The sequence below is a fragment of the Hevea brasiliensis genome, chromosome 8 (assembly GCF_030052815.1).
Source record: "Hevea brasiliensis isolate MT/VB/25A 57/8 chromosome 8, ASM3005281v1, whole genome shotgun sequence".
Taxonomy (NCBI): domain Eukaryota; kingdom Viridiplantae; phylum Streptophyta; class Magnoliopsida; order Malpighiales; family Euphorbiaceae; genus Hevea; species Hevea brasiliensis.
Genome location: NC_079500.1, coordinates 96,042,780 through 96,172,568, shown reverse-complemented (window position 1 = coordinate 96,172,568; position 129,789 = coordinate 96,042,780). Strand labels below are relative to the sequence as shown.

The window sequence follows — 129,789 nt, the reverse complement described above, 5'->3', positions numbered from 1 at the left end:
CCATAGAAGTAGACATATTTGCCACAAAATGAAGGTAATTGGGATGGAAAATAAGATGTAACAAAAAAGTAGGCACAATAGGTAAAGAATGATTGCCAGCACTGTCTAGGTGACTTTCTGCAGTATGACTTCCAGAAGCTGGAATAGGAGTATCAACAAAAGCAACAAAGTCATCTAGCCATTTTGGTTTGGAAATAACTCTAGTGCTTTTCCTTAAATGAGATGGAGAAGCAATAAAAGAAGGTGAAATGTGTGAAGAAATAACGAGAGAAGAAAATTTAAAAGGACTCATATGGGATTGTGAGTGTGTGCTAGGAGAAGAATGAACATAAGGGAAATGACTTGGGTTGGTGAGAAGTGATTTATTTAAGATCTGATGTAGGTAAAAGAATTACAATATCATTAGATTTGTGAGAATTTGCATCTTTAGAAGGAAAAGATTTTTCATATAATTTAACATCCCTAGAAATGCAAACACTTTTATTTTCTAAATTGTAAAGTTTGTATGCTTTGAAATTGGGTAAGTAGCCAATAGAAACACATTTGTGAGCTCTTAGGGCAAACTTATTTTTTTGGGGCAAAATATTTATTGCAAAACACATACATCCAAACACCTTTAATGAGTTGTAATCTGACTTTTTATTATATACAACTTCAAAAGGTGTTTTCCATTGTAAAAGAACACTTGGAAGTCTGTTGATAAGATCTGTGGCAGTTAAAATAGACTCCCCCTAAAATTTTTTGACAAATTGTACTAAAACATCAAGGCCCTAGCCATTTGCAAAAGGTGTTTATGTTTTCACCAAACCATTCTACTGTGGTGAATAGGGACAATTTTTTATGCAAAAACATTTTTATTTGAAAAGTGTAGTAGAAAATTCATTTATAAATTCTGTCCCATTTTCTGCCCTTATAACTTTGATAACTTTGTGAAATTGAGTGTGGATCATCGTTAAAAAAAATAAAAAAGTGTTGTTGAAACTTTGGTTTTTTCATGTAAAAGAAAAGTCCAAGTTGCTCCGGAAAAGTCATCAACAATGGTGAATACATATTTTGCACCAAATATAGTTTGTACTAATTAGGGACCCATAAATCTATGCATATGAGCTCAAAAATATCAGTAGTAGATAGATAACTTTTTGGAAAAGTGAACCTTTATTGCTTTGTTAATAGGCAAATCTCACAAATTTGATTACTACTGTGATCTTTTACATATACATCAGAAATGTGTCACAACTTAGACCATGAAGGATGGCCTAACCTAAAATGCCGTACGTTTTCATATACAATTTCAGATGTTTGACAAACACTAGTAAAAGATCTAAGTACAGAATGCAAAGGGACATTATTGTGACTAAATGATGCTTTATTAACTTGTATAACCCTCATTGCAATCTTCCTTCAGCCAGTACTTTAGTCACTAGGTCTTGCAAAATATAGCAATCATGAAAAAACTTGATAGAAATTTTATGGTTTTGATTTAGTTTACTTACTGAGAGAAGGTTGAATTTGAAACTTTGAATGTAAACAACATTAGCCAGCAACAATTTTAGGTGTAAGTGTATTGAACCAATATGAGTTACTGACATACAAGTACCATCAGGAAATTTGATGAAATTATTTTGTGATGAAGTGGTTGGGTTAACAAAAGGTTGTAAATTGTGGCACATGTGGGAAGTGGCCTCAGTGTCTACTATCCATGTATCTAAGTCACTGTCATTCAGGTTAGTTGAATGGTAAGTAGAAGCATTACTTGAAAAATCAATATAGCACACACAACTTACTTCATTTATGTTCCCAGTAGTAGAGTTTTGACTCTTAATGTGCTTCAATATTTCATGCTAAACTTAAATCAAATGAGATAGATTCATGTTCTAATCATCACTCTGCATTCTTTTCTCATTCTCACAGTCAAGAGGAGTTTCATTACCTGAGCTACAGTTGCAACATGCTCTTTGCCTTTACCTTTCTTCAATTTATATTCATTAAACCAATCTGGATATCCGTTTAACTTGAAACAGGTCTCTCTAATGTGACCACTAGTATTGTAGTAATTACAAACTCTATCATCTTTCTTTTTTGTAAACTTCTTCTTTCCCTAAAACTTCCTACCATATGTTAGTAATATGCCCTAGAGCATATCATTTAATATGTATCTTGTACATGTTTTTATTAATAAAAGGCATTTTCACTTTTCTGTTTACATAATATATTTACGTGTAATAGAAAAGGTCCATTGATATTTTGTTAGAAATTCTATTTTTAAGTTGTTAAGAATATGAGTGACAGTATTTCTAGTACAAAGTATCATAAATAGGTTCACAATCAAGGATACTTCACAATAAGGACATGACTTATCTAGAAAGGTTGTATTCATGTTTGTTCTCAAGTTATTTATATGAGATATAAATAAGATGGAATGATGAGTCTCATACCATATGACAAACATGATAGGCACTTATACATGATAAGTAGGTCGAACTAGTGACACTTATGACAAGCACATGAAGTTTACTCTTGTCAATGTATTGTCATAAATCATATTAGTGCATATAATCTTTAGACCTGAGATAACACAGTTATCTTATATATAGGTGGTTTGAGTTTGATACTGCTTTCATACTTGTACTGTGTACGGGTATATGGGCATGTGTTGGCTCCTACTAGTTATATATGGAGGTAGGTGTTGATCAAGATGGAATCTGTTCCTTTAAGTAAATAGGGATAAAATCCTATGTTCATTTAATTATTCTTGATGTTTCAAGTTCCTGGCCAGGATAGATAGATTTAATCAGAAAAGAGTTTCTGATGAGAAAAATCTTTTAATCAAGAATTGAAATTAAAAGAGAATATAATATTCATAGAAAATGCATAAACCATTACTCCAGCTTGAGTTGGGATTTTGTAATAGAGAGATTCTAGTGCATGGTAACATATGATTATAGGTTCATTTAAGGTAAACCTTATTACTGATTGGGTGGCCATGGCATGCTATGCTAGGTGTTAGCCATAGTCTATGAGGTGCATAAAATGTTTTAGAGAAATCATTTATGGTAAGAAAGAGTTTTGATGATATTAAGAGTTGATATCATGTCTCATTGCCAATTAGTGATGAGCCTAGTAAGTCACACACATACACAAGTAATCACCAAATTAAATATGATTTAATTAATTAATTAACGAGTTTAATTGATTAATTAAATAGGTTTAGTTTGCAATTAGATTCCAAAATCCCTAGCATGGCTTGAAACCAAATCTAGGTTATTGGATGTATAGTATAAGTTAAATTTATATTTAAAATGTTTAAATATGAATTTAATTAATGAGAAATTAATTAATAGAGATTAATTAATTAATTAATTTATATTTAATATAAATTGATTAGAAGAAGAGAAATAATTATTTTGGATTGAGAACTCAAAATTAAGACACACGGGCATTTTGGTCATTTCACAGGGTGACATGTGGCACCATTAGATGGTGACACATGGCACTATACAAAAGCTTGCCATATGTCTTTTAATCATGTAAGATGATTAAAATTAAGATTAAATATAGGTTTGACACTTGGCACAATGTGATTGGGTCAATTAAACCTAGAGCCAATCAGAAAGTGACATGTGGCAAGGATTTTAAGTGGTGACTAAGCTATATAAGTGTAAGGATGAAAGAACAAATCATACAAGCTGCTGTATTCTCAAAGGTGCTGCCACCCCTTGGCTGCCTCTCCCTCTCTTCTTCTTTATCTCTCATCATTTCAAAGAGATTAGCAAACAATCTCTTGAATTAAAAATACTAAAAATTATTTCTAGTATCCTGTTTACATTTGTAATCTCTTAAAAGGCAAAACTTGATTTTCTAATTCATAGAAAAAGCTTTAGAAGCTGTTCAAGGGCTGCCATAGGTGATCTTGGTGTGGACAAGCTAGAGGGAGAACATCTGGTATCCTAAAGACGCATCCCAAAGGTGACAAACACACTGCAGTGCATTAAGAGGTTAGTGTACTTATTCTTCATCTAATCTAGGGTTCTTAAAATTAATCTGATTAATTCTAAAATCTTAAATGACAAATGTAGATCTAAAAACATATTAAAAGAGTTTTAATATGTTATTTATCATTTAAATCAAATAGATAAAAATAAATCTTGCATGATGCATGTGACCATAGGTAAAAAAATTTTGAATTCAATGATATAAACTTGTATTTTTCATGCTTCTGCTCCTTCAATTGGTATTAGAGCCACTATATTTGCCATTTAGATTGTTGATTATATGATTTAATTGTGTGATTTGATCATGAGATGATTAATTCATTGTTGTTTGCAAGGTCAAGGTGGTGGCATGGAGGTGAACTCCATTGATGCGCATGGTTAGGTGCATCCAACCATGCGCATGGCTTTGGGCTTGTTTGTGGGCTTGGATTCAAAGGCCCATAATTAGGCCTATGACTTATTAAAGTGTTTAATTAAGAATTTTAATTACACAATTAAATTTTGATTCAGATCTGATTTTTAAAAATTGTTTGAATATGATTCAAATCTGAATTTTAAAAGTTGTTTGAATGTGATTCAAATCTGAATTTTTAAAGTTGTTTAAATCATATTCAAATCTGAATTTTTAAAATTATTTGAATGTGATTCAAATATGAATTTTTGAATTTGTTTGAATGTGATTCAAATCTGAATTTTTAAATTTGTTTGAATCATATTCCAATCTGGATTTTTAAGTTGAATATGAGATATTCAATTTAATTTAAGTATGTATATTTTATTTAATTGTTAAATAGTGATATGCATGATAGATGATCATGGACTATAAAAGACCAATGTGATTGGATTTATTTATTTTATGTTTCTTTGGGATTGTAAATTAATTAATTTATTTTAATTTATTTTGGGCATGTATTATTAAGGTTGTAATAATTTTTGGGTTGTAATTTCATTTATTTAGTTCTTGTAAATTCACCTTGGTATGCCTAGTATTACTATGTAATTGGATTGCAAGAAGATCAAGGAGGTCAAGAGCATTAGTGGGACCAGTAGGGGGAATTCAAGATCAAGTGTTGATTATGTACTCCTTCAGCAACTTTTGTAAAATGAATGAATGAAATGCACCTAGTAATGCCCTGATTCAATTCTTAGTGGCTCAGAATTGAATTCCTTAGAAAGTCCATGATCATACCATATTTACTGTTTATCCATAAATGCATGAAATATATGTGAATGTATGCAAGTGTAGACCCTTATTTTGTGATGAGTATGTGCATTGAGGCCGTAGGAAACCCGATGATGAAAAAATTATATGACTGTAAGATGTAATTGGAGGCATGGAGCTGAATTATTAATTTTGTGGCATGATCTTGAAAAAAATAATAATAATAATAAAGTTTTGGGGAAATTAATTTAATTAAATTTAAATAAAATTTTATTTTGTTTAAATTTAATATGAGTAGTTCTTTAATGAATCTAACTAAGTTTAATTGGGCTCCATGGGCCTAAGAAAGTCTAGTTAGGAATTTTAAAAGGGACCCATTTAATTATTTTCTAAAAATTAAAATAACAAAATATCTCTCTCCTCCTTAGCCCCACTCTCTTCCTCACTACCTATTGGTGCCTTCCATTTTTTCCTGTCTTCCTATTAGTTGAAACACCTCACCCATATCACAGTCTTATTCGAATTCTGCAATCGTAGTTGTTTAAGTCATCTAAACTTTATCACCCTAAGACTCCAAACCCTATCACACCTCTTCCTCACTCCCTATTGGTGCCTTCCATTTTTTCCTATCTTCCTATTGGTTGAAACACCTCACCCATATCCCAGTCTTATTTGAATTCTGCAATCGTAGTTGTTTAAGTCATCTAAAACTTTATCACCCTAAGACTCCAAACCCTATCACACCTCTCTCCCAAAACCCTATAAATATCCTACTAGAGAAGGAAAGAGATGGGAGGAAAGAGGAAGAGAAAATTTAGAGCTATAAGAAATTTAGAGATATTCAAGACTCTTTGAGTTCTTCCTTATTTTTTTTTTCTTTTCTTCAAGAAGATTTTCATACAAGATTTCTAGAAGGTCAGTTTTTATTATTTTCTTTTCAAGATCTATGCCACATAATATTTTAATTCTATGTTCTTTGTCTTCAATTTATTTTATATGTTCATATTGATCATGTAATAATGTTTAATTTGAGGGGATACACAACTCTGCACATATTTAGTTTCTGTCTCTCGTATTTTTATTATTTTTCTTTATCTTCTGAATCTGTAAAAAATTTGTAAAAATTATATTCATATTCTACACGAAATTCCATTAATTTTAGGCTCAAGAATCACTAAAAAAGCTTTAATATTTTGTAAGTTATTGCTGTTTGAAGTTAGGGTTCCTGTAAAATCTGATTTGCAGGATATCCGATTTGTGGAGCCCATATCTCCATTGTTCCTTAACGTTTTTGTGCAAATCTAGTGTCTAAAATTAACTTCAAAATCTTATGAATCTTTTCCAATTGGCTTTGCATTCAAATCTATTGTGGTTAATGAGTTATGAATTTTACAAAAAAATAGTACGATTCTGTCACTTAGAAAAGTTACGATTTATGTAGACTATTCGGCTAGGGTTTTGTTTGATTTATAAATTTTATGATCTTTTATGATATGTACGCTGTCTTCTATAATTTTTATATGATTTTTAGGCATGTATAACTATTTTTAAAAAATTGGATTTCTTGCTACCATTAATCTGCCAGAATTTAGAAATTGTATATTTATGCATGTTCTTGTATTTTCTTGGGTTTTAATTGATATTTGATCTATTTTTCTGTGTTCTTTTAATTCAAGAAGTGTTATGAAGTGTTTGGATCATGTTAGAAGACTTAGACTATTAGGTAGTTATAACTAATTAGGAGTCTTAACCCTTTAGGAGACTAGAGTTAGAATCCAATGTAAATTGTTATTAATATTTTCTTTATTTCTTTTATTTTCCTTAGTTTCTTTATTTTTTATTACAAACAAAATTGGTAAGTAGCCCTAAGGTAAGTACCAAAGAGGGCATTTGCGTGGAGCTTATATGGAGCTAAACGGGAGTAAGCCAGGGATATCATTGCCATACTAGAAGAGAAGACTCTTTTTTAAGGGTAGCTTGCCCCAATGGCAACTGCATTTATCAACAGGTAAGTAGCTCTAAACTTCTCGAATAACCATTGGCATGAAATTGTAGTAATAGTAGAACTTTTATTTGGTAAATTAAAATTAACTTTATTTTTAATTTAACTGACTTTTGCATGTAATTAATTTAAATAAATACTTTGTAAATTAAAATTAATCTTGTTTGTAAATTAAATTAACATTGGCATGTAAATAAATTTAATTTAATACTTGGTAATTGTAAAATAAATTTGCATTTTAGAAATCTTTATTAGGTTGTGATTGTTTGCGCCTTATGTGATATTAGAATAAATTACACATGTATATAATTAACTTAGTTTAATTATCCTTAGGGTAACTTGGTAAAAATTAATTAATTAGGTTAAATAGAAACGTAGGGTTATTTGAAATTGAATTTGTTTGTAAATTAAATTCTCAATAATAAATTAATTTTAGTCATCTGGTAAATATCATTTAAATAATTAGCAAATCCATAGATAGGAATTACTTGTGCATGAAAATTGTGTGTAAACAACAACTTTTTTGTGAATTACTTGCGTGTGTAGGATTAGAATTGCATTTTTTAGGATAAAGTTTAATAAAGGAATAATAAATAAGACTTCTAGAAACATTAGTAGAGGACTGACACTCGAATCAACGAGGTTAGACCAGGCGTAAGGGGTGCCTAACACCTTCCCCTTACGTACCCACTATCCTGAACCTAGACATTGGGCTATGGTAATGACGGTTGTGGAAACTCTGCAAGGAGTAAGTTGCCATCCATGACCCTCGAAAGAAACATTGAATATGTCCTGGTTATTACCCGGGTGGCGACTCCTATCTATCTATGTTTTCGTGGCATAAATCCTTAGTACCGTGGTAGTGTTATGGGAAGACGGTACTTACTGGTGGTTTGATTCTATTAGGATTGTATGAAGTGCATGTCTAGGAAATGCTGTCTAAGGAGGTGGTACTTAAGTGAGACCATTGTGACTCCACCATCTTTCCTGGGCATTACCTGGTGCATTTTATATAATTTTAATGGATGATATTTCACCTCACGGCCCCCACCCCTACAACAAGTATATGATATATACATGCTAAATGGATAATGTGCAAAGTGAGACCTTAATAGTAATTAGGATGACCATAAAATCTTCCAAACAAATGATTAAGTTGAAAATGCTATAATTAAAGTAATTATAACATGGGCCCTCCATTGAGGCAATTATTTTAAGAAATTTTAAATATCTGCATAAGATGCAATTAATTTAAGAGATTTTCTTAAGAATAATTGTTAAGCATGAGATGTTGTAAATATGTAAATGGTTTGGTGGCCAATATTGGATGTATCCGAGGTCATTAAAATTATTTGCATAATTACTGGCTCAATAGGATCAACTTAACTAATGCAAGATAAGTTAATAATGGATATACCTAAGATTTTAAGCATTAGGGGCTAGGTAAAGGATTGAACCTAACATGAGATGTGATGGGCAAGGTGTTGCTCACTTATAGTTTATTGTAATTCCAATAATGGATGTACCTGAGGATGATCAATAGAATGATAAGAATTCAATCACTCATTAGAAATCCATCCAACTAGGATTTCCGTTTTCTACTTTGGAAGTGTAGGATTCGCTAAGTTAGTGGGAGGGCTAATTTGATTAAAAGACGATAATTATTTTGGTTAATTACATGATACATTTACTAATTAATCTGGTTATTTTCTGCAGTTTATTTTCTGATAATAATGAGCACAGAACAACCACCACCATCCAATATCCTTGTAAGCATACTTGATCGCAATAGGTTGACAGGACCTAATCTGTCTAATTGGCTAAGAAATTTGAAACTTGTCCTAAACCTTGAACATATAAGATATGTTCTAGACTCAAATGTTCCTAGTCCCTCACCTCCAGAAGCCACACAAGAGGAACATGAAACTTTGGATAAGTGGAAGGAGCATGATATGAGAGCTAAGTGTTACATGCTTGCTTTTATGAGTAATGAGTTACAGAAGCAACATGAGAACATGCAGAGTGCGAGTGAGATCCTCCTTCACCTACAAGAGTTGTATGGTGAGCACAACAGGAATGTTAGGTATGAGATATCTAGACAGCTATTCCGCATGAGGATGTCTGAGGGACAGAATGTTGGGGATCATGTCCACAAGATGATTCGGTTGATTGAGCAGCTGGAATATCTTGACTTTAACATGGATTTCCAACTACAGACGGATTTAATCCTTCAGTCCCTTCCTGAGTCTTTTGGGAATTTATGACAAATTTCCATATAACTAAGCAGGAATGCACCTTAGCTGATTTACTTGACATGCTGGTTATTGCCCAAAAGAATATGCCAGGCAATAAAGGAAAAGAGGTAGCTTTGATTGCATCTTTTTCTGCTGGAAAGTCCAATAAGAAAAAGGGCAATTAGAAAAAGAAACCTCAAGTTCCAGGATCTTCCAAGAAGATAGCCAAACAGAAAAACAAAGATCAAAGATGACAGAAGCAAAATAAAGTGTTTCCACTGCTAGCAGGAAAGTGTTTCCACTACCTAGAGTATAGCAATCTAAAAGAATACAATGCCATGATGAAAATCAACTCAAGTTTAAAATATATTTGGCACTTGAGATTAGGTCATGTTGCAGAAGATAGGATTGCAAAACTGGAGAAAATGGGGATTCTATCCTCATTGGGCTCTAAGCCTACTCCAACTTGTGAATATTGCCTTCAGGGTAAAATGACTAGATCACCCTTTGTTGGACAAGGGCTAAGGGCTGAAAATATTTTGGAGCTAATACATAGTGATGTATGTGATCCATTTAAGGAAATGGCTAGAGGCGGTTTTTATTACTTTATTATCTTTACTGATGATAAATCAAGGTTTGGGTATTTGTATTTAATGAAATACAAACATGAATCCTTTGAAAAGTTCAAAGAATTTAAATCTGAAGTAGAAAATCAAACAGGAAAGAGTATTAAAGCTCTTCGATCAAATCATATAAGTAAATATTTGAGTACTGAATTTGATGAATACTTGAGAGAGCACGGCATTGTTTCCCAACTGACTCCTCTAGGAACACCACAGCTGAATGGTGTATCTAAAAGGAGAAATCATACTCTATTGGATATGGTACGTAGTATGATGAGCTATACTGATATGCCAATATCTTTTTAGGGATTTGCATTAGAATCAGCTTTGTATATTCTGAATAGGATTTCATCAAAATCAGTATCTTCCACACCTTATGAGATATGGCATGGAAGAAAACCAAGTCTTAAGCATGTTAAGATTTGGGGTTGTCCAGCTTATATCAAAAAGCTGAACACTGATAAATTAGAAACCAGATCAAAAAAGGGTCAATTTGTTGGATATCCAAAAGATAGTTTTGGATATTATTTTTGTTAGCCTACATCACAAAAGGTTGTGTTAAGTAGAAATGCCACATTTCTTGAACAATAGTTTGTTCAAAAAGGAGGCAAAGGAAGGCAAATAGAGTTAGAATTGGAGAATTCTGACCAACCAACAAATCAGATGGATATAGATCCATCTATTCAACCTACATCTATTGATGAAACATCTACAGCTGTTCCTCGTAGAACAACCAGGGTATCTCACCCACCAGTGAGATATGGTTTCCTTCATGAAGAAGAACAAGAGTTGTCTACTCAAGAAGAAGTAGATCATGGAGATGATCCACTTACTTATGAAGAAACTATATCAGATATAGACTCTTCAAAATGGATTGATGCTATGAAATCCGAGATTAATTCCATGTATAAGAATCAATTTTGGGATCTTATTGACCCACCAAAAGATATTGTACTTATAGGGAATAAATGGATTTTCAAGAAGAAAATTGGTTCTGATGGAAAGGTAGAGACTTATAAAGCAAGGCTAGTAGCGAAAGGGTTTCGCAAAAGGCAAGGAATCGACTATAAGGAGACTTTCCCACCTGTAGCCATGCTTAAATCAATTAGGATTCTATTAGCAATAGCTGCATAGTATGATTATGAGATTTGACAAATGGATGTCAAAACATACATTCAGAAAAGCTGTTTTCATGGAACAACCTAGGGGTTTTGAATCCCAAGATGGTTACAAAGTGCACAAGCTAAAATGATCCATTTATGGGTTAAAACAAACTTCAAGGAGTTAGAACATCCGTTTTGATGAAGCCATTAAGTCATTTGGTTTTATAAAAAATGAGGATGAGCCATGTGTATATAAGAAGGTTAGTGGCAGTGCTATTACTTTCCTTGTCTTATATGTGGATGATATTCTGTGGATGGGTAATGACACAGGTATGTTGACAACTGTAAAGGTATGGTTGTCAAATACATTCTCCATGAAAGACTTAGGAGAGGTAACCTATATTCTTGGGATTCGCATCTATAGAGATAGAGCAAAAAGAATAATTAGTTTATTCCAAAGTCTATACTTTGAAAAGGTGTTAAAGAGGTTTAACATGCTTGATTCTAAGAGAGGATTGTTGCCGGTGAGACATGGTATCCACCTTTCTAAAGAGATGTCTCCAAAGACACCTGAAGAAAGAGATAAAATAGCCAGGATTCCATATGCTTCGACTATTAGAAGTTTAATGTATGTAATGTTGTGTACTAGGCCAGATATCGCATATACTGTTAGTTTGACTAGCAGGTATCAATCCAATCCAGGTTTGAAACACTGGATCGCTATCAAGAATATCCTTAAGTACTTGAGAAGAACTAAGGATTTATTCTTGATTTATGGAGGTGGAGACTTGCAATTGGATGGTTATACTGATTCTGATTTCCAATCAGATATCAATGATAGAAAGTCTACATCTGGGTATGTGTTCATTTGTAATGGAAGTGCAGTGAGTTGGAAGAGTTCCAAATAGATTACGACTGCAGATTCCACTACAGAGGCTGAGTATATTGCTGCATCAGATGCTGCAAAAGAAGCTGTTTGGATATAAGGAACCCCGGTCTCACCAGAAATCCAAACACATAGAAAGGCACTACCAAATTATCAGAGAGATAGTTGGGCAAGGCGATGTAGCCATACAGAAAATAGCATCAGCTAAAAATCCAGCTGATCCATTCATTAAGCCTTTGTCACAAGCACAGTTAGACCGACATCTTGAGAAGATGGGTCTAAGGTATTGTAATGAATGACTCTAGTGCTAGTGGGAGATTGTTAGTAGTATGCCCTAGAGCATATCATTTAGTATGTATCTTGTACATGTTTTTATTAATAAAAGGCATTTTCACTTTTCCATTTACATAATATACTTATGTGTAATAGAAAAGGTCCATTGATATTTTGTTAGAAATTCTATTCTTAAGTTGTTAAGAATATGAATGACAATATTTCTAGTACAAAGTATCATAAATAGGTTCACAATCGAGGACACTTCACAATAAGGACATGACTTATCCAGAAAGATTGTATTCATATTTGTTCCCAAGTTATTTATATGAGATATAAATAAAATAGAATAGTGAGTCTCATACCATATGACAAATATGATAGGCACTTATACATGATAAGTAGGTCGAACTAGTGACACTTATGACAAGCACATGGAGTTTACTCTTGTCAATGTATTGTCATAAATCATATCAGTGCATATAATCTTTAGACCTGAGATAACACAATTATCTTGTATATAGGTGGTTTGAGTTTGATACTGCTTTCATACTTGTACTGTGTATGGGTATATGGGCATATGTTGGCTCCTACTAGTTATATATGGAGGTAGGTATTGATCAAGATGGAATCTGTTCCTCTAAGTAAATAGGGATAAAATCCTATGTTCATTTAATTGTTCTTAATGTTTCAAGTTCCTGGCCAGGACAGATAGATTTAATCAGAAAAGAGTTTCTAATGGGAAAAATCTTTTAATCAAGAACTTGAATTAAAAGAGAATATAATATTTATAGCAAATGGGGTTTGACATAAACCACGGCTCCACCTTGAGTTGGGATTTTGTAACAGAGAGATTCTAGTGTATGGTAACATATGATTATAGGTTCATTTAAGGTAAACCTTATTACTGATTAGGTGGCCATGGCATGCTATGCTAGGTGTTAACCATGGTCTATGAGGTGCATAAAATGATTTAGAGAAATCATTTATGGTAAGAAAGAGTTCTGATGATATTAAGAGTTGATATCATATCTCATTGCCAATTAGTGATGAGCCTAGTAAGTCACACACATACACATACACATGTAATCACCAAATTAAATATGATTTAATTAATTAATTAAAGAGTTTAATTGATTAATTAAACAGGTTTGGTTTGCAATTAGATTGCAAAGTCCCTAGCATGGCTTGAAACCAAATCTAGGTTATTGGATGTATAGTATAAGTTAAATTTATATTTAAAGTGTTTAAATATGAATTTAATTAATGAGAAATTAATTAATCGAGATTAATTAATTAATTTATATTTGATATAAATTGATTAGAAGAAGAGAAATAATTATTTTGGGTTGAGAACTCAAATTAAGACACAGGGGTTGGTCATTTCACAGGGTGACATGTGGCACCATTAGATGGTGACACATGGCACTACACATAAGCTTGCCATATGTCTTTTAATCATGTAACATGATTAAAATCAAGATTAAATATAGGTTTGACACTTGGCACAATGTGATTGGGTCAATTAAACCTAGAGCCAATCAGAAGGTGACATGTGGCAAGGGTTTTAAGTGGTGACCTAGCTATATAAGTGTAAGGATGAAAGAACAAATCATACAAGCTGCTGTATTCTCAAAGGTGCCGCCACCCCTTGGCTGCCTCTCCCTCTCTTCTTCTTTATCTCTCATCATTTCAAAGAGATTAGCAAACAATCTCTTGAATTAAAAATACTAGAAATTATTTCTAGTGTCCTGTTTACATCTGTAATCTCTTAAAAGGCAAAACTTGATTTTCTAATTTATAGAAAAAGCTTTAGAAGCTGTTCAAGGGCTGCCATAGGTGATCTTGGTGTGAACAAGCTAGAGAGATAATATCTGGTGTCCTAAAGACGCATCCCAAAGGTGACAAACACACTGCAGTGCATTAAGAGGTTAGTGCACTTGTTCTTGATCTAATTTAGGATTCTTAAAATTAATCTGATTAATTCTAAAATCTTAAATGGCAAATGTAGATCCAAAAACATTTAATCGGATTAATTCTAAAATCTTAAATGGCAAATGTAGATCCAAAAACATATTAAAAGAGTTTTAATATGTTGTTTATCATTAAAATTAAATAGATAAAAATAAATCTTGCATGATGCATGTGACCCTAGGTGAAAAATTTTTGAATTCAATAATATAAACTTGTGTTTTTCATGCTTTCGCTCCTTCACCATATACATTAGATGAATTCCTTTGTGTACCCACAGCCAAAGTAGTATTAAAATCTTCATGTGACACATGATCTATTTCCTTTTGCTTTTCAACACTCAAACCCATAGAATAGGCGCTATTCACATTAGGAAGAGGATCCATAATCAGGATTTGATTTCTGACATGGTCATAACCCTCATTTAAGCCCATCAAAAATTGAATCAATTTATCAAAATCATCAATCTCTCTCATACTTGGATTCTCCATAAGCGCTTAAAGGTAAAGATCTTAGACAATTCAATTAATCCCAAAACGTTGTAAGCCTATTGAAATAAGCTATAACACTCATGTTGGATTGAGTTAAAGAACTTATCTCTCTCTTGATCTGATACAGAAGTGGCCCATTGGTCTCACTGAAGCTTTTCTTTATCTCCTCCTATAGTCCTTTTGATGTCGTGGCATAAAGAAATGCCTTGTAATACCCTAGTTCTTTTTTTTGTTGTTATATATATATAAAAAAATAGAATTCTTTTTATAAATATTGATTTTTTTTAATATAGTATAATTGATTTAAACAATTTATTGTAAAGTAAGATGATTTATTAATAAGTTTATTTAGTTCATAGATAATAAATTATATTACATGATATAAACTATTTTTAATCTTATTTTTAGCCAAAACATAAATAATTTATGTATTTGATTGCTTTAATATTATTTAGTTATTTTAATATATTTTATAAGATTATTTTGAAGTTTTGAATTTAATCTTTTGGAATATTGAATTTTTATTATAATTTTATGTTTTGACTTTTTTTTTTAAAATTTAATACAATTACTACTATTACTATTACTAAAATTTTTATATTTAATTAATTTATTAAGTAAGAGTTCATTATAAATACTAATAATATTTTAATTATATTTTGATTAGAACTTAATAAAGATGTTTAATAAATATTATGTATTTAAATGTTAAAAGTATTGTTTATATATATATATATATATATATGAAGTGACTATTGCGTGTAGCAGTGGAAATTTACTTCCATTGTCAGCTGCAAGATTTAAAAAAAAAAAAAAAAAATCAAATTGGAAGACTTCCCACCCTCGCTAATTATGCAGTGGAAATTTACTTCCATCACACCGCAAGATTTAAAAAAAAATAAAATTGGAATACTTTCCCTTCCCCCCCCCCCCCCCCCCTCCCCTCATCTTCTTCCTCTCTCTATCTCTCACTTCTCCCTCTCTCTTTCTTTCTTCTCCAGCGAGCCACCATCTACTGCTGGTGTACCTCTTCTGGTGACCACCATGAGGCCATGAACGACGGCCAGGACCACCAGAAGTGGCAGCAAATAAGGGAGGAGAGAGAAAGACCTACGTGTGAAGGCAGGATGTTTCCGACGTCGTCTGACGTTGGATAGATGCGATTTTGGTGGCTTTGGCAAGAGTATTCCGAGAGCTTTTTTTTTAATACCAATTTTGCAGCAAATGGTGATTGGAGGAAAAACTTATAGAATAGAGAATTTTGGGGTTTTTCAAGCTTTCCGATTAGATCTAGGATGATTCGACTGTTGGATCAACAATCCGAGACCATCGATGAACTCAGCACGGCAAAACCTTTGAGATGAGACTAACCCGGCTCCGATCAGACCCTATTTGACAAAGGCGATCATCGAACGGTCCAAATCACTTGGTGAAATTTTTGGCCCTTTTTAATTCCTGTAAATTTAAAATGATTATATGATAATTATTAATAATTTTTGGGCTTTTTTAGGTGCGATTAGATCGGTGATAGCTCATCGACACTCGAGATCGAGTTTTTGGCCCGGTCTAAGTGTCCGACGGGCTGTCCCAGAAAGAGGTTATGTTTACAGTCGTTCCTAGTGTTTTCAGACCTTTCGGACACATTCCAGATAGTAGAATTTGTAAAGGTAGTCCTAAACTTAAGTTGTATAATTTTTACCTTGGTTAAACTAGTTGATAAATCTGTAAATTATTCTTAGCTTAGTAAAATTAAGTAAAATGACTTTAATTAATATAAAGACAATGTAGAGAACCTTCAAGAATATTTTTATAATTTTTAAAGTGCTAAAAATAATTATTTAGACTGTAAAGGAGTTCGGACCCAAACTGGAGTTTGGAAGATTGGACCTAAATTATGATTCTTATAGGTTCCATATGGGTATTATAATTGTTGTTGTGGGTCTGAGGCCCTGTTGGTTACTGTGGTTGCATTTTTCTTGCAGGGGGGTTAGATCCAATTATAGGGGAGACTCTGCAAAAAATTTTGATAAGACCATAGGAAATTATTCTTGCTCTTTAATTAATTAATTAATTAATTCTATTAGTAAATTTGATAAAGGTCGACCAGTCTGTGAACTGGATATTGATTATTTTTACAATTTTAATATTAATTATATATCTGGCATCCTCATGCATTTTATAAATATTTAATTATGCACATGTATAGTTAATATATTATGAGCATTTTGGTTATTACATATTTTATTATTATTATTTATTTGTGATTGCCGTTTTGAAGATAATTTAGAGCTCTTTGTGTGTATTGGCGTGAGTATGGTGTGGATATGGATATGTGTAGAATGGGTAGTCGGGGTTGAAGCTTGACTCGTTGGGACCCGATCCTTATATATGAATAAGTTGGGGTGAGTACGGCTTTAAGTTGATATCGCTGACCCCCGTACTTGGATTATTAAGCGAAAGTCTAGTTTGAGTTAACCTCACTGGTAGGTATTGAATTAAGAAAGCTGTATAGGGGGTCAGCTCCTATATATATATATATATATATATATATATATATATATATATATATATATATATATATATATATATATATATATTGATGTGATACATTGGGTGTGTGAGAAGCTCCAAATTAACTTCTTGTGCGAATATTGGGTGAATTAATTGTTATATGTGATAGGTGTGTATTTCATGGTATGATTGCACTAGCTTTAGATAGTTATAGAAATTGCACTTATAATCAATATCTAAACTCTTTGAGTCGAACACTCATTCCTATTCAAATATTTTTTTCCCAGGTTACAGGAGGAGCGAGTTTATTTCTTCAAGTCCAACTTGTATTTTCCTTCGCATGTTATGCTTCTCGATTTAATAGTTTCTTGTGTCTATTTATTTATTTGCTTAATAATTAGAACTCCACCATGACATTGGATTGTGTACTTATTATATTAATTAATGAAAGATTATTATGATATTAAACGGTTTGTACATGATAGGTATCAGGGTTGAGCTAGGCTCTCTTAGTTTTATTTTCTAATGATTATCGGGTTAGCCAATGATTATCGGGTTGGATTGGCCCAAATAAAAATATAATATTTTATTTTATTTGTATGTTGGATCTTAATTTTGGCCCTGCTTATGGGATTAAAAATAGTGAGGCTTACTATGGGTCTCAGGAGCTTTATTGTAACACCCTCCCTGTAGCAACTCCGTACATTCTACTGTTCCGGTGACCAGTGTTGGTCCGGACAGCTAGAACGTTCAGAAAAATATTTAAACTAAAGTGAGGAACCATAATTAACTCAAATATTAATAAGAAAAATTTAGGGAAAATTTTAGAAATAAAATACAACTAAGTTGAATGAGCCGATGCCCTAACGATGGGTAACCTAGTGGGAAATTGCGGTTCTCGCAACTAGGAGCCCTAGACCCGGGAGAAAAATTATAAAATAATTTTTGGGACTTCAGAGAAGGGTCATTGAGGTTCTTATGGCATTAGAATGCCAAGAAAATGCTTAAAAAAATTTTTCAATCGGTATAGACAATTTTGGCCCGTTAAGCCAAACGGAGGGCATTTTGGTCATTTCGTCTTCAGAGATGATTTTTGGCCGACTTGTCCAGTTAAGCAAATAATTATTATGATCTAAAATATGAATAAATATTGCTAAAAATTAAATTGGAAATGAGAAGAGAAGAGAAGAAAAGAAAATGAAAGAAAATACTAATTATGACATCATATGATGTCATTTAAATTTCCTGCACCAATCACAATTTGTTAAACTTATTAAAAGAGATAAATGAGACCAAAAAAATTGAAAAACCAATCTGCATCTTCAACCTTTGGGCAGCCAAAAACGTTGAGAGAGAGAGAGAGAAGAGATTCCACCATTTATAAGCTTAAAAGCTTGAATTTCCTCTCCATTTGTTCACCAAAATTGCCAAGTCCCTTCACAAAAATTTGATCTTTCACCTAGAAAAAGCTATTGGCAGCCAAAGAAGAAGAGATTAGGGAGGTTTAATCAAGGTTAAGTGAAGCTCAAAAAGGTTAGTGCACTAAACAATTTCTTTTCTTTCTTTAATCTTGTAAGCATGCTAAATCAAGTAGAAATTGTGTGAAATTAAAAGAAAAACTTGAGTAAATGAAATCTCTAAATTTTTCAGTCATGAGAAAGTTTAAGGATTGTTGGTTTTTAATGAAATTAAGTGGCTTAATTATGTTATTGATGAGTATAGATGACGGATAAAGTGATTTGGTATGAGTTTGGTGTGTGTATGCCATGAATTGGAAATTGAAGTTAGGGTTTGAGCATGAAATGGAGACTTTGATCATGTAATGATGAAAGTGAGTTTTAATGGTCAATTAGTGACCATTTGGTTATGTGTAAACAAGAAATGAGGTGGTTTGATTAGTGGGAATTGCAGTTGGTGTGGCTGCCCATGGTGACCTACAGAATTGGACATGAGTCCAGCAGGTTTGAGTAGCCATAACTTGAATTTTACAGGTTCAATTGGTGCAAGGCCAATTGGACATGAAACTAGACACATAATGGCACAACTTTGGTGAAGAAACCATGCCCATAAAACTAAATCAAGTGGACCAAAAGTTTGCCCTAATCCGGGTGATCTGCAGTCTATTTCTGTAGAATGACCAAATGAACAGTGCTTGGTCATTTGGCCATAACTCAGTGTAGAATGGTCCAATTGACCTGAAATTTTACTAGCAATAAGCTGAGATATATAACAACAACTTTCATGAAGAAATCTAACTCAAATTATGATAAGAACATATTCAAAAAGTAAGTTACAATCACTATTCCTAACACTATAGATTTGGTCAATCCAGAAATTCTGGAAAAATTTCAATCCGGCCAGTTGTGGTTTTTGGGCCATAACTTGAGCTACAAAACTCCAAATGGAGTGATTCAAAAAAGGAAATTCAACTAGAAAAATAAGGAACGACTTTTATGTTGATCATTTTGGCAAATTTCCACTACAAAAATGACCAATGGAACAGCAAAGACAAAGCATAAAAACTGAAAATTCAGCCCAATTAACATTAAGCTTAGAAATGGTATTGGCAACCAATACCAACAAATTTTGAATGCAAAATGTGGTATGTTAGGAGTATTAAAACCAATGTACCTATTGCCTATGCAAAAGTCAACATTTTTTTTGATCAATGAATGGAATAGTAACACTAAAACTTAAATTCCAAAAATTGTGAAACTTAAAAGTGTGAAATGCCCTAGTATACCTAACAAGATTGGTTTGGATAGCTTGGCATACCAATATGGTTCAGTTAGCAGTACTGTACATGACATTATGTCATTCTGTGATTTCATGGCTTTTAGCCATTCTGACATTGTGTTGATATTTGGCCTTGTGCCTATTGTTATTACAGCTTATTAGCTGTTCTGTTGCACACCGGGTGATGCATATGTGACCGATGGTGTGACGGCCCGAGGTACTAGATACTCAGTGCTAGTTTACCCATATGTCCAGTCCAGTCATCTAGTATAGGTTACTTGGACACCCAAAAATGAAAGTGAACAAATTTAATGAAATAATGAATAGAATAAGTACATAATAAATAAGATTACCAATAATGATAAAAAAAAATTGTCTGCGTAAGACATCAAAACATGCACTGCATATTTACTTCATGTTATTTCTTTTTATTTTATTATTGGCACCACTAAGCATTATTGTTTAGCGCGTTGCTTTTGCTACGCGTAGGTTCTGGAGATACTGATCGAGAGCCCAGTAGACCACAGACTGGGTGAGACCTCCTGCAGCTCTGCATAGTATCCGTGTCACCTCACTATTTTCAGTGCATTGGTAGGACACTAGGTTTTATTTTGGTATTTTGTAACTAACTTTTATTTTCTCTTGTGTAATTGAGACTTATGTAATGTATTTTGATGTTAATATAAATAGTGAAAATTGTGTTTATGAATGGAAAATTGAGTATTTATTTATTGCTTATATATGAATACCATGAGAAATGAATGATTGAGAAATGTAAATGTTGTTGAAAAATATTGAGATTTTGATGATTATTGGAGTTTGAGAATGATTGGAAATGATTATTGGAAGTGTTTTTCACAGGTTCCGAAGAACTGTTTTCTCCATTTTTAGCCGGTATTCTGCCGGATTTTCTATAAAATTTTCGAAACCTCAAATAAATTATAATTTCAATAAATAACTTAAATGAATTATATTTCACAAATTATATTCAAAACTATGATGAAAATAAATTAAGGAAGAATAAAAATGATTGAGATAAAATAGAGTGTTTCGGTACACTGTGTGACATATCTTATTCGGATATACTGTAGACGAGTAAGGGGTGTCACATTTATGCCAGCTAAAGTCCTTGTGCTGGTCTTGTCCATGGAATTGGGTCGTGACATGTCTCAACCAGATCTTTTGCCATAGTTAAGAATCCAGAAGTCACAATACTATCAACCCTTTGCCATTTTTCGAAACCAACAACTTTATCATCAGGTTCCTTAATCTTGCCATTGATAAACCTCAACTTGTCTTTTGCTCTCAAAGCAATGATCGTGGATCTACTCCATGACAATTAGTTGCTACTAGTTAATTGCGCACTCACCAGAGTCATCCCAAGATGGTATGAACTTTGCAAACTGAACACTCCATCACCAGCCTTGCTTGTTGCCTCATGAACCGAATCATTTTGATCAGTAACTTTAGCCATTGAGGATTGAATTAAATGAGATGGATCAACAAAAGAGAATGGAAGCTGAAAAGGGTGTGAATCTAAGATGATTCGGCTACTCAACAGCAAAAGCAAAATGCTATGATACCATGAAATAAAATGCAAAAGCTAAAATTATGGAATATTCCAGATGCGTTTGATTAACGAGATGGTTTATATACAAGAGTTAAAATTCTAGAGAATTCTAGAGTTAAGAGACTGTTACACAATCAGTTACAATTGCTACCAATTAGGATAACTAAACTAACAAAAATATGTTGGCACGCCCGTGTAAATAGGAAAGCAAGAAAAGCTTCTGAGTTCTAAGTTGTTGCACATCAATCTGCACCGCAACACAATTTGCACCGCATCATTAAATCTTCACGCACCGTTTTATTTTTCGTTGTCTTTGAACTTGCAACGCACCGTTTAAATAATTGTCATCAATAATCAATATGATTACATTAAATAAATAAATAAAATATAAAAAATATAAATTATAGAAATTGAATAAATTAAATATATAATGAAATGAGTGATCGACATTAAAAAAAAAGAAGAAATAAATGTATGAAAGTTATGTCAATTCACAGCGACATTGTTCATGGAGTGATTTGCTAAAATAGTGTTTATGTTTATTTTAGAGTTCAAGTTCTTAATTTGTACATTATGAAATAAATATTTATTATTTTAATTTTTACAAAGTAAATTTTATTTTGTAAAATAAGTTAAAAATAAATAATTAAAATTACTTTTCTTAAGTCTCAATAATTACCGAAAAAATTTACAAGGGCAATATGGTCATTTGAAAGCCGGGCAAAATTACCCGAATTTGATAAATACTTTGTTCTAACGTGCGCCTGTCAGGCAATCACCACTAACTAGGTTAACGACTTGACGGCTTTACTCCTTTGCAAGCTTCAAGCCTTTGATGCTGTGCTCTGATAGAAGACTCTTCAACTGCTTAAACCTCCCAAAACCCTAATAACAAATTACCTCCAAAGACCTTTTGGGAGTTCAAAAATGAAAAACCTCAAGCTTTACTCTGAAAAAACTCTGAATCTGGACTTACAATCAAACCAAGAAGTTCTGCTCTTCTCTACTCTCGATATCGATCGTAATCGCTTGTTTTTCGCTTCTTCGGCTAATTTCATATACTCTACTCAGCTTTCTTCTTTCCATGTATGCGCTCTTCTTCCTCTATCTCTAGCTTTGTGTGAGCGTGTGTGTTTTAATTTTTTTTATCTGTTTTATTGTGGAATGTTATGTGGGTTTATGTTTATTCATGCTATGGAAATTTCCCAGAATGAAAATGCGTGGAGAAAAACTTCACTGCCTGCGGAAATTCATCCTATTGATTTGGAGGATGGAGACTTCATTACTTCATTTGATTATCTTATGGAGAAGGAGGCTCTGATAGTGGGGACTTGTAATGGTGTTCTGTTGCTGTATAATGTGGATGATAATGCTATGGAAGTTGTTGGTAAAGTGGAAGGTGGTGTCCAGTGCATTGCCCCTAGTCCGGATGGCGACCTGCTTGGAATTGTTTCTGGGTTGGGGCAGATACTAGTGATGACTCATGATTGGGATTTGTTGTATGAAAATGCATTGGAGGAGGATCAGCCTGATGGTGGTGTTGACGTACGTAAGGACCTTCTCCTTTATTCCTTCTGGTAGCGTTTGAATAGGGCTGATTTTGTTTGGTTTTAATTTGAATTACTTGAGTGAAGTTTAAAGGGCATAATTTTTCTTTCACTTTCTTTGATGACAGACAGCTTCTTATAAGATATTTGTTTCGTGGAGCAATATTATTCCCTTTGGCATTTTCTCTTAGGATGAGAAAATGAAAATTCGCTTTTCATTTCAATTTTCTAATGCTTTAAATGTACTACCTTTCCAAATTTTATGGCCATAATGTTGGGTTCATTGAGGAAATATCCTTCACTATCATCAGAATGATATGCAACTTATTGTAGACATTGCTTGCCGCACTTTAGTGTCCATTATACTTATGTTTCTTCATATAAGGACTATCTTTTGTGTGAGATATGAATGGGTTAATTTGGAAAAATTACTGACTAGAATGGGGTTTCAGGTGAACCAACTTTGTCTTCCACAAATACGTCAATGAGTTCTGTATCCTGGCGTGGTGATGGGAAATACTTTGTGACACTGAGTCAGTTGAGCAACTGTTCGTCCTTGCAAAAGAGGCTTAGGGTTTGGGAGCGAGAGTCAGGTGCATTGCATGCTACTTCAGACTCAAAGGCATTCATGGGAGCAGTTTTAGAATGGATGCCAAGTGGAGCAAAAATTGCTGCTGTCTATGACAGAAGAGCTGAGAATGAGTGTCCAGAAATAGTTTTTTATGAGAGAAATGGACTAGTTAGAAGCTCTTTTAGAATTAACGCACCAGTGGACGCAACAGTAGAATTGCTTAAGTGGAATTGTAGTTCAGATCTTCTTGCATCTGTTGTCAGATGTGATAAATATGACACTGTTAAGGTTTGGTTTTTCAGCAACAATCAGTGGTATTTAAAACAGGAAATTAGATACCCAAGGCAGGATGGAGTAAGTTTCATGTGGGATCCAATAAAGCCACTGGAGTTGATTTGTTGGACTCTTGAGGGGCAGATTACAGTTTACAACTTTAGTTGGATTACTGCTGTGACAGATAACTCAATTGCGTTGGTCGTTGATGAATCCAAGATACTTGTAACTCCACTTTCTTTGTCACTAATGCCACCCCCTCTGCATCTATTCAGCCTGAAATTTCCAAGTGCTGTACGAGACGTGGCTTCATATTTCAAGAATTCTAAGAACTTTGTGGCTGCATTTCTATCAGATGGTGGTTTCTGTGTTGTAGAACTTCCTCAATCTGATACATGGGAGGAACTTGAAGGCAAAGAAATTCATGTTGAAGCTTGCATTTCAGAGACAGTTTTTGGAACCCTGGCACATCTTACATGGTTGGATTCACATCTACTTCTTGCCGTTTCCCACTATGGTTTCACTCATAGTAATTACATTTCCCAGAGATTGTTGGGTGAGGATGGACGCCATGGATTCTATTTGCAGGAAATTGAAATTGCATGTTTGGAGGATCATGTTCCAGGTTCAGTAACAAGCTCAGGGTGGCATGCAAAGGTTTCTCATATTAACTATTTGGAACAAGAGATAATTGGCATTGCTCCTAATCCTGCTAAAAAGTGCTCAGCTTTTGTTCAGTTTGATGGTGGAAAAATTAGTGAGTACACATCAGCATTAGGCTTGGCCATTATTGGAGGAACTACAGAAAATGAAGTTACGAGTTTTTCATCATCTTGCCCTTGGATGAGTGTGGTTCTAGTTGGTAACAGTGGGCCATTAAAGCATTTGCTTTTTGGACTTGATGACATCGGTAGGCTCCATTTTGGTGGGAAAATACTATGTAACAACTGTAGTAGTTTCTCATTTTACTCAAATCTGGTTGACCAAGTAATCACACATTTGATTCTTGCAACCAAACAGGATTTCCTCTTAATTGTCGATATTGATGACATACTGCATGGCGAAGTAGAGTCAAAATATGAGAATTTTGTTCACACTGGTAACAGAAGAAAAGAAGAAAATATGAACTTCATACATATATGGGAAAGAGGTGCCAAAATTATTGGTGTCCTGCATGGTGATGATGCTGCTGTCATAATTCAAACAACTCGTGGAAATCTAGAATGCATTTATCCCAGAAAATTGGTCTTGGCTTCTATTGTCAATGCTTTGATCCAAGTGCGTTTTAGAGATGCACTACTCATGGTTAGACGGCATAGAATAGATTTCAATATCATTGTTGACCATTGTGGTTGGCAAGCATTTCTTCGGTTAGCCTCAGAATTTGTCAAACAGGTTAACAATTTGAGCTACATAACTGAGTTTGTCTGTTCCATAAAGAATGAAAACATGATGGAGAAACTGTACAAAATTTACGTCTCTTTGCCTAGCCATAAACAGGCTGAAGTTGTTCAAGCCCAAGATTTCAGAGCTTTTGATGCTAATAACAAGGTTTATTCTGTCCTGCTCGCCATAAGGAAGGCTCTTGAGGAACAAGTGCCCGAAAGTCCTGCAAGGGAGCTCTGTATTTTGACCACTTTAGCCCGTAGTGATCCACCTGCTCTTGAAGAAGCTTTAAAGAGAATAAAGGGGATACGTGAACTGGAATTATTAGGGTCTAATGATCCCGGGAGAATATCCTACCCTTCTGCTGAAGAAGCTTTGAAGCATCTGTTGTGGTTATCTGACTCTGAGGCTGTATTTGAAGCTGCCTTGGGCCTTTATGATTTGCACCTTGCAGCTATCGTAGCTCTGAACTCTCAACGAGACCCAAAGGAATTTCTTCCTTATCTACAAGAACTAGAATGCATGCCAAGTCTCATAATGCGCTATAATATTGACCTTAGGTTGCATAGGTTTGAGAATGCTCTCAAACACATTATTTCAGCTGGTGATGCTTATTATTCAGATTGTATGAATCTCTTACAGAAAAATCCTCAACTCTTTCCACTGGGACTTCAACTGATCACTGATCCTGCCAAGAGAATGCAGGTCCTTGAGGCATGGGGCGATCATCTTAGTGATAAAAAATGCTTTGAGGATGCTGCTACAACTTATCTTTGTTGTTCAAGTTTGGAAAAGGCCTTGAAGGCATACCGTGCTTGTGGTCATTGGAGTGGGGTTCTTACAGTTGCTGGGCTTCTTAAACTGGAAAAAGATGCTGTAATGCAACTTGCTCATGAGCTCTGTGAAGAACTCCAAGCACTAGGTAAACCAGGGGAAGCTGCCAAAATTGCTCTTGAGTATTGTGGAGATGTTAATGGTGGGATAAGTTTGTTAATTAGTGCGAGGGACTGGGAGGAAGCTTTGAGGGTTGCTTTTAAGTACATGCAAGAAGATCTAATCTCAGATGTGAATAATGCATCTTTAGAAGGTGCAAATGCTTTAATTGGTGAATATGAGGAAGGCTTGGAGAAAGTGGGAAAGTACTTGACTCGCTATTTAGCTGTCCGACAGAGAAGGTTACTGCTTGCAGCAAAGCTTCAGTTGGAGGATCGCCCAGTGAATGATCTGGAGGATGACACTGCTTCAGAAGCAAGCAGTAACTTTAGTGGAATGAGTGCCTACACTACAGGGTATTTCTCTATGTTTTGTGAGACTTACTATTGGTCATGTAAAACATACACACAAAGTTGCTATATTTTTCATTCTCACAAATATCCTGAGATCACTATTGCTAAGTTTTTTTTATGAATAATTAAACACTTAATTTGTAGTATTGGTGGGATAACATTATTCTCGTTATAACTTTGTTACTTGATATGTGTTATTCTTTGTTTAGTCTGTTTAGTAATTTCTGCCTTGTTTTTGCCAGCTATTTTCTCCTCCAGCTTTGTCTTATCATTTTTCATCATCTTATTTTGCTCGTCTTTTTGTTTAGTCCTCTGTTCTTTATTATAATTGATTTTTCAAGTCACAATTTTTTGGCCTCCACCAAAATAAAATTAATAGAATACCAATATGATATAACAAGCACAAAAGTGGTGTCACAATCCAATCTACAGTGCTTCAAGTGATTGGATGTGTCATGAACAGGACAACAAGGGTGGGCTCTGCTGCTTCAGTTAGCTCAAGTGTTACTAGTAAGGCCAGAGACTCAAGGCGTCAAAGAAATAGAGGAAAAATTCGCCCTGGGAGGTATTTTCCTTTTTCACATTTCGAGACCCCTTTGCCTTCCCCACCCCCCGACCCCCAAACTCCCTCCTGTGTTTCTTGTTGGTCCAGATCTCATAATTTCCTGATATTGCAGTCCTGGAGAGGAAAAAGCTCTGGTGGAGCATTTGAAAGGCATGTGTCTAACGGATGGAGCAAAGCATGAGCTTAGATCCTTATTGATTTCCCTTTTGATGCTTGGTGAAGAGGACATTGCAAGAAAGCTACAACGTGTTGCAGAGAGTTTTCAACTGTCTCAAATTGCAGCAGTCAAACTAGCTGAAGATACAATATCTACTGATATCATAAATGACCAGGCACATACTCTGGAGCACTACATACAGAAAACAAGAGCTGATCCACAAAATTTAGAGGCTTTATCTTGGCGGTCTAAAGTTTTTCTTTCTCCTTAAAAGGTTAGTTTAGTTAAATATCGACCTAATAACAACTGTTTGTTTAGATTAGGAATGCCTTAGTCCACTTCACGTGGCTGAGGAGTGCATATATGCTGTAGCTGATGATTTCAACCAAAGTAGGTGCTTTATACCTGCAGGCATCTTCTTTATGCTTTAGATATTTGTTAGAATTATAAATGTATAAAACATTGTAACCCCATATTTTCATGACAAAATATGTGTACCATGCCATTGCCTCCTTAAGGATCTGTACTATACTTTTATGTTCCATCGTAATCTGTCACACATTGATGACTTGCATTCAAATGCAGTTATTTGGCTGCAGTAAAGTTGCAAATGCTGTTTCTAAATGTTCGCTGCCGAAGCATTGGTTATCATCAACAAGAACAAAGATATTATTTTCCGGAATGTTTAGTCAAAGCAGCAAGAAGGATTCTTCCAAAGAAGCTGTCACTTGGCTTTTTGAATCAGCTGCTTCACATTTTTTTATGTAGCATTAATATTTAAGCCCTTTCACCTTCTCCCTTCTTGTTTTTCCTTTTGTTTTCGAGCACCCATCTGAACTATTCCTTCGTGGTTGAGATAGAAACAGTTTCATCGTTAATGTTTAACATATACAAGTCAGTTTCATTTCTTGGTGCAAATGATTTGATCATGGTTTCAACTTTGCATGATCTGATGCATAGCGAAAAGGATGCTTGTCTGCTTTGAGAGAACACATTCGTCTTAAGTATTTTTTTGGCAGAAAGAAAATGATAAAATTTGTCTTGATGGCATTAATAATGAGCATCTATCATGCATACTATCTAAAATATGATTCTTTATCCTACAACATGGCCACGCCCCAGATGGTATGGCTGCAAAGCTTCATAAAGGACGGGTACTCTGCAATGAAGTTGTTGGCAGCTTCAAGTGTTGGAGCAGTAATGAAAGATGAAGCAGCCCTTGTAGCTTCCTTGCCGTCACACTTATGGTGCTCCAAATTGAATTCCATCTTCTTGTTCTTCTTCTTCTATACCAAGCCCTATCACTTCAAAGGCATCACTGGCATGGTCTGCGTCTAATACTTAATACAGATTAGCACATGGAAATGACAATATTCAACATATCTAAAAAATACAGTATGTCCGTGCTCAAGAGAGTGAATCTCGGCAAATTCTTTCCAACCCTTTTCGAACCAAGTATCTCCCTCATTGTCCAACAACTCAGCTTCCCATGCAGCACCACTTGGGACACAAGAGTTACTGGACGGGATAGACAATTTCCATGTTGTTTAACAAACTTCACTGCAACCATCTAATTGAAACAATAATCAAGTTAGGCACATGACGCTTACAAGATTAGATGAAACAGAACTTGGAAAAAAAGGGTCAAATTTACATAAAAGAAGGAAAAGAAGTAATGTGAAAGCAACAACTAAGATACATACGAGAGAGTTTAGCCCATCTCTAACTAATATATTAAAAAAAAAAAAGGTGATTTTCTCAACAACGGCTTTACTAACATTATCATCAGTAATGGTATCTTCATGAAGAAATTTAAGAAGAAATTTGAAAAAGTGTGGTGCGTTTTCTTCTGTATTTGGCAGCTAGAAGAGGATGAAGATGGCGATTCATTATTTGGTGCTTAAAAAGTATTATCATGTTCAAGTATTCATGTTGAGTTACAACCATAATAAGAACCTTCAACTTTTACCTTCTTTTATTGAAAGTATTAACTTAAACGGATCCAAAGACTAGCATGAATGGCATTGGAGAGAGCTTTATCACATCAGTCATGTTCAACAGCCAAAAAAGGAATAACAGCACAATCCCTCTTCATTTTGAGCACAGAAATTGGTTCTAAGATGAGATTTCAACTTCTGCTCGCAGAGTGTCAAACAAGCAAACTTTCCAAATGGAACAGTTGTAAAGGAAACACTGAGCATTTACAATTGCTGTCAGGTTTAGAAGAAGCAATTAATTTGGAACAGCAATACTGCTGCCTCTGCTCTTGCAAGCCCAGTGAAATTAGTACCACCAACTACAGTTTCATTAATTCACAGAGAGACAGATTGATGCATTGATTTTGATATCAACCATTAAAGCCACCTGAGTCCTGACCAAGCCAAGGAATTCTTCCTATGTTAAGTTCCCAGTTGAGAGTGATGGCAGTAGCCACCAGCTGGCGTTTCTACAAATGACATGAACAATCTACAAGCTAAAGGTATGAACTTTAGAAACTCAAGAAGATCAATGGTCAAGCACACATATGAATGAATTAAGTTGATCTGATAACCTTGACACATTACCTCTAATTTACTACACAATGTACAATTTTTCTTTATTGAACAACACAAAGTACAAATAAAAACAACAAAAAGTTCTAAGAATATAGTAATCTCGACGTCTAACTGTTATAAAATGCTTCAAAAAAAAAAAAAGATGATTGTGCAATTGTCAATTGACACATCTAAAAATGGATACATTCAACACATTCCTCTTAATCAGCTCAAAGACACAAACATCTCCAACTTCTAGAGCATTTTCCCTTGAAAATACACGCCAACCAGCAGATAAAACAGCTGGACCTTTACCTGAAGGGCAGATCAACTTCACAGGCCACATTCTATCCGCAATTTGAAGCAATATATTCTGTGTTTTACGCTCAAAATGGCTTAAGAAAAAGCTTGGTAGCACAACCTGCACCAAGTATTGTCAATATCAGAAGCATGGTGTAATTAGCGTTTGATTGAGAGAAAATCAATACATTGTATAAAGAAGGTTCAAGATGACACTAATAACTACTACCTGTATATCAAACTATCCATTATAATATGCATGATACATAGTAATTTCTAATGTTCATTTTGCTAGTGGAGAAATCTGGTGCATATATATATATATATATATATATATATATATAGATTAACTACTCCAAAAACATAAGGAACTTTCTAAAGAGTAACTGACTATAGTTATGTTGGTTTAATGCATCCGTTCAAGGTATATATTGATGATCCTACCACATAGCTGTGCACCAAATGATATTGCTTCAGCACAACGTTGAAAGATGGATACTCTGTTATGAACTTGTTTGCAGCGTCAAGAGCTTGAGAAGGAATTGGACATGAAGTTGGCGTTCCCACCTTCCTATGCTCATTCTTTTTGCACCTTGATTGCATGAGCTTCCCTACAATAAATCAATTAATAGATGGATAAATACTGTGTTTCTGAACTAATTTTGTGCAGATAGGTACTCAAAAACTTATTAGGTGCAATTTAAAATTTCCTTGGTGACAGTTGAGATTCTTGGGCTCGAACAAGTTAGATGCTAATTTAGACACTTAGCTGCTCTTGAATTTATGTTATTCAGTTACAACTAACAAAAAAAAAATCATCAAAAACTATAAAAATGAAAAAATAAAAGCCTTCTTTTGGCCATGAAAAAAAAAATACTCAACTCAACTAACCCTTTATCCCAAAAATTTGGGATCGACTATATGGATTCGCTTTTTCCACTTTAATCGATTTTGAGTTAAATCCTCAGAAATGTGTAATGTTTCTAGGTCATGTTGTACTACTCTCCTCCAAGTCAATTTAGGTCTATCCATTTTTTTCTTTCTATTCTCTAACCTAATGTGCTCTACGTGTCTAACTGGAACTCCGTATGTCTATGCTTCACATGACCAAGGCCATGAAAAGAAAAATAATGCCCAAAAATTATATACCAAATTCTTCCGAAGGACTATGTGAATTCTCAAGATCATACCACTAGAATGAGCTCTATGAGTGCTAATATGTGTAGGCCAACTGTGAAATAATTAAATTCTTAGCTTATTTATATTCAATCAGTTTTCATTTACTTACGAGATTGAGCACATAGGAATGTTGATTTCTCCCCCATTTTCTTGCATTGTGACTGATCATCTAATGCTTCAACAGAGGTGTCATCTTCATTTTCTTCAATCTTGTTATCTTGGAGTTCATCATGATCAGGATTTGCATTGTAGATGTTATTACATGGGTACTCAATCTCTGAAGCACTCTTGTTGAATATGAGTACATGAAATTGGCAATCTCCCTCATATTTAAAAACAAGAAAGTTTCCATGCTCCAAAGAGTAATAATTCGAGAAATCTTGCCAACCTTGTCCCAACCAAACATCGCCATCGCACTTCAACAACTCTACTCGCCAGATAGCACCACTAGGAACACTAAGGATTACCGGACTTGACAAATCATTTCCATATTTTCTCACAAACTTTCTTGGAATACCCTGTTAAAAACACCAACTGAATTAATGAGCACTTATAAAATTAATAAGCATAGATGAAATCACACACATCATTTTAGCCTCTTAGTATATTATAATGTTCCCATGAGGCTACTGCAAGCTCAAAAATTGAGAAATTTTGTGATGGACAAAAAATGACAAGCATGATCTATTTAATTACAAATTTATAACAGTAAGTGATCCAAACAGGTAGGAGTTGGCAGCTTGTAAGAACAACCTATAATGTGTCTAAATTGAAGCATGCGTATCAATAGCTTATGCTGCCAATTTTCAACTAAATCCTATAAATGAAAGCAGCATTAAGCAAGAAATATAGGCCTAAATTCGTGATTGTAACAGTTATAACAGTATTTACTCATCAGAAACATGAGTATTCTATATGTTTTCGTTATACCATGAACAGAACTTGGCTTAATTTTGTTATTAGCTAAGGACCCAGATAGGGTTACAAAGAAAATGAATCGTATAAAACATTCCATGCCCAATATAATTTGTTACCTGACTAATAGGAAACAATGCAAAAATCAGTAATATTCTAAAGATAACATATGCTAAAAACACAAAAAAAAAAAAAAAAAAAGTTGAAAGAACAGGAAGAAACAGAAAGAGAGGAGATGCTTACAAGTTTTCCCTGGCGGATAGTATTGTCAAGAATTATCTTAAAAAAGTGGGGTGCAGTTTCCATAATGGTCAAGCTCTCCGCTTCTAAAAATCGTCTACAGCTTGGTGTAACTAGAATTATGGGGCGATCAGACGAAACTGTAATGAAACAAGATAGACAATTGCTCTCCGGTAGCATAATGGAAAATAAAATGTGATTCCCCAACAAAGTATTTAATTTAATAATTTTGTAAATAACTTTTTAAACATTATATCTACAAGCTTTTGTAGCTCACATGGTTAGAGCACCCGTTTAGTAAGCAGAGGTCTTGAGTGCGACTCTCAACGAAAGCATTATTATGCGTTTTTACACTAGTCCTCACGAATTTTGCGCTCATGAAACGACATGTCGTGAAAATCCAAACCACCATTCCAGCCTTGTAAAGCCCAAAACAAGACACTCTGAAGCGCGTGTTTGGCTGGCAAAAAAAATTAACTTTCATTTTTTTTATAATCTTATTATAATGCTAATAAAACTCTAATAATTATTCAGTATATTGAAATTAAAGATTTAATAATTTAATATATTGAGTATTTATTCTATAACAATAAATCATATATCAATGCTATATTAATACATAATAATAATTAATGAGTTTTTAAACCTTAATTAGAGCCAATTATATATAAATACATGATACAACTCCTTGAAATATATATATATATATATATATATATATATATATATATATATATATATATATATATATATGACCAGAAACTCAGGTTCTCAAATAATTAATAAGCCTAATCATATTTAATGTTTCAATTATGAGATTTATTTAATTGGCTCAACCACTTAATACTCACTCAATAAAAAAAAAATCTTAATTAAAGATAAATAATCTTGGTAGCATTGTCAAATATAACAATGCCTATAATTATGCACTATAAATAGAAATATAATCATATAATTATACTAACTAATAATATCTGATGTCCCAAAATATGTCTAAGAGGGGGGCGAATTGGACTTAAAACAATTTTTCAGTTCTTGCTCAAAACCTTTGAAAAATTGTATCTTAGTTCAATCTAATTTTTCTACTGTGAAATGTGTGTGATATACTGCTCAAATAATTAATTTATGCAGAGTTGGCTCATAAGCATTCAGTATACAAATATAACAGAATATATTGACACTCAATAAAAATTTCAGTAATCTGAATAAAATCACAGCACAGCAAACAGAGCAGTAAACAGATTATATCAGTTGACAACAGATATAGCAGTAAGCAAATTATCTCATATATTAACAGATTCAACAGTAAACAAATTATCTCAGTTTACAGCATAGTTAACAGTAAACAGTATCAATTTTCAACTCAGCAAAAATACTTCAACCAGAAAATAAAAATACATAAATTAAAAGAATAAGGGTTGAGAAAATTGAACATTAAATATTTATAGTGGTTCGGCCAAAACTAGCCTACATTCACTTTTTTAAAGATCCCACATTGAGTTTTCACTCCACTAATATTCTCTTTTAAAGGCAAGAGACAAAAGCCATTTACAAATCTTCATACCAAAGCTTTTATAAGTAGCTTCACACTTCTACCAAGTGTTATCCCAAACACTTTTCACAACCAAGCTTCAATAGGTGCTTGTATGACCTCTCATAAATGCTAAGAAGGTGTTTAAAACTCAATCTCACTCAATACAATAGAATCTATAAAGAAGAGAAGAGTAGATAAGCCAATGATGAGCAATAAAAACAATTTGAGCACTTTGAATGAAAGTTTTAATGATTTTAAAAGGTTAGGAACAATAGAGAGACTTTCATTAAGTGTAAAATGACCAATGATAGGTGTATTTATAGCTTTGGAACGTTTCTGACCGTTTGAGAACTCTTTTGAATGTTACAATTTCAAATTTCAAGAAAATAGCCGTTATTTTGTCGTTTTCTGCGATGTTGTGCAGAGTTGAGACAGTTAGCATACCAGAATAAGTAGCAAACCAGTTGGCATACCAGAATCAGTAGCAAACTAGTTAGCATACCAGGAAAACTTTTCTGCATAACTTTGAAAACTTTAAAACTTTATACCAAATTATAATAAAATACTTTTAGGCCATTGATAATTCACAAACAAGTTTTGAAAACTTAGGATAAGAATTTGAGAGATTAAAAATAAGTACTATTAGCTTCTACTCCTCAAATCTTTTCACAAATAATCCTAAAAGTTTAAACTTACTTCTATATTATGTGTACCTTCAAATTTGATCTTCAATGCACCCTTGGAAGGTACCTTTTCTTTCTTTTTTGTCTTTGATTCATCTTGTGTTATCTTAAGATGTCAACCTTTCTTTAAAACACAAGTTCATCATCAACTTCATGAATCTTTTTCTTTACCCTTAAAGAAGCACAGCACTTAAAACAATGTTAGTTTGATTCTAGTTGAGTTTTGTTATCATTAAAATCTATGCTCCTTTGAGTTCATGGGGTCAACAATCTCCCTTTTTTTGATGATGACAAAACTCAATTGAATCACCAAGTAGGAATTGACAAGTGTGAGTATGTGTATGAGTGTATATGTGGGAATAACTCCCCCTATGTATATACCTATATCAACACATATTAACAAATAACTCCCCCTTAATAATTCAAATGAAATATTCATAAGCATTTTTAGTCACAAGAAGTTTTTAGGCAAGTATGACTAGAACATTAACTAAATATGCACAAGATATTTTCAAAATATGTACAAGATATTTTCGTAAACAACCAAACAACATATAACATATTAATCACAAGCTATATCAACAATGTCAATCATTCACTTCTCCCCCTTTTTGTTAGCATTAAAAGAACATGGGAGAAAACATACACATATGTGTAGACCAAATCTGGTAAAGTGCAGTGAACTAAAATAGACAAAATAATAAATAATATAGCAAACTAATTAATGTCCAGAAAATTAAAAAATAGCGAACAGCGTAGCAAACTAAGAGATAGACTGTCATACAAAATAAAATCAGTAAGCATCCAATGTGGTGATCTATCTTTTCAGCCTAGAGCTTCTTCTGATTTGTCTCGGAGCAGCCACCTTCACCCTTTTTGGCTTGACAGGTTTATCACTCAAAGTTTGAAGGATTTCAGCAGCCATTGCAGTTCCAGGTGTTAAAGGAACAATAGGGCAGACTAACTCGGATGTAGCAATGCAGGATTCTGCGATGAGGCTTTTGCGATTTTAGCCTTTTTGCCAAATGGTTTACTAGTTTATTCTTTCTGCTTACTTCTTTGTTCCTCTTTAGCTGTTTTTGCCTTTCCTTTAGTAGGTGCAGTAGGAGCAGGAGTCTGTGGTTCCTGCTCAGAAGCAGAGTTACTCATGTCATCTCCATTTCCTTCTTTGCTGTCTTCTTTTCCATCACTATCATTGCTAGAGTCTTCATCATTTGATTCTTCTTCCTCTTTTTCAGTTTCTTCTTCTTCTTCCTCTTCTTCTTATTCTGTTTCCTTTTCTTCTTCCTCTTTTTCCTCTTTTTCTTCTTCTTCTTCTTCTTCTTTTTCTTCCTCTTCTTCTTCCTCTTCTGTTTCCTTTTATTCTTCTGTTTGTGGAATAGAACCAGTAGCAGCAGCCTTACTGGTTTCTCCAGCTTCAGTGCTTGAAAGACTTAAATGCATTCATAAGAACATCTTGAAAAGATCTAAATTTTTGTATTTCTCTAAATTCAATCTTAATAAATTGCCTTAAATTATTCACTTCTTCTAAAATTCCTTCAACATTAAAAGCACCACTTGCACTACCCTTAGAACTAATACCTTGTTCAAACCTTAGTTTTATGCCATCATCATCTTTCTGCAGACTTGTAATTAGGATCATATTTGTTTTAAGTTTCTCATTTTCCAGGGATATTCCAAAGTCTCTAAATAGGCCATTAAGAAGATGGGTATAGGGTAGTTTGTAAGGTGGTTTCCATTTCATGATTTGTTTCAACATAAAGTAGGCAATATTAAACTCAATTTCATTCACAATATGCCAAATTATGCAGAGATCAAGTGTGCTTAAATAGTTTAGACTACCAGTTCTAGGATTCAGCACATAAATGATGAAGCTATGAAGGATTTTGATGTGTTGGTGAGCATGGGTGATACTGGTTTTATCTTTCATTTCTCCTTTAAATACTTCTGCTTCAAAATCTCTTTTATTGAACCCTCCAACAGTAAAGACTTCTTTGTGAGAACAGATTCTATTCCCACTGTTTGGGATGCCTAGGGCTCTGGCTAACCTTTCTACTGTCACCTCATAAATTTTTCCTTTCATTTTAACCTTAAAAGATTCATCACTTTTAGCATCATCAACTCTCAAATTTCTATAGAATTCTTGAATTAAATCCACGTATATTCCCTCAGTTATTAGAGCATAATTTGTCCCATTTTTGGCGCTCAAATAAAGACTGTAAAGGAACAGAGACTTCATTAAAAGCAGACCAGTGAATGTACCTTGGTTCATGAATGGCCCTTTCCATAAGTACAATTGGAGCTTTTGAAGTCTTTTTCTTCTTAGAACCTTTCTCTTGGACAAGCTCACTGGTCCTCTTCTTGGACTTTTCTTTTGTTTTTCTAATGACCAGAGGAGCTTCTTTCTGCGGAAGAGGTGATGAAGGGACACTGGCATTGGTAGAATCTGAAGATGATGAGGGTGTGGTGACTTTTTCTTTGCCTTTTCCTTTTGACCATGCCATGACCAAATCAGAAATAGTTGGCAGTAGGGATAGATAAAGCTAGGTTCACAAAATAATCAATGTGAGTAGTCAACATATAACCATTAGAAGTATACCAACACGTTTTTGACGCAATGTCATGTATTATTCAAAAGTTTTAGGACTGACAGTAAGAAAAATTAGGGTTTGTGAGAATCAACAACAACAAATTCATGATTTTGTCATATAGTGCATTTTGTTATCATGAGAATACTCAATATAAGAAAACCCATCAACTAATTTCAAGAGTGAGAAAAAAATGTAAAACACGTATCTAGCAGAGTTTCAAAATCAATACCTGGTACTTGTTGAGAGAACACAAATCGATGAAGACAAGAGAGAATGCGTAAAAAAATTCTAACCCAATGATAATCAATTTGAATGATTTCCTTCGACAGAGTGAGAGAGATATCGGGGAATGAATAGGAAGGATTTAGGGATTTTCTGTTTTGAAGAATGTGGAATGAGAGCTTTGTTTTAGAGCAAATGGGTTTCGGAAATTTTAAAGAAGATGAAGGGAGATGATGGTTGAGAGGGTTGTGAGTGAAACGGGTTAACAATGGAGAAGAGATGCGTTCAGTCGGATTTTAGAGAAGAGATGCGTCGGAAATGGGAAAAAATTTGAAATTTAAACTTGAAAAGACAGAAATGAAAATTTTACAGAGAGATTGATACCGTGTATCAGTGGAGAAGCAGAAAAGACTGATGGTTCTGCAAATTTTTGAGTCCCGTGCCAGAAATTATGTTCATTAATATATGAAAAGTCTATTTTGCCCTCTAAACACATAATGAAACATAGTTTTAAACAAAAGGGTATTTAAGTAATATGCCTTTTAAAAATATAGAACAGGCGCTCAGAAAAGAAAAATAATCTTAGAATTTCAGTACAATCAGACCTGACTACCAGTTTACCAACGAAGAATTAGGAGCAGTGGTAAAGCACTTAGCAAACAAGAAAATTAACAAACAAATTAGTATGCCACTGTGATCAAATTTTGCAGAATACTGTTCACGTCAGATCAAACCCAGAAATTTTCAAATTACACCAAAAATTTCAGAACACATTTTTAACATCACAAATCAACATATATCACTTCATTTTCATATAGGAACATGAATATGCATCAAATTTTAAGCAAGAGCATCAGTCATACCAAGTTCTCTTCTTATTTTGTAAAAAGTTTCCTCATGAAGTAGCTTTGTAAAAATATCAGCAAGTTGTTTTTCAGAAGGGATAAATTCAATTTGAATATTAGCATTTTGAACATGGTCCCTAATAAAATAATGTCTAATTTCAATATGCTTGCTTCTAGAGTGTTGGACAGGATTTTTTGACAAGTTTATAGCACTAGTGTTGTCACATCTTATGGGAATGTGATCAAACTTAATTTCAAAATCTTCAAGCTATTGCTTCATCCATAAAATTTGTGCAACACAACTTCCAGCTGTAATATATTCAGCTTCTGCTATAGAAAGTACAACAGAAGTTTGCTTTTTACTATGCCATGAAACTAATGCATGGCCTAGAAATTGACAAGTTCCAAAAGTGCTTTTTCTGTCCAATCTACTACCAGCAAAATCTGAATCACTATAACCAATAAGATCAAATGATTCACATTTTGGATACCACAAGCCAATGTTGTGTGTGCTAATGAGGTACTTAAAAATTCTTTTAATAGCTACAAGATGATATTCTTTTGGACGTGATTGAAATCTTACACATAAACATACACTAAAATGAATGTCCGGTCTAGATGCTGTCAAGTAGAGTAAAGAGCCAATTATACCTCTATAGAGTTTATTATCTATCTCCTTACCTTTTTCATCTTTCTCTAATTTGATTGTTGAGCTCATGGGAGTTCCAATACTTTTCATGTCTTCCATTTTGAATTTCTTTAGCATATCCCTTATGTATTTGGACTGATTTATAAAAATTTCATCTTTCATTTGTTTGATTTGCAATCCAAGGAAGAAAGTAAGTTCATCCATCATACTCATTTCAAATTCACTTTTCATCATGTTGGAGAATTTCTTACAAAGAGAATGGTTAGTAGCACCAAAAATAATATCATCTATATAGATTTGCACAATGAGCATGTCTTTTCCTAATTCTTAATGAAAAGAGTAGTATCTACTTTTACTCTTTTAAAATCATTTTGAAGCAAAAATTTACTAAGTCTCTCATAACATGCTCTAGGAGCTTGCTTTAAACCATAGAGAGCTTTAGTAAGCTTGTAAACATGATTTGGAAAATGAGGGTCTTCAAAACCAAGAGGTTGAGCCACATAAACTTCTTCATTAATATATTCATTTAAGAATGCACTTTTAACATTCATTTGATAAAGCATGAAATTCTTAAAATATGCAAATGCACACAACATTCTAATAGCTTCAATTCTAGCAACCAGAGCAAAGGTTTCATTAAAATCAATCTCTAGCTTTATTTTTAATTACATGCCCTTTTTCATCCATCTTATTTCTAAATACCCATTTTGTTCCAATAATAGAATGCTTTTTAGGTTTAGGAACTAGTGTCCACACTTTATTTTTTTCAAATTGATTTAGTTCCTCTTGCATAACAAGAAGCCAATTCTCATCATTTTGAGCATCATCATATGTTTTGGTATTTTGGTAAACTGTTTTCATTTAGCATTGTTCTTGTCATTTCTTGCAAAGATCTATTTTTCCTTTTGATAACTCCATTTTGTTGTGGAGTTCTAGGAGCTGAAAAAGTATGATAAATACCATTTTGAGAACAGAAATTTTCAAACAAACTATTTTCAAATTCCTTTCCATGATCACTCCTAAAAAATGTAATGCAATAGCCTTTTTCATTTTGAATTATTTTGTAAAAAGATTTAAATACATCAAAAGTTTTATCTTTATGAACAAGAAAGAAAGTCCATGTGAGTCTTTAAAAATCATCAATAATTACAAATGTGTATGCCTTGCCTCCTAGACTTCTATGTGTGATTGGACCAAAAAGATTAAGATGCAATAACTCCAATGGTCTAGATGTAGTTACAACATTTTTTGATTTAAAAGATGATTTTGCATGCTTACCAAGTGCACATGCTTTGCATTGAAATTCTTTTTCAAAACTTAACTTTGGAAGGCCTCTAGCAAGATTTCTTCTAGAAAGTTTAAAAAGTGTACTCATGCTAGCATGTCCTAATTTTCTATGCCACAACCATGCACTATCATTAAGAGTCATAAAGCATGTTTCACAATTTTCTTCAAGACTTGTTAAATCAAGTAGGTAAATATTATCTATTCTAGCACCAGCAAACATAACATTATTTCCATGAATCTCACAGTGTGTAGGAGTAAAAATGACTTTAAAACCATTATCACAAAGTTGACTAACACTTAAAAGATTATATTTTAAACCTTGTACTAATGCAAGGATTTTTACCAATAGTTCCATATCCAATGATCTTAGCTTTACTTTTATCACCAAATTTGACATAACCTTCTTCTTTTAAAGTAAGAGAGGAGAATTTACATTTATTTCCTGTCATGTGCCTAGAGCAGCCACTATCTATGTACCAGTATTCTGTTTCCAGCATACTCCTTAGGCAGACCTGAAATCAGTTAACTGTCCTTAGGTACCCAAGCAACTTTGGGTCCTTGTATGTTAGTAATATTAGGTAGGGTTCCTTTAGGCACCCACACTTTCTTTGCCTTAAAGGTTCATTTCCTAATAGGACAAGCATTAATCATATGACCTTTATTATTGCAATAAAAGCATGTAATATTTGGTTGAGAGGAAGATGAAGCTTTAACAAAATAATGTTTGTATTTTCCATATTTCATAAATCCATCATAACCAATTCCAAATTTTTCATTTGTGGATCTTTGATTCCCAAGAAGTACATCAAGTGTTTCTTTTCCTTTAGTAAATTTAGTTAAATCTCTTGTCAAAGATTCAATTTTTGCTTTCAGAATTCTGTTTTTCTCAAGAAGTTGTTTACAAACTTCTTTTGATTTTTGAAGCTCATCATTAACTTCTTTAAACAACTTCATTTGAGATTTGTAAAATTCATTTTCCTTTAAAACTATACTCAAAGAAATATTTTCTGATCTTAAAGCACAATTTTCATGTATCAAAATTTTGCATTTCTTTTTAAAAGATCTATATTTCTCACATGTCTTAACAAATGTAAGTTCTAACTCATCAATATTAGAAGTTTCAAGATTTACCTCATTATCACTATCTTCAATGTGTGAGCTTTCACTTTTTTCTTCAATTGCCATCACACAAGTGTTTGCAACATCTTTGTCACTTGTGTCATTATTTGATAAAGAGTCACTATCACTCCATGTTGCTGCCGTTTCCTTTTTTCTTTTATTATTTCTAAACTTGTTTTTCTTCTTCAATGTAGGACACTTTGGCTTAATGTGACCTGGTTTGTTACACTCATAACAAATAATTTCACTTGAGTGATTTGGATGTTAGTAGTATGTCCTAAAGCATATCATTTAGTATGTATCTTGTATATATTTTATTAATAAAAGGCATTTTCACTTTTCCATTTACATAATATATTTATGTGTAATAGAAAAGGTCCATTGATATTTGGTTAGAAATATTATTCTTAAGTTGTTAAGAATATGAGTGACATTATTTCTAGCACAGAGTATCATAAATAGGTTCACAATCGAGGAATCTTCACAATAAGGACATGACTTATCCAGAAAGATTGTAATCATGTTTGTTCCCAAGTTATTTATATGAGATGTAAATAAGATGGAATGGTAAATCTCATGCCATATAACAAACATGATAGGCACTTATACATGATAAGTAGGCCGAATCAGTGACATTTATAACAAGCACATGGAGTTTACTCTTGTCAACGTATTGTCATAAATCATATCAGTGCATATAATCTTTAGACCTGAGATAGCACAGTTATCTTGTATATAGGTGGTTTGAGTTTGATACTGCTTTCATACTTGTACTATGTATAGGTATATGGGCATGTGTTAGCTCCTACTAGTTATATATGGAGGTAGGTATTGATCAAGATGGAATCTATTCCTCTAAGTAAATAGGGATAGAATCCTATATTCATTTAATTATTCTTGATGTTTCAAGTTCCTAGCCAGGACAGATAGATTTAATCAGAAAAGAGTTTCTGATGAAAAAATCTTTTAATCAAGAACTGGAATTAAAAGAGGACATAATATTCATAGCAAATGGGGTTTGACATAAACCATGACTCTAGCTTGAGTTGAGATTTTGTAACAGAGAAATTCTAGTGCATGGTAATATATGATTATAGGTTCATTTAAGGTAAACCTTATTACTAATTGGGTGGCCATGGCATGCTATGCTAGGTATTAACCATGGTCTATGAGGTGCATAAAATGATTTAGAGAAATCATTTATGGTAAGAAAGAGTTCTGATGATATTAAGAGTTGATATCATGTCTCATTGCCAATTAGTGATGAGCTTAGTAAGTCACACATATACACAAGCAATCACCAAATTAAATATGATTTAATTAATTAATTAAAGAGTTTAATTGTTAATTAAATAGGTTTGGTTTGCAATTAGATTGCAAAGTCCCTAGCATGGCTTGAAACCAAATCTAGGTTATTGGATGTATAGTATAAGTTAAATTTATATTTAAAGTGTTTAAATATGAATTTAATTAATGAGAAATTAATTAATAAAGATTAATTAATTGATTTATATTTGATATGAATTGATTGGAAGAAGAGAAATAATTATTTTGGGTTGAGAACTCAAAATTAAGACACAGGGGCATTTTGGTCATTTCACAGGGTGACATGTGGCACCATGAGATGGTGACACATGGCACTACACATAAGCTTGCCAAATGTCTTTTAATCATGTAAGATGATTAAAATTAAGATTAAATATAGGTTTGACACTTGGCACAATGTAATTGGGTCAATTAAACTTGAACCAATCAGAAGGTGACATGTAGCAAGGGTTTTAAGTGGTAACCTAACTATATAAGTGTTGTTATGAAAGAACAAATAACATAAGCTGCTGCCTCTTCTTTGTACCGCCACCTTGAAAGGCTTCTTCCTTCTCTTCTTCTTCATCTCTCATCTATTCCAAGAGATTAGCAAACAATCTCTTGAATTAAAAATACTAGAAATTGTTTCTAGTGTCTTGTTTACATCTTTAATCTCTTAAAAAGCAAAACTTGATTTTCTAATTAATAAAAAAAGCTTTAGAAGCTGTTTAAAGGCTGCCATAGGTGATCTTGGTGTGGACAAGCTAGAGGGACAACATCTGGTGTCCTAAAGACGCATCCCAAAGATACAAATATACTGCAGTGCATCAAGATGTTAGTGTATTTGTTCTTGATTTAATCTAGGGTTCTAAAATTAATCTGATTAATTCTAAAATCTTAAATGGCAAATACAGATCCAAAGACATATTAAAAGAGTTTTAATATGTTGTTTATCGTTAAAATCAAATAGAAAAAAAATAAATCTTGTATGATGCATGTGACCCTAGGTGAAAATTTTTGAATTCAATGGTATAAACATGTGTTTTTCATGCTTCCACTCCTTCATTGGAGTCTTTGGAGCATATTTCTTTGTGAACTTCTTGTATTTGCTTCCACCTTTTCTAAATGCCTTTTTAAACCTTTTGACTATCATAGCTATATCTTCATCATCATCACTTGAAGCACTTGAGTTATCACTTGAACTAGCTTTGAAAGCAACACTTTTCTTTTTCTCATCAACCTTTTCGGATATGAAGGCTATAGCTTTCTTTTTCTTATGATCACCTTCATTTTCATCTTTCTTGTGAATCATCTCATGTGCAATGAGAGAACCAATTAGCTCATCGTAGGTGTACTTTCTGAAATCCTTGGTGTCTTGAATAACAGTGGTCATTGCTTTTCATGACTTTGGAAGAGATCTCAAAATTTCTTTACAAGTTCTTGTTCCTCAAATTTCTTTCCAAGAGCCTTAAAAAGATTGACAAGATCTGTGAATCTGGTACTAATTTCAACAATAGTTTCACTAGGTTTCATCTCAAATAACTCATAATCACGGATGAGGAGGTTTGCCTTTGATTCTTTCACCACATCGGTTCCTTCATATGTGACTTCTAATTTGTCCCATATTTCTTTTGCAGTTTGACAACCTGAAATACGATTATACTCATTAATATCAAGAGCCTAATGAAGAATGTTAATAGCTTTGGCATTTGTAAAAATTTTCCTCCAATCATTGTCATCAAATTTAACTTCAGCTTTAGGAATTTGCACAATTCCTTCACTAGTTTTATAAGGAATATAATAACCATCTTTAATTATTCTCCAAGCATCAATATCAACAGATTGTATAAAGTTTCTCATTCTAGTTTTCCAAAAGGAGTAATTTGTGCCATTAAGAAGTGGTGGTCTAGTGATTGAATAACCTTCTACTAAGGGAGCAGGTATACCAGCAGAGTTACTGGATGAACCAGCCATGTGTATGGATCACTCTCAGGTGTTTAATCCTCAAGCAAGAGAGACAAGTTCTGATACCAAATTGATGTCCCAAAATATGTCCAAGAGGGGGGTGAATTGGACTTAAAACAAATTTTCGGTTCTTACTCAAAACCTTTGAAAAATTGCAGCTTAGTTCAACCTAATTTTTCTACTGTGAAATGTGTGTGTGATACTGCTTGAATAATTAATTTATGCAGAGTTGGCTCATAAGCATTCAGTATACTAATCTAATAGAATATATTGGCACTCAGTAAAAATTTCAATAATCTGAATAAAATTACAGCACAGCAAATAGAGCAGTAAATAGAATATATCAGTTGACAGCAGATACAGCAGTAGGCAAATTATCTCAGATATCAGCAGATTCAACAGTAAATAAATTATCTCAGTTTGCAACAGAGTTAACAATAAACAGTATCAATTTTCAACTCAGCAAAAATACTTCAACCACAAAATAAAAATGCATAAATTTAAAGATTAAGGATTGAGAAAATTGAACATTTAGTTCTTATAGTGGTTCGGCCAAAACTAGCCTACATCCACTCTTTTATATATCCCACTTTGAGTCTTCACTCCACTAATCTTCTCTTTTAAAGGCAAAAGACAAAAGTCTTTTACAAATTTTCACACAAAAGCTTTTACAAGTATTTTCACACTTCTACCAAGTGTTATTCCGAACACTTTTCACAACCAAGCTTCAATAGGTACTTGTATGACCTCTCATAAATGCTAAGAAGGTGTTTAAAACTCAATCTCACTCAATACAACAGAATCTATAAAGAAGAGATGAGTAGGTAAGTCAATGATGAGCAATAAAAATAATTTGAGCACTTTGAATGAAAGTTTTAATGATCTTAAAAAGTTAGGAACAGTAGAGAGACTTTCATTAAGTGCAAAATGACTAAGGATAGGTGTATTTATAGCTTTGGAATGTTTCTGACCGTTTGAGAACTTATTTGAACGTTACAATTTCAAATTTCAAGAAAATAGCCTTTATTTTATCGTTTTCTGTAATGTTATGCAGAGTTGAGACAGTTAGCATACTAGAACAAGTAGCAAACCAGTTAGCATACCAGGAAACCTTTTCTGCATAACTTTGAAAACTTTAAAACTTTACACCAAATTATAATAAAATACTTTTAGGCCATTGATAATTCAAAAATAAGTTTTGAAAACTTAGGATAAGAATTTGAGAGATTAAAAATAAGTACCATTGGCTTCTACTCCTCAAATCTTTTCACAAGCAATCATAAAAGTTTAAACTTACTTCTATATAACACGTACCTTCAAATTTGATCTTCAATGCACCCTTGGAAGGTAACTTTTTCTTTCTTCTTTGTCTTTGATTCATCTTGTGTTATCTTAAGATGTCAACCTTTCTTTAAAATACAAGTTCATCATCAACTCCATGAATCTTTTTCTTTAATCTTAAAGAAGTACAACACTTAAAATAAGGTTAGTTTGATTCTAGTTGAGTTTTGTTATCATCAAAATCTATGCTCCTTTAAGCTCATGGGGTCAACAATATCCATATAATTATGTTTTTTCTTTCTAATCAATCTAATACACTATTATTCTCTTACATTACTCTAACTTGACCATTGGAGGGTACTTAACAGGTCTATACTTTTATTTTCTTAGAGCTTCTAAGTATCTTGCGTGAAACCAAGAAACAGCTCAACAGCTACTTGCTTTTTGTGCGATGGCTGTACTGTACCTCCATATCAAACCAGGACAAAGGAATGGTGGGCGAGTTTTAACTTTCAACTACTCCTTTCTGCTGCTTTAAGAGATCAAATTGCATTATTTAAATATAAAGAATAAAGTATGAGTGAACTTAAAATTTAAAGACTGAATATGAAAATTCTAAATGTGTGATTTATCTAATTTCATTTTATTTTAATCATCTTAGTTTTACCAAATTTCAGGGGAAATTTTTTGAATTGCAATAATTACTTCCTGATTAATAATTACCCTTAAGCCTGCAGGCAGTATCCTACCAGTTAACGTGTCTTCAATTTTTAATGTGTTCTGCAATTCCTTTTTGTTTGTTTTACAATTAGAGTTACTAGCTTCACCATTTCTTGATTTGTGCACGTCATCCTTGCGCAAAGGGCCATGCTAATCTTTTCTATATATCCCAAAGGGACTTTCTAATCTTTTTTTTTAGTGTTCATTGAAGTGAATAGTTGAAATGAAAGGGAAGATAATTCTGACAGATAGCAGTAATAAGCATTCATAGACAGTTGTTCTCCAAAATAGATAACAGAAAATTAGCCACACAATCAATCATTTAACTTAGCATATCTGAATATGAGAACATTCAGCACATTCCTCTCAATCAACTCGAAGATACAAACATCTCCAGCTCCCAGAGAATTTTCCCTTGCAAATGCAGGCCAACCACCAGATAAAATAGCTAAGTGCTTATCTAAATACACATTCAATTTCACAGGCCACGACTTCTCAGCAACCTTTAGCAGCATAGTCTGTGATTCACACTCCATATATCTCTTGATAAAGCCAACAGGGACTCTCTGTGAAATTTGACAATTAATATAGTATCATGATAAATAATATAGGAGGCTATGATATATATATATATATATATATATATATATAAAATCTAATGCATGTTCTTGTACAGGAGAAACCTTGTGCATTTTTTGTTTCACAAGCAAAATCGAATCAAACAACAAACTACTGTGGCTTCATATTTATAAATTCCATACCGCATTTTGAAGCTGCCTTAAAACAACCTTGAAGTATGGATAGCTTGAGATGAAGCTGTTGTCAGCTTCATGAGCTCCACAAGTTTTTGAACATTTTGGCCATCCAGCCTGTCTGCTAATACCCTTCTCATCCTTGAACTGCTTCCTCTTTCCTACATTAAAGCAATTAACAGGCACTTTAATGGGGTCCTTGTTGCTCTGAATTAATAATTTGCAGGAAACCTCAAGCTTTATACCTTTGGATTGGTTGCCATTTCTGGTTGGATCATCACAAGAAATGTCATCTTGATCATCAGTTTCTTTCTTCTTGGGCTGTGGAGATTCTCCACCAAAATTTGGTGCACATCTGAATATGTTTACATTCAGCACATTCCTCTCAATCAACTCAAGAATGCAAACATCTCCAGCTTCTAGAGAATTTTCCCTTGCAAATGCACGCCAACCACCAGATAACATAGCTAATTTCCTATTTAAATACACATTCAATTTCACAGGCCATGATTTCTCAGCAACCTTTAGCATCATAGTCTGTGATTCACACTCCATATGTCCCCTGATCAAGCTAATGGGAACTCTCTGTGAAAATTGATAATTAATATAGTATCATGATGAATAATATATATAGGAGGCTATGATAAAAAAAATTAAAAAAAAAATCTAATGCATGGTCTTCCATAGGAGAAACCTTGTGCATTTTTGGTTTCACCATCAAAATCAAATCAAATATTAAACGACTGTGGCTGCTTCATATTTATAAATTCCATACCACATTGTGATGCTGTCTTAAAACAACCTTGAAGTATGGATAGCTTGAGATGAAGTCGCTGTCAGCAGCTTCATGAGCTCCACAAGTTTTTGAACATTTAGGCCTTCTTGCCTGCCTACTAATACCTTTCTCATCCTTGAACCGCTTTCTCTTTCCTACATTGAAGCAATTAACAGGTACCTAAATGGGGTCCTCCTTGTTCTGAATTAATAATTTGCAGGAAACCTCAAGCTTTATACCTTTGGAATGGTTGCCACAAGAAATGTCATCTTGATCATCAACTTCTTGCTTATTGGGCTGTGGAGATTCTCCATTAAAATTTGGCGTCCCTGAATGGAGTCTACTGCTTGAATACTCAGTCTCTACAGCGCTCTCATCAAATATGAACACATGGAAATGGCCATCTCTCTGGTATTGAAAAAGTACCAAGTGCCCATGTTTCAGAGTGTGATTCTCAGAAAATTCTGGCCAACCCTTTCCTAGCCAAACCTCATTCACATTCTTCAGCAACTCCACTTTCCATGAGGTTCCCGTGGGATCTTTAAGGATTATTGGACTTGATAAACAATTGCCATAATATTTCAGAAATTTTGAGGGAATCCTCTGTCAAAAAAACACCCAAAATAATAAAAGAAAAGAAAATCAGAAGTTGGGCATTTTTGACTAATTTAGGACCAAAGGGATCAAATAGAATGAAACCAGAAACCCAAGAAAAGGAAAAATAAAATAAAGTGATAAAGAAGAAAAGATGCTTACAAGTTTTCCTTCACGGATAGTATTTTCAAGAATTATCTTGAAAAAACAGGATGGTTTTCTTGTAACAGAGGAGGGAGGGGTCATTGTGAAATAGAACTGTCTCAATATTTCTGGTAGAGATTCTACGTTTATGCAGCCAAAGCGTTTTTTCTTATATTCTTTAATGAAGGACTCAGTACTCCATAAACATACCTTGGGACTACATGCAGAATCCTAAATCCTAGATAATGAGCAATCTTGGGGAATTACTAGGACCATACCAAGCACACAGGTCAATCCTGTTGCCTGGAGGCCAAACAATAAAAGCCACCGAGCATTTCAAGGGATAAAGATACAATTTCCCTCCCCCCTCCCCCTCTTCCTTTGGGATTTGCACAATTCATCATTCAGCAACCAGAACTTGGTTAAAGCTGCATGGATATAAAAGGCAGTGAACTATTAAATTTGAAAATATTAATTGTTTGACCAATTAATCAATGGTACCATTCTATTTTTACCTTTAGTGTGTTTTCCTCTAACTATTAAATGATACAAATTTCCAATTCATTGAAAGCTTTAGTGACTTGTGATTGAGGTGGCTAACAAATTTATTAAAAGATACATGGTTAGTTTTATCTTTTCACAAGAATTGGGAAAAAAAATTCAGCAATTTTAGTTTCTGAACTTTGTTAATGACAATATTCTAGTAACTTTTAAATTAGATGTAACGTTCTACAATTTCACTATGTTCTTTTCTCTTTTTTTTTCTTTCTTTTTTTTTTAAATGTGATGAATTATGAAATTAGTATAATTTAATTGAATTATTTAAAGTCTATTTGGCATTATTATTAGAGTTATTTTTGAGAAAAGCACCACCTTAAAAATGTTAATTAGAGAGTATTAAAAATTAATTCAAAATTAAATTTGACGCATTTTAATAATAGGAAATCCGAAACTACCTTTTTTTTTATTAGCATTTAAAGTGTTCTTCTAAAAAATGTCTTTTCTCTCCTCCGGCTTCAATCCCAAACAGGTCCTAAATGTATGAATTATAGGCACTAGCTACAGATCTCTACCAATTTATAAAAAAAATGGGGGAAGAAAATAATATCAGGGTTATCAGGTTATCACTCTGAAATTGCAATTTCTGATCTTTTCTTTTGAATTGTAAAACATCAATGCATAGAAATGAGATTTAGAAAACTCAAAAAGGTTATGCCAAGTGCTAATGACTCATGATGGAGTCCCAAAAATAGGCCATTTCCCCAACCAATTTAAAACTGAAAGTTACATTTTCTCATACATTGAGGATGAAAAGAAAGAGACTTCTGATAGCAAAGGGGCAATAGCAGCAACCAGTTAAGCACCACAAGGCCGCCTGAAAATGTGCACATTCATCATTCTCCTTCCAACCAGCTCAAAGATGCATATGTCTCCTTTCTTCAGACAATTTTCCCTCACAAACACAGGCCAACCACCACAAAGTTGACCTGATCTTTTACTAACATACAAATTCACAAGCCATGTTTTTTCTGCAACCTTAAGCCCCACAGTATGAGTTTCACATTTCATATGCTCCCGGATAAAGGTAATAGGTATTCTCTGCTCAATGTTGACATTGCAAAAGTATCACCAATAAATAAAAGGTTATGATAAAAATAAATAAATAAATAAAGTATAGTATATACTAATGCTCATGGAATATAACCGAATAGGAATGGAACATATGGACTTGTTTGGTTCATAGAATGGAAAGGGGCAGGAATGGAATAGCTATTCTTCACTTATATTTTGAATTTATATCATACTCATTTAAAAAATATTTATTATGTATAATAATAGTGCACATTTTAAAATTTAATATAAAATTGTTATTCCATGATATGGTTTTCCACATTTAAATTTTTAACCAAATCTAGGAATAGCTATTCAAGATGGGATAGCTATTCTATTTCCATCCTATTCCATGTTATTCTGTGAGCCAAACAAAGCCTAGATTCCATAGCCACAAAATAGTTATTTCAATAAAAAATAAATGAGATTCTATAATAGCTATTCTATGAAATAATATTTCTCAATTAAATTATAAACCAAAGAGAGGAATTAATATTCTGTTCCCATTCTATTTTATCCTCTAAACTAAATGAAGCTTTGGTATAAACAGAGAGCAGCTAAGGACATGCCACACCTAAAAGTCTAATTCATGGTGGAACCTAAAGCTGATGCATGTTCATCACTATCCAAATGAAATAAAAAATCTGAAGTCTAAACTTCTCTAGGAGTATTAAGATGGATCAGTAAGATGAAGTATCTTTAACTAAATGTCTTACCAAATAGAGAGGCCCTTTACGATATGCATCCATAATGACCTTGAGATATGGGTAGCTTGAGGTAAATTTGTTGGCAGCTTCAAGAGCTGTAGAAACATTTGAACTTGAAGGCCTTCCAGCTTGCTTACCAACACTCTTTTCACTCCTCGATTCGTTGGACTTTACTGTATTATATCCATTTAAAAGCAAACTAATCTCATATTTATGAACTAATCATGTCGGGAACAAAGTTCTCAAGCATCAAATAGATTCTAGAGTAGCATAAGGACATTCTGTTTTAATTGTTAAGCAATCCTGCTTGCATTTAATTTTATCATCTAATTAAGAATAAGCACATCTATTAAAACAGGATAAAAAAAAAAAAAAACAAAAGATTTCTTTTGGTCAATAAGCTAAATAAGAAGCAAAAAAAAAAAAACCTCTGAATTCTTGAGTGGAGCAATCTGAATCCTCAATCTGTATGGGTGTGGATTGGTTGCTTGTGGACCCATTATTTAGTGCTTTACTCTTTAAATCCTCTTCATTTTCTTGCTTCTTGGTATCTCTCCCTGAATGGATATCCCTGCCAGGACACTCAATCTCTACAGCATAATCTGAATCCTCAATCTGTATAGGCGTGGATTGGTTGCCTTTCGACCCATAGTTTTGTGCTTTACTCTTTAAATCCCCCACGTTTTCTTGCTTCTTGGTCTCTTTCCCTGAATGGATATCCCTGCCTGGATACTCAATCTCTACAGCACTCATGTCAAATATAAGCACACTGAAATTGCATTCTCCTTCATATTTAAACAGTAACAAATGCCCATGCTTCAGGGAGTGATACTCTGAAAATTCTTGCCAACCCTTTTCAAGCCAAACATCATCCCCATTCTTTAACAACTCTACTTGCCACGTGTTGCCAGTAGGAATCTCAAGGATCATTGGACTTGATAAACAATTCCCATATTTCTTCACAAACTTTATCGGAATCCGCTGATAGAACATCAATCAAATTTTAATTTTGTAGCCATTAAAGTACAGTAGTACAAAAACACAAAACAGAATTTATCAAACTCTCACACCATTTTCCTTTCCCTTAAGAAATTACTTTGAAAGAATTGCCAATCGACAAAAATTTTCAGAAAAACAATATAATTCCATAATGGGTTTCTTTGCCCTACAGTTAAAAGAAAAGTGGAAGAAAGATTAAAGATACTTACAAGTCTTCCCTCAAGAGCAGTACTTTGAAGAATTATCTTGAAAAACTGGGGTATTTTTGCTGTGAGATTAAAATTATCATCCCTTCCTTTCAGTTGCAGACCTTGAGAACTCATTGTTGAATAGATTCAATACTGCTACCACACTAAACCAGCATGTAGCAAGAAAATTAAACTTGGCTCTTGGCACTGGACTCTGGAGGCAGCCGCCGCATGTATATACATCTTCCTACTCCGTGTATATCACCTAGACTTGACGAAGACCACTCTGATCCAGTCCTATTGGAGAGCAAATGATAACGGAATACTCTTATTCATACCATTTAAGATTGGATCAATCTCAAAGAATAGGTCGGTTAGCCAAAAACTCAAAATCCTCCTCCTCTTTTCTTGAATAAAGAGAAATCATAAATTTATTTATTTTCTTGGCTAATTGTAAACAAATTCAATTTAACACTTTATTTGAGAGAAGACAAAGAAAAAATTAAGTAAGATTTTTAAAAGGAAAATTTAGTAAAATGTTTAATTTGATATTGGGAAGTTTAATTTAGTATATTTTTAATTTTTTAAATTATTTTATAAATTTTAATTTAAATTAAATTAAATTCAAAAGTTTAAATTTGTGACTTATATTTTTTGATTTAAATAAAAAATAAAAAATTAAATTTCTTAATTTTTAACTAAATTTTACGATTCAAGTTCAATGTCTTTGATTTTATTGATTTTTAAGCTAAATTAAGGTTAAATTAAAATTTCTTATCTTGAACAAGATAAAAAATTGAAATTCTATAGAAAATTAAAAAAAAAAAAAAATACAAGTATAGCATGCCTTGTAACACGTATAAATGTTATTAGAAGAAAGTAAAAACGCCTCATTCAAACCTATTAAACATTATTTAAAGTATTATTTAATTTGCAGATTAAAAATCAAAGAAACGTTAAGAATCATTTACTCCAACACACAACCTCTTAAACCATATAAATCCCCCTTGAATTTTTTATTAGTAACTCCAAGAATTTTGAGATTATCAACAAACATGGAAGTTCCTAACAAATTTTCCATCATCATAGCAATGTTCTTGGGTACTGAAGTATTTCTAATCTGTCCAGGGCTCACAGCTGCTGTTGATTTTGGTGTTGCTGCAACATTGCAGGAGCCAGTTAGAAGGGCAGGTTTGTTCAAGTTCTTGGATGAATGTTCTAAGGATAATACTCCAACGTGCGGGAAAGAGATGAGATATTTGGAGCAATTTTTGGGAGTGAAATTGTTACTGATGAATGCTGCATCACCTGCTGCTTCAGGTGATTTCGAGGAAAATTAGCCTGGAATGGATTCGTCAAGAATGTGTAACTCATAAATAATTCTAATATAAAAATCATATAATATGTTTAAATAAAAATAAAGGATTTTACATTTCTTAATCTTGGAAACAACATTAATTATTTTCATTGAAGCAGGATTACCCCCGTTATAATTGGTTATTGGATTAGTGAACCTTCCTGCAACTATCCATAGAAACCCATTTCACTTTTCACATAACCAATGGCATATTTGATGGCTCCTTCAATCTCCCCCCTTTGACTTTTTTGTTTGTTTCCCAACACCAGTGAAGATGCCAGCAAATTATTAGGTGAATCCGGTACATGTGCATCCTTACTCATAAAACAGTGAGTTTCATCCTTCTACTTTCATTGTTTTCTTGCACTTGCACACCTAAATTCTCAACCTTTCTTAGAAAATCTTCACTGGTTCTGCAGGGGATTAACATTTATCAATCCTCCACTAGACTAGACAACATACTATACAAGTATATATATAAATCTGGATCATATATATAAGCAAGCGGCCATGTGTTGGTGTTGCACGTTTATAAAATAAGGCACAAAGTGCATAAAAGAGGATAGATAACATGAAAACTCCGGCAAATCATCAGGAAAAAGAAGATAGGACAGGTAAGCAAAACTTTTAATATTCTTAACTATGATTCATCATTATCAGATTGATGGCAGAGAGTTCTTCAATGAAAATAAGACACTGAACTGAAGCATTGGAAACCTTTAGAGCGCTGCAAGGCAGTTGAGTTATCCGGACCTATGACTTCCCTACCAATACCTCAAATATCTCTAATAAAATGAAGGTATGTAGTAAAACCACTTACAAGAGAACCACATTAGAGACAGTCTACAGCCAGCAGTTAAAAGTCCAATAAAGCTAAGCCGCAATTACCCAGCATCGGGTAAGGGGGAAACTACGGATGGTTTTTACTCAAATCCAAATCCAAATTCCACAATATTTATTTCTCCTCGGAAGATACTCAAGAGTTGAGGTACCTCTTCCTGATACTTTATCACAAACAAATCCAGGAAGTACTTCTCAGTGGCTGTCAACACAGTAGATAAATTAATATCTCCCTTGATCAAACCTTTCAATATCAAAACTTTTACAACTGAACACCTTGGAACAATCCTCTTCTCCAAACTATAACATAATACACTTGGAACTCTGGCAACATCTCCAGGCAGCCAACCCATCTTGTTCACAAGAAAATCCATGGTGTTTCTAATTTTCTTAATTGAGAAATTCATACACAAGGGAAACTTTCTGATAGCCAACCATATTTCATCTTCTGATAAGCCACAACTCCTATAAAACACTATCTTCCGCTCCCAGACATTAGGAAAAGACACAAATACCAGTGCATGTGCAAATGTAGACTTCAGAGGGTCAAATCCAATATCAATAACCTTGTTAACAAGTTGCCTAAATTTGGCAGGCTTCATGCATGCCACGGAAGGTTTATAGATCAACAAATAAGAGATGATAGATTGAGGCACTCCATTTTCTCTTAGGATTAATGAATTAACTGACAAATTCTCAGGCAATGAGGAAACAACAATCCCGTTTGAGCGCTTCAAAGCCTTGACCAATTTTTCATCAGAAATAAGTACACTTTTGAGGATATTATAGCAAGGAATGAGAAAATGTTCTAAGCTCCGGCACAATAAATCAGGGTTACCAGACAGCATCTGACCAAGATCTGAGATTGAAACACCAATTGAACGTAGAAACTCCAGTTTGGGCAAAAGGTTCGTCGTAGGATTGGCCAAAAGCAGCTGGGGTCTTCTCCTAATAAGCCTGGAGATGTGGTCTTTCGTGAACCCGTACTCTGTGAGAAGGCTAACCACTTCATCCGGTTTATCAGGGGATTCAAATTTTACCTTCTTAGATATAGATTCAGCAAATTCCAGGGCAAACCCACATGAGTTTACAAGATAAGACACTGCATAAGAATATTTCTTCTGTTTACAGTCCATAGATTTCAATAATGTTGACAGAGATCTAACACTAAATAATAACCCATCTTGCATACAACCAAGTTGGATTATGGAGCTTATCGGTGAAAACCTACAAGTAGGAACTGGTATTTGTAGTGTTCTTCTACAGAGAAACGCAATCATAATTGATTATGCTAGAACTTACAAGTGAGCGTAAACCTTCTTATAGCTGGGTTCTACTGATTGCTTGATTTTTCAAATACTCTGTAGGTATCGAAACGCCATTTTGCCTCTTCTAAAAGTATATGTATCATAAATTCAGCAACTTGACAGGACTGGAGAGAGGCCGATATAGAGAGATGGATTGTGGGATGTTGGAGGGTTCAATTTTAGGGTTTATGCAGAGTATAGAGACGAGAGGTTGGGAAATTTTGAAGGATAAAACGCACCGTCTTGGCTCGGTGTAGCGAAACGGACCGTTTTGTCATTTTAGTTTTCATTAATCAGAATCTCATGATGATTCATTTTATCACTCATCTTAGCACCATGCCGCGCGCTGCGAGCTTATATTATTAAAAATTTATTTTATTTTATTTTTTCTATATACATATATGAAAATAATTATATTAGTATAAATATTTTTATTTATTTTAAATATTATTTATTTTATAAAAAATAATTTATATATAAAAAATATTTTTTAAAAAATAATTTATATATAAAAAATATTTTTTAAAAAATATTTTTTATAAAAAATATTTTTTATTATTTAATTATAATATTAAATTAATTATATGTATTTAATGCATGGTACATTTTTATGTCATGAATGTATAATTAATTTTATAATTAAATAAAATTATCAAAATTTAAAAAATAATATTTTTTAATAAAAAAAATATTTTCATTGATGTCTTAAAAGTTATACATATAAAAAAATATTTTTTATAAATAAATGGAGTGTTAATTATAAAAAAAATTAAATATTATAAAATAAGTGATAATAAAATTAAATTATAATTAAATATTTATAAATTATATTTTATACTAAATTTATAAAATATTTCAATCAATATATTTTGTATTTCATTAAGTATATAGTCATTGACAAATTTGTCACGTAAATTAGAGAAAAAATTTTAATATTTTATATTAAATATTTCTTGGCAATTAAAATTTTAAATATTAAAAAAATAAAATAAAATAATAAAAATACATGATGTGTTTTTTAATATTTTAAAATTTAATTATATATATATATATATATATATATATATTATTTTTTAATTTAATATTTAAAATTTTAATTATTATAATTTATAAATATATATTAATTATGATTAATTTTCACTAATATTTTAACGGCTATCTCGGTAAGAAAAATTAATATATTTGTATTTTGTGTTTTTTAATATTTTAAATTTTAATTATAAATATAACTCTATTTTTTATTTTAATATTAAAAATTTTAATTATTATAATTATAAATATATATTAATTATGATTAATTTTCATTAATATATTAACAGCTATTTCTGTAAAAAAAATATAAATCCTATTGCAATTGGCCTAAAATTATTTTTAGTTTCAAAATTAAATATTCTTTGGAAGAAAAAAGTGTTATTTTGCTTCAACACAATAATTAATTATGGTACAAAATTTTATAATTAAAATATTAAAAATTATCTTTTAAATTTATAATTAAAATCTTAGTATATGTTTCTTTTTTAAAAAAATAAAAAAAAAAATCTTTGTAAAATTTGATTTATCAAAAGTACCTTATTCTTGTGGGTTTAAATCTATAATATATATATTAGCACATTCTTTTTACTACTGCACTATTGGCCATAACTAATTAATTAGCGTAATAATTAAAATCTTAATATTTAATTTTAACACTTTCTTAAATTAATATTTACATTAATTAAAATTTAAATATTAAAAATCATAAAATAAAAAAAGTACAATGATATAATATAAATAATATAATTAGATTTTTAAAATAAAATAATTATAAATAAATATTAATTTTTAAATTTAAAAATATAAATATTATTTAGTTCAATTTAAAATTTTTAGAAAAAGAAAAATAAGAATACTAAAAAAGCTGTGCCCTTTGTTTTTTATATATATTGTTTATTTTTTAATATTTTATATTTTAAATTTTTATTATAAAATTTTATTAATAATAAAATTCTTAATTAATTATAACTTTATTTTAAGTGTTAATACATAAATTTTTAATAATAACTTTTATAATTTTGTATTTGATAAAAAAATATAAAAATCTATACAATTTATTTGATTAATATATTAGTTTATATTATTTATTTTGATAAATGAAGTAAAAATAAATACATATGCAGCAGCAATTTTTAAGTACAATTATTAAAATTTTTAAATTTTGAATATAAAAAGGTTTTTGAAAATAAATGTTTTTTATAAATAATTTTTAATAAATAATTACTCAAATATGCACATGTATTAATATAATTTTAAAGGAAATAAAATATATTTAAATTTATTATGAATAATGGAAAAGCCTAAAAATTTAAAAATAATTTATATGTTTTTTAATCTAACAGAAAAATTAACTAAAAAACGACCAATTATAGCCGACTCGATTACAGGTGGAGTGACTTTTTTTGATGGGTTAATTATATATTATTTTTACATGTATTATGGTTACTATTATTTTTACATGTATTATTGCCTTTATCAAAAAATAAATTAAAGTCAATTTATTAAATTAAAGTAATAGTAATAAAATTTCTTCTGAGTATATTTATTTCTATTATTACTAAAGTTTAAATAAATTTAAATATAAAAAAATTTTGGACCCAATTGTAAATATTTAAAAAGTTTAGGGACCAATAGGGTAATTAAAAAAATGACCTATCAGGAGGAGAGAGAAAAGCCTCTCCCTCCCCCCCTTCCCCTGCCTCCCCCCTCTCAATCTCTCTCTCCCGTCACTCTCTTCCCCTCTCTCTTCTCCATTTTCTCCAACGACCCATCAACCTCTACGGCCGGCGAGGTTTCCAGTAGCTTTCCCTTTGACCAGACAATGGCGGCACACGGCAGGACTGCATAGACTAGCAACACGCCGGCGAGAAGAAAGAGGAGAGAGAAAGCGATCGTGCCACTCGGGGACTTAACTTCCCAATGCCATTTTGGCCATTTTCGACGGCCATTTTCAGTGGTTCCAAGTGTTGCAAATTCCTAGGATGACTAGCTTTCAGATGAGACCAATAGCACTTCGTTTGGTGGCCGAAGGAAGGAGAACCGATGAGAAAAAGTTAGAAGAAAAATACGTGGGTTTTTAGCTTTTTGGCCACTTTTTCGGTGATCAGACCATTGGATTGAAAATCCGAGATCACTGATAGACTCAGGGCGACGAAACTTTCGAAATGGTACTGACCCCACTCTGATCGGACACTGTTTGAAAAAGGCGATCATTGGACGGTCTAGATCGCTTGATAAGATTTTTGAACTTTTTAAATTCTCAAAAAAAATTTTAAAAAAATTATGATGATTATTAATAATTTTTGAGATTAATTTAGGTGTAATCGGATCAATAATAGCTCACTAGCGTCAAAACTGAGTTTTCGGCCAGATCTGACTACTCGACGGCCCATCCCAGAACACGATCGATATTATAGTCGATCCTAGAATTTTCAGATGCCCTGGATGTGTCTACAGTGTAGCCGAGCAAGGCATGTTACACTCGGTGTCGGAGCATCCTATCTTAACTTACTTTATTCCTTTAATAATTGTGTTATCGTTATATTTTAATATCAATTATTTTTCGAAGGAGAAACCAGCGGAGTTTCCCCTATTTTATTATCGTTTGGCGTATTTCAATATTTACCTGTTTAAAAATCTCATCAATAATTCTCATAATTATCTCATCATTTCATGCATCATCTATATATTTCAATTCTCTCTTCAAACCCATGCAATCTCATTCATGCTCAAATTACATAATTTCGTAATTTACATGATATATAAATTAATTGCATTTTCATAATCTAAATTACAATGCTATAACTAAGCATTTTATATAACATACAAATTATGACCTATATGGGCCTTATCTACATGCATTGCTGAGGAGGTGACGACCTTGAATACTTCAGACACTTATGCAGATCAGAACTCCAAAATCTCTGTTTAATATTCGCTGGGCTTTACTTTCAGTACCTGAGCGAGGAAACAAATCCATCGCGAGGAAACAAATCCATCGCGCTAAGTATTGTTGCTTAGTGGTGCAATAATATAATAAAAAAATAATATATAAAATGCAGATGGAAATAAAACATGGTTCAGAAAATTTAGATCTAATTATGCTTCAATAAGGTTTCTAAAATTTAATATTCTCTTTTTTTTTTCTTAATTTAGTCCTCTTTGGAGTTGCTTAGTTCATAAGATTACAGTAAGAATATACAATATACTAATATTTTATTAGCATTATTCTTAACTTAATATTATTATGCAAGGTACATTTGTAACTTTTATTTAAATTATATTTCTATTATTAATCTTTTTTTTGTATCATTTAATTCAATACCTTCTTAGTTATCTTAAATTATTTCATAATAATTAAAGTTCTCAGTGCATCCAATAATAGATAACTTTTTTTTTAATCATCAGTCCATTTCATTTTAATTCTTTCTAGCATTTTATTAATAGTTTTCTTGATGACTTTGAGCCTCTTTTTATTGTAATCATTCTCGTTCTTTATCTTGATGTTTAATCTCCTTACTTCCTTTAATAATCTATTCAATTACATTCATACTTTTCTATGCCCAAGTAACCTATACAAATTGACCGGACTGGATAAACAGGTAAACTAGCACTGGGTACCAGGTACCTCTGGCCGTCACAGCATCGGTCACAATGTGTCTCCCGGTGTGTAGACAGAATGGCTAATAAGCCATCAAAGCAATAAGGTATAAAGCCAAGTATAACATCATAATCAGTATAGCCACAGGCTATCATATCACAGAATGGCATGAAGCCATATGCAGTACTACTATCAGAACTCTATCGGCATGCCAACCTATCCAAACCAATCACATTAGGCCTACTAGGGCATATTACAAAGTTGTTTCTTGAATATTTGCTCTTAACATGTAAGGTTACAATTCATTTGGTCATTTAAGTCAAAATATTGACTTTTTCATATATAATAGTTACATAAGTTTTAATCACATAGATTTACCATATTTTGGTTCCCAAAAGTGTTGGCATCAGTTGCCAATCCATACTTCTAACCAATGAAGAATAAATCAAAATTTTAGTTTTTGGGTGCTAGAGTTCAATGTTTCATTAGGCCATTCTACAGTGAGAATTTGGCCAAGTGTTCTCAATCAAAGTTGTTCTTTATTGTGTCTAGTTACATTTCACTTTTTGAATCACCCCATTTGGAGTTTTCTAGCTCAAGATATGGCTATTTCACCATAACTGGTCGAATTGCCTTTACCCAGAATTTCTGGTTCTGCCAGATTTGGTAGTCCAAATTTGGCTAGCGATTTCATTTAGTTAAGTCCAGAATTTGAGTTTGTGTTCTACATGAAAGTTGTTCTAAATTGCCTCAGCTTTCCATTTTGATATAAATTTTAGGTCAATTGGACCTTTCTACACTGAGTTATGACCAAATGAATGAACACTTTTCATTTGGTCATTTTACCTAGGCAGAATTAGTGCTACCCGGATTTGGTCAATTTTTAGGGCATCCTAAGTTTAGTTTTTGGATAGGGTTCCTTCATCAAAGTTGTGCCATTATGTGTCTAATTTCATGTCCAATTGGCCTTGCACCAATTGAACCTACACAACCCAAGTTATAGCTGCCCAAACATGCTAGACTCACATCCAGACCTACAGGGTACTCAAGGCAGCACACCCAACCTCAAATCCCAAGCTACCATTCACTTCAATTCCTCATTATACTCAGCCAAATGGTCACTAATTGACCATTAGAACTTTTATTCACCAACACATGAGCAAAATCCAAATTTTGTGCCCCAAACCCTAACTCCGACAATCTTAATTCTCTATATACATACAATCCATGAATTAAAACACCAAAATCATGTTCAATGGCAGCCATACACAAGTATTATATAATCAAGTTGATGAAATCCTAAGGTACCCTAAGGCTGTTGAAATTTCATGGGGCAAGTTCATACATCCTTAATTCATTTTTCATCAAATTTTTAACTTAACTTAGATTCATGCTTAGAAAAGAATGGAAACAAGAAAATTGGCACTAACATTTTTGAAACCAAACTTGAGCTTGTTATTCTTCAAGATTTCTCCTAGAACCATAATAATCATAATCAATTATAACTTCACTTTCCCAAATTAAATATCCAATAAAAATTCAATAGCATTTCCCCTTAAATTGGACTAAACTCCTATCATAAATCTCAAATCCACAAACCATTAATATCTAATCTGGTAGCTTGTGCATTCAAATTTATATATAATGATCTAACCATCAGATAAATCCCAAATTTTAACCATATATTCAAGAAATCCCTATACAATATCAATAAAAATTTTAGCATCAAATCATCTCTATATCATGAGATATCAAAATATTCATTCAACCCTTCAAAATCTGAATTTTTACAGAAATCAGTCTTACTCAGACAGCTCATGCAAAACAATTTATATATCATAACTTACAAGTCTAAAATTCACCAAATTTTAACACAATAGCCTAAACATCCCAAATATCATTTGTACCAAATTTCATAATTTTATAAGGATCCTAACTATTTATTTTTCTCAAATTTCAGTAGCCAAAATTTAGAATTCAACTTGCAGACAGCCTGTGTTCAACAATTTATCTCTCTAAATCCAACCGTTGAACAATTACCAAATTTTAACCATAACTTCTACACATACATACCTCAAACATATCCAAAAATTAACGGTATAAGTTGAGCCAAACTCATTTAGACGGAAGAGAAACATGCTGCCCCTGCTGAACCCCTGTTTCTTCTACTGTTCATCTCCGTCTCCTTCTTCCTTTCTTTCTTTCTTTTCCTTTTCTCTCTCTCTCTCTCTCTCTCTTGATTTGGCTGATTGGGGAAGATGAAGCAGATTTCTTTTTCATTTTTGTCTCATTTTTATTTAGTTTTTATGCCTTTTAAGAGACTTGTCCATTTCCCATTGGTTAGCAATTTTAATTACCTCATGCATGATGTCATTAATCTACTTATATTTCATTTTTCTTTTTCTTTCTTTTCTAATCATTTTTAATTAAATTTTTAGCAATTTTTATTCATATCTTATGTCATAATAATTATTTACTTAACTGGACAAGTTGGCCAAAATCATCTCCGAAGACGAAATGACCAAAATGCCCTCCGTTTGGCTTAACAGACTAAAATTATCTGTACCGATCTAAAAAAATTTTTAAGCATTTTCATGGCATTCTAATGCCATTGAAATCTCAATGACTCTTCTCTGGAGTTCCAAAAATTATTTCACTGGATTCCCCTCCGGTTTAGGGTTACTAGCTGTGAAGACAGCAACTTCCCATTAGGGTCACTCATCACCGGGGCACCGGCTCATTTAACTTTATTGTACTTCATTTCTAAAATTTTTCCTTAATTTTTCTTACACTTATTTAAGTTATTTATGACTCCTCACTCTAGTCTAAATATTTTTCTAGACGTTCTAGCTGTCCGAACCGATACCGGTCACCGAAACAGTAGAATGTACAGAATTACTATAGTGAGGGTGCTACAGGACGTGTTTCAAGCATCAGAATCGGCATAGGTAAACTAGAACCCTAAGTTTTCTTAATTATCTAGTATTGGGTTTAGAATAAAAATTCATAAAATATTTATTAGTGATTAGAAAATTATACTTATTTTTGCAATAGTCTTATAACCTTGTTAAAGACCGCGGGGTAAAATTTTAGAATTTTTAAAACTTGTTTGAGTGATTTTTGGAGAATATTAGTTTTAAGGGCTAAAACATAATTTTTTAATTTTATAATTATTGCCTGGTTTGGAGGGCTCAGGATGGGCCATATGATGTTGATGAGATGTGTGATTTTAGAAGTGTTATTTGAACTATTTTGCAGGATGTGTAGGTCCTAGGTACAGGAAAAACTCTGCCGGATTTTCTGCAAAATTTAGATTGTCTTTTGACTTTTTAAAGTTCTATTTTAAGTAAATATTAATAAATTTGTGATATAATTTTTAGGTGAACCGAGTCAGCCTTCCTCTTCCACTCAATCGCTGTAGTGACTTTTGGTGTACTGTGCATAAATATTGATTTTATTTACAATTTCAATATTATTATATATTCAAGGCATGCTCATGCAGCACATATAAATATATGTATGTAGCTAAATACTAGGCACGTTTTATAATACATTTTCTTATTTGTAAAAAAAATGGATATGAATGTTGCCTTAGGGTAATTTGAAGTTGTGTGGGTGTGTCGGTGTGGGTGTAGTGTGGTTTAATGGATATGGGTAGGACGGGAAAATCGGCTTGTGCTAGCCTCACTTGGGGTCTAATCCTTTTTGTGATAAGTCGGGGTGAGTACAGCTTTGAGTTGATCTCGCTAACCCTCGCATTTGGATTATTAAGAGAAAGTCCGGCTTGAGTTGATCTCGCTGGAAGAGATTGAAATTAAAAGAGTCGTGTAGGAGATCAGCTCCTGTACATATATATGATTGATGTGACACACAGATTTGTAAGTGCTCCAAATTATTCTTTGTGCGAATATTGTTTGAACTTGGTTGAATGTGATGGTATATGTTGCATTTCATTCTTAAGGATGCACTAAATTTAGATAGTTATAGAAATTATATGTAAAATCAATATCTTACTTTATGAGTTGAATGCTCACTCCTGTTCACGCTTTTTTTTTTCAGGCTACAGGAGGAGTTCTTTTTCAGAGTAACCTACTTTCTTCCTCACAGGTTTATTAGTAGTTACTTATTTGTAGTATTATTTCCTAAATTTGTAATTTAGAACTCCGTATGTATTAGTAGTAGTATGGACCTTGTTGGGAACCGTGTTATTTTAAGTTCTTAATATTAATGAATGAAGATTTTTATGATATTTAAATAATTTGTAAATGATGGTTTCAGGATTGAACTAGGCTCCCCTAGTTTTAGTTTTTTTATGGTTATCGAGTTGGGTTGACCCAAATAAAAATATAATATAATATTTTATTTTATTTTATTTGCATGTTAAGGCTCAGTTTTGGGCCTTGGTTATGGATTTAAGATTGGTAAGGCTTACTACGGGCTTCGGGAGCTTTACGCCGACCTAGGTTCTAATGTCGATCTGGCCCGTGGGATCGGGATATGACAAAGTTGTTATCAGAGCTTAGGCTCCAGATTTATGTGAAGTTCATGTATAAGGATTTAAAAAGGGGTCTTGTTAGGATGTCACATGCGGAATATAAGATCCTGTTTTTTCTTCTTCTGTAAATCCTTATTTCTAGATTCAGTATCTTGGATAATATAAGGGTACTTTAGTTAGTGTCTTGATTTTAGTGGAATACATAGAGATGTGAAATAGAGTTAGCAGACGTATTGAGGTCTACCATGGGGATACGTATTCCAAAGAAATGTTGTGTTTTGTCAATATGGGGCTAACGATGTGCCTATCTAATGTAAGGCACAAGTACTTAAAGGTGAATCATGACAGCATAGCTGTCCTAGATGGGAGAGAGGGTACCACTACTAGCAGTCATCAGTGGATAGTCCAGTCAAAGTAAGTGTATAATATTAGTGGGTTAGAGAGAGATAAGAGGTTGGGGAAGTCTAGTATGTTGGAACGTACCGTAGTAACTATGCAATGTTCTCGATGTTTGTGTTATAAGCTGTAGATTACAATACTGACATGGAATTATTGTATAAAGCCACGTGCACCCTGTGTTGTTCCTTTAGAAGGGTGTTCACGAATTGCCTTTGTTTTGATACAATTATACCATAATAGAGTTCTATATTTACAAAAGAGTTGGGAACTCTTAGTTAAGTTTAGGACTCTTGAGATAGAATATCAAAGGTTGCAGTGGGTGATAACTAGAGTCAATGACTCAGTTATCCTAATCTGAGTGCAGAGTTATAGCCTAAGTTGCATGAGACTAAAGGTTTTTAGTATGGTTGCACTGTAATGATGACACCTACTTGGTGGAATCAGCTAGTCTCTGGTATGAGTGTCACACCCTACTCTCCCGTAAGATGTAACATGATCCCATAGTACACCTGATGAATTACTATACTTCGCCTACCGATAACCCATTAGATATACTACAAGGGATTTTAAAATAATTTTCGTGAAATTTAAATCATCAATTAAAATCTGGTGTTATAAATTTTTTTTTTAAATTTTGGCAAAGTTCTGGCTGTGTTTTGAGAAAACAGTTCTTCAAACCTGAAAAGGAAAAACACTCCCAATATGTTTTCTCAAATACAACTCCAAGAAACTTCATTTCATCTCATAATTCAATCTCATCATAAAAGAAATATTCCATTGATTATAAGACTCAAAAATTAATATTACAAAACTATTCAGGTAAATGAAACCTCAAATTTACATTTACAATAATTTATATTTAATTACATACTAAAATATTTTACAAGAGTTTTTATACAACTGCTTAAATAATTTACCTACATATTATTACATGCATACATCAAAACCTATGTACATGGGTATACCTATGATATACCTGGAGCTGATCTGAATGTCTCTTCAAAGAAGCTTACTCAATTGCTCTATGCTCTTTTCACCTGCGACAGCATACAAAGCTATTGCTGAGTAATAAACTCAGTGGTGCACAACTATAATTTAAAACATAGTACAATATACCTTAACAAAAAATTACAGCAATTAATTTGGAAATCTGGATACTCATCAAATTCCAAAACTCAAAATATTCATTGCCAATAATATAAATCATTTGTATAAAATGACTTTGATCACGAAATTCAATTTATCAAATCATAACTAACCATTTAAGGTAATTCTAACAAAATCAATTATACATAAATCATAATTGAAATCACAATTCTTTACTATTCAAAAACATTCTTTATCTCGAAAACCGTTCTTTATCTCAAAAACCATTCTTTATCTCAAAAACCATTCTTTATCTCACTAACTATGCAAAACTAATCCGAAAGGGCCATCTTTGGGGTGATTCTAACTCCCTATGGTCGAGGAGGTCGAATCATTGTGCACAGTACACATCACAATAATGAATCTTCCAAAAGGGCCATAACAAATAATAACTTAGATCTCACCTCTAATAAGAGGAGAATCTAAGCCTGTGCACGTACTATGGTAATCAAAACATAACTAACTCCATTGTCTTCTCAACAAATGAGAGAGACGGGTAATAACCTAGTCAAGCATCTATAGTGAGATATAAAACAATATCACAATCTTTTTAGTGAGCATAAATCACAATACAATTTGATTCAAAGTCAATTTCAATATTCAATAATTTTTATGCTCATCACAATTCAAATCATAAATTTGCATTTTTCCATGCAAATTGCCCATCACAATTCAAAACATATTCTATCACAATTTTCCAAAATATAATTTATTCAATTCGCAATAATGCTTAACACTTATTGAAATACCATTTCACAAAGCTAAATTCATACATACTATAACAATTTCAATAATCATTGAATTAAATCCAATGCTTGTTAAACATAATACATAAGAAAAATATGTCATTTAATCATATGAAATATTCAGAACAAAATCAGTTAAAAACTAGTTGTACACAAATCTCTGATAAATGCCTCTTGGCTCTGACTCAGTGTTTCCTTCGCCTTCCATGAGTCTTTGCTAACTGAAACATACAATTTGAAGTGTTTCAGTACTCATTTAAACGGTCTCTAACAATAAGGCTTAATAATTAATTTATTGAATTCTATTATTTCCTTAGTCAACCTAAGATGTTGACCCTCAATGCATTCTAGGTGAATTAGGTTTAATGTTACCAACATGTCACATTTTATAGCCCTTTAGTATTGGTATATGTTACCAATTTCATTTTCAAGTATATTGCATTTTATTGTAATTTGCTGAATTTCGGTATACTAATTTGACCTAGCCGAATGACCTAGTTCCCTCGATTTTCGGGTTTCAGTCCAAACTATAAACTTGTAGGTCTATGTCTTATTGCACGCGGGGTAAAATTTCAGGTCATTCTGAGTTGTGTAGACCAAGTTATGGTCAATTTACCAATGCTAGACAGAATGCATCAAAATGGTAACTTTAGGTCATTTTTTGGTCACTTTTGGTTCGGCTAGTTTTGGTACCTAAACTTGTGTAAGCTATTTGGCTTGGTTCTGGCCACTTCTGGGCTTTGGTGTCTTCCTAAGAATTGTAGATCTATCTCTAGATCTATCTCTAAACTATTCATGATAAAAATTTCAGGTCATTTGGACCTGTTTTGAGTGAGTTATGGCCAAAATACTAACTACTGCCCGAATGGTCAATTTTCAGGCTTTCAAGTCACTAATCCGGATTTAGTCATTTTTCAAGTCACCTTCTAAGCAAAATTTTGATAAGCTACCTACATGAAAGTTGGCACATTTTGTGTGTAGTTTCACCTCCAATTGGTCTCATACCAATCGGAGTCACACTTAAGGTTCTAAGCCAAAATATATACTTCCCTACTACACACTTCTCATCACTTACCAATTACATATTCAACACTTACCAAATTACTTCCTTCATGCCAATTTTAGTTTGTACCTTACCATTAACACCTTTAACAACACATTTTTAGTCATTTTGGACAGCTTGTAACTATTCTCAATATGCACACTATAATACAAAATTTTCCAAAGTCCATTTACATCATTTAACCACATGAACATACCCCATTTACATACCCAATTCCAAACCATTATACACATATCCATGCTGCCATCAATAACAACATCTTAAACAACCATAAACAAGTAAAAACAAGCTACATATACTGAATTTCCATGGCTGCCAAAATGTACATCTCTATTAAAACATCAAACTTCAAAAATTCTTCCATAAATCAACTACCCACAACCTTGGTTACACTTTTAATGAAACAAGAATTGAAAACACTCACTTACCACTTTTAAAGTTCTTCAAAACCTCACCCAAACTTCTTCTTTTTGCTGCCAATGTTTTCTCCAAGCTGAGTATGCAAGGTTTAATGAAGGATTTATGGTGAAAGGAAGCTTGAATCATGGATGCATGGGTGTGGATGTGAGTTTGGCCATGGAGTCTCCCATGGAGTTCATTTCGGCCACTCTTCCAAAGGTTGAAGATGATAGAAATTTTTTTCCAAAGGTTGATTAAAGGTCCACTTAAGTGATGTTAGTGGAGCACTAATTGATTAAAAATCTATTTTAATATTAAACTTTCTAATTTTTGCAATTTGGCCACCACACTTTCACTATTTACATAATGTATCTCATTTTAATTTTTCATGATATTTTTAAAGTTTAATATCATTTATTTTTAATAGACATTTAGGTCAAAAAATAACTCGGGGTTGTCGCAAGGGATTTTACGGTCGCCTGAACGAACCCTCACCGAAGTGGGAAAGAGTGAGGAGTCACCACCTTAGTTTTGAGGGTAACTAAAGAAAACCATTTGTGAAGATAAATTGAAATAAAACCACTTCAAACCAGAGATTCTAAGTTCGGGGTCCGTAAACGGGTGGGGAAGGTGTTAGGCACCCCACCTCGTCCCTTAATAAGGGTAAGTAGATTTAACTTTGCATTAGTTAGAAGGGCTTGAATGGACATGTTGATCCTTTTGACTAAAGGAGCATTTGATTTTTCACTAAATTTGGATCACCCAGATACAAAAGTAAATGAGACAACCTTAGTGAGTTACTGTTGCAGGTTAATCTTATCTAAAAGAACTATTTTATTAAAATTTAATTTAAGACTTGTATGAGAACTCTTCTCTGAACTCTTTAAAATTTTGAGTTGAGATCGGATAAGAACTCTCCTCCGATCTCTATTAAATCATTAAGAATTTTGAGTTGAGACCGGATAAGAACTCTCCTCCGATCTCTATTTAATGCTTATTAAAATTTTGAGTCGAGACCGGATAAGGACTCTCTTCCGATCTCTATTAACTATTTATTAAAATTTTGATTTGAGACCGGGTAAGAACTCTCCTCCGATCTCTATTTAATATTTATTAAAATTTTGAGTTGAGACCGGATAAGAACTCTCTTCCGATCTCTTTTAAATTAACAGGAACCTTAATGGGATCTTTCCGATCTCCCAAATTTTAATTTTAGCTACATGTCATAAGGTCCTAAAGCTAAAGATTCTGGCGTTCTAAGGTGCTGGGGATAAGGCTTCTTTTAACTAGTTGATATTTTGTGACTAAATAAGAAAAGTTGGAATAAATTTTGCTGACCTCCCCTAAGGTCACTTTACCAGTACCTATGAATGTCCGATCTATTCTGTTTCATTTACTTTGGCTTTATCCCACTTTATGGCATCTTGCCGAATTGCCGTTTACGTCAGCTTAATATTGTGGCTATTTTCCTGACGTATTATTCAGGCTCTCTCTCTTAAAAGAGACCCATAAGTTGCAGTTATCTATATTTTACCCAACCACTTACACGCTACTAGGAACCAGAAAATTTACATTCAGAAACGACGAAGGTTAATAAAACGATTGTAGACCCTTATTTTGTGATGAGTATGTGCATTGAGGCCGTGGGAAACCCGATGATGAAAAATTATATGACTGTAAGATGTAATTGGAGGCATGGAGCTGAATTATTAATTCCGTGGCATGATCTTGAAAAAAAATAAAAATAATAATAAAATTTTGGGGAAATTAATTTAATTAAATTTAAATAAAATTTTATTTTGTTTAAATTTAATATGGGTAGTTCTTAAATGGATCTAATTAAATTTAATTGGGCTCTATGGGCCTAAGAAAGCCTAGTTAGGAATTTTAAATGGGACCCATTTAATTATTTTCTAAAAATTAAAATAACAAAATATCTCTTTCCTCCTTGACTCCACTCTCTTCCTCACTCCCTATTGGTGCCTTCCATTTTTTCCTGTCTTCCTATTGGTTGAAACACTTCACCCATATCCCAGTCTTATTCGAATTCTGCAATCGCAGTTGTTTAAGTCATCTAAACTTTATCACCCTAAGACTCCAAATCCTACCACACCTCTTCCTCATTCCCTATTGGTGCCTTCCATTTTTTCCTGTCTTCTTATTGGTTGAAACACCCCACCCATATCTCAGTCTTATTCGAACTCTGCAATTGTAGTTGTTTAAGTCATCTAAACTTTATCATCCTAAGACTCCAAACCCTATCACACCTCTCTCCCAAAACCCTATAAATACCCTACTAGAGAAGAAAAGAGGGGAGGATGGGAGGAAAGAGGAAGAGAAAATTCAGAGCTATAAGAAATTTAGAGATATTCAAGACTCTTTGAGTTCTTCCTTATTTTTTCTTTTCTTCAAGAAGATTTTCATACAAGATTTCTAGAAGGTCAGTTTTTATTGTTTTCTTTTCAAGATCTATGCCACATAATATTTTAATTCTATGCTCTTTATCTTCAATTTATTTTATATGTTCATATTGATCATGTAATCATGTTTAATTTGAGGGGATACACAACTCTGCACATGTTTAGTTTCTGTCTCTCGTATTTTTATTATTTTTCTTTATTTTCTGAATCTGTAAAAAATTTGTAAAAATTATATTCATATTCTACACAAAATTCCATTAATTTTAGGCTTAAGAATCACTAAAAAAGCTTTAATATTTTGTAAGTTATGGCTGTTTGAAGTTAGGGTTCCTGTAAAATCTGATTTGCAGGATATCCGACTTGTGGAGCCCATATCTCCCTTGTTCCTTAATATTTTTGTGCAAATCTAGTGTCTAAAATTAACTTCAGAATCTTATGAATCTTTTCCAATTGGTTTTGCATTCATATCTTTTGTGGTTAATGAGTTATGAATTTTACAAAAAAGTAGTACGATTCTGTCACTTAGAAGAGTTACGATTTATGTAGATCATTCGGCTAGGGTTTTGTTTGATTTATAAATTTTATGTTATTATATGATATGTAGGCTGTCTTCTGTAATTTTTTTTTATGATTTTTAGGCGTGTTTAACTATTTTTAAAAAATCGAATTTCTTGCTACTGTTAATCTGCCAGAATTTGAAAATTGTATATTTGTGCATGTTCTTGTATTTTCTTAGGTTTTAATTGATATTTGATCTATTTTCTGTATTCTTTTAATTCAAGAAGTGTTATAAAGTGTTTGGATCATATTAGAAGACTTAGACCATCGGGTAGTTGTAACTAATTAGGAATCTTAACCCTTTAGGAGACTAGAGTTAGAATCCAATGTAAATTATTATTAATATTTTCTTTATTTCTTTTATTTTCTTTATTTTTTATTACAAACAAAATTGGTAAGTAGCCTTAAGGTAAGTACCAAAGAGGGCATTTGCGTGGAGCTTATATGGAGCTAAACGGGAGTAAGCCAGGGATATCATTGCCATACTAGAAGAGAAGACCCTTTTTTTAAAGGTAGCTTGCCCCAATGGCAACTGCATTTAACAACAGGTAAGTAGCTCTAAACTTCTCGAATAACCATTGGCATGAAATTATAGTAATAATAGAACTTTTATTTGGTAAATTAAAATTAACTTTGTTTTTAATTTAACTGACTTTTGCATGTAATTAATTTAAATAAATACTTTGTAAATTAAAATTAATCTTGTTTGTAAATTAAACTAACATTGGCATGTAAATAAATTTAATTTAATACTTGGTAATTGTAAAATAAATTTGCATGTTAGAAATCTTTATTAGGTTGTGATTGTTTGGGCCTTATGTGATATTAGAATAAATTATACATGTACATAATTAACTTAGTTTAATTATCCTTAGGGTAACTTGGTGGAAATTAATTAATTATGTTAAATAGAAACGTAGGGTTATTTGAAATTGAATTTGTTTGTGAATTAAATTCTCAATAATAAATTAATTTTAGTCATCTGGTAAATATCATTTAAATAATTAGCAACCCCATAGATAGGAATTACTTGTGCATGAAAATTGTGTGTAAACAACAATCCTTTTGTGAATTACTTGCGTGTGTAGGATTAGAATTGCATTTTTAGGATAAAGTTTAATAAAGGAATAATAAACAAGACTTCTAGAAACATTAGTAGAGGACTGGCACTCGAATTAACGAGGTTAGACCAGGCGTAAGGGGTGCCTAACACCTTCCCCTTACGTACCCACTATCCCGAACCTAGACATTGGGCTATGGTAACGACGGTTGTGGAAACTCTGCAAGGAGTAAGTTACCATCCATGACCCTCGGAAGAAACACTGAATATGTCCCGGTTATTACTCGGGTGGCGACTCCTGTCTATCTATGCCTTTGTGGCATAAATCCTTAGTACCGTGGTAGTGTTATGGGAAGACGGTACTTACCAGTGGTTTGATTCTATTAGGATTGTATAAAGTGCATGTCTAGGAAATATTGTCTAAGGAGGTGGTACTTAAGTGAGACCATTGTGACTCCACCATCTTTCCTGGGCATTACCTGGTGTATTTTATATAATTCTAATGGATGATATTTCGCCTCACGCCCCACCCCTACAGTTTGGCGACTCCACTGGGGATTAAATGGATAGTTACTCCAACATGTTTCTATTAGTCTAATATTATTCCTCTGTTAAACTTTTTGCATTGCACTACACTATCACACGGATCACTCTTACCCTTTTTAGCCCCGTTAGTACTAGCCAAGGAAACCATAGCTCTACTCGAGCTATGACGAATTGGTGAATGCTAGCACCCCATGCCTGTACCTTCGAGTATATAAAAGAGCCATAGCTCCGGCCGTTGTGCTTAATGGACAAGCTCTCGCATGGGTGACCCTTTTCCTACCCAATAATGCCCATGAGCCATAGATTTCAACCCTAGGTACCCCGTAGATTTTTGTTGTGCTGGATTCGTATCCTTACTGTTCAAGCCATAAGTTCTAGTGGTAGTTGATATGAACCTAGTCCTATGCATAAACCCAATGTGTGTATAGGCCCAAGTCCAATTCAAAACCCATGTTAAGCAAGAGGATGCTTACTTATGGTTAAACTTTAAGGATATAAATCCTTTGTTTGTGAGGGAAGGATCGTCCTGGACCACCCCTTGTTGGTGTGTCCAGTGTACCATAGCCTAGGATAAAATTTTTTCCCTGCACGTGAGAGTTGAAGGTATAAGGGGGCGAAGATTCAGTTCTGGAGATTTTTTTTCGATTTTGAGTCAGTCTTTGGTCCGATTTTAGTTCAATTTATATGGTCTGGTTTTGGTTCAGTTTTCGTTCTATTGGTATGGTTCAGTTTTCATTTTGTAAAAGTAAAGGAAAAAAAAAAAAAGAAGAAGAAGAAAATGGTCCATTCATGCATTGCATTCATGTACATAGCATACTTAGGCTAACCCTTAAATCCTATCTTTTTTTTAGCAAACATAGCCTCAAAACACATCAAAGAGACTTCCAATCAGGTCACTTGGGTTAGGGAAGAGAAGAGACTAGTAAGGATTTCACCTACACTACTTAAGATGGAAGAAACTATGGCCATGCTTGATGAAATATTGAACGCTAAGATATTTGAGCTAGAAGAGACAATTGTGGTCAACTTTAGAAAGAGGCCCCAAGGTAGGCCAATTAAGTGGCATTAAAGTTATTGAGGTTCAAATTGTGTCTCTCACCCCAAGGAGATTTTTTCCAATTCAGCCAACCCTTATCTGAAGTTTTGGAGCGTCTCAAAGTTCAAGACCTCCTGTAGCTCTTAGCACCCAGACCACTACCAAATCCACTCCCACCTAGCTATGATATCAACCAATGTTGCCGATTCTACTAAGCCCACAGTCATGACACCGACTGATGCTTTCAACTTAAGCATGATATCTAAGACCTAATTGATGCCAAAAGGATAATTGACCTAGAAAATCAACCCAAAAGCCCCATGCCTAGCCAAAATTTCCACCTACATCAGGTATCTACATGATCTCCATCACCCCAAATAACCCTAACAGAATTATTGACTTTATCCAACCCATCCAAAAGCCCAATGAACCTATCCAACCCATTCAAAAGCCCAATAAACCTCAGTCTATAATGGTTATTGACATTTGTGATAATTCTAGCTATGATGAGGGTTTTTTGGATGTCTGGACTGATTCTGATGAGGAGATAGTTGCATTATAACTAGATGGTTCAGTTCCACTAGTGTCTGATTTTCAAGTTGTTGGGATCTATGAAAACTAGATGGATTTGAAAGTGGCTACTGTGAAGAAAGGGATGAAGTTTTTTTCTTGCATGGGCCTAGGAGAAAGTATAGATGGTCTGGTGACTTTTCTTGAGATGAAGGGGCAGATCACGAGTCATGGTTTGGGCTATGAGCTAACAGAAGAGGAAGAAGAGCCAAAGCCTCCTAAGTTCTTGAAAGCGAGGGCAATTACCTTGACATATGATTAGGGATTACCACATGTAAAAGAGCTAAAGCAGAAAATCAGCACTATTGATCTAAGGACTGCATGAAAAGCCAAACACCTAAAGCTACACCCCTATGTTTGAGTCTATCTTTTGTAATGCTCATAGTAGTGATACTGATGTTTCCAATTCCGATGTACTTGATAAAGATTTTGAGGCAAAGATCAATAACATAACCAGTCCTTTTACTTACTTGTTTGATGTTTATTCTAATAGGCATATACATGGCATTCATAATCATTTAGAATCAGTTTCTATTAATGCATCAAAATCAATCTCTATTAATTTGGGTACACCAAATAATCCTAAAGACATTAAGTTAGCCGAAGATTTAACCCAAGAAGAAAGAGATAAATTTATAGCCTTGTTAACAAAGTACCAAGGAGCACATGCCTCGAGCTTAAAATTATATGGTCGATTCCCAAGCCAAACTAGTGTCCCCATAGGAAAAGAATGATCAAAAGTTGACTTAGCTAGTTATCCTAATGAGGAGTAAAATTTTATGCTATGAAGTACTAATAGTAACACATGTGGACCTAGAGGGAGAAGGAAAATGATATGAAGACATAAGGAGGTCTCTGGAAGTAAGAGAATACTTGCAATAAGCCTACAAAAGAGACAGAGCAACAATTCATAGATTAGCCACTCAACATACTTTAGCTGGGGGGGCAATTCTATAAACTCTTATGCGTGATAGAAAAATAGGCTGAGCAAATAATGAAAGAAGTACATGCAGGAATATGTGGTCCCCATATGAATGGAAAGGTTCTAGTTGGGAAAAAAATGTTCAAAACATATAAGGATTGGCCTAAAAAACTCCTTTATGTTCTTTAAGGTTATCGTAGTACTGCAAGGACATCCACGGAGGCAATCTCATTCTCTTTAGTATATGGGACTAAAGTAGTGCTATCCATTAAGCAAGAGGTCAAATCCTTAAGAGTGATGCTAGAAGCTAAGATCCTAGAAAATGAGTGGGCCTAGAAGAGATATGAAGAACTAGCTTTGATTGATGAAAAGAGGATGTGAGCCTTGTATCATATGCAGGCTTATCAGAGGAAGATAGCTAGAGCCTTTAATAAGAAGGTGAAGCCAATAAAGATCAAAGAGGGAGACATGGTTATGAAACAAACTCGGCCCATCCCTTTTGATCCAAGAGGAAAGTTTAAGCCAAACTGGGATGGTCCATACATAGTCAAAAAGATCTTGCGGAAGGTCTTTGTAAGAATATCAGACCTGGATGAAAATGAATTTCAAGAACCAGTCAACTTAGACAAGCTCAAATGGTACTTTGTGTGAGACAGGTTCGCTAGGCTGAAAACTTGCAAAAGGCGGTCTAGGCAAAAGTAAGGGTCAAAGAAAAAAGAACGAAAAAAAAAAAAGAAAAAGAAAAAGAAAAGAAAAGAAAAGAAAAAAAATGCTAGATTGAAAACCTACAAAAGGCAGTCTAGGCAAAAGGAGAGATGAGAGAAGATCTGGATGGAAAACCTGAAAAGGCCATTCGGCAGGTTATAAAGCTTATTTCTAACTTTGGAAGGTTAGAAATTTAGCAAAACTAAATGTAAGAGGGAGTAATGGTGTACCTGAATAAATAAAGAAGTTTTTATTGCATTAACCCGGAATAGGTTTTATTGAATTATGATTGTGAATGTTTTGTGTCTTGAGGGATATATCAAAAGATTAAGTAATTGAATTGCATTGTTTTGATTTAACCTATTGTCTTGTGAGCATGATAGAATAGGTGCTTGATATGAATATCCTGGTGATTGTCTAATTTCAAAAAAAGAGAAAAAGAACAAGAAAAAGAAAAGAAAAAAAGAGAGCTCGCTAAGTGGAAAACCTGAAAGGGCCGCTTAGGCAAAAGTTAGAGCAAGCCCGCTGAGATGAAAATCCAAAAGGACATTTCAGGCAAAAGTTAGGGCACAAAGAATGGAGTTCATGGAAGAGAAATGAGTCAAGGCAGAAACCATGGGGGGAGAGAAGAAAAAGAAAAATCAGAGAGAAATTGTATTGTGACCTTAAGGAAGTCTTTTTTGGTGAACAATTCTTCTAAAAAACTTGGAGGCTAATAGAAAGTTTTTGTAAAAAGAGGTCCCTCAGAGGACTAAGTTTTTTTTAGAATGTCTAGCAAAATCAGCATGCCCATGATAGGAAGTAGCATACAAGAAGCACAAAAATCACAAAAAGAGTTATGAGACCTAGTCATCCTAATTTTTCAAATCATGAAATAGATATTTTTTGGTAAGTCCTTAGACGTTGTTTAGGGCGCATGACATAGTTGTGTAAGGCATAGAAGAACATGCATCAACATGTCACCTGTGGGTGTGTAAGGCGTAGAATAACATGCATCACCACAGTTTCAAGTGTCGAACTACGAGGGGGTCTGATTCTTCCTCAGGATAGCGAGGGGGATACGTAGGTAGTTTAGGATCGTGGTCCTAAATACGAACCCACAACATTTCATGATAGATGTTTTTTGGTAAGTCCTTAGACGTTGTTTAGGGCATATGGCATAGTTGTGTAAGGCATAGAAGAACACGCATCAACATGTCACCTGTAGGTGTGTAAGGCGTAGAAGAACATGCATCACCACAGTTTCAAGTGTCGAACTACGAGGGGGTCTGATTCTTCCTCAGGATAGCGAGGGGGATACGTAGGTAGTTTAGGATCGTGGTCCTAAATACGAACCCACAACATTTCATGATAGATGTTTTTTGGTAAGTCCTTAGACGTTGTTTAGGGCACATGGCATAGTTGTGTAAGGCGTAGAAGAACACGCATCAACATGTCACCTATAGGTGTGTAAGGCGTAGAAGAACATGCATCACCACAGTTTCAAGTGTCGAACTACGAGGGGGTCTGATTCTTCCTCAGGATAGCGAGGGGGATACGTAGGTAGTTTAGGATCGTGTTCCTAAATACGAACCCACAACATTTCATGATAGATGTTTTTTGGTAAGTCCTTAGACGTTGTTTAGGGCACATGGCATAGTTGTGTAAGGCGTAGAAGAACACGCATCAACATGTCACCTGTAGGTGTGTAAGGCGTAGAAGAACATGCATCACCACAGTTTCAAGTATCGAACTGCGAGTGGGTCTGATTCTTCCTCAGGATAGCGAGGGAGATACGTAGGTAGTTTAGGACTGCGGTCCTAAATACGAATCCACAACATTTCAAAACACAGAGTTTCCATTATCATGAGACCGTAGCTAATCTCATGATGCAGAGTGTATCGACAGAGTAAGATGCATTCGATTTTCACATTGCAAAGTTATCACTGTTATGAGACCGTAGCTAGTCTCATAACACAGAGTGTATCGACAGAGCAAGATGCACTCAATTTTCACATGACACAGTTATCACTGTTATAAGACCGTAGCTAGTCTCATGACGCAGAGTGTATCGACAGAGCAAGATACACTCATTTTTCACATAACACAATTATTACTATTATGAGACCGTAGCTAGTCTCATAACAAAGAGTATGTCGACCGAGCAAGATATACTTGATCCTCATAGCCAATGTTTCATAGTTATTAGAAATTTGAGTTTCACTTTGATGAAACTTGAGCAATGCTTTCGCATTGATTTCAACTTTCGCCAAAGTGGGAGGCAAACTGTAGACCCTTATTTTGTGATGAGTATGTGCATTGAGGCCGTGGGAAACCCGATGATGAAAAATTATATGACTGTAAGATGTAATTGGAGGCATGGAGCTGAATTATTAATTCCGTGGCATGATCTTGAAAAAAAAAATAAAAATAATAATAAAATTTTGGGGAAATTAATTTAATTAAATTTAAATAAAATTTTATTTTGTTTAAATTTAATATGGGTAGTTCTTAAATGGATCTAATTAAATTTAATTGGGCTCTATGGGCCTAAGAAAGTCTAGTTAGGAATTTTAAATGGGACTCATTTAATTATTTTCTAAAAATTAAAATAACAAAATATCTCTTTCCTCCTTGACCCCACTCTCTTCCTCACTCCCTATTGGTGCCTTCCATTTTTTCCTGTCTTCCTATTGGTTGAAACACTTCACCCATATCCCAGTCTTATTCGAATTCTGCAATCGCAGTTGTTTAAGTCATCTAAACTTTATCACCCTAAGACTCCAAATCCTACCACACCTCTTCCTCATTCCCTATTGGTGCCTTCCATTTTTTCCTGTCTTCTTATTGGTTGAAACACCCCACCCATATCCCAGTCTTATTCGAACTCTGCAATTGTAGTTGTTTAAGTCATCTAAACTTTATCATCCTAAGACTCCAAACCCTATCACACCTCTCTCCCAAAACCCTATAAATACCCTACTAGAGAAGAAAAGAGGGGAGGATGGGAGGAAAGAGGAAGAGAAAATTCAGAGCTATAAGAAATTTAGAGATATTCAAGACTCTTTGAGTTCTTCCTTATTTTTTCTTTTCTTCAAGAAGATTTTCATACAAGATTTCTAGAAGGTCAGTTTTTATTGTTTTCTTTTCAAGATCTATGCCACATAATATTTTAATTCTATGCTCTTTGTCTTCAATTTATTTTATATGTTCATATTGATCATGTAATCATGTTTAATTTGAGGGGATACACAACTCTGCACATGTTTAGTTTCTGTCTCTTGTATTTTTATTTTTTTTTATTTTCTGAATCTGTAAAAAATTTGTAAAAATTATATTCATATTCTACACAAAATTCCATTAATTTTAGGCTTAAGAATCACTAAAAAAGCTTTAATATTTTGTAAGTTATGGCTGTTTGAAGTTAGGGTTCCTGTAAAATCTGATTTGCAGGATATCCGACTTGTGGAGCCCATATCTCCCTTGTTCCTTAATATTTTTGTGCAAATCTAGTGTCTAAAATTAACTTCAGAATCTTATGAATCTTTTCCAATTGGTTTTGCATTCATATCTTTTGTGGTTAATGAGTTATGAATTTTACAAAAAAGTAGTACGATTCTGTCACTTAGAAGAGTTACGATTTATGTAGATCATTCGGCTAGGGTTTTGTTTGATTTATAAATTTTATGTTATTATATGATATGTAGGCTGTCTTCTGTAATTTTTTTTTATGATTTTTAGGCGTGTTTAACTATTTTTAAAAAATCGAATTTCTTGCTCTTTGTTAATGCGAATTTGAAAATTGTATATTTGTGCATGTTCTTGTATTTTCTTAGGTTTTAATTGATATTTGATCTATTTTCTGTATTCTTTTAATTCAAGAAGTGTTATAAAGTGTTTGGATCATGTTAGAAGACTTAGACCATCGGGTAGTTGTAACTAATTAGGAATCTTAACCCTTTAGGAGACTAGAGTTAGAATCCAATGTAAATTGTTATTAATATTTTCTTTATTTCTTTTATTTTCTTTATTTTTTATTACAAACAAAATTGGTAAGTAGCCTTAAGGTAAGTACCAAAGAGGGCATTTGCGTGGAGCTTATATGGAGCTAAACGGGAGTAAGCCAGGGATATCATTGCCATACTAGAAGAGAAGACCCTTTTTTTAAGGGTAGCTTGCCCCAATGGCAACTGCATTTAACAACAGGTAAGTAGCTCTAAACTTCTCGAATAACCATTGGCATGAAATTATAGTAATAATAGAACTTTTATTTGGTAAATTAAAATTAACTTTATTTTTAATTTAACTGACTTTTGCATGTAATTAATTTAAATAAATACTTTGTAAATTAAAATTAATCTTGTTTGTAAATTAAACTAACATTGGCATGTAAATAAATTTAATTTAATACTTGGTAATTGTAAAATAAATTTGCATGTTAGAAATCTTTATTAGGTTGTGATTGTTTGGGCCTTATGTGATATTAGAATAAATTATACATGTACATAATTAACTTAGTTTAATTATCCTTAGGGTAACTTGGTGGAAATTAATTAATTATGTTAAATAGAAACGTAGGGTTATTTGAAATTGAATTTGTTTGTGAATTAAATTCTCAATAATAAATTAATTTTAGTCATCTGGTAAATATCATTTAAATAATTAGCAACCCCATAGATAGGAATTACTTGTGCATGAAAATTGTGTGTAAACAACAATCCTTTTGTGAATTACTTGCGTGTGTAGGATTAGAATTGCATTTTTAGGATAAAGTTTAATAAAGGAATAATAAACAAGACTTCTAGAAACATTAGTAGAGGACTGCACTTTCAGTGCGAGGTTAGACCAGGCGTAAGGGGTGCCTAACACCTTCCCCTTACGTACCCACTATCCCGAACCTAGACATTGGGCTATGGTAACGACGGTTATGGAAGAGTTGCAAGGAGTAAATTGCCATCCATGACCCTCGGAAGAAACACTGAATATGTCCCGGTTATTACTCGGGTGGCGACTCCTGTCTATCTATGCCTTTGTGGCATAAATCCTTAGTACCGTGGTAGTGTTATGGGAAGACGGTACTTACCAGTGGTTTGATTCTATTAGGATTGTATGAAGTGCATGTCTAGGAAATGCTGTCTAAGGAGGTGGTACTTAAGTGAGACCATTGTGACTCCACCATCTTTCCTGGGCATTACCTGGTGTATTTTATATAATTCTAATGGATGATATTTCGCCTCACGCCCCACCCCTACAACGATAGACTGATCACTAAAGAAATAAACTCGAGAGTAACATTCTTTAAGGTTTTTTGACACTAAATGAACTTGGAGAAAATCACATGCATAAAAAGGACAAAGAGAATGCGAAAAGTAAACGTGAACACTTAACAAAACGGCAATATGAGCTCTTACCTGTAAGGAGCCAAATCTATTGAAATGACTACGGGGTGACAAATAGTAATAACATAGCAGACTGATTAGCTTGGGGGCTGATGTTCTTTGTGAACTGAAGGATGCTTAGCTAAAATGCAATAAGATTAAGATAAAAACCGAGTGAAATGAAATTGAGCTTGGATAATGGGAATGAAGACAGATATGATAAAAGGCTGAGAGTGAGAGAGTGACCGGATAATGAACAAACTGAAAATGTAGAGTTCCAGTATTCAGAATCCTTTTTTAAGAAAACACTTCAGAAAACTAGTTTCAAAAGTCTTTCTAATCAAAACTTCAAATTAGCAGAGTAACAAACTGAATCAAGTTTCAGAGTTCTTCCGCTATAATAACTACCTCTCTTTTTTTGCCCGTCCCTCAACTTGAAATATGTAATCCTGAGCGGATGCGAGTTGGGATCGGAGGGAAGCCATTTCCTGATTCTTCTTCTCGATCTCCTTGCCCAGGCGATGAGCCTTTTCCCGAACTATGGTCTGGTTCACCAGGCATTCCACGTTCAGGCTCATGGCGCGGGTCAAGATATCGTCAAGGCTGTCCGGGGATAGCCTTTCCCGATCCTCCCAAAGGCAGATGGAAGACCCCAAGACTTTGGCAAAACCGGGGTTCTCTCGAACAGTCCGGTTATTCTTCAGGGACTCCATCAACGTTTGAGCGCCACGAGAGGAGGATCTCACAGAAGGTTGAGAAGGACCCCTTTCTGTGCTTGGAGCAACTGGATGGGGTGGAGCCGGCTCTTCTTGTTGAGGAGGAGATCGGACAGCCTCAGTGATCGGCGGCCCCGAAGGTCGGGACGGGCCTCCTTGCGTTTCCCCTGGTTCATGGCCGGGAGTTCGAAGCATCTCCGAACGTTTCATCTCCTTTACTTTCCGGGAGATCTCTCTTTCCTTCTTCCGCTTCCTAGAACCTTCGTCACCCGCCATACCTGCACAAAGGAGAGGTCAGTGAGATCGCTAAGGTCCTGAGATCTGAGATGTAGAAAATACCAGTGCCGAGGTCAGAGAGCGGAAGTTCGCGATCTTGGCTGGTGAGCAGCTGTATGGTCCAATGGTGAAGCTCGGCGATCCGCTGCGTCTAAACAGAATACTTTTGGGTGGCGGCTGATTTTTCAGATCCATCACTATTAAGCTTTCCTCCTGGTTCAGGTTAATGCGCTTCGGAAGCAAAGGCCCCTGGTGCCACCAGCTACGAGGGAAGTCCTCAAAGCAGGTCGGATTTTTACTCCTCAGAATGAAGAAGCGGTTCTTCCAATTTTTAAGGGAGGAGGGCAGGTCGGTGAAGAGCCCGCAATGAGGTTTCGCCTGAAAGAACCAGTGCTCGTCGTCCTTTCGGCGAGTTAGCTCTTGCGATTCGGCGAACACCTTAGCCGTAGGTCTGATTCCCTTAGATCGGCATAGACCTCGGAAAGCTACTAAGATCCGCCACGAGTTAGGGTGAATTTGAGCAATGCACCCCCGATGAAGTTTTAGGACCTCCTTGAAGAAGTCGTCCAGAGGGAACCGAAGACCGGCCTTTAACTGTTCCTCGTATACCATTACCAGGTCATTTTCTTCAAAGAAGTGATCGGCTCGGTGATCGCCGTGGCACCGGATAAGTTCATACGAATCAGGGCGAATATTGTACTCCTGGCTAAATGATTGTAGATCGGACTCTTGTAAGATCGATGGTAGCTCGTCCATAGGGAGATTCTCCCTCCCTAAAGAAGGTGCATGCCTTGTTGGTCCGACCCGCCCCCGAGCTGGAACAGAGGCCCTAGGAGGTTCTGTTTGCGCGCTTGGCCCGACTACTTCTTCTTCGTCAGACGACCACGAGAACTGAATGGAGGGAGGACTCGCCGCTCTTTGACCTTCGGCACCGCTCATTTTCAAAAGAAATAAAGAACTTAAACTAAAAAGAAGATCAAAGCCCTTACCGGAGTCTGATCGGCGTCGGAAGAACTTGAGAAAACGAGAGAACTTCGAAGTTGTGAGCAGGGGACTAAAAATAGAATGAGAGAACAACTGGCTAACCCCCCACCCCTATTTATACTAGTCCGAGCATTTAATGCTCACGAGGCTCTAGGCAACGCATCGATTGGTGGGACTCGCCAGCTGTTCTGACACTTCTCTCAAATATTCAAACATTCCAAAGAGATCGGTTAAATGGAGATCGGCATAATAAGTTGAATATCTTGAATGAAGGATTAGTTAAGAGTCGTTTTGTTAGGAATCAGATCGGACAAATATATCAGAGATCGGAAAATAATCAATAATTGGAGAAACAAGATTTTTATTTCCAAAAGATCGGATTACATCATTTGGGCGATCTCTAGGGATCGGATTACAATAAAGGTCTAACTACATCATTTGGGCGATCCCTAGAAATCTGATTACATTGAAGGATTACATCATTTGGGCGATCTCTAGAGACCGGCGGGACATCCTATCTAAAGAGTCCCAGGTTTATAACTGATCCCAAGGGTGTCGCCGATCGGAGCTTAATCCGCTGTCGGAACACCCAATGTGGGAGGAAACCGCTGTCGAAACACTCAATGTGGAGAGAAGCCGAATGAACTTGAGGAAGCAACCGCCAAGGGTCAGCGGAGCATCAGACAAGGTTATGCGATCACCGGGGTCGTAAATCTTCAGTCGAGGAATAAGGAAGCCCATCGGAGAAGGATCAAAAACCACGATCATGGCTTAACGATCACGAGCAAATTAGAATCGAAAAGAAAGAAGGAAGAGAGAAAAATCAGATGAAGGAACTGTCTCCGTCATCACGGGTATATATAAGGGGAAAACGGGCATTTATTGCCGAAAGCGTAAAACGGCTTAACGCCTAGGGAATCGAGGGGAAATTAATGCTTTGACCAGACCGGACCAGAGAAAGGGAGAGATCGGAATAATAGATCGGAAGACGGGAGATTAGCATGAGAGATCGGAATAGGAGCATGTTAAGAAGAGGGATCGGAAGACAAAAGGAATAAGACAAATCCCAAATAACCGTCGTCAGAATCAGAGCCGAGGTAGTTAAAGCGTTGCAGACGAGATCTCCACCGCACGCCTAAGAATCGCCCGCAATGCTGACAGGTGCCAGGGTATGTCATGACAGTCCTGTACATCCCAATCCCCACCGTTGATCTCACTTGTAAGGAAAAACCCGGAACCCTTGGATCAAGAGAGAAGACGACAATACCAGCGTCTTTCACTCTTAGCCCTCAGATCGTTCCGGACGAGAAGATTTGGGACCGTCGGATTGAAAGAATAAAAGGACAAATATTCTGAAGAGTGATCTCAGCCATTTATTTTGATTCTCTTTAATTCCTGAACACCCGATCATGTCCTTTGAAATCTTGACCCTCCATCTCCCTCAAAATGAATCCTGACCCTTCATGGGGAGCACCCGATTCCTGTAAATGCCTGCATGAAAAAACTGTTCAGGGGACGGGCAAAAAAAGAGAGGTAGTTATTATAGCGGAAGAACTCTGAAACTTGATTCAGTTTGTTACTCTGCTAATTTGAAGTTTTGATTAGAAAGACTTTTGAAACTAGTTTTCTGAAGTGTTTTCTTAAAAAAGGATTCTGAATACTGGAACTCTACATTTTCAGTTTGTTCATTATCCGGTCACTCTCTCACTCTCAGCCTTTTATCATATCTGTCTTCATTCCCATTATCCAAGCTCAATTTCATTTCACTCGGTTTTTATCTTAATCTTATTGCATTTTAGCTAAGCATCCTTCAGTTCACAAAGAACATCACCCCAAGCTAATCGATCATTGTCTTATTACTATTTGTCAACCCGTAGTCATTTCAATAGATTTGGCTCATACGGTAAGAGCTCATATTGCCGCTTTGTTAAGTGTTCACGTTTACTTTTCGCATTCTCTTTGTCCTTTTATGCATGTGATTTTCTCCAAGTTCATTTAGTGTCAAAAACCTTAAAGAATGTTACTCTCTAGTTTATTTCTTAAGTGATAAGTCTATAGATTTATTAACCTTCGTCGTTTCTGAATGCAAATTTTCTGGTTCCTAGTAGCGTGTAAGTGGTTGGGTAAAATATAGATAACTGCAACTTATGGGTCTCTTTTAAGAGAGAGAGCCTGAATAATACGTCAGGAAAATAGCCACAATATTAAGCTGACGTAAACGGCAATTCGGCAAGATGCCATAAAGTGGGATAAAGCCAAAGTAAACGAAACAGAATAGATCGGACATTCATAGGTACTGGTAAAGTGACCTTAGGGGAGGTCAGCAAAATTTATTCCAACTTTTCTTATTTAGTCACAAAATATCAACTAGTTAAAAGAAGCCTTATCCTCAAAGACCTTAGAACGCTGTAATCTTTAGCTTTAGGACCTTATGACATGTAGCTAAAATTAAAATTTGGGAGATCGGAAAGATCCCATTAAGGTTCCTGTTAATTTAAAAGAGATCGGAAGAGAGTTCTTATCCGGTCTCAACTCAAAATTTTGATAAATATTAAATAGAGATCGGAGGAGAGTTCTTACCCGGTCTCAAATCAAAATTTTAATAAATAGTTAATAGAGATCGGAAGAGAGTCCTTATCCGGTCTCGACTCAAAATTTTAATAAGCATTAAATAGAGATCGGAGGAGAGTTCTTATCCGGTCTCAACTCAAAATTCTTAATGATTTAATAGAGATCGGAGGAGAGTTCTTATCCGATCTCAACTCAAAATTTTAAAGAGTTCGGAGAAGAGTTCTCATACAAGTCTTAAATTAAATTTTAATAAAATAGTTCTTTTAGATAAGATTAACCTGCAACAGTAACTCACTAAGGTTGTCTCATTTACTTTTGTATCTGGGTGATCCAAATTTAGTAAAAAATCAAATGCTCCTTTAGTCAAAAGGATCAACATGTCCATTCAAGCCCTTCTAACTAATGCAAAGTTAAATCTACTTACCCTTATTAAGGGACGAGGTGGGGTGCCTAACACTTTCCCCACCCGTTTACGGACCCCGAACTTAGAATCTCTGGTTTGAAGTGGTTTTATTTCAATTTATCTTCACAAATGGTTTTCTTTAGTTACCCTCAAAACTAAGGTGGCGACTCCTCACTCTTTCCCACTTCGGTGAGGGTTCGTTCAGGAGACCGCAAAATCCCTTGCGACAGCTTGGCGACTCCACTGGGGACAATTAGCAAAGACTGACTTAACCCCGGTCTAGTGGTCCAAAGGTAGATTTAATTTTGTCCGATCAAATTATAGTTAGATGGGCTCATTCGGCGATGTTTTATACGATAATTATTGTTATTGCGGCTAACTATTTTGCTTGTTTTACAGTTTTGTTTCCTACAGTGCTCTTCGTTTCAAAAAAAAAGAAGAAATGGAAAAAATAAAATCCCCCTGAATTGGGAAGAGGTAAAGGTGTCCCTTCACACACTGAACACTCACACGGTGTCCTCACACACTTTGGCCCTATACCCGGGCTTTCTTATCCTTTTAGGAAAATAGGAGGGGGTCATGTAGCGGTACCCGTGGGTTTTACCCCGTTAGTATCCGTGAAGGCTTCTGCTCAAATTGAAACTTGTTCTATTCACTGTGATACCCGTGGAATTTTCCCGATAATATCATGGGGGTAGAATGGGGCTCTACTGTTTACAGTAGAGGCAATTTGGGAACCTGTGGCTTTTAGAAAATTAGGCCCTGAGCTAAACTATCACGATAACTGAAAGCCGTAGTAAGCTACCTTGTAAGATAGAACTATACAAATAGGTAGCGCTCGTCCGATATCAGGAGTCTCCCTATTATAGGACAAAAGGGGCATACTTACTCTTATCCTTTTCTGCTTTAATTTCCTTTTATTCATTTTTGTGAGGGTAATCTTGAATTCTACTAAAACACCTACACATTTTCCTACTTTGATAAATGTGTACGTGTCATCCTGTCAACAGTATGATTCAAAATTACCCTAATTTATCTTGCTAACGAGATTTACAGAAGGCATTACCAAACCAAGAGTCTGTAAAAGGATAGGCATCATATTTATCATGGCATCCTCGAGTCAGTCGGCAGAAGAAGTTCAGAATGCTAAACTTTGGTCCAAATCGACTCATACTCCAGTACCCCCACAAAATGATGTTCCCAAGGCACATGCTAGCTTACTACCTTCGTTAGATCTGAATGGAATTGAAGTCAGAATGAACAGCCTCAAGGGCCTGTCTAATGAATGGAGGTTGCTTCCCGACCAGGTCAAGGCACGATTTGAAGAGAAGTATGGGAGGATTGCAACCTTAATGCGAGTCAAGGTCCAAATCCCGGCATTAAAAGCCATGTTGTCGGTTTGGAACCCTAAGTACGGGGTATTCTCTTTCAATGATATTGATACAGTTCCCACTATGGAAGAATATCAGGCATTACTAGGGATCCCTTATTCAACACAGAATCGGATCTACCTACACCTTGAGCATAGGCGCACTGAAACGATTAACACATTTGTTGGGTATTCCTTCGGAGGAGGCAAAGTCAAAAGAAACAGTCAAAGGAAACACACATGGTTGGTATTGGACATATCTCCAGAAGTGGTTAGATCAGTACCTCCAAGAGAAAAAGTGGAATCAAGCTTCAGTGGCACTCGCCTTGGGGATCTATGGTCTGATTTTGTTCCCGGGACCATTGGGAATCGTAACTTGCAGCGCGGTGGAAGCATTCTGGACGGTAGAAAGGCAGGAGATCAATCCGATACCGGCTATTCTTGCGGAAACCTTGTTAACCCTAACCTACTGCAGACAACAGGGGAAAGGGTCCATTAAGTGTTGTTCTCAGTTGCTATACCTCTGGATTATCAGTCACATGTGTCCTGCGGAGACAAAGGGATTAACTTGGTACCTTGACCAGCCTCCCATCGAGAAGATGACCCGGTTGGTAATCAGTCCGAAGAATGAACAGCAGTGGTGGGAACGGATTTTGAGTTTCAATAGCCATGATTACTGTTGGAGGAAGCTATGGACGTCAGGCCAACCCGTTTTGATCGGTACGGGAGGTAATCAGTCGGTATCCCTAATCGGAGTAACCGGATATATAAGTTACACTCCGGCCTTGGTGATGAGGCAGTTTGGCTCAACACAGTCCAGAATCGACATTGAAGAATATCACCTAAGTCATTTCTACCATGAGCTCAAGGAAGACGAAGGATTGAAACTGGCTCGCAAGTCTTGGGAAAACATTACTTTGATGGAGAGATCGCCTAAAGGCCCAAGTGCCTCGGGCGATTATCTTAAATGGAGAGCTGACAGGGACCGAGAACACTCCATTACAGAATTTGAGGACAATAACCCTCGCCAAAACATCCTATTAGAAGAAGCTGATAATCGTCTGCTCGACTCACTATGAAAAGCAAACACCGAGAACTCACAACTGCAAGAACAGATAAAACAGTTGGAGGACCAACAGTAGAAACTTAAAAGAAAAGTGAGAAGGCTCAAGGAAGAAACAAAGGTTGAAAGAATGGGGTTCGAAGAGCAAGAGGAACAGTGGGAAAAGGAAAAAGACTCTCTCCAAGCTGAGATAAAAGAAGTGAAAGTACAGAATAGTAAGCTTCAGGAAAAGATGAAATACCAAGAGGTGCTCATTGAAGAGTATAAACAGGAAAACAAAAAGAAGAAGCTCGAATTAAGAGAACAGGCACTACTCATTAACGATATCTTGAAAGAGTGTGCTAAGGAAAGGAAAGAGAAAGAAAAACAAGCTGCTCTCTATCAAGGACTGAAAGAGAATGTTGACCAGCTGGAAAGAGCAATAGCACAGGGAAAGCAAAAACTCTTACCTGAATCCGAGTATGCTCTGAAAGCATTCGATCCTGCCAAACAAGAAGAAAGGTTATATGAGTTTCTCAGGAAATGTCATCTCATTATGAAAAACCTCCCAGAACCTAGACCGATGTAAAAAACACGGTGTACAAATTATTCAGTTAATGAAATGATTTCTAGACCATTGTTTAGTAAATTTGTGAATGAATAATATGACTCCCGTAGGAACTTCCTCGCTAGGGTTATGTGAAAAATTGAATGCGCTATATGGACAGGTATCATAAATGCGCATTCAATCCAGTCATTCACAGTCAGACTATCGAATGATGCCATGATAAAATTGGGGCGATTATCCTTTTACAGATTTCAACCTGGCTCTCAAATGCCACTGTATCCTTCGTCCAAACCAGGACTTTTAATTCCTTAGCAAAATTCAAAGTTCATTTTAAATTTTCTTTTTTTACTCCTTACAGGAAATCAATATTGCTCAAACAAGGCAAGTCTGATCAAGCACACGGTTCAACCCAAGCGAGTGTACTTAACAAGATCTCGGACAAAGAAGATAATGGAAGATCAGGAACAAGTACAGAACCTACAGGGGCAAGTTTCCGAATTAAAGGATCAAGTCTCAGAACTCATGAGACTAATGAGGGAAATGTCCCAGAATAAACCCACAGCAGAGCCTAGCCTACCACTACCTCCTCCACCTCCTACAACAAATGATCCTCACCAAGCTTCAACTTCTTTTACCTTTCAGTCTCCCATCCCGGACCCGACAATTACTGTCAATCCGGTTACTAATAATGACCTACCTTACTCTCATTACCCAACCATTCAAAACACCGACCCATACCCTTCAAACGTGATCCCTCCCATTCACTTCACCCCTCATCTCCCAACTGGGGGAGTATTCCACGCAGTGGGGGGAGAAAATAAGTCAAAAGAAAGTGAGAAACTATATGCTCTAGAGGAGAGATTGAGAGCAATTGAAGGGCTGAATATGTATGGTTCAGTCGATGTGGCGTCACTAAGACTGGTGCCAGATGTGGTGGTGCCACCCAAATTCAAGGTTCCGGATTTCGACAAGTACACCGGGAACTCAGATCCCCGCATCCACCTGGCAACCTACATTGCCAAAATGTCTGCCCTAACAGAAGATGACAGACTTCTCATTCACTTCTTTCACGAGAGCCTCTCCGGAGCAGCTCTAAGATGGTGCATACAATTGGACAGGAGCAAGCTGCACTCCTGGAAGGATTTAGCTGATACCTTCTTGAAGCAATATAAATTCAATTGTGATGCGGCACCCACAAGGAGGGACCTCCAGAACTTGGCACAGAAAGACCGGGAAGGTTTCAAGCAGTATGCCCAGAGATGGAGAGAAAAGGCGGCGGAAGTATACCCTCCGGTGACCGACAATGAACTATGTTCACTGTTTATCGAGACTTTGAAGGCTCCCTACTTCAACTTGATGATTGGAAACACTTCCAACAGCTTCTCTGACATCATCCAGGCGGGTGAGAGAATTGAGGCCAACTTAAGAATGGGACGACTGCAGGAGTCAGCTGAGAACCCTGCAAAGAAGACTGCCAGCTTTGGCAAGAAAAAGGAGGGTGATGTGCATTCTGTCACCCGTCAGAATAATTACTCCCCACTTCCCCAAAATAACTACCGGCCATATCCTCCCCCTCATGGCCAAACAGTCGCCAATATTCCACCTCCTTTCCCTAATTATCCACACCCCCGCCCACAATATCCCCCGCCTACAAATTACCAACCAAGACCATCTCTTCCTCCCGCTCAATCAAGACCACCACTAAACAACCCAAGACCCCCACGAAACCCTGATCCACCTCTCCCCCTCCCACTCAGTGAAATATACCGATACCTTGTCGGTATAAACCAAATCGTACCAGTTCCCCTAGATCCAATTCAGCCCCCATACCCCAGGTGGTATGATGCTACTGCCCGTTGTGAATACCATGGAGGGGCACAAGGGCACTCAACCGATAACTGCGGGGCACTCAGGGGAAGAGTGCACGCTTTAATCAGAAACGGGTGGTTGAAGATTGAGGGAAATGGTTCCCTCCCCAATGTTACCTCGAACCCATTGCCTAATCATAATGCGGGCGGTGGTATAAATATGATAGAGCCTGATGAAGGAGGATCAATGCTGGAAGTAGACAAGCTGGTCCCTTACTTTAAGGAAATTTTTGCTCTAGCAACCAGGGAAGGCTACCTCTACCCTCAGGTAGCGGGATTGGAAGAGAGTACGGGGTGTCCTTATCATGGAGAGGCAGCTGATCACGAGCTGCAGGGCTGTGAGGGATTCAGGCAAGAAGTTCGGAACTTATTGTCTCTCAAGGTTCTGAGATGACAGGCGAGGTCAAAGACAGAAGTGGGGGTAAACACGACTAGATACAATCAGAATGCTTCTACCTCCAAACCCAGAATCACCTTCTCTCCACCAGTAGCTTCACCACCAGTAACTGTTATTCGAACTCCTCCTCAGCTCCCTGTTACCAACACCCACGCCATACCTTGGAACTACAATTTCCAAGTCTTCACTCAAGGCGTCGAGCAAGATATCTGGCTCCTAGCCTTGCTTCACCTCCGGCACCTCCTAAGCCATGTTTCACTCCTCACGCACACTTTCAGATGACTTATGCTGGACCTACCACCAGTGCTACTCCCCAAATCGATCCCCAACCCGTCACTGCTACAAAGCCTTCCTCCCTTGAGCAAGAGGTCGAGTTCATAACTAGTAGTGGGAGGTGTTACAGTAACAAAGAAAAAGAAAAGAGAAAAGGGAAAGTAAAGGTGGGAGAGTCATCGAAGAATGCAGGAGAAGATGTAGAGAAGACAGAGGAAGCAGAGCCTACAATGCATAAAGAAGAGGAGGAGTTGTTGCTTCAAATAATGAAATAAAGTGAGTATGATGTGGTGGAACAGTTAAGGAAGACGCCTGCACGGATTTCACTGCTGTCACTGATCCTGAGCTCAGAAGTGCATCGTCAAGCCCCCGCAGAGTTCGATCGAGCCTTTGTGAGCCCCGACATCACTCCGGGGCAGTTTGGGAAGATAGTGGGACAAATCCAGGCATCCAGCTTTGTTACTTTCTCGGAGGACGAGATAGACCCTGCAGGTTTAAGGCACACTAAGGCTCTACATGTAACGGTGAAGTGTAAGGGATGTATAGTAGCCAAGGTACTTATTGATAACGGGTCAGCTCTCAACGTACTCCCTAGCGCTACCTTAGCTAGGTTGCCAGTTGACCAATCGGATATACGTCAAAGTGCTATGGTGGTAAGAGCCTTTGACGGTACCAGGAGAGAAGTGTTGGGAGATATTGACTTGCCACTTCAGATTGGCGCATGCACTTTCAGCGTCACATTCCAGGTGATGAATATAGAGCCGGCCTACACTATGTTGTTGGGGAGGCCTTGGATCCATTCTGCCAACGCCGTTCCCTCAACTCTGCACCAGAGAATAAAATACATCATGGATGGCAGAATCATCACGGTGAGAGGAGAAGAAGCCTTATTAGTCACCAAGCCACAATCACTTCCTTACGTGGAAGCGGCCGAGGAGTCGTTGGAAAGTTCTTTCCAGGCCCTTGAGTTACAAGAAACCAGAAATGAAGGGGCTATGGCTATAGTGGCCAAAGTAATGTCAAGGAATGGATATCAGGAGGGAAAAGGCCTAGGCACTGCCTTGCAAGGAATTGTGGAACCCATACCGGCTATTCAGAAGGTAGGCCGATGTGGTTTGGGATATGAGGAGGATGCCCTCATGGATGGGCGATTCTGGATGAAGAAAATACTTCGGGATCAGAGGTTCGAACAGAAAATGGGCAAAGGAAGGGTAGTCCCGAGAATCACGGAGATCTTCACTAAACCGGTCATTCAGCATCCGGCAAACACAGAAGAATCACCCGATGATCCATCCATAGATGTCATCCAACTGGATTCCCTGTATGAGGCCCTAGTCTCGCCAATGACTGAGGGGCAAGAGCTGAACAACTGGACAACCGAGGACGTCCCTGTACTCAATTTCGAGTAAAGTACCTTTGGTTATCCACACTTGATCATTTTGTCCATGGTGACAAGTGTAATACTGTAAATGGACCTTTTTCTTATGGCACAAACGTTAATGAATTAATAGCGCATTTTAAATCTAATTCTCTCTTTCTTTTGAATTCCATCCTTATAATATATTTTTTTTATTCATTCAGGACCATTCATCAATTAACACCTAATAATCCAATAGACTCAGAAATTCCTCTGGTTAATTTCGAAATCCCCATAACTGCCATTACTTCAAATGATTCTGAGGAAGACCCTACACAAGAAGACAGTGAAAAGGATGAGCCCTCCCTCGTGCCTTGTGGAGACGGAATGCGCACCATAAATTTAGGCACAGAGGAAGTAAAAAGGGAACTCAAGGTAGTGGAGAGTGAAGAATTGGGAGATATGATCAGTCTGCTTAAAGAATTCCTCGACGTATTTTCCTGGAGCTATGATGATATGGTGGGTTTGAACCCCCAGATAGTGACTCACAAAATTCCCCTAATTCCAGGGACAGTCCCGGTAAAGCAGAAGTTAAGGAGAATGAATCCCGACACACTGCTCAAAGTTCGGGATGAAGTCAAGAAACAGTATGACGCTGGGTTCCTGGAAGTGGTCAAATATCCCCAATGGATAGCTAATGTGGTCCCGGTAATGAAGAAGGACGGAAGAGTTCGGGTGTGCGTCGACATGAGGATCTCAATAAAGCGAGCTTGAAAGACGATTTCCCTCTCCCTCACATTGATGTGTTAGTTGACAATGCTGCGGGATTGGGCAGGTGTTCGTGTATTGATGGGGCATCAGGGTATAATCAGATCCCGATGGACGAGGAAGATAAGGATAAAACTGCTTTCATCACTCAATGGGGAGTATTTTGCTATCGGGTCATGCCTTTTGGGTTGAAGAATGCTGGTGCTCCCTACCAGCGTGCAATGGTCACATTATTCCACGATATGATGCATAAAGAGGTGGAAGTATATGTGGATGATATGATCATCAAATCCCGAGGAGAAGAAACTCATGTGCAGGTACTGAGGAAAGTATTCGAGAGACTCAGGAAATACCAGTTGAAACTGAACCCTGCCAAATGCATATTCGGAGCTAGATCAGGAAAGTTGTTGGGATTCATAGTAAGCAAGAGGGGAATAGAGGTTGATCCAGACAAGGTTCGAGCTATTCAAGAGATGCCATCCCCAAGAACAGAAAGGGAGGTGCGCAGTTTTCTGGGAAAGTTGAACTACATTTCAAGATTTATTTCCAATCTCACTGCCAAAGCTGAGCCAATTTTCAGGCTACTCCGGAAGAACAACTCCACCCAATGGGATTCAGGTTGCCAAGAGGCTTTTGAGAAGATCAAGCAATACTTGTCAAGACCACCAGTATTGGTCCCACCCGTGGCAGGAAGGCTTCTTATCCTGTATATGGCAGTCCAGCAGAACTCGATGGGATGTGTGTTGGGACAACATGATGATACCGGGCGAAAGGAGAGGGCTATTTATTACCTGAGTAAGAAGTTCAATGATTGTGAGTCGAGGTACTCTTTCTTAGAAAAGACTTGCTGCTTCTGGACAAAGAAATTGCCTCAAGCACTATATGTTGAATCACAAGACATGGCTCATCTCCAGGATGGATCCTATCAAATATGTATTCGAAAGCCCATTCGTGCCAGGAAGGATAGCCAAGTGGCAGGTTATACTCTCCCAATATGACATAGTCTATATGACCCGGAAAGCGGTGAAAGGTAGCGTGATTGCTGACCTCCTAGCAGAAAACCCTATCCAGGATTATGAAGCTCTGGATTTTGAGTTTCCTGATGAGCATATTAATGAAGTGGACTGCGAAGAGGAGGGGCCAGCCAATGTATGGGAAATGTATTTCGACGGGGCTGTCAATTTGTCCGGGAATGGAATTGGGGCTGTATTGATATCCCCGGAGGGGAAACACTTTCCGATAGCCATTAAATTGAGATTTGACTGCACCAACAACGTCGCGGAATACGAAGCTTGCGTGATGGGTCTACAGGCCGCCATCGAAATGAAAATCAGGAAGCTGGAGGTATACGGAGACTCAGCCTTAATTATTTATCAAGTCAAGGGAGAATGGCAAACCAAGGATCCCAAGCTAATCCCGTACTAGAAGTACTTATTGGAGCTGATCAAGAAATTCGAAGAAATCTCTTTCACTCATCTTAGTAGGGACAAGAATCAATTTGCTGATGCCTTAGCTACTCTAGCTGTTATGGCTCAAATCGAAGAGGGTCAGATGGCTCAGACATTGAAGATTAAAGCAAGAAGTGAGCCAGCATATTGCTTCATGATTGAAGAAGAGCCCGATAGAAAGCCTTGGTATCATGACATCCTGTTCTACTGTAGGACCAGAGAATTCCCTTAGGGGGCAAGCAAGAATGAAAAGAAGATGATTCGAAGATTAGCATTGGGATACTTTCCCAGTGGAGAAACCCTATACAAGAGGAGCTCCAGCGGCGAATTACTGAGATGTGTGGATGCAAAGGAGGTGAAGAAAATCCTTTTTGAGACTCATGAGGGAAATTGCGCAACCCATGCCAATGGGCACATGATGGCTAAGCAAATCATGCGACGTGGGTATTTTTGGATCACAATGGAAAAGGATTGCGTCGAGTATTTCCGAAAATGCCATAAGTGTCAAATCTATGCCGATCCAATCAATGTGCCACCTCACAAGTTGTTCAACCTCGTCTCACCATGGCCCTTCGCAATGTGGGGCATTGATGTGATTGGTCCCATAAATCCCAAGGCATCCAATGGGCACAGATTCATCCTTGTGGCCATCGACTATTTCTCCAAGTGGGTCGAAGCAACATCCTATGCGCACATCACACAGAATACGTTTCTCAGATTTCTCAGAAGCAATATTATCTGTCGGCATGGCCTCCCCAATGAAATCGTCACTGACAACGCTAAGAATCTGAATGGCCCGAAGATCCAGAAATTGTGTGATCAATACAAAATCCGGCACCTCAATTCCTCCCCATACCGTCCCCAGATGAATGGAGCGGTGGAAGCTGCAAACAAAAATCTCAAGAGGATAATCCGGAAGACGACGGTCACGTATAGGGATTGGCATGATATGCTTCCTTACGCTCTCCACGCATACCGAACTTCCGTAAGAACCTCAACCGGGGCAACTCCATACTCGCTGATTTACGGGATGGAAGCGATATCACCTATTGAAGTTGAAATCCCTTCCCTAAGGATTCTGAAGGAGTCAGGAATTGATGAGTCAGAATGGATCCAGTCAAGGTTGGATCAGTTAAACTTGCTTGATGAGAAAAGGTTAGCAGCAGCATGTCATGGGTAGTTATACCAGATGAGGATGGCTAGAGCATTTGACAAAAACGTTCGCCGGCGCGAATTCCAACCAGGGGACTTAGTTCTGAAGAAAGTACTACCGAATCAAAATGATCCCCAGGGCAAATGGTCACCAACCTACGAGGGACCCTATGTGGTTAAAAAGGCATTTTTTGGAGGAGCCTTGATCTTGACCCACATGGACGGTGAAGAGTTTCCGAGACCTGTGAATGCTGACACCGTCAGAAAATATTATGCCTAAAAAAAAAAAAAAAAAGGTAGGAGTGAAAACCCGAAAGGGCGCTCCTAGCAAAATGTGTGAAAGAAGGCGAAAACCCCGAAGGGGCGCTTTCTGTAAAACGAGTGAAGGATGAAAACCCGAAATGGCGCCTTGGAAAAGTAAGTTAGCAAAAAAAAAATCTAGGGGTGAAAACCCGAAAGGGCATCCCGAGAACAAAAAGGGAGAAATAAGGAATGGGGGGACATGAAACCGGGATGAAGAGGAAACTGTCACGGCATGAGGCTTCAGAGAACTTGAAATAATGGCATTTAAGGGATTTCAAAATCAGCCACTGGGAATATGTGAGATCTATCCTTGTACCCTTATTCTTTGAAACTTCTTCTTTGTTTATATTAAACCATAATAAAATCGCACTTCATTCCCTATGCTTCTATCTTTCCCTTATATTCTTTCCCTTATATTTATCTTTCTGCAATCTCGTTATTTAATGCGCTATTTGAATCAGTTAAAATTTTTGCCATAAGATTAAGATTTGACAATTGATAACCTCACGTACTTTACTATGAGATTTGCAGGGAATGACCTAAAAAAAAAAATAAAATAAAAAAAAAATAAAAAAAAACTAGAGGTGAAAACCTGAAAGGGCGCTTCTAGTCATATAGACGAAGGGGAAGTGAAAACCCGCGAGGGTGCTTTTCGGGAGAAAGTCTCAAAAACAGAAAAGGGGCATTTAAAGGAACAAGGCCATAGGTCAAGTCTTGCAACTCGTCCTCCATTCGTCATTGGTCTTCGGGATTCTATTAAGTACACTTCATTGGGGAAGAACTTCTTGCGTCCGGATTAGACTTGCTTTGTGAGTGCAATTTCCTATTTCCTGTTATCAACCTCTGGTTCCTTGATCTAAGTTGATTTTAATTTCCTGCAATTTAAATTTCCTGTTATCAACCTCTGGTTCCTTGATCTAAGTTGATTTTAATTTCTTGCAATTTAAATTTCCTGTTATCAACCTCTGGTTCCTTGATCTAAGTTGATTTTAATTTCCTGCAATTTAAATTTTCCGTTATCAACCTCTGGTTCCTTGATCTAAGTTGATTTTAATTTCCTGCATTTAAATTTCCTGTTATCAACCTCTGGTTCCTTGATCTAAGTTGATTTTAATTTCTTGCAATTTAAATTTCCTGTTATCAACCTCTGGTTCCTTGATCTAAGTTGATTTTAATTTCTTGCAATTTAAATTTTCTGTTATCAACCTCTGGTTCCTTGATCTAAGTTGATTTTAATTTCTTGCAATTTAAATTTCCTGTTATCAACCTCTGGTTCCTTGATCTAAGTTGATTTTAATTTCCTGCATTTAAATTTCCTGTTATCAACCTCTGGTTCCTTGATCTAAGTTGATTTTAATTTCTTGCAATTTAAATTTCCTGTTATCAACCTCTGGTTCCTTGATCTAAGTTGATTTTAATTTCTTGCAATTTAAATTTCCTGTTATCAACCTCTGGTTCCTTGATCTAAGTTGATTTTTTTTAATTTCTTGCAATTTAAATTTCCTGTTATCAACCTCTGGTTCCTTGATCTAAGTTGATTTTAATTTCTTGCAATTTCCTATTTCCTGTTATCAACCTCTGGTTCCTTGATCTAAGTCGATTTTAATTTCTAGCGATTTACATTTTCTGTTGCCGACCTCTGGTTCCCTGATCCAAGTTGATTTTAATTTTCTAGGTCTTTTAAACTTCTGTTGCCTATCTCTAGGTCACTGGTTTAGGTATGCTTTAGTTCCCTAACTTCGAACACTTAATCGTCCAAAATATGAGTCTGAATCTTTACATAATTCCTACACGGGAAATTTTCCCTTTAATAGAAATTATGTAAAGAGGGGCAGCTGTCGACACCATATTTTGGCCGATCCCCAAAATCAATAAAACTTTGGAACTGACCTCAGTACTAAGTCCCCTTTTGACAGCTAATCACATTTCCGATCTCTCTTTGATAAACAGTCACATTTCTGATCTCTCCTCACAGAGAATTAAATCAATGCTAGGTTCTCACATCAGTCAGAGCCTTACCAGTCTATTAAATCGCTCACCGATCTCTCCGACCCGTTGTAGTATAAACAAAGTGAACTAGATCTTTTCTTACCAGTTTTATTGCCGATCTCCCTTTCAAAAGTTTAAGAGTTAAGGTTTTGGTCCGGTTTAATGAAGATTTCGATCTTAGGTGTTCAAATCAAATTTCCAATTTTAATCAAGTCCCGTTCAGCATTTCTTCCCTACCGATCTCATGATCATTGTGTTTTCCGATCTCTCACACCTAGGTTAATAATCATCTTCAGTTATTTCAACATACTCAGACAATCAAGTGCTTAATAATTTAGAAATTTTTCGATCATAACCATTCATTGAACAAAAAGGGTATTCCACTTCATTTCATTTCAAAATTTTTTACAAGTCATTCGGCTGGGGGATCACCCCCAGCCTGATCTACATTTGGCTCATTTTCTCTCTCACCCTCGGCCTCCTCTTCGCTTTCCTCCTCGCCTTCGGGAGCCAGGTCGGCCATCCAAGAGAAGTCCCCCTCTGGTAACGCTTTGGAGCTCGGCCAAGAGGTCCTTGTGAGCATTCACATAGGCACCAGCTATCCGTCACCATTTCCTCGTCTTTCGCCTTAAGCTCCTCGATAAGTCGGCGACTGAGAAGCCGTTGGCGGGCGCCTCGACTTCCACGAGAGCCCGATCCATTTCAGCGAACATGATTACGTTCGGCCACTCTGTCTTCATAGAACTTCGCCCGCCTCAACTTGAGATATGTAATCACGAGCGGATGCGAGTTGGGATCGGAGGAAGCCATTTCTGATTCTTCTTCTCGATCTCCTTGCCCGAGCGATGAGCCTTTTCCCGAACTATGGTCCGGTTCACGTGCATTCCACGCTCGAGCTCATGGCGCGGTCAAGATATCGTCAAGGCTATCCGGGATAGCCTTTCCGATCCTCCCAAAGGCGATGGAAGACCCCAAGACTTTGGCAAAACCGGGTTCTCTCGAGCAGTCGGTTATTCTTCGAGACTCCATCAACGTTAGAGCGCCACGAGAGGAGGATCTCACAGAAGGTTGAGAAGGACCCCTTTCTGTGCTTGGAGCAACTGGATGGGGTGGAGCCGGCTCTTCTTGTTGAGGAGGAGATCGGACAGCCTCAGTGATCGGCGGCCCCGAAGGTCGGGACGGGCCTCCTTGCGCTTCCCCAGTTCATGGCCGGAGTTCAAGCATCTCCAAACGTTTCATCTCCTTTACTTTTCGGAGATCTCTCTTCCTTCTTCCGCTTCCTAGAACCTTTCACACCCGCCATACCTGCACAAAGGAGAGGTCAGTGAGATCGCTAAGGTCCTGAGATCTGAGATGTAGAAAATACCAGTGCCGAGGTCAGAGAGCGGAAGTTCGCGATCTTGGCCGGTGAGCAGCTGTATGGTCCAATGGAGAAGCTCGACAGTCACTGCGTCTAAACAGGAATACTTTTGGGTGGCAGCCTGATTTTTCAGATCCATCACTATTAAGCTTTCCTCCTGGTTCAGGTTAATGCGCTTCGGAAGCAAAGGCCCCTGGTGCCACCAGCTACGAGGGAAGTCCTCAAAGCAGGTCGGATTTTTACTCCTCAGAATGAAGAAGCGGTTCTTCCAATTTTTAAGGGAGGAGGGCAGGTCAGTGAAGAGCCCGCAATGAGGTTTCGCCTGAAAGAACCAGTGCTCGTCGTCCTTTCGGCGAGTTAGCCTGTGCAGTTCGGCGAACACCTTAGCCGTAGGTCTGATTCCCTTAGATCGGCATAGACCTCGGAAAGCTACTAAGATCCGCCACGAGTTAGGGTGAATTTGAGCAATGCACCCCCGGTGAAGTTTTAGGACCTCCTTGAAGAAGTCGTCCAGAGGGAACCGAAGACCGGCCTTTAACTGTTCCTCGTATACCATTACCAGGTCATTTTCTTCAAAGAAGTGATCGGCTCGGTGATCGCCGTGGCACCGGATAAGTTCATACGAATCAGGGCGAATATTGTACTCCTGGCTAAACGATTGTAGATCGGACTCTTGTAAGATCGATGGCAGCTCGTCCATAGGGAGATTCTCCCTCCTTGAAGAAGGTACATGCCTTGTTGGTCCGACCTGCCCCCGAGCTGGAACAGAGGCCCTAGGAGGTTCTGTTTGCGCGCTTGGCCCGACTACTTCTTCTTCGTCAGACGACCACGAGAACTGAATGGAGGGAGGACTCGCTGCTCTTTGACCTTCGGCACCGCTCATTTTCAAAAGAAATAAAGAACTTAAACTAAAAAGAAGATCAAAGCCCTTACCGGAGTCTGATCGGCGTCGGAAGAACTTGAGAAAACGAGAGAACTTCGAAGTTGTGAGCAGGGGACTAAAAATAGAATGAGAGAACAACTGGCTAACCCCCCACCCCTATTTATACTAGTCCGAGCATTTAATGCTCACGAGGCTCTAGGCAACGCATCGATTGGTGGGACTCGCCAGCTGTTCTGACACTTCTCTCAAATATTCAAACATTCCAAAGAGATCGGTTAAATGGAGATCGGCATAATAAGTTGAATATCTTAAATGAAGGATTAGTTAAGAGTCGTTTTGTTAGGAATCAGATCGGACAAATATATCAGAGATCGGAAAATAATCAATAATTGGAGAAACAAGATTTTTATTTCCAAAAGATCGGATTACATCATTTGGGCGATCTCTAGGGATCGGATTACAATAAAGGTCTAACTACATCATTTGGGCGATCCCTAGAAATCTGATTACATTGAAGGATTACATCATTTGGGCGATCTCTAGAGACCGGCGGGACATCCTATCTAAAGAGTCCCAGGTTTATAACTGATCCCAAGGGTGTCGCCGATCGGAGCTTAATCCGCTGTCGGAACACCCAATGTGGGAGGAAACCGCTGTCGGAACACTCAATGTGGAGAGAAGCCGAATGAACTTGAGGAAGCAACCGCCAAGGGTCAGCGGAGCATCAGACAAGGTTATGCGATCACCGGGGTCGTAAATCTTCAGTCGAGGAATAAGGAAGCCCATCGGAGAAGGATCAAAAACCACGATCATGGCCGGAACGACCGCCGGAGCAGCTAGAACTGGAAAAGAAAGAAGGAAGAGAGAAAAATCAGATGAAGGAAATGTCTCCGTCGTCAGGGGTATATATAGGGGGAAAACGGGCATTTATTGCTGAGCAGAAAACGAAGCGAACGCCTCGGGAATCGAGGGGAAATTAATGCTTTGACCAGACCGGACCAGAGAAAGGGAGAGATCGGAATAATAGATCGGAAGACGGGAGATTAGCATGAGAGATCGGAATAGGAGCATGTCAAGAAGAGGGATCGGAAGACAAAAGGAATAAGACAAATCCCAAATAACCGTCGTCAGAATCAGAGCCGAGGTAGTTAAAGCGTTGCAGACGAGATCTCCACCGCACGCCTAAGAATCGCCGCAATCTTGCGACAGGTGCCAGGGTATGTCATGACAGTCCTGTACATCCCAATCCCCACCGTTGATCTCACTTGTAAGGACAAACCCGGAACCCTTGGATCAAGAGAGAAGACGACAATACCAGCGTCTTTCGCTCTTAGCCCTCAGATCGTTCCGGACGAGAAGATTTGGGACCGTCGGATTGAAAGAAGAAAAGGACAAATATTCTGAAGAGTGATCTCAGCCATTCATTTTGATTCTCTTTAATTCCTGAACACCCGATCATGTCCTTTGAAATCTTGACCCTCCATCTCCCTCAAAATGAATCCTGACCCTTCATGGGGAGCACCCGATTCCTATAAATGCCTGCATGAAAAAACTGTTCAGGGGACGGGCAAAAAAGAGAGGTAGTTATTATAGCGGAAGAACTCTGAAACTTGATTCAGTTTGTTACTCTGCTAATTTGAAGTTTTGATTAGAAAGACTTTTGAAACTAGTTTTCTGAAGTGTTTTCTTAAAAAAGGATTCTGAATACTGGAACTCTACATTTTCAGTTTGTTCATTATCCGGTCACTCTCTCACTCTCAGCCTTTTATCATATCTGTCTTCATTCCCATTATCCAAGCTCAATTTCATTTCACTCGGTTTTTATCTTAATCTTATTGCATTTTAGCTAAGCATCCTTCAGTTCACAAAGAACATCAGCCCCCAAGCTAATCAGTCTGCTGTCTTATTACTATTTGTCAACCCGTAGTCATTTCAATAGATTTGGCTCCTTACAGGTAAGAGCTCATATTGCCGTTTTGTTAAGTGTTCACGTTTACTTTTCGCATTCTCTTTGTCCTTTTTATGCATGTGATTTTCTCCAAGTTCATTTAGTGTCAAAAAACCTTAAAGAATGTTACTCTCGAGTTTATTTCTTTAGTGATCAGTCTATCGTTTTATTAACCTTCGTCGTTTCTGAATGCAAATTTTCTGGTTCCTAGTAGCGTGTAAGTGGTTGGGTAAAATATAGATAACTGCAACTTATGGGTCTCTTTTAAGAGAGAGAGCCTGAATAATACGTCAGGAAAATAACCACAATATTAAGCTGACGTAAACGGCAATTCGGCAAGATGCCATAAAGTGGGATAAAGCCAAAGTAAACGAAACAGAATAGATCGGACATTCATAGGTACTGGTAAAGTGACCTTAGGGGAGGTCAGCAAAATTTATTCCAACTTTTCTTATTTAGTCACAAAATATCAACTAGTTAAAAGAAGCCTTATCCCCAGCACCTTAGAACGCCAGAATCTTTAACTTTAGGACCTTATGACATGTAGCTAAAATTAAAATTTGGGAGATCAGAAAGATCCCATTAAGGTTCCTGTTAATTTAAAAGAGATCGGAAGAGAGTTCTTATCCGGTCTCAACTCAAAATTTTAATAAATATTAAATAGAGATCGGAGGAGAGTTCTTACCCGGTCTCAAATCAAAATTTTAATAAATAGTTAATAGAGATCGGAAGAGAGTCCTTATCCGGTCTCGACTCAAAATTTTAATAAGCAATAAATAGAGATCGGAGGAGAGTTCTTATCCGGTCTCAACTCAAAATTCTTAATGATTTAATAGAGATCGGAGGAGAGTTCTTATCCGATCTCAACTCAAAATTTTAAAGAGTTCGGAGAAGAGTTCTCATACAAGTCTTAAATTAAATTTTAATAAAATAGTTCTTTTAGATAAGATTAACCTGCAACAGTAACTCACTAAGGTTGTCTCATTTACTTTTGTATCTGGGTGATCCAAATTTAGTGAAAAATCAAATGCTCCTTTAGTCAAAAGGTTCAACATGTCCATTCAAGCCCTTCTAACTAATGCAAAGTTAAATCTACTTACCCTTATTAAGGGACGAGGTGGGGTGCCTAACACCTTCCCCACCCGTTTACGGACCCCGAACTTAGAATCTCTGGTTTGAAGTGGTTTTATTTCAATTTATCTTCACAAATAGTTTTCTTTAGTTACCCTCAAAACTAAGGTGGCGACTCCTCACTCTTTCCCACTTCGGTGAGGGTTCATTCAGGCGACCGCAAAATCCCTTGCGACAGGGGTGTCAAATGACCACAATGCCCCTATTTGGGTTGCATTCCCGATTTTTCGGTAACACCGAGTTTTGTCATTTTCTCGATTTCTCATTTTTCTTTGTATTAATTAATTAATTTTTCTTTGATATTTCTAATGACATTTATACTTCAATAGATGTTTATTTAAGTATTAAAAATATTTTCTAGGGTTCCCCGCGATCCAGGGCTAGTCAACGGTCCACGCCGCAACTTCCTAGTGCGGTCACCCATCGCTATGATTTTCGGCTCGTTTAACTTGGTTACATTTCATTGCTATTATTTTTCCTTTGTTTTTCTTGTATTTTCTTTTCTTGTATTTCATTATTTTATGTCTGCTCACCCATCTAAGTGTAGTTCTAGGCATTCTAGCTGTCCGAACAGACACTGTCACCGAAACAGTAGAACGCACTACCAAACATAGGGGTGTTACAATGAGATTGTTGGCAATGTTGGCGTTACAGTGGACGTATTGCCTAAAGCTTAATGAGATAACACCTTCTTTGTGTGATAGTAGAGCGTAAGTACAGTTGTACTCCCTAAAGGAGACTGGAGGTTATGAATAATATTCGTAGCCTACAAAATGGCATTCTAGGAAAGTTTACAATATAAAAGAGAGCAGATAACCTTATATAGTTGTGGTAATGCGGTAGATGTGGTACCTCTCTTGTAGTCAGAGATGCTTTAAAATATGGTGATGTCTTCTAAGGAGAGACAAAAGAGTACCACTAATATAATAATATGTGAAATAATGTCCTAAATGAGACTATAGAGTATAGCAAAGAACAGTTGGCTTAGGTATCTTGGAGAGGGTATAAGTTTCATTGTAGGAACCATAAGTGATTAGATCTTGATGGATGAAAAGCTCGTGAATTGAATGATGGGTTATGGTGTCCAGTATCTTAAGTTTTGACTAATTAAGTGGATGTAAAGAAATAGAATCCCTTCAGATCCCCTCCTTGAGGTATTAGAGAGTAGTTTGTAGCTAAGCAAAGGAGAGGACAATGATTGCAAATAAGCAAAAATAAGTCATAGAATATCAGTAGATAAAAGGAAATATAAAAATGGAAATTTGGATAGTTGATTTCAAATGTAATAGGAAAGAAATTCAAATGGCAGTGGAAGTGCTAATCAGAGTAGTTAAAAGACCAATTCTAAGTAGTATAATTGTGAAGATGACCTAGCAGAGACACGGAAAAATATAGTTATCTAGCATAGTGGTCAACTCAAAAAGAAGAGTATAGCTAAAGAATGAAGTAATCAAGGTCCTATTTTGGGTAAGATAAAAGAGATGAATTAAAGAGTAAACTGAATAGCCAAGAATAGAATAAGATTAGGAAGATAAAAGTGGGATATAAAGCACATAAAGTGCTATCCTGGGCAAGGTAAATAGGACGAACTGAGAGACAATATTAAAAAGCCCAGAATGAGATTACATGAGTGAGGATAGTTGTCAAGATATAGAATCCAAAAGTATACGACTTAGGCAGGTCATAGTTTGAACAGTTTCAGGAGTTAAACATGGAGTTCAGAGTTGTAGGATATAGATTAACCTCTGTCTATCCCTGTTTCCCAAGATGGAGTAGGTAGCAATGGGATAAGATCCATTTAAAGTTCTAACACTATGAGGAGAGTTAGTTGAGGAATGCAACCAGAGTAAGTAAAAGTTATAGGATATGCAATGGTGTCCTAAACTGTCCTACTAGGCAAAAGAGTGAATTAATAAGTAGTAAGTTAAATCAAAGGAAACCTAATGGTTCAAATAGGCATGATGAGCAAAGGGAATGGTGGAAAATGGCACATAAACTTAGGTCATGTGTAGAGATGGTGAGATAACAATTATGGGGTCTGCGATCAAGGGTTAGGTAAGTATTTTCAGTATAACCAATGGGGTCACTTTATAAGGAAACATGAATGAAAATAAGTAACAGAACAACAGTAGGAAATAGAGCAGGAAGAGATATGTATAAGTGGCAGTCACAAGACATCGAGAAGTACAAGGATAAAAAGTTATGGCAATAAGCATGATTGGAATCAATTCTGAAAGAGTCTATTAGTGAGAGGTATCTTTTAGAATACAACAAGATATAGGGATGCAACAGAGAGAGGGTAGGCTTTAAAGGTAAAAACAAAGTATAAATAAGGATAGTAAATCTTAAGATGATATGCCAGGCCAATCGGTGGTACAACAGAAGGACTGTTGCAACTGATATCTTATAAAAAGAGATAATGAAATTTCAAGAAGAAGACCAAGAGAGGGTTGAACATTATCCTATAGACAACAGTGTGCTAATGACTGTAGGAGGAGATTTCTCCTTCTCTTCAAGTTTAGCTCGTACTTTTAGCTCTGGAAGACTACCTAAGCAAGGGAAATAGTGTTAAGGCGACCCAGTATTTAAGAATTTGGTAGGCACCAGTCTGTACACGTTCTCCTCAAAAAGGAAATGACAGTAAGTGTGTACTTAATGTTAAGTATGAAAGGATAATTAGGGTAGTGATCGGAGTTAGATCAAGTTAGTTACCAAGGCTTTCAGCCCTTCTGAACTATAGCTAGAAGAAGTACTATTGATGGATGAGTTTCAGTGGATAAAATTGTTGCTGATGGGTAAATTTGATGCTGTAGTTTAGAGAGCCATGGGTAGTATATGTGGTTATATTAAGGAGAATGAACACGTGAAGTATCTTGTTTAGAATTATAGCATAGCACATTTTTCCCACAACAATGTTAGCTCAGGTGAAACTTATAGTTTCAAGGGCTCCTATCTAACTATGATGAACAATTTCCTACAAATGGTAGCAGGGAATGATAGCGTTCTAATGGTCAAGTTGGGAAAGAAGATACAAGAAGAATTTTCTATGGTCAATTATAAGTGTTACATAATGTGAAGGATGTGCTGGTAGGAGCCAATCGTAAGGTTAGAATTTTAGAAGTAATGGAACTAGTAATCAAGATAGGACTAAGAAATAAAAAGAAGGTTAAAGTTAATAGTGTTATGGACATCCTTGAAGGAAAAGGTATAAGAGTGAGAAAGGACAAAGGTTAAAGAATAACTAGGGTAGGTTAGAAAGGTATTAACAATAACAGAAATAGGAAAAGAAAGAGGATAAGATCTAGAGGACAGGAGAAAGGCTCAGTAGGGTTAGTTACAATGATGAGAATAAGAAGGAATAAGTATGCTAGGGACACATTAAGGGATGTTTAAAATAAGTTATGGTGAGATGATAGATTAAAGCATTAATGGAGTCTCGATCTAAGTGCCAATGTGTTAGAAAGTACGTCATATAACAAGAAGCTTTAGGAAGAAATCAAGATACTTCCATTCCAGAGAAGGAGTGGGAAATGATAAAGTCGCGTTAACTGGGTTGTTAAGGAATACAAACACTTTTGTTATATAGGAGAAGATACCCAGTCTACATGACTAGTTACATAAGATGGATAGGAGTTGGTCTAAGGACCTTAGTAATGACATAAAGTAGATTAGAAATTTGAAGTATCATGGCAGTGAGAAAATACATAAGTGTTGACTATTGAGGTCATAAGACAAGTAAAGATTTTGAATGAGATGCTCACGATAGGTGCTACAGAAAAGCATCTCATAGGATACTAGAGGATAAGGGACACAAGTCATGTCTTTGGGAAGCATAGATTATTAAAATAGAGGAATGAGGACAGAAGTCACTAAGAGATGCGTTAAGACACAATGAAGGAGAGGTAAACACTAGAGTTGATAGAAGTTATGAGATATCAAGTCAAACGCAATAAAGGTATAATAAGTACTTAAGATGTCAGAAAAATGAGCAATGAATAGTTAAGAGGTAAGAGTTTCTCTTGGAAAAAATGATGATAGCTAGGACACTACAACAGAGTCAGAGAATAGTAGAATGTGATTTATAGCATACAAAAAGTTTGAAGAATAAAGTATTTTAACCATCTCTCCATAGCTACAGGAACAATACTCACACCTGTTCTAATAATCTTCTTTTCTTTATCCTCTGTTTATTCGAAAATTCAGGGATGAATTTTTTTTTTAAGGGGGGAAGAATGTAACAACTCGATTTTTCTTAAATTCAAAATATTATTTTTAATAAGATATTTTAATTGGATGTTATTTTTACATGTATTATGATTACTATTATTTTTAATTTTGTTATTTGTAATATTGCCTTTATCAAAAAATAAATTAGAGTCAATTTATCAAATTAAAGTAATAATAATAAAATTTCTTTCGAGTATATTTATTTCTATTATTACTAAAGTTTAAATAAATTTAAATATAATAAAAAATTTTTGGACCCAATTACAAATATTTAAAAAGTTTAGGGACCAATAGGGTAATTAAAAAAAAACTGGCCTATCAAGAAGAGAGGGAAAAGCCTAACCCCCAACCCCAAATCTCTCTCTCCGGTCACTCTCTTCCCCTCTCTCTTCTCCATTTTCTCAGGCAACCCATCAACCCCCATGGCCGGTAAGGTTTCCAGCAGCTTTCCCTTTGACCAGATGACGGCGGCACACGGCAGGACAATGTGGATCAGCAACACGCTGGTGAGAAGAAAGAGGAGAGAGAGAGAAATCGTGTGACTCAGGGACTCCACTTCCCGATGCCATTCCGGCCATTTTCGGTGGCCATTTCTGGTGGTTCCAAGTGCCGCGAACTCCTGGGATGACCAGCTTTCAGATGAGACCAGTGGCACTCCATTTGTTGGCTGGAGGAAGGAGAACCGACGAGGAAAAGTTGAAAGAAAAACACATGGGTTTCAAGCTTTCCGACCACTTTTTTAGCAATTTTACCATTGGTTTGAAAATTTGATACCACAGATGGACTCAGGTAGATGAAACCTTCGAGATGAAATCAAGAGAGGCCATATGACGTTGATGAGATGTGTGATTTTAGAAGTGTTATTTGAACTATTTTGCAAGATAGGTAGGTCCTAGGTATAGGAAAAACTTTGTCAAATTTTCGATAAAACTTAGGCTGTCTTTTGACTCTTTAAAGTTCTATTTTAAGTAGATATTGATAAATTTGAGACCTAATTTTTAGGTGAGTCGGATCAGCCTTCCTTTTTCGCCAAGTTGCCGCAGTGACTTTTGGTATACTATAAATAGATATTGATTTTATTTATAATTTCAATATTATTATATATTTAAGGCATGCTCATGCATCATATATAAATATATGTATGTAGCTAAATACTAGGCACATTTTATGTTTTATTTTCTTACTTGCAAAAAAAAAATATGAATGTAGATGTCACCTTAAGGTAATTTAGAGCTGTGTGGGTGTGTCGGCGTGCGTGTGGTGTGGTGTAATGGATATAGGTAGGACAGACAAAATCGGCTTGAGCTAGCCTCGCTTGGGGTCCAATCCTTGTTGTGATAAGTCGGGGTGAATACGGCTTTGAGTTTATCTTGCTGACCCCTGCATTTGGATTATTAAGAGAAAATTCGGCTCAAGTTGATCTCATTGGCAAAGGTTAAAATTAAGAGAGCTGTTTAGGGGATCGACTCCCATATGTATAAATGACTGATGTGATACGCGGGTGTGTGAGTGCTTCAAATTATTTTTTATGCAAATATTGACAGTCATGTCACTTCGCATCAGTCATGTGATTCCAATATGGGTTTTTCAATTCATGGTTGGGATTCATGAGTCACTAACTGAGACACATCTTCATCCTATCTCAGGTTCTTCATTACGCCTGGTTCTCAGTTCATGGGTTGGTGACTGCAATTCTGGGTTCATCAATGGTCTTTGTATTTGATTAAGATTTGTAATAATTTATGTGAAATTTCTTAGTTTTGAATTTTGATTAAATTTATTTTGTAAGTATTTATGTTATTGATGAATTTAATTTTATCTTGCAATTATTTTGATTGATTTGAGTTGTATGGTATGGTTTTTGTAAACTGTAGTTATGCTATGGCCATCTACGTTTTGAGGGGCTTCAAGTTTGGAAGTGAGCAAGTGTTGGTGAATAATGTGTTAGGGTTTGAGAACTCTAACAGAAAAGAATAGAAGAGTAGAGAGAAAAGAGAGAGAGAGAGAGAGAGAGAGAAGAAAATAGAGAGTAGTTATTGTATTTCTTGTAAATTCTGGAATGAATACAAGAAAGATATAGCTGAGTTATTTATACAACAACTACCTCATAACTGCCTCAGCTATCTCATCTTGCCAACTGTAGAACAGCTCACTTGCCAACTACAAAACAGCTGACTTGCCAACTACAGAACAGCTGGCTCCCTAACAACTCATCCACATTTCCCTCCAATTCCTTACTTACCCAACTTCTAGAATATTTAATCATATTCTCTTATATTTCTTTCTATAGTACGTAACAATACTCCCTCCTTTAGCACTTTCTTGTCCCCAAGAAAGGGAGACTTCAGGAAATTGCCCTTCAATAAAGCTTCTATCTTCCCAAGTGGCATCCTCTGTTGACAGATTAAGCCACTTAATAAGTCCCTATTCTACTCTCTGGTGGCCTCTTTCAATTATTCTAGTCTGCAAAACCTGCTCAGGAACAACTTTAATATGGTCATCTTGCATAACAAGTAAATCAGTAGCAACCACCACACCATCCCCAACCTTCCTCTTAAGCATGGATACATGGAAAACAGGGTGAATAGTAGCTGTTGGAGGCAAGTCTAATTGATAAGCAACTTTCCCAATCTTAGCAAGAATTCTGAATGGCCCATAAAACTTATCAGAAAGTTTAAGGGCTTGTCTGACAGATACTGAAGTCTACCTATAAGGCTGAAGTTTCAAATACACCCAATCCCCAACAACAAATTCCCTCTCAGTTCTCCTCTTGTCAGCTTGCTGCTTCATCCTATGTTGGGCCACTTGTAAATTTTCCTTTAAGAGATTATTAAGATGTTGTCTCTCTTGTAACAATCTCCCTACAGCCCCAACTGAGGAATCAAGAGTAAAATTTTCATGAAACAGAGGTGGACTATACCCATACAGTGCTGCAAATGGAGTCATCTGAATAGCACTTTGATAAGAGGAATTGTACCACCATTCTGCCATAGGTAACCAAGAGCTCCAATTGGTAGGCCTCAAATGAACCATGCACCTCAAATAATTCTCCACACACTGATTAACTCTTTCAGTCTGTCCATCAGACTGAGGGTGATAGGCAGAACTAAAATTAAGTTTAATTCCCATGCTTCTAAACAATTCTTGCCAAAATAGGCTAGTAAACACCTTATCTCTGTCAGAAACAATAACTTGAGGAGCTCCATGCAACTTAAAAATGTGATCAATGAAAAGTTTGGCTACAGAAACAGCAGAAAATGGATGTGCTAGTGAAATAAAATGGCCAAATTTAGTAAATCTGCAAACAACTACCAAAATAGTGTCTTTCCCCTTTGACTTGGGCAATCTTTCAATAAAATCCATAGACACCTGCTGCCAGGCTTGAGTAGGAATTGGTAGAGGTTGTAATAACCCTGGATAAGCACAGTGCTCTCCCTTACATCTAGCACAAGTATCACAGGTATGAACCCACTGCATGACATCATTAAGCATAGCAGGCCAAAAGAAAATTTTCTTTAATTTCAAATAAGTAGCATGAACACCTGAATGGCTTGCCACTGCTGAACTATGATAAGATTCCAACAACAACTGCCTCAAATTGGTAGTAGTCCCCACATACATTCTATCTTTATAATACAAAATACCATTCTTCAATTGATACCCAGAAACTGCATCCTTATCCAAAAACAACTGCTGGAGTAAGTCAGAGGCTTTCCCATCATTTTCATAACTAGCAATTAACTTTTGCATCCAAACTGGAACCACCACTGAATACATAGCATAAGAATAAGAATCCACGTCAACATACCTTTTGCATAAAGCATCTGCCACCTTATTTTCAATGCCCTTTCTATACAAAATTTTGTAATCCAGACCAAGCAACTTTGAAATACCCTTCTGCTGCAAATTGTTATGTAACCTTTGCTCCAAAAGATACTTAATGCTTTCATGATTAGTCTTAATAAAGAACTGCCCTTGCTCCAAATAATGTCTCCATTTGCTGACTGCAAAAGTAATAGCCAATAATTCTTTTTCATATACTGACATAGCCTGACTCCTAGGACCAAATGCCTTAGAAATATAGGCAATTGGATGCCCTTGCTGCTGTAAAACTGCACCCATTCCCCAATTGCTTGCATCAGTTTCCACAATAAATGGCTTAGAAAAATTAAGAAGAGCAAGGACTGGTGCTTCAGACATCAATCTCCTCAAAGTATCAAATGCTGTTTGGGCTACCTTGTTCCAATGAAAATAATCTTTCTTCAATAATTCAGTAAGAGGCCTACAGATAATGCCATAGTGCCTTACAAATTTCCTATAATATCCAGTGAGGCCTAAAAAACTTCTGAGTTCTTTAACAGACGAAGGCACAGGCCAATCAACCATGGCAGCCACCTTCTTAGGGTCGGTAGATACCCCTGCCCCTGAAATTATATGCCCCAAGTATTCAATCTCAGTTTGCCCAAAAAAACATTTAGACTGCTTTGCAAATAATTGTTAGGCCTGTAGTACTTTAAAAACTTCCTCCAAATGCAGCAAATGAGACTCCATATCCTTACTAAACACCAAAATGTCATCAAAAAATACTAACACAAACTTCCTCAAAAATGGTTGGAAGATGTGATTCATTAAGGCTTGAAATGTTGCAGGAGCATTAGTGAGCCCAAAAGGCATCACTTTGAATTCAAAATGCCCATGGTGTGTTCTAAAGGCTGTCTTAGGAATATCCTCGGGCAACATCCTAATTTGGTGATATCCAGCCCTCAAATCTATCTTAGAAAACACTTTAGCCCCATTCAATTCATCCAATAGATCTTCAATAATAGGGATGGGAAACTTATCTTTTATTGTTTGATCATTTAACCTTCTATAATCAATGCAAAACCTCCATGTGCCATCTTTTTTCTTCACCAAAAGAACTGGAGAGGAATATGGGCTAGTGTTAGGCTGAATTATTGAAGATTCTATCATATCAGCTATAAGTTTTTCTATTTCAGCCTTTTAATAATAAGGATACCTGTAGGGTCTAATATTGATGGGCTGAGCATTTGATTGTAAGGGAATAGCATGATTGTGACTCCTAAATGGAGGCAACCCCTTAGGTTCTACAAAAACACCCTTGTACTTCTGAATTAAATCCTGCAGCCTCTTATTTGGAGCAAGCAGCGATTAGCCAAAGAATCTATTGACAGACTGGAATTCACAACACAGAATAAAGGAGTTTGAAAATCCACCCCTCCTTTGCTCAACAAATTATCAGAATGCCACAAACCAGATTGCAAATTTTCCTCACCAATTCCCTGCAATTGAATGCGTTGGCCATCCTTTGCAATTGTAATACAAGATGTAGCAAAATCAAAAAGAACAGGATTATGATCTTTTAACCAATCAACTCCCAAAATCATGTCAAATCCACCTAACTCCAATATTTTGAAGTCAAACATAAAGTCATTATGCTGCATTTTCCATTTAAATTGTTGACATAGATGGTTACAACCCAATTTTCTTCCATCAAACGATGAATCGCTTTAAATGGAATCTGCACCAAGTCTAATTTCAGTTCCTGTGCTATCCTCCTGTCCATAAAACTAGTGGTACTGCCACTATCAATGAGGATCACCAATTGCCTATTTTTGTGAATCCCTAACATTCTTATAGTGTCAGCCCCATGACTACCCTCTAAAGCATGAACAGATAAGGTGGAACCAGCCTCTCCCAATTCTTCTAAATCAGCCCCCACATCATGCCACTCCTCATTCAATTCTTCATCTTTCCCATCCATACACAAAGCATTCAATGTCTTTGACTTACATTGATGGCCCAGAAAATACTTTTCACCACATCTAAAACATGGTTTAGGTAAGTTTCTTGTTGGTGGAGTCTGATTGGTAGTAGGTTTTGAAATTCTTTGTGGAAATATTAGTAACTGTAGTAGTACTACCTACTGATTGTTGCTTGGTAACAAGGGGGTTGGGTTTATTTTGAGAATCAAAATTTGATGGTCTAGGAGGGTATTGATAGGTTTGATAAGGTCTGGAATACTAAAAAGAAGAATTGGAATAAGTTGTCGGATTATTAGTCATGGCTTTGAATTTGGAAGAATTAGTTGCAGATCCAGGTTTCTTGGTGTTTTCTAACAATTGTTCTTGCAATCTAGCTATTTCCACAGCTTGGGAAAGAGTGACAGGTTTCATCATCTTTACCATTAATCTGATTTCATCTTTTAAACCTCCTATAAATCCTGACAAAAAGTAAGATTCCCCCAAATTAGGTAATAGCCTCTCCATCCTTATTCTTAAATCCTCAAACTCATCTTGATATTCCCCCACTATCCCTTCCTGTCTCAGTTTCATAAATTCCTCCACTATATCTTCTAATCCATCCTCCCCAAACCTACTACAAATTTCCTTCTCAAATTCCTCCCAAGAATGTTTCTCTCCTTTTTCCCAATTGTGAAACCAAGCATCAGCCCTATCAAGCAAGAAAAGACTTGCTAATTGCACTCTTTGATCTTGAGGGACCCTATACACCTCAAAATACTTAACACATTTTTTCAACCAAACCCTAGGTTCTTTACCTTCAAAAGTAACTAATTCAATTTTAGGCAATAATGGAGACATACCACCAATGTTAGGAATAGGTAATAATCCCCTATTATCTGCAGGAATTGATTGGATTATAGAGACTGAATGTACTACAGGAACTGGCTGCACTACAGGGTTAGATTGCATTCCCCTGTTTTCGACTCTGCTTCCACCCTCATTTGAACTGCTGCTGCCCTTATTCCTTTCCACCACATGAGTGATCATCATTTGTCGCAAGTCCTCCAAAATGGCATTATTGGTTAAAGAAGTCTTGTTTAATTCCTCTTTCATCTCCTTCTTGAAATCATTCAGTTCCTCAGCATTCCTCTGAGTTACTTCCTGCAAATTTCTCATTTGCTCCTCCAATTCTGTAATCCGTACCATTTCTGGGCCAACCACAACAAACCTAGTCATGGCTGTAACCTTTAAGAAAGAATTACCCACTAGTTTCTTGGATGCAAAGCTCTAATACCAATGTTAGGGTTTGAGAACTCTAACAGAAAAGAATAGAAGAGTAGAGAGAAAGAGAGAGAGAGAGAGAGAGAAGAAAATAGAGAGTAGTTATTGTATTTCTTGTAAATTCTGGAATGAATACAAGAAAGATATAGCTGAGTTATTTATACAACAACTACCTCATAACTGCCTCAGCTGTCTCATCTTGCCAACTGTAGAACAGCTCACTTGCCAACTACAAAACAGTTAACTTGCCAACTACAGAACAGTTGACTTGCCAACTACAGAACAGTTGGCTCCCTAACAACTCATCCATATTTCCCTCCAATTCCTTACTTACCCAACTTGTAGAATATCTAATCATATTCTCTTATATTTCTTTCTATAGTACGTAACATAATGACATATGGATATATAAGGAAGAGTTAGGAAATAGGTTTTTCAAAAGAGAAAGGGAGTTACATGGCATTGGAGAAGTCGTCAATGATAAGGCAGGAGAAGATTGGTATAGTGTTAAACCAGTGACGGTGGAGGGCGGCTCTGTATGTGTCAAGGAGTGAGCAAGAGATGGCAGAAGTTAGAGAAGAAGGGTCTAACAATATCTATGTATAGTTGAGTGAGGGTAATGTAGACATTTCTTTTCCATAGAAAAATCTAACAGAAACACTAAATAGTTTGATTTTACAAAATAGAGCGATGTTTTAATGGTTTCTAACAATTTTAGGGACCAAGTAAAACTCAAAGATCTTAGAGCAATTTACCTTTTTTTTTTTTTTTTTGGGTTGAATGTCAAGATGAACAACTTACCACCAATCTTAATATATAACTAACATATTGTGTAACTGTTTATTGTTTTGTTGTAATAATAAAATTTAATTTTTATTTATTTATTTAAATTTCATTTTATTTTTCACAATCTTATTATAAAATTTTATTAATGATTTTTAATTAATTATAATTTTATTTATGTATTAATAAATACAATTTTTAATAACAATTGATATGGTTTCATATTTGATAAGAATATAAAAACATAGATTTTATAATACAAAATTTTTAAATAAGTTGATTAATATGTTATTTTATTATTTTTAAATTTATTGACAAATATCAATAAAAAGATAAATAAAATAAAAATATATATATGCCACTATCTAATTTTTAAAATATCATTATTAAAATTCATAAATTTTAAATATATGCAATGTTTTTAAAAGTATTTGTTTAAATTTTATAAATATTTTTTTAGTGAGTAATTATTTAAATATATAAATAATGGTAAAACCAAGAGATGTTAGAGTAATTCACCATTTTCCTAATTAATCTAACCAAAAATATAATTAAAAAATTATTATGATGAGTGGAGTTTTCAGATGTCTTGAAAGTTTTAAATTTTTAGTAGAGGTTATAAAAAGAATTTTAGATACTTATCCATTTTATGAGATAAGGTTTTATTAATTGAAATTTGAAAACGTTTAAATAAAAATTTGATATTTAATATGATAAACTATGTTTTTATATAAAAAAATATAAAATAAAAAAAAATTATATTACATGGCAAGTTTTTAAGTATTTTTATTAAAGTAATTATTCTTTTAAAGCTATTTTTAAGGTGAGCAAAACTCTTTATCAGATTGATGGCAGAGAGTTCTGCAATGCTGCAATGATAATCAAATACTGAACTGAAGCATTGGAAACCATTAGAGCGCTGCAAGGCAGTTGAGTCATCCGCATCTATAACTTCCCTATCAATGCCTCAAACATCTCTAATCAAAATGAAGGTATGCAGCACAAGAGAACCACATTGGAGGCAGTCGTCTAGTCAGTACTCACCAGTGAAAGTCCAATAAGGCCAAACTCCTATTAACCAGCATCAAGTAAGCGAGGATAATGAGGGTTTTTCCTCAAATCCAAATCCCAATTCCACAATATTTATTTCTCCTCGGAAGATGCTTAAGAGTTGAGGTACCTCTTCCCGAAATTTGATCACAAACAAATCCAGGAAGTACTTCTCAGTGCTTGTCACTACATTAGCTAAACTAATATTTCCCTTGACCAAATCCTTCAATAGCAAAACTTTTACAACTGAACACCTTGGGACAATCCTCTTCTCCAACTATAACTTAAAACACTTGGAACTCTGGCAACATCTGCAGACAGCCAACCCATCTTGTTTACAAGAAAATCCATGGTGTTCCTAATTTTCTCAATTGAGAAACTCATACACGAGGGAAACTCTCTAATAACCGATCAAATTTCATCTTCTGATAAGCCACAACTCCTATAAACCACCATCTTCCGCTCCCAGACATTAGGGCGAGACACAAATACCAGTGCATGTGCAAATGTGGACTTCAGAGGGTCAAATCCAATTTCAATAACCTTGTTAACAAGTTGCCTAAATTTGGCAGGGTTCCTGCATGCCAGGGAAGGTCTATAAACCAACAAATAAGAGATGATAGACTGAGGTACCCCAATTTCTCTTAGGATTGATAAATTAAATGACAAATTCTCAGGCAACCTGAAAAAAACAATCCCGTTTGAGCGCTTCAAAGACTTGACCACTTTCACATCAGAAATAAGTACACTTTTGAGGATATTATAGCAAGGAATGATCCGCCGTTCTAAGCTATAGCTCAAAAAGCAAGAGTTCCAAGACACCATCTGAACAATTTCTGAACCTGAAACACCAATAGAACGTAGAAACTCCAGTTTGGGCAAAAGGGTCTTAGTAGGATTGGCCAAAATCAGCTGAGGCGATCTCTTAATAAGCCTGAAGATGTCGTATTTCGTGAATCCGTACTCTGTGAGAAGGCGAAACACTGCATCCGGTTTATCAGGGGATTCAAATTTTACCTTCTTAGATATAGATTCTGCAGATTCCAGGGAAAACCCAAATGAGTGTGCCAGATAAGAAACTGTATAAGAGTATTTCTTATGTTCATGGTCCACAGGTTTCAAAGATGTTGACAGAGATCTAGCAGTGAATAATAAGCCATTTTGAATACATCCAAGTTGGATTGTGGAGCTTAGCGGTGAAAACCTACAAGTAGGAACTGCCATTTGTAGAAATGCAACCATAATTGATTATGTTAGCGTAAACCTTTTTATAGCTGGTTTCTATTGATTGCTTGATTTTTCACATGCTCTGCAGCAATCGAAACGCCATTTTGCCTCTTCCAAAAGGATATGTATCATAAATTCAGTAACTTGACTGGATTGATGCACAGAGAGAGGCGGATATAGAAAGATGCTCAGATGCTCTGTGGGGGGGGGGGTTGGGAGGGTTCCATTTTAGGGTTATACAGCATAAATGGATGAGAATTGTGAAATTTGGAAGGACGAAAACGCACCGTCTTGACCCGATGCATCGAAAGATGCCGTTATGGCAAAGGGAAATTAAGAACCTTTTTAATTTTTTTGGGTAAATTATTATGAGGTCCTTGGGATTTGTCAAAATATATTAATTGGTCCCTAATATTTTTTAAAAGCAATTAAAATGTCCTTACTTTTAAAAAAGCAACTGTTTAGTCCTTTCGTCTAAATTTTTAACAATTCTCGATGGTCAATTACTAAATGTTCCTAGCACCAACAAACGCAGTCCTTTTCTTTCCTCTCTACCATTTGAGTCTCATCCCTACTCCTCTTAATTCGAAGCCTCATTCTCGTCCTCTCCTCGTCCTCCTCCTCCTCCTCCTCTTCCTCCTCCTCCTTCTTCTTCGTCTTTTCTATTTTACTCTGTCGTTACCCACTAAAAATACGAAACGGGAGACGCGATCTATGATGACATGACCCTCCTTACTCTCGGCTCTCGCACCCATGGCTCAACGTAAACACAACCCTTACTTGACCTCAGAGCTCACTCAATCGGCATTGTGAGCCTAAACCCTCACTCTCCAGCAAGCCCAAATCCCTCACTCTACCTGCTGCCATTCCCGTATGATTCCTTAGTGAATGGACAAAGACAAAGCAGTCTCGCTGCTTTATATTAGGAATGTGATTATTCTAATATGCAATTCATGGCTTTAGATTCATGGGTAACCAACTGAGCTAGTGTTATTCCTTCTGATTCTCGAAGACAAAGACGACACATCTTCATTCTATCTCAGGTTCTACATTACCCCTAGTTCAGAGTTCATTAATGGTCTTTGTATTTGATTAATATTTGTAATAATTTGTGTGAAATTTCTTAGTTTTGAATTTTGATTAAATTTATTTTGTAAGTATTTATGTTATTGATGAATTTAATTTTATTTTGTAATCATTTTGATTGATTTGAGTTGTATGGTATGGTTTTGTAAACTATAATTATGCCATGGCCATCTAGGTTTTGAGGGTTATCGAGCTTGGGAGGTGAGTAAGTGTTGGTGAATGGTGACGTATGGATATGTGAGGTTACGAACTAGGTTTTTTGACAGAGAAAGGAAGCTATGTGGCATTGGAGAAGTTGTCAATGATAAGGGAGGAGATGATTGGTATAGTGTTGAACCAGTGACAGTGGAGGGTGGCTCTGTATGTGTCAAGGAGTGAGTGAGGAATGGCAGAAGTTGGAGGAGATGGGTCTGACAATATCTATGTATAGTTGAGTAAGATTAATTTGGACATTTCCTTTATCATTAACGTTTTCCGTCAAAAAACTCTAACAAAAAAACTAAATAGTTTAATTTTACAAAATAGAGCAACGTTTTAATTGTTTCTAACAATTTTAGGGACCATCTAATGAATTTTGGCAAAACTCAAAGACCTTAGAGTAATTTACCTTTTTTTTTTTCTTTTTATTTTTCGTTGAATATCAAGATGAACAATTTATCAATGATCTTAATATATAAATAGCACATTGTGTAACTATTTATTGTTTTGTTTTAATAATAAAGTTTAATATTTTTTTATTTATCTAAATTTCATTTTATTTTTCACAATCTTATTATAAAATTTTATTAATATTTTTAATTAATTATACTTTTATTTATGTATTAATAAATACAATTTTTAATAACAATTGATATGGTTTCATATTTGATAAGAATGTAAATATATATTTTGTAATACAAAATTTTAAATAAGTTGATTAATATGTTATTTTATTATTTTTTAAAATTTATTGATAAATATTAATAAAAAAATAAAAATAATAAATAAAAATATATATGTCGCTTACCATTTTTAAAGTATCATTATTAAAATTCATAAATTTTAAATATATGAGATTTTTTAAAAGTACATGTTTAAATTTTAAATAATTTTTTAGTGAATAATTATTTAAATATATAAATAATGTTAAAAGCAAGAGATGTTAGAGTGGTTCACCATTTTCCTAATCTAACAAAAAATATATAATTAAAAAATGATTTTTCTAGATACATACATAACATGACGAGTGGAGTTTTCAGATGTCTTAAAATTATAAACTTAAAAATTTTTAAAAATTTAATATTATAAATTTTTAAATATTTAAAACAATTAAAATATAAATTATTGGGATTCTGTATTTAAAATTTTTTTTATTAATCTTATCGTAATAAATTAAATAATTTTTAATAAATTAGTAATACTCAGGGGGTTAAAATTGTAGAACTATTTTTAATATAAATAGAAATATTATTAAAATAATATCAAAATTTTAATTTATATTAACTTGTAATTTTTGATTTTTTATAGACAAACATCATTAGCAATGATGTTGTTTATATAAATCATGTTGATAAAAGTATTAGCCATAAACGTTGTGTCACTAAAAGACGATATTGTATAAATCAAACTCATTGACAAATGTATTAACGACAAACTTTGTGTCACTAAAAGATATTAGTGATGAACTGATATGATTGTTTATCTATCTTTATAAATATATTTTTGGTATTTTGGGATGTTCTCTCTCATACACTTGTATATATTAAATTTTGAAATGTACCAGTAATTAATCAATTTTGAAATCTTAATTCCACTTAAACTGATTAATGATTAAATATGGAGTTTGCCTGACTATCCATTTGAAGTAATTCAATCCGTTCATAGCATTAATCAAAGCTCAGAGACCCTGACCTCAAAGTAAATTTGTCCATTCAAGAAGAATATGTTTCCTCAAAGGGTTTTGATCTCAACAAACAAGTTAAATTGATGTGTTAAAATTGCTCAGATTCAGAGAGTGTTAAAGGCTAGAGGCATTGTATTTTGAAAAGTTAAAGATTTTCTTTTCAGTTACTCTGCTAATTACGACAGACTCGATTACTCATGGAGTGGCTTTTGTTAATGGGTTAAGTTTGAAAAAGATCAATGAAGATGGGAACAAATTAGTTAAACTTTCTTGTTCTCTAACAAATCAAAATCTTCAATGAGAATTTGTTCTTGGTGAGGAAATTTTAACAAGGAAAAAAGATTGAAATGTTAATGTCAATAATTCTTAATTGTATACTCGTAAGAATACTCTTTTGATTGCAGTTTTGAGTGAGTGAAATGATGTCAATTGAGGAAAATTCTCAGTGGTGGATTTTTTTAGCAAAATTAGAGAAAAGTTTGGTTCCTCATGGAGGACAGGGATGATCTACATAGGGGGATAATATAATGTCCTTAGAATTAGAGGACTGAAGAGGAGATGCTCATGAAACTTTAGCTTGAACTTGACCAACACAAAGCACGCAGGATTGATGGCCTAGTCATGTCTGGCCTTTTTATTATCAATTGCATTTAGGTATCCAGCCAATCTCACATTTGCTTGTTCATATGGACTTCTTTGATTACCTAAACAACATTTATTGCTCAATAGGACTAAATAATGGACTTATCTTAATTTTGAAATAATAATTTCAATTTAGGGTTTTGATTAATTTTATTTTCATTGACTAACCGAATAATCTATAAATGTGAATATAAGTATTGAATTATTAACTAAAACACATTATAAGGACTTTTTAATTTAACAAGTTCTGGTTCTGCAAGGGTTTAACATTTTATCAATCCTCCATTAGACTAGACAACATGCTTAAACATGCATGTATAAAGTTGGATCATCTATACATGCAAGTGGGCATGTGTTGGTGTTGAACGTTTATAAAACAAGCCAAAAATTGCATAAAAGAGGATTAGTATGGCAAATCATCGAGAAAGAGAAGATAGGATAGGTGAGCAAAACTCTTATCAGTGTGATGGCAGAGAGTTCTGCAATTATAATCAACCACTGACTGAACTGAAGCATTGGAAACCATTAGAGGGCTGCAAGGCAGTTGAGTCATCCGCACCTATGACTTCCCTATCAATGCCTCAAATATCTCTAATTAAAATGAAGGTATGCAACAAAACCACTTACAAGAGAACCACATTGGAGGCAGTCGTGTAGTCAGTACTCACCAGTGAAAGTCCAATAAGGAGAACCACATTGGAGGCAGTTGTATAGTCAATACTCACCAGTAAAAGTCCAATGAGGCCAAACTCCCATTAACCAGCATCAAGTAAGCGAGGATAATGAGGGTTTTTCCTCGGATCCAAATCCCAATTCCACAATATTTATTTCTCCTCGGAAGATGCTCAAGAGTCGAGGTACCTCTTCCTGATACTCGATCACAAAATTATTCATGAAGTACTCCTCAGTGCTTTTCAATACAGTACATAAATTAATATCTCCCTTAATCAAACCCTTCAATAGCAAGACTTTTACAACTGAACACCTTGGGACAATCCTCTTCTCCAAACTATAACTTAAAACACTTGGAACTCGGGCAACATCTGCTGGCAGCCAACCCATCTCGTTGACAAGAAAATCCATGGTGTTCCTAATTTTCTCAATTGAGAAACTCATACACGAGGGAAACTTTCTGATAACCGACCAAATTTCATCTTCTGATAGGCCACAACTCCTATAAACCACCATCTTCCGCTCCCAGACATTAGGGCGAGACACAACTACCAGTGCATGTGCAAATGTGGACTTCAGAGGGTCAAATCCAATTTCAATAACATATTCTCGAGCAACGAGCAGAAATCAATCTCAGATATGCACTTCAAAGACTTGACCACTTTCACATCAGAAACAAGCACACTTTTGAGGATATTATAGCAAGGAATGATACGCAGTTCAAAGCTATAGCGCACAAAGCAAGAGTTCCAAGACACCATCTGACCAAGTATTGAGCCTGAAACACCGATAGAACGTAGAAACTCCAGTTTGGGCAAAAGGGTCTTAGTAGGATTGGCCAAAATCAGCTCGGGCGATCTCTTAATAAGCCTAGAGATGTCGTATTTCGTGAGTCCGTAGTCTGTGAGAATGCTAACCACTGCATCCGGTTTATCAGGGGATTCAAATTTTACTTTCTTAGATATAGATTCTGCAGATTCCAGGGAAAACCCGCATGAGCGTACAAGATAAGACACTGTATAAGGGTATTTCTTATGTTCATGGTCCACAGGTTTCAAAGATGTTGACAGAGATTTAACACTGAATAAGAAGCCATTTTGAATACAACCAAGTTGGATTGTGGAGTTTAGCAGTGAAAACACACAAGTAGGAACTGGCATTTGTAGTGTTCTTCTCCAGAGAAACGCAATCATAACTGATTATGTTAGAACTTACAAGTGAGCGTAAACCTTTCTATAGCTGGGTTCTACTGATTGCTTGATTTTTCACATGCTCTGCAGCTATCGAAACGCCATTTTGCCTCTTCCAAAAGGATATGTATCATAAATTCAGCAACTTGACCGTATGGATGCATGGAGAGAGGCCGATATAGAGAGATGCAATGTGGGGATTTGGGAGGGTTCAATTCTAGGGTCATACAACATATATGGAAGAGAGTTTGGGAAAATTTGAAGGATATAATTTCTCAGAGTGTTGACACGATGCAGCGAAACGCACCGGCATGGGGAAACCTTCGTGTTTAGAACATCTGTTAATGGAATATTTAATAGTTGCTTGATTTAAAATAAAATGAATATTATTTTATTATGTAAAATAAGTTAATTTAATAAAATTTTAGAATTCATTACATTTAATTTTTATAAAATGATTAGAGGTGAGCATTTACCTCAAATTGAATTCAATCGAAAGAAATCAAATCATGAAAACTGATTTACCATATTAACTAAAATGATTGAAAAATTGAATCAAATTTAACTGTTTTATTTTAATTAGTTCGATTCAAATTGATTAGTTTTGAGTTTTAATTATTTTTTAATTTAGAATTAATTTTTAAGTTATTTGATTTAATTTTAATCTTGATTTGAATTTAATAGTCATTAATCAATGAAATTGAACAATTTATATATATAAAATTACATATAATTCATAAATTTACTATAAAAATAAATCAATTCAAAAATTAATAAAACTATTCAGTTCGATCCTATTCAATTAATTTTTTCTCTCTAAAATCGAACCAAATCAAAATAACAGAAATTCTTAAAATATAAAAACGAACCAAGCAAAATTATGTTGAGAATCGAACCAAATTACTAAATTAAGGTGATTTGATTCGATTTATTCGGTTTAATCTGAATAATGCTCACCCCTAAAAATGATATTTTTATAAAATAATTAATTACAGAAATTTATTAATTTACTAAAAAAAATAAAATTTTTTCACATAAAAAGTCATATAATATTTTTAATAATATTATAAATATTATAAATAAAATTAAATAAAATATATTTATTTAGTATTTCACATTTAACATGTATTATTTAAATTAAATTTTAAAATATTGTGAAAAATATGACAATTTAAAATATTAAAAAATTATTTTTTTATTAAATTAATAAAATTTTCTGTAATCGATTATTTTATGAAAAATAGTGTCGTTTTACAAAATGTTAATGTTTTAAAATTTTGTTAAATTATTTTATTTTTCATAACAAACTAATTTTACTTTATTTTAAATTAAGTAATTACAAAAAATATTTTTATTTGGCAAAAAGGCTTTTTAAGTGCTGAATGTATTTAGTGAAAGGTTAAAAATTTAAGAATTATATACTACTTTTAGAAGTTTTAACATTTGGAAAGGTTAATTATTAACTTAGATATTCAAGGTTAATAACTTAGATACTCAATGTTAATATTTTGTCCAATATTAATGAAGCCTACTCACCCCATTAGAGACAATTACTTTTAGGATCTGTTTGGTAAAAGATTAAAATATTGAAAGTTAAATGATATCCTCGTAAGTTTTAACTTTAAGAATAATTATTGACCTCGACTCCCCAAAATTAATGTTTAGCCTTTCAAAATGTATAACTATTAACAAGGTAAAAAGTTAATAAATTTTATCTTAAGTATTCAAACAACATTAATAAGGATTAAAGTTATAAATATAAAAATTATTCTTTATTAATCTCATACCGAATACACTTTAAATATTCTGACAATTGAGTTGATCTATTTAAGGTCATTATCAATTTAATTAATCCATTTAAGACTCTGACAATTAATTTTAAAGTCAAAACATTTAAAATTTATGTTAAAACATTGAAAATTTAGGTCAAAAAAGTCTAATATCTATCATGTAATTTACATGTAATGGACAAATGATTAGTTGATAATTATTTTTATTACATAGTCTAAGAACTAAACTCCCTACTGCTCTCTCTCTGTTTTTTAATTCTATTAATAAAAGACAAATAATTAAAATATGAATGTTATACATTATTACTGCCAATTAACATGCTCAAAGCTAAATTTAATGCTTTTTCAGCATGCCCTATGATGGAAATAAAAGATAATTTTCATGCCTTGCATGACCTAGTGGTATTAGACGTGGTGGATTTATTTTTAATGGAATATACGCAAGATCAAGTGGGGGCTTATAAAAATGAATTTTCAATTCATAGGTTTTAAATAGAATAATTAGGGCTTATTTGATTCTGAGAGTAATTGTGAGTGCTATAATTATAAGGGATTTAAAGAATCAACATAATTGATAAGTACTTATTTGACTCTAATAATAATTGTTAAGCATTTAAAAGGGGCTTTTGCCTTTTTTTTTTTTTCTTTTCTTCTTAATTTTTAATTAACCAAAATTTATCACTGATGTATATATTTGTTTTGCATGTTATGTAAATTATTTGTTATTTTATTTTAATAGTATAATTTCATATTTATTTTTTATATTTTAAATCCTTATAATAAAATTTTGATAATGATAAAACTTCTAATTAATCATAATTCTATTTTATATATTAATAAACAATTTTTTTAAAAACAATTGATATAATTTTATATTGATAAAGATATAAAAATATCATTTAGGCCATGTTTGTAATAATGTAATCAAAGTTATAAAAAAAATCACAATTACATTGCATATTTTATTACATTGTTGATAACACAAAAATTTATTATAATAGAATGATAATTACCTAGCATAATTAAATACACTTAAAATAATATAATGGTTAATAAATAGATGTATGATTACTTATTTTAATTAATTATTTATTTATTTATTATCAATACTATTACCATTATCACTACTCGGCCACTATTACTTCTGCCTTCACTATCCCTACTCTGCCACCAATACAACCATCACCACCGCTACCACAACCACCATCATTACCAATTTATCATTACCATCCTATTACCTATGTAGCACGAAAACGGAAACGCAGACACGGGGAAACACGGAAACGGACACGGGGAAACGGCATTTTAAAAAACATAGGAAATGGAAACGTGGGGGAAACGTGTAAATATAAAAAATATAGGGGTATATTTATAAATAAATATATATATATATATATATATATATATCATGAAAGATGTTTAATAATAAGTAAAATTCAAATCAACATTTAAATTCAACTATAAAAATACATATTTAGAAGTTTCATACTTATAAGAAATAAATATTAACTACAACACATTCAAATGTTAAAAAAGAAAAGATAATGAAATTTATGACATTTCTTCAACTTCACTGTCTTTCTCATTCTCCTTCTCCATGCTTGTAGTTGCATTTTCATCAAACAAAACAGACTCTAACTCTGGTTCATCCAATGAAAGGTTGGCAAATTCAAGAACTCCCACATCTTCCATACTCCCAAATTGATCACCACCAACATCCCACAATTTTGTCTTCTCATCATAATATTGGAAGGAGTTTCTCGACAGAAGATGAAGATTATTATGGATAAAAACCAAGTCCTCTGCACGTTTTGGAGTTAATTTATTCATTCTGCATGAATGAATGAAGGAATAAATACTCCAATTTCTTTCACAACAAGAGGAGGAAGTAGGTTGTCCAAGCACTTTAAAGGCCAACCTTTGAAGTAAAGGTGCATTAGAACCAAAACATGCCCACCATTTCTTAGGATCTATAACATACATACTTCCAATAGAATCAGGATCAACAAAAGGTCCACTTTTCAAAGAAAAATTTGCAAATTCATCATTTGCTCTAATTCGCTCATCTTCATTAGAAAAAATCCTCATAAAGCATTTAATTCTCTCAGTTGATACTTCTCCATCCATATGAGGAGGCACTCTACCTTCTCCCTCTTGAAGCCATTTTTCACTATAAAATCTTCAAAAATAAGAAAATAAATTTAGAAAAAAAAAATTAGAACAAGAAGATGAGTATGTAAGTTAGAAATTTACCTTGGATTTAATGAATGGGCTAAACAATGAAGGGGAGTGTTGCTCTTTGCCCAACGATCAACAAGAATTCGATGAACCACAAAATAAAAAGGAGAAAACTCATCTGCTTGCTTTCCTTCATGATCAAAAATAACTTGCTTCACCTTTTCAATCATAGAATCCCACAACTCATAAACCAAATGAATGCATGGTTTGTCTGTGTCACAAACTCTGATCATGTCATAAATGGGCCCAGTAAAAGCAATGATGTAATCAACATTTTCCCACCAATCCTCATCTACCACTTTATCACGAACAAATCTAGCTTTGCCTTGGTCATCTTCTCGGTATTGTGCCCATTGATCACTCATAACCATTACTTCTAAAGCACGCCTAATAAGTTTAAATCTTTTAAGCATCACAACAATAGAAGCAAAACAAGTGTCAGCAACTGAAAGCGATTTCAAAGGGCTAAACTGATTATAAATTGCAAGCCTCATGGAATGATTCATTATAAAATTCTTGATTTGCAAAGCATCCCCATGGATTTCAGTGATCCAGTGACACACATCATAAGTTTCTTGATTAGTTTCCAAATTTTTTGCTGCACATATATTCTTCAAAGCAAGATTAAGAGTGTGCACAACACAAGGAGTCCAATAAATATGTGGAAACATTCCCTCAATGATTTCTCCAGCACCTTTACAATTTGAAGCATTATCAGTAATGACTTGTACCACTTTTTGATGACCCACCTCATCAATTACTTCTTTTAGCAAATTAGCAATAAATTGCTTATCTTTCACTTCACCAGAACAATCTACAGATTTGATAAACATGGGGCCAGACTCAGAAACAATCATAAAATTAATCAAAGGCCTCCTCTGGGGATCACTCCATCCATCACTCACAATACTAACACCCTTTTCTAACCAAGTGCTTTTAATTGGTTCAAGCAACCTCTGTAACACCCTCCCGGTAGCAATTCCGTACATTCTACTGTTCCGGTGACCGGTGTCGGTCCGGACAGCTAGAACGTTCGGAAAAATATTTAAACTACAGTGAGGGACCATAATTAACTCAAATATTAATAAGAAAAATTTGGTAAAAATTTTAGAAATA

The 129,789-nt window shown here is 35.1% G+C and overlaps 6 protein-coding genes, 1 non-coding gene and 1 pseudogene across 10 annotated transcripts in view; 1 reads left to right on the top strand and 7 right to left on the bottom strand.

The window, feature by feature from the left end:
• The first annotated feature begins 22,322 nt into the window (after nt 1-22,322).
• On the top strand, nt 22,323-28,257 carry LOC110640158 (elongator complex protein 1). Of its 2 annotated transcripts, XM_058151719.1 has the most exons (6): nt 22,323-22,640; nt 22,764-23,103; nt 23,554-26,620; nt 27,081-27,182; nt 27,295-27,613; nt 27,925-28,257. In XM_058151719.1, the coding sequence occupies exons 1-5, from the start codon at nt 22,482-22,484 to the stop codon at nt 27,608-27,610; spliced, it is 3,984 nt and encodes a 1,327-aa protein (XP_058007702.1). In that variant the 5' UTR covers nt 22,323-22,481; the 3' UTR covers nt 27,611-27,613; nt 27,925-28,257. The 2 variants fall into 2 exon arrangements, with proteins under 2 accessions (XP_058007702.1, XP_058007703.1); XM_058151720.1 differs by lacking the exon at nt 22,323-22,640 and having other exon boundaries at nt 22,956-23,099.
• Nucleotides 28,258-28,366: 109 nt separating this feature from the next.
• LOC110640161 (B3 domain-containing transcription factor VRN1) lies at nt 28,367-32,675 on the bottom strand. Of its 3 annotated transcripts, XR_009150708.1 has the most exons (6): nt 32,511-32,675; nt 31,462-31,870; nt 30,618-30,784; nt 30,189-30,294; nt 29,309-29,812; nt 28,367-28,909 (listed from the first exon to the last, which is right to left on the bottom strand). XR_009150708.1 is itself a non-coding variant. In XM_058151722.1 (5 exons), the coding sequence occupies exons 1-5, from the start codon at nt 32,571-32,573 to the stop codon at nt 28,887-28,889; spliced, it is 768 nt and encodes a 255-aa protein (XP_058007705.1). In that variant the 5' UTR covers nt 32,574-32,675; the 3' UTR covers nt 28,367-28,886. The 3 variants fall into 3 exon arrangements, 2 of the variants coding, with proteins under 2 accessions (XP_058007705.1, XP_058007704.1); XM_058151722.1 differs by lacking the exon at nt 29,309-29,812; XM_058151721.1 differs by lacking the exons at nt 28,367-28,909; nt 29,309-29,812 and having other exon boundaries at nt 29,869-30,294.
• A 14,282-nt stretch (nt 32,676-46,957) lies between these two features.
• On the bottom strand, nt 46,958-49,731 carry LOC110660690 (B3 domain-containing transcription factor VRN1). The gene is made up of 6 exons (XM_021819064.2): nt 48,992-49,731; nt 48,475-48,838; nt 48,236-48,390; nt 47,706-48,045; nt 47,470-47,621; nt 46,958-47,274 (listed from the first exon to the last, which is right to left on the bottom strand). Exons 1-6 carry the CDS (start codon nt 49,073-49,075, stop codon nt 47,023-47,025), a joined length of 1,347 nt encoding a protein of 448 aa, XP_021674756.2. The 5' UTR covers nt 49,076-49,731; the 3' UTR covers nt 46,958-47,022.
• A 433-nt stretch (nt 49,732-50,164) lies between these two features.
• Nucleotides 50,165-52,973, bottom strand: LOC110640178 (B3 domain-containing transcription factor VRN1). The gene is made up of 4 exons (XM_021791383.2): nt 52,500-52,973; nt 51,720-52,272; nt 51,301-51,464; nt 50,165-50,572 (listed from the first exon to the last, which is right to left on the bottom strand). Exons 1-4 carry the CDS (start codon nt 52,611-52,613, stop codon nt 50,330-50,332), a joined length of 1,074 nt encoding a protein of 357 aa, XP_021647075.2. The 5' UTR covers nt 52,614-52,973; the 3' UTR covers nt 50,165-50,329.
• A 1,375-nt stretch (nt 52,974-54,348) lies between these two features.
• Nucleotides 54,349-56,252, bottom strand: LOC110640163 (transcription termination factor MTERF15, mitochondrial). The gene has a single exon (XM_021791367.2). The coding sequence runs from the start codon at nt 55,953-55,955 to the stop codon at nt 54,759-54,761; it is 1,197 nt and encodes a 398-aa protein (XP_021647059.2). The 5' UTR covers nt 55,956-56,252; the 3' UTR covers nt 54,349-54,758.
• Nucleotides 56,253-117,771: 61,519 nt separating this feature from the next.
• On the bottom strand, nt 117,772-119,198 carry LOC131182547 (transcription termination factor MTERF15, mitochondrial-like; annotated as a pseudogene).
• Nucleotides 119,199-123,269: 4,071 nt separating this feature from the next.
• On the bottom strand, nt 123,270-124,780 carry LOC110640167 (uncharacterized). The gene has a single exon (XR_009150818.1). It is a non-coding gene; the product is annotated as an uncharacterized LOC110640167 (transcript).
• A 2,963-nt stretch (nt 124,781-127,743) lies between these two features.
• The window catches only part of LOC131182361 (uncharacterized), a 13,361-nt gene continuing 11,315 nt past the window's right edge, over nt 127,744-129,789 (bottom strand). The window contains exons 2-3 of the mRNA XM_058151718.1: nt 128,689-129,627; nt 127,744-128,614 (exon numbers count right to left, since the gene is read on the bottom strand). Of these exons, the coding sequence (XP_058007701.1) occupies nt 127,987-128,614; nt 128,689-129,627 (1,567 nt within the window). The 3' untranslated portion in view covers nt 127,744-127,986. The remainder of the gene's footprint in view (nt 128,615-128,688; nt 129,628-129,789) is intronic.

What these genes read in the sequence shown, in the direction of transcription:
- LOC110640158 (XM_058151719.1), top strand. Translation starts at nt 22,482, where the DNA reads ATGAAAAACCTCAAGCTTTACTCTGAAAAAACTCTGAATCTGGACTTA. An exon ending in CTCAGCTTTCTTCTTTCCAT is followed by an intron (nt 22,641 to 22,763) that starts GTATGCGCTCTT and finishes GAAATTTCCCAG; the next exon opens with AATGAAAATGCGTGGAGAAA. An exon ending in ATGAGTGCCTACACTACAGG is followed by an intron (nt 26,621 to 27,080) that starts GTATTTCTCTAT and finishes TGTCATGAACAG; the next exon opens with GACAACAAGGGTGGGCTCTG.
- LOC110640161 (XM_058151721.1), bottom strand. Translation starts at nt 32,573, where the DNA reads ATGGAAACTGCACCCCACTTTTTTAAGATAATTCTTGACAATACTATC. An exon ending in ATTCCTATGTGCTCAATCTC is followed by an intron (nt 30,785 to 31,461) that starts GTAAGTAAATGA and finishes GATTTATTGTAG; the next exon opens with GGAAGCTCATGCAATCAAGG. An exon ending in ATTTGGTGCACAGCTATGTG is followed by an intron (nt 30,295 to 30,617) that starts GTAGGATCATCA and finishes TACTTGGTGCAG; the next exon opens with GTTGTGCTACCAAGCTTTTT.
- LOC110660690 (XM_021819064.2), bottom strand. Translation starts at nt 49,075, where the DNA reads ATGACCCCTCCCTCCTCTGTTACAAGAAAACCATCCTGTTTTTTCAAG. An exon ending in TTGTGGCAACCATTCCAAAG is followed by an intron (nt 48,391 to 48,474) that starts GTATAAAGCTTG and finishes GCTTCAATGTAG; the next exon opens with GAAAGAGAAAGCGGTTCAAG. An exon ending in TAAGGCAGCTTCAAAATGCG is followed by an intron (nt 47,275 to 47,469) that starts GTATGGAATTTA and finishes CAAATTTCACAG; the next exon opens with AGAGTCCCTGTTGGCTTTAT.
- LOC110640178 (XM_021791383.2), bottom strand. Translation starts at nt 52,613, where the DNA reads ATGAGTTCTCAAGGTCTGCAACTGAAAGGAAGGGATGATAATTTTAAT. An exon ending in CTGCTCTTGAGGGAAGACTT is followed by an intron (nt 52,273 to 52,499) that starts GTAAGTATCTTT and finishes ATGTTCTATCAG; the next exon opens with CGGATTCCGATAAAGTTTGT. An exon ending in GTAAAGGGCCTCTCTATTTG is followed by an intron (nt 50,573 to 51,300) that starts GTAAGACATTTA and finishes AACATTGAGCAG; the next exon opens with AGAATACCTATTACCTTTAT.
- LOC110640163 (XM_021791367.2), bottom strand. Translation starts at nt 55,955, where the DNA reads ATGATTGCGTTTCTCTGTAGAAGAACACTACAAATACCAGTTCCTACT.